At 44.5% G+C, this 144,179-nt stretch overlaps 1 protein-coding gene across 4 annotated transcripts; it reads left to right on the top strand.

Moving 5' to 3' along the window:
- Positions 1 to 33,842: 33,842 nt before the first annotated feature.
- TNC (tenascin C) lies at positions 33,843 to 127,795 on the top strand. 4 transcript variants are annotated; one of them, XM_029202828.1, is made up of 28 exons: positions 33,843 to 34,025; positions 60,593 to 61,186; positions 63,752 to 65,161; positions 66,509 to 66,772; positions 67,866 to 67,981; positions 68,737 to 68,893; positions 73,297 to 73,566; positions 74,320 to 74,505; positions 74,735 to 74,824; positions 76,315 to 76,578; positions 84,303 to 84,575; positions 85,628 to 85,900; positions 86,507 to 86,779; positions 89,498 to 89,770; positions 92,076 to 92,348; positions 100,541 to 100,813; positions 102,366 to 102,638; positions 108,303 to 108,425; positions 109,564 to 109,707; positions 111,515 to 111,634; positions 113,452 to 113,595; positions 114,360 to 114,490; positions 117,785 to 117,917; positions 119,499 to 119,650; positions 120,422 to 120,518; positions 121,394 to 121,555; positions 124,343 to 124,506; positions 127,078 to 127,795. In XM_029202828.1, the coding sequence occupies exons 2-28, from the start codon at positions 60,730 to 60,732 to the stop codon at positions 127,186 to 127,188; spliced, it is 6,606 nt and encodes a 2,201-aa protein (XP_029058661.1). In that variant the 5' UTR covers positions 33,843 to 34,025; positions 60,593 to 60,729; the 3' UTR covers positions 127,189 to 127,795. The 4 variants fall into 4 exon arrangements, with proteins under 4 accessions (XP_029058661.1, XP_029058657.1, XP_029058659.1 ...); XM_029202824.1 differs by lacking the exons at positions 86,507 to 86,779; positions 100,541 to 100,813; XM_029202826.1 differs by lacking the exons at positions 84,303 to 84,575; positions 85,628 to 85,900; positions 86,507 to 86,779; ... (1 more) ...; positions 92,076 to 92,348; positions 100,541 to 100,813.
- The last annotated feature ends 16,384 nt before the right edge of the window (positions 127,796 to 144,179 follow it).

Raw genomic sequence — 144,179 nt, 5'->3', positions numbered from 1 at the left:
TCCAAGTTGATACAAAAGGTAAGCCTTAATCACCTTCTCCAGACTACGTGATCTCTGAAGTTTATTCCAGATTTGACATTCCGTTTCCATAATTCAAGGATTCATTTGAATCCTAGCTCATTCATGAAGTCAAGCTAGATTGCTAAAACACAAGTCAGTTTTTCCCACTTCTGAGTTATAGAATCTGGTTCATATAATTCAATATGGACTTGACTTCTGGCTGCTCTGCATTCCTGTCTTATTGTTGATACCTGTACAACTATGCTGCCTCTCTGGGGAGACCGAATATAATTATTATAATTAGAGAAAAGATACCTCATATAGCAATTTTCAAACTGCTATGCACTGTACAGCCAGAGGTACCCAAGGATTTTCCCAGGGCTCCAGCTGGCAGATAGCTTTAGGGAAATTTTCAGATTCTCAGCTTCCATTTTCACTATTTCTCAAGAATCTGAGGATAAAGAGGCTCCTTTTATAAATGCCTTTCTCCCACTTTACAAAAGGAAGCCAGGAGTCTCACTCATCCTGAGCTGCCTTAGGGTATAAAAATCTCCAGGGCACCAAATAAAGGCACAATTCACAATTCTGTTTTAACTGTTGAGAAAGTGAGTGACTAATGATCCAGTAATAAATCATTTTGCAAATCAGATGACTTCCAGTGTTTTGGTTACAACAAAACTGGAGGGGAATCTAATTAAAGCATCAGTTGAGAAATCCTTTAAAAATGCTTTTTTGATGATTATCCCTAGGTAATTTTGGCATACAACCTGGTAGGTGGTCATAACCCTGCTCTAACAAAAATCCTCCTTTCTCATTTATTTCTTTCTGTGAATAGGTTTCTCAGTGACTACAACCAAACAATGAAAACAAGGAGTAGAATTTATATAATACCATCTCATGTTAGCAATAATAGATATTTCTTAACAGATATATGATCTAATTGAAACAAATTCATCTCATTCAGAGAAACATTTCCAGGAAAGCTTTGTGTTTCATGTCATAAATATTTATCAAAATTTCAAAAAATATATAGCGAATTGATCAGTTGAGTACTTCTAACAATTGCTATGACAATTCGATCCAGAGGAAATCATTTTGTGCTAGAACCTTATACTTACAGAACATTAAAGAAATTTTAATATTCATTTATATACATGTTTTGTTTCAGAGGAATATAGTAACATGATCACTGAAAGACTTTCAAGTACAAAACACATACTAGATTAGGATAAACTTCTGTGGAGGAAATGTAACGGAAATACACATTTAAGGAGAAAAAGGAACTACATAAATTTTCAATTGTTAGGGAAGATCTTATTCATATATTTTTAATGGGTAGGTGATAGTATCAAATCACCATGCACTGTAGATTTCATTAAACCTATTTAAAACTGTGATATTACAGTTCTATTTTTAAATGACTATATTTTTAATATACTTGAAGTTATATTGTTTGCAGCTATTTAAATGTACAATAAAAATATCGGTCGACTTTAAAAGGTACATAGTTTTCCAAGATTATTTTAGAGGGTACAAAAGCAAACTCTTAAAGACTACTGTATTTTACCACAGTGAATTCTCTTCAATAATTACAGTAGGGCAAGTCAAATCATCAAAATGATTTGCTAATGAACTAGTCTGTGGTCTGTGTAAAGAAGGTGAGGATGACACATTTTCTAAGTATAAATGTTACCTGTCAAGCTGGGCTGAGATTGGACTAGATCTGAGCCTATTTTTCCATCCCAGTCCACTGTTTCCACCCATGGACCCATGCTACCCTTTGTAACTGGGTGCCCTAGCTTGCATTAGGAAAACGAAAGATTTTTAAGTCCTGGGTCTTTGTTGAGAGGTTAAAAAAAATCTATTTAGTTACAGTAAATAATGTTGGTATCTCGGAATCAACACCTTATCTGGGGAACACAGGTAAAGCAGTAAATATTTGTATCATATCTTAGGATGTCCTTTCCTTCTGAGGTCAATTTCAGATGCTCTTCTTTCTGGGCAGATTGCTGAGTTGGGGTAAAGGCAAGGTAAGATAGTGGGAGGAGGGGAAAAAAGCATCCTGTCTACCTATCGTTGCTTCCATTTTTAAGTGGGGTTTATTTATCCATTGACTCATGTTCTGTAAGCCTAACCCCGACACCCACTCTGTACCAAGTTCTAGGTTAGGATCTGGGGCTTCAAGGCCAAGAAGACATAGGTTCTTCCCTTGAAGACTTTACAGTTTACTAAGGGGAAGACAAACTCATGAACAAATTATTAAGAAACTCTGTAGTAAGCATTGTATTGGAAGAACTGTCAAAATGCTAGGGATCAGAGAAGATGGGGTGATCAATTCAACAAGAGGAGGTGATATCTGAGCAGGGTCTTAATTAAAAAGTAAGAAGTAAGGGTAGTCCCAGCAGAAGGCACAGCACACACTTTGACATGGAAGCATAGATGGTCATGTCATTTGAAGAGTGGAAAGTACATCGTGGCTAAAGTAGAGGGTAGAATCAGCACGCAGGGGGCAGGAGAAGGAGATGAAGCACAAGAAACCAGCTGAGGATAGGTCACGGCGGGTGTTGAAAGCCCTGCTGAGGCATTTGGAGTTTGAACTTGAACTTTTGAACAAGGGGAAGGAGCACGACTAGCTCAGAATTTGTGGGTGATAGATAATTCTGGGTGGCCCTGGGTTAGAACATGTGAAAAACGCCTAGCCCAGCACTGTGTACAGATTCTCCAAAAAAACCCTTAGTAGTTGATCCCTCAACTCCTTTTCCTTTCTCAAAGAAAGCAGAGCTCTGAATCCATGAAATACGGTGCATCCCATATAAAATAAAATAAAAATCTATGTTTTATACTGAGAAGAAGCAGAAATGAGCCAAGAATAAGGTCAGAACGATTCCTTTGTTTTATCGATATTTATCAGGTACCTACTCCCTTACGTGTGGTTCTACACATTTTTTTCTCTACTACAAATCTGCCAAGTAGGAACTATGATCCCCACATTGCAAATGTGGACACTGGGTTACAGATGCGTTAAGTAACTTGCCCGACGTCACATAGCTATTCACAAGCCCAAGTAATCGGGCTTACATGCACTTAACCGCTGTACCGTCTCTCTGTGATTATGAGGATGACTGTTACGCACTGTGGGAAGGAAAACATAGCAAACCAGTGGGGAGAGTGGGTGCCTCTAGGGATACGTTTGGCCCATCCTTGGCTCCACGTCAAGTGAAGGGGTCCTACGTACATGTGCACACAGGCCTTGTCTGGAGAGGAATGGAGTGTGGGCACTGTGTCCTGCTGAGGCCAAGCTCACCAAGAAGCCCTTTTGCCACCCATTGCCTCTATTCCTGATCTGCAACTACCAGGTCCACCCAGAGGTCATCCTCGCTCTTCCTCTGATCCCATTTCAGTGAATGGCATCACCACCCACGGGGCCCCCAATCCAGGACGCTGCTTCTCTCTACTTCATTCTCCACATCTGCTCAATCACCAAGCCCTGGCAAGCTTGTCTTTAACATCAATAAAATCTTCCCAGCTCCTTCCATCCCCACAGCTCCCACCCTGGTCCACACAACCATCACTTCTTGCTTACATGATTGCGACGGCACTTCACTGGTCTCCCTGACTCTGACTTGCCTGCTTCACACTGCAGCCAGGACGATATCTGTAAAGCCTGACTCTACCCTTGTCCCTGTCTTGTGGACACTCTGAAATGGTCTCTCATCATCCACCTAGAGGAGAAGAGTTCAAAACCCTTCACATGGCTCTCAAGGGCCCTGCATGAGAACCTGCCAACTAGCCTCCCTCCCCAGCCCTCCCCCCAGCACTCCCTCTCTCCCCCACCTTCACTCCTCAAAGACTCCTAGAACGTGTATGCTGTTTCTCAGCTCCACACCTGGTAGGGCAGATCCCTCTGCCTCTCTCCGCCTCCCTCTCTTCTTCCCCTCTCCTCCATAACTCTAAATCGTATTCAAGATTCCGTTCAGGTGTAACTCTCTCTAGCAAGGTTTCCCCGGCTTGCATCTGGATCCTCTACTTGTTCTCTCATGGTCCCTGTCACACTGGATTCCAATTGTTACTTATTTATCTCCTCTTCTGGGGTCTATGCCTCTTAAGGCCAAGCCCCCCCATTCATCTGAATTCTTCCCTGCCTAGAACAATGCTAAACACACAGCAAGTGATCAGCAAATATGTATTAAACAAATGGATAAATATCTTCATTGTCAAGTTCACCTCATGATGGATGCTATGTGTTCTCACAATAGATGCTGTATGTTTGCACTGTTAAACATTTATTAACTCATTAGGGGCCCTCCAGCTTCCCTCTCGCAGGGATGGTAAAGATGGCTTCATCACCTCTATGGGACCACGTTCCCTTCACAGGGGAACCCCTCATCCAGCTAATTGAAAACGGGGGCTGAAAAACACTCCCTCTGCACTTTTAAAGGTCTGAACAGGCCTTCTGACCATGGATGAGAACATGATGGATTTTTCACACCCACTTTTCCAAAAACAGAAAGGAATCTACTCCAAGCTCTGGAAAAGAAGAGCTCTTATAACATTTCTTTTTTGGGGGGAAGTTTTCACATGAAGTGGACCCCAGATTACTGAGTGGAAATCACGTCCTCACTCTTCCCTCCTTTTCCTGAACACACACACACACACACACACACACACACACACACTTAGAAGCAGATGTTTGAGGATTTTCCAAATTCAGGGACGGGTTTTGTTTCATGAGCTGTTTCATCAAGGGAAAGACACATTGAGCCTGCTAAAGGTCAAGAAAGAAGACGATCAGGGGCAGAACGTAAGAGAGTCCAGATGCCCAAGCCCTACCCGCGTTTTGACACGGAGCTGTTGGGAGAAGTCTTGCAAATCTGACTCTACAATCTATCATGATGTCACTGAACATTCCTTCTATCATGATGAGACACAGAACAACACCTGTCCTACGGGAAATGCCCTGGCAGAAGCCCAAGCTATTGAATGCTCCGGCTCCTTGGTTACACCACTGCTGAGCTTTCCGAGTACCTTTTTCTAAATATAAAATGAGCCCGGATGGACCTTGTAATGCTTGGGTAGGAAAAAGAATTCCTAGGGTTTCAGTAAAACGTATTTTGTTCCCACCATTTCGAGGACCTGTTATGCCCAGGCTGGTGCAGCATGCAGGGCTAGACGAAGACACGTTTTTAAGCCTTTGAGGAGCTTAACATCTAGGAACTTCCATTTACTTATTTTTAATATGGATCTGGTAACATCTACCCACAGTCAATTTGAGACGATTCCATCAAACAGCGTGTGTAAAACAATTATCCCAGTGCCTGACACATGTGGGCTCGTAATGAATGTTACCTTATTTTGTCATCTCATGAGAGAGACACATCTGGAAGCAATTACTTAAGATCCAGGCAAAGTGGGTAATCAAGGAATAGAGATACAAGTAAAACAGAGATATTCTGAGCCAAATGTTGAGGCATAATTTACAGAGCAGGTGGCATTCGGCTTGAGCATTAGAAGATGAAATGACATTTTAGATGAGAAGGCTGTTTTCCCGGAAGGCTGTGTAACTGAAGCCATCACTTGAGCGTGGAAAGAAACACTTCCTGGCTCAGCTAGCTACTATTGTGTCATTTATTAACATTATCAAATTTTTTCCATGTGGCTCTGCTTCCCATCCAAAAATAGATTACAAATGAGAAACTGAGATTCTAGTTCCCAGAGCATCGTCATAATCTGTCTCTTCTGTGAGTGCTGATGGCTAGACGGTGTTAAGTCTCTGTATGGGGAGGTACTCTACAGTGATTCAATCTCCTTCTCTGAAAAGTGGGAACAGCCATCAGTTCTCCGGGGATGGAGGGAGGAAGGACATCATTTATCGGAGAGCCCGTGGGAAAACAGAGAGTACACCACACGTGGGTAGAGATCAGCGCTCTCTCTGGCTCACATCATCGCCGTGGGGGACTAGAATGGGTAGCAGAGGTTGTATGTGGACCTCAGCCAGGAGGGCACATGATTAGGGGGTCCCTAGCCTAGCGACACACGCACGGGGGTGTTGGCTGGTGCTTTTAAACCACTGTGGACAAGCTGCATGTTCTCATCCAGGCCAGGCACGGGCAGTTCCGTGATGTGCTATGAAACTCCCTATTCCCAAGTGGACACTGTCGTTTTTGGAAGGTCAGAAAATCGGAATAAATGTACACTCCATAGGTGAGCACACAGTACTCGTTGTGATCTGGTCGGCCCCATCTCTCCCTCGTAGATCCTGTGCCCATCCCTCCTGAACTACTCGCTGTTCCTAATGCTCTTCCATGCCTCCTGGCCTTTGCACACGCTGTGTCTTCTACCAGAACATTCTTCCCCAGCTGCTTTGCACTGAGGACGTTTCAAAATTCAGTGTAGAGATAAATCAGCTAATCCTCCCTCCAGCCTAGGTGAGATGACCCTCATCCTGCATGTACCTACCTCAGTCATAGGATTCATGTCACTGGATTGTAACGGTCCTGTTTCCCCTCTTCTTTTTTCACACTTGCCTGTAGGCTCCTCAAGAGGAGAGACTGGAAGTTTGGGTCCCAGCTCCACACATTGTACCTCGTACACTCAAATGGATGTCTGTGGAATAAACAAATCAACGAAGCAATTATAATATGGGCAGATTCACATGGAACAGAGGTAAAAGGGCCCCATGGATCCTTCTTCCCAAAGAGTTTTATTTTCACCCAAATTCGATGACCTAGTCCAGTGTCGGGGAGGAAGAAATTTCCTCTCCCCTTCTAGGTTTTTCTGGCTGGTCTAAGAATTAAATTGACATAAGACAGATGAACAGGAGAAAAACAAACAAAAGTTTAACATGTATACAAGGGAGAGACCCAAGAAAACTGAGCAACTCGCCAGAATGGCTGACACCCTCACCTTAAATACCATCTTCAGCTAAATACAAAAGATGACGTTGGGGGTAGTGGTTTGGGACAGCAAAGGGGAGGAAGGTAGTTCACAGAGATGGAAAAACAAATGCCTGGTAAATGAATGTTTGCTGAGCCATGCAGAGACAATGGGACACGGAGTGGACTCTGATTTCTAGGCCTCCACCACAGTTAGCCTGGGTTCTTCGCAGATATCTCTGGTGATAGCCCTATTCTGGGAACAGGCCTTCTATGTAAATTCTTTTAGGCAGTTAGGGGGAGGGTCAAAGTTTCCCCCTGAGTCCTTTGGGCCTTAATTTTTTTCAGCTCGAAATAATCCACATGTCAAAGAGACATTTCGGAATGGCATGTTTTGCTCCTTTACACCAGCCCCCAGGGGAGTTTTGCTCACCACCTTTTGTCCCTAGCCCATCACTGTCACCAGGACGGAAGATTATATGTAAAAAGAATTAGTCATCCATTGAAAAGTGAGATCTGAGGTGCACAGCCAAATCTGTTACCTAAATTTGGGATTACCCCAAATCCCTATCTCTTCCAAATTCAAGAGAAGCTCTTCATGAAACTCATTTCTTCACTTCTCTAAGACAACTACCCTGTCAGTCCAGTGGTCAGGGCTCTGCACTTCCACTGCAGGGGGCATGGGTTCGATCCCTGGTCAGGGAACTAAAATCCTGCATGCCACGTAGCACGGCCAAAAAAACCCCAGAAAAACCAAAAAACCAAAAAAACATGAAAACCTAAGATAACTAGATAAACTATATTTCCCAGCTTTCTTTGTGGTTAAATTTGGCCGTGTGATTGGATTCTAACCAACGGAATGTCACTACTGTGTCTGGTCCATAATCCCACCTGTGAAATCTCCTTGCTCTTTCTGCTTCTGCGGGCTTACTGCAGGAAAGGACAGCCTCTGTGGAAGCCAAGCAGGTAGACCCATAAGACAGGAAGGTTCTGGTAATGTTGCTTCAAAGAAAGCCAAGCCCCTGTAGGGCTTTATATGAGCAAGATATAAGCTTCCATCTTGTTAAGCCACTGAAAACACTTCTTCTGTGACAGCAAGTGTTCTTACCCCAATAAATATACTCTCTATCTATACACGTGTCACCCTTCAGCACACGACACTATGAATCAGAGAGCCACAAAAGCAAGGATTCTGAGAGGATGGGCCCCAATTATGGCAGGTAACATCCAGAGCTTGAGACAGCCTGGTGAGAGCAACACAGCCTGGTGACAAGTGCAGGCCCAGGTGAGAGATGGGAGGCACTAGGAACTAACTTTGCCTGTTTGCTAAACAGCAATGCCAAGAGGGGTCCTAGATCCTTCCACCACTCCACCGTGGCAGAGAGGTCTTGGATTAGCCGTGCTCTCTGCCGAAGATTAGCTCTCTTCTCACTAGTGAGAGGCATCCAGCTAAGTGGTTAAGACCCACGTCTCGAAGGAAGTGAGGTTGGAATCTGGGCTTTGCCCCTTAGTAGCTCTTGCCCTTTGGGTGAACCAGCTTTGCTCACCCTCTATTATATCAGCTCTCAAGTGGAGATGCAAATCCACACACACATCACTGTCTTAGAATTACAGGAGATGATACTTTTTAAATACATAACACAATTTTTGTGGAATTTTGTGGAATATTGTGGAATATTTTAAATGCTCAATTTTTAGTACCCATTCTTACTCTTTCATATGAAATACAAAACCTTCAAGATTTCCATCATTTATATATTTCTTTTAAAAAAGTTACTGAGTACTTACCACCTGTCATGACAAACACAAGAAAATACACAGACAGAAATATCCAGTCCCTCAAAAGAGGATCCCGATACCTTTTGGCTTTTTTTTTTCTATTGCTCAGCTTTCTTCCTTTTAACAGACAGAATTGCAAATGAATTCCTCTCTCCTCGCCTGTCTTGCAATAAGTTTGGGTCTTGGAAGGTGAAAGGCCAGCCCACAGAGCACCAGGCAACTGTGGGTCTCCGAGCCAGAGCTGCTGTTGATGTAATCGGATCTAGCCACAGAGACTGTGACTAAGTGAAACCCCATCTGCTGTGAGGTTTCCCTCTGGTCCCAGGAGGGACCAGAGCAGGATATGAGGCGGCAGCGGCAGCGAGGTGCGTGGTCTGCGCGGAAATGGTGAGATTCCCCCACGTGTACTGTGTCTCACCACAGGCCCGTGTGGGTCTCCCCAGGATGACATCATCCTGGAGCTCCCAAACAGGAGATGTGGGTGTGTGTGTGAGCGTTCACATGGTGGGGGGTGGGGGATGGGGGAGGGGCGGGGCATGGAGGGCATAAACCAGGGTTTCTCAGTCTCACCACTGTTGACATATTTGTGTGGGATAATTCTTTGCTATGGGGGAGGCAGGGCTGTCTGTACATTGTAAGATATTCAACAGCATCCTTGGCCTCTACCCACTAATTTCCAGTAGCACTTCTCCCCAAGCTGTGGTAGCCAAAATGTCTCCAGTCATTTCCAAATGCACCATGGGGGGCTAAATCACCCTCTGTTGAAAAACCACTGGCACAGACCAAAGAATGAAACAAATCAGGCCTCTTCTCATTAAAGGCAGGGGTAAGAATTCAAGGGAAAAATAAAATACAGTAACTCTCCAACTCCTTATCTAGCTTTAGAAGTGAAGTAAAAAGCTGGGCGTTAGCTTTGTTTGATCATTCAGAGGATATTTGTTCAATAAAGAGGCAAATGTATTGATACAAGTAATAATAATTACCAACTATTTAGCAGTTCTATAAGCTTAGTTCTACTAAGCACTGTATCTCACTGACTCCGAATGACAGACCTGAGTGTAGGTGTTCTTATCTCCATTTCACAAATGAAAACATTGAGGCCCTGGGAGGTGAACAGTCTTGCCCAGGAGCATACAGCTCATGAGTAACTGAGCAACTGAGCAGGGATTTGAACTCAGGTCTGCGTGATTTAAGGTCCAAACTCAGAGCCATTACATTATCTTAGCCCATTATTGTGGAGTCTGTATGCAACGTTATAAAAATTCCAAAGCCTGTGATTTAAACCAATGAGTATTTAATGAGACCGTCTACCTTCAACATCAGTCTAGACAAAAGGTGGGTGGATTTGAGTGAAAGAATCAGACCTCCAGGCTCTTACTTAAACAAGACTGACTAACCCACATTTATAAATCAACATGAGATAGTACATAATTAACCCTTTAACTGGTGGCACATATTAAAGGTGTATAACCAGAATGCTAAAGAGAAAGAGTATGGTTTAATGCCTGTGTCCCTGAATGGGGTGTGGCCCATATACCGTGCAGCTCCTCAGTGAGGATTTGGAGCTGAAAGCATGTATTTGGCATTGGACGGTCCTGGGTTCTAACCCCCACTCTGACACCAGCTATGTGACTTTGGGCAGAGCACTTTACAACTCTGAGCCTAGCTAACTCCTCAGTAGGATGGAGATTAAAATACTGACCTCTCAGAACTGAACTGAGACCAGGTAGTGGGAACCAACATACAGTGTCCTGGGTTTCCCTGGTGGCACAGTGGTTAAGAATCCACCTGCCAAGGCAGGGGACACGTGTTCGAGCCCTGGTCCGGGAAGATCCCACATGCCGCGGAGCAACTAAGCCCGTGAGCCACAACTACTGAGCCCGCACACCTAGAACCTGAGCTCCGTAACAACCGCAACAAAGAGTAACTCCCGCTCGCCGCAACTAGAGAGAGCCCACGCGCAGCAATGAAGACCCAACGCAGCCAAAAATAATAAATACATAAATTTATTTAAAAAAACAAACAAACATGCAGTGTCCTACACCCACGTGGCTTTTCTTTCATCACACCCATCACTTTTGTAATTATATGCTTATTTGTATATTTACACGTTTAATGGATCCCTCACCCAGGATTTTGAAAGTTCTATAAGAGCGGGGACTGTATCTCTTTTATTCATTACCTCTCCAGTACCTGACATAGTACTTGGTACACAGTAGATACTCATTTTAAAAATGTTGAGTTGGGGCTTCCCTAGTGGCGCAGTGGTTGAGAGTCCGCCTGCCGATGCAGGGGACACGGGTTTGTGCCCTGGTCCGGGAGGATCCCACATGCCGCGGAGCGGCTGGGCCCATGAGCCATGGCCGCTGAGCCTGGGCGTCCGGAGCCTGTGCTCCACAACGGGAGAGGCCACAACAGTGAGAGGCCCGCGTACCGCAAAAAGAAAAAAAAAAAAAAAAAATGTTGAGTTAATAGTAAATGTTAATGCATTCTTTCTCCCTGAATTTTCTTCTAAGATAATGAGTTTCCTGACACTGGAAGTATTCAAGCAATGGAACAATTAGATTCTCTATTCCTCTGTGTCCCTATCATCGTCTCTTATGGTGCCTTTCACCACAGCACACATCATACTCTTTTGCAATTACCCGTTTCTGTGCCTGTCTTCCCCATGAGTCTATAAACTCCTTCAGAGCTGAATGGATCACCTCTTAATCCCTGTGCCATGGTTCCAAGTCTAATAAATAAAATTTGCAAAGCAAAAACATTGATACCTTAGAGGGCATCCATCGACCAAATGAGAACTCAGCCAAAGTTACCGCTCTGTTTTCTTCCAAGTCACCAATTTTAAGCCTCAGCAGCTCTATAACTGCCGCCAGCTCTGCTCACACAGCATCCAACAATCAGGAACAAAAGATTGGGGGGTTACTGCTATTGTTTCAGACAAGCATCGACAATCAATGACTCTGTATTAAATTAAATTGGCCTCTTTTACAAAGAAAAATTGTGAGCCAGATTTTCCATATCTAACTCTGCACTTCAAAGATGATTAAATTCAAGCATTCATAAAACAAGTATCTATAGAGTGCCAGCCACTGTTCAAGGCTCTAGTTAAATCCTGTTGAGTCATTCAAGATGGAGAGAATGATTTTGACATTGGGCATTCTTCTCATTTCTCCAAAGGAAACCAGATGTTCCTATTGGATTGTTTGGGTTAGACAGCAAAAAAGGAGATCAGAAATCTTGGAGATAAACTCTTCATCCTCCAGTCTCAGCATCTTTGGAGAAGGCAACATCTGATGCTCAAAGGAAATAGTTAATTAAGCCACAAATACTTCCTAGCCAAAGGGAAGGATCCTCCAAAGCAGAATGCTTAGGCATTGGAAAGGCTGGCATACCTGTAGATCTCATCTCTCTAATCACCATGCAACTTCCCTGAAAACAGGAATAGCTATTACTTCATCTGTGATTGTTCTCCAGGAGAAGAAAGAAGAAAATCGCATGTTTTGTGTCTGGGGACATAAGCTGATAGCTTTATGTATATAACGCAGTAGCAGGTACAATACTCTACAATACTGGAGGATAAGAAACATTTCATTTCTTTCTCTTCATTTCTCTCAACCGTGCCATTCTGTGCTAAGTCCCCACCCAAGTAACTGGTAAAGTAAAATAAAATAAACACCAAATAACTGGTAAAATTTAATCTCAGCTGTGTTGGAAATTGTTTCTCTTACAAACTGGCTTATTCAAGAGTCCAAGGGTCTTACGTGGCCCAGAACATCTGGGAACCAGTTACATGCCTCGTTCCTCTCTGGCCACGGCAGGTATCCTCATTGTGCAAGCCTGCACCCCTAGAAGAGGGTGGCTCTGCTCTTTCCATACCCCACCATGGTGCTGGGATCTTAGTAAGGCCTAAGCTCATTAGTTGAACTAATATGTAAGTGCCATTTTTGTAGATCAAATGTAGTCGAATACCAGCAATTTTATATAAATCACCTATTGACTAAGTGTGCAAACAAGACTGCAACTTACTAAAGAGCCAGAGCACTTCTACTTCTTCGGAAAACAACCATGTACTACTAATTTCTGCTCATTAAACAGAAATTTAATCTTCTGGGATCTTCTCCCAGAAGATCCCACGTTGGCAATACTATACTAGCTTAGAAGAACTACTGGCAGAATATACTTCAAAGTTAGCACCCCTCAGCTGGTCTCCTACAGTGCAGCTGTCTCACTGATTCATCCTGGCCCCCCACCCCCTCCTGTCTATGGGGATTATCAAGTCTTCACTGTAATTTCCTTAGAAAGTATTTCCATGGAGGAAATCGTCTATCATCTGCCTTAAGGAATGAGTCATGTATCTATACTCTCAGAAGAGCACTCTCCCCATATCCCATTCCTCTGCAAGCCGAATCCAATCCTGGCCTGGGCAGGTGTTCCAAAGCATTTAGAAAGCCTTTGAACTTCCCCTACAGAGGCCGCTGTCTGAGACAATGTCTGAAAGACTTGCTTGACATATCACTAAGGGGATCTTTTGGTCCCCACACACCACAACACCCTCAGATGAGATCACTAAGCCAAATGGAAACCAGAGGGAAGCAGAAGAGAGAGACAGGGTTTGTAGATCGTGCACCGAAGCACAGACGGAGTGGGGAGCCTGGCATGTGTCGGCTTGCCCCTCTCAGTCACCTTTTTTGTCTTTTCTAAGTAGAAAAAGCTCGATCTATGTGAAGGATTTTTTTAACCTAGAAACTCCTCTGGTGTTTGTGGGTCTTACAGAAATCTCGACAAGTTGCTTCCTCCATGTGAAACATTACAGAATGAGAAGATCTGGATTTTAGCCTCAGCAAACTATGATTCATAGTGTGTGGGCAAAGCAGGCCATGCTCCGGGCCTCCTTTTCTTATCTCACATTTGAGCACGATGATCTCTTAGCTCTTCTCAACTTGACAAAGTGTGCTGCGGATGAATCCTCAGAGTTATAGATGAGCAGCTACTCAGATAAGCTTGACAGTTATTAGGGTCAGGCTGACTCTGGAATGATCGGGATGCAGTGTTTTAAGTCCAGTTTCACTCCTCTCCCTGGGTTAAATCACTCAACACTACAGAGCTCCCACATCAAGAGGCCACTTCGAAACTGTCAGGCTAATGGTGGAGGTTGCAGCTCCCTCTGACTTCCCTTTCCCTGCCTGTCTTCCAGCCAACACCTAAAATGTCATATTAAAGGAGATGGAACAAGAAGGTATTTGAGGTATCTTTGTCTGGTTTAGGTATCAGAGTGACGGTGGCCTCAGAGAATGAGTCTGGGGATGTTCCTTCCTCTGCAATTTTTTGCAACAGTTTGAGAAGGATAGGTATTACCTCCTCTCTAAATGTTTGATAGAATTCGCCTGTGAAGCCATCTGTTCCAGGACTTTTGTTTGTTGAAAGTTTTTAAATCAATTTCATTACTTGTGATTGGTCTGTTCATATTTTCTATTTCTTCCTGGTTCAGACTTGGAAGATTGTACCTTTCTAAGAATTTGTCCATTTCTTCTAGGTTGTCCATTTTATTGGCATATAGTTGCTTGTAATAGTCTCTTATGATCTTTTGTATTTCTGTGATGTCAGCTATAACTTCTTTTTCATTTCTCATTTTATTGATTTGAGCCTGCTCCCTTTTTTTCTTGGTGAGTCTGGCTAAAGGTTCATCAATTTTGCTTATCATTTAGAAGAACCAGATTTTAGTTTCATTGATCTTTTCAATTTTCTTTGTGTCTATTTCATTTATTTCTGCTCTGATCTTTATGAATTCTTTCCTTCTACTAGATTTGCATTTTGTTTGTCCTTCTTTCTCTAGTTGCTTTAGGTGTAAGGTTAGGTTATTTATTTGAGATTTTTCTTGTTTCCTGAGGTAAGATCATATTGCTATAAAACTTAAAACTGCTTTTGCTGTGTCCCATAGGTTTTGGATAATTGTGTTTTCATTTTTCTCTAGGTACTTTGTTTTATTTCCTCTTTGATTTTCTCAGTGATCTATTGGTGGTTTAGTAACATATTGTTTAGCCTCCACGTGTTTGTGTTTTTTCACAGTATTTTCTCTTGTACTAACAAGAAATTACAGGCCAATAACACTGATGAACATGGATGCAAAATCCTCAACAAAATATTAGCAAACTGAATCCAACAATACGTTAAAGGATCATACACCATGATCAAGTGGGATTTATCCCAGGGCTGCAAGGATTTTTCAATATCCACAAATCAGTCAGTATGATACACCACATCAACAAATTGAACAATAAAAACCATATGATCATCTCAATAGATGCAGAAAAAGTTTTTGACAAAATTCAACACTCACTTATGGTAAAAACTCTCCAGAAAGTGGGCATAGAGGGAAACTACCTCAACATAATAAAGGCCATAAAAGACAAACACACAGCAAACATCATTCTCAATGGTGAAAAACTGAAAGCATTTCCTCTTAGATCAGGAACAAGACAAGGATGTTCACTCTTGCCACTTTTATTCACAGTTTTGGAAGTCCTAGCTATGACAATCAGAGAAGAAAAAGAAATAAAAGGAATCCAAATTGGAAAAGAAGTTAAACTATCACTGTTAAGCTGTTTGTAGATGACATGATACTATACATAGAAAATCCAAAAGACGCTACCAGAAAACTTCTAGAGGTCATCAGTGAATCTGGTAAAGTTGCAGGTTACAAAATTAATACACAGAAATCTGTTGCATTTCCATACAGTAACAACGAAACATCAGAAAGAGAAATTCAAGAAACAACTCCATTTACCATCACATCAAAAAGAATAAAATACCTAGGAGTAAACCTACCTAAGGAGACAAAAGACCTGTACTCCAAAAAATATAAGATGCTGATGAAAGAAATCAAAGATGACATAAACAGATGGAAAGATATACCATGTTCTTGGATTGGAAGAATCAATATTGTCAAAATGACTATATTACCCAAGGCAATCTACAGATTCAATGCAATCCCTATCAAATTACCAATGGCACTTTTCACAGAACTACAACAAAAAACCTTAAAATTTGTATGGAGACACAAAAGACCCCGAATAGCCAAAACAATCTTGGGAAAGAAAAACGGAGCTGGAGGAATCAAGCTCCTTGACTTCAGACTATACAAAGCTACAGTAATCAAAACAGTATGGAACTGGCACAAAAACAGACATATAGATCAATGGAACAGGAGAGAAAGCCTAGAAATAAACCCACGCACCTATGGTCAATTAATCTACAACAAAGGAGGCCAGACTACACAATGGTGGAAAGACAGTCTCTTCAACAAATGGTGCCGGGAAAACTGGACAGCTACATGTAAAAAAATGAAATTAGAACACTCTTTAACACCATACACAAAAATAAGCTCAAAATGGATTAAAGACTTAAATGTGAGACCGGACACTAGAAAACTCTTAGAGGAAAACATAGGCAGAAAACTCTCTGACATAAATCACAGCAATATTTTTTTCAATCCATCTCCCAGAGTAATGGAAAAAAAAAAAACACTAATGGGACCTAATTAAACTCAAAAACTTTTGCACAGCAAAGGAAACCATAAACAAAATAAAAAGACAACCCACAGATTGGGAGAAAATATTTACAAATGATGTGACCGACAAGGGATTAGTCTCCAAAATTTACAAATGGCTCATGCAGCTTAATACCATTAAAACAAACAACCCAATCAAAAAATGGGGAGATACAACATCATTAATCATTAGAGAAATGCAAATCAAAACTACAATGAGATATCATCTCACACCAGTCAGAATGGCCATCATCAAAAAAATCTAGAAACAATAAATGCTGGAGAGGGTGTGGAGAAAAGGGAACACTCTTGCACTGCTGGTGGGAATGTGAATTGGTTCAGCCACTATGGAGAACAGTATGGAGGTTCCTTAAAAAACTACAAATAGAATTACCATATGACCCAGCAATCCCACTACTGGGCATATACCCTGAGAAAACCAAAATTCAAAAAGAGTCATGTACCAAAATGTTCATTGCAGCTCTATTTACAATAGCCCGGAGATGGAAACAACCTAAGCGCCCATCATCGGATGAATGGATAAAGAAGATGTGGCACATATATACAATGGAATATTACTCAGCCTTAAAAAGAAATGAAACTGAGCTATTTGTAATGAGATGGATAGACCTAGAGTCTGTCATACAGAGTGAAGTAAGTCAGAAAGAAAAAGACAAATACCGTATGCTAACACATATATATGGAATTTAAGGGGAAAAAAAATGTCATGAAGAACCTAGGGGTAAGACAGGAATAAAGACGCAGACCTACTGGAGAACGGACTTGAGGATATGGGGAGGGGGAAGGGTGAGCTTTGACAGGGCGAGAGAGAGTCATGGACATATACACACTAACAAACGTGGTAAGGTAGATAGCTAGGGGGAAGCAGCCGCAAGGCACAGGGATATTACCTCGGTGCTTTGTGACAGCCTGGAGGGGTGGGACAGGGAGAGTGGGAGGGAGGGAGACGCAAGAGGGAAGACATATGGGAACATATGTATATGTATAACTGATTCACTTTGTTATAAAGCAGAAACTAACACACCATTGTAAAGCAATTATACCCCAATAAAGATGTTTAAAAAAAAAAAAAAAATGGGGAGATAACCTAAATAGGCATTCCACCAAAGAAGACATACAGATGGCCAAGAGGCACAGGAAAAAATGTTCAACACTGCTAATTATTAGAGAAATGCAAATCAAAACTACAATGAGATATCACCTCACACCAGTCAAAATGGCCATCATCAAAAAATCCACAAACAATAAATGCTGCAGAGGGTGTGGAGAGAAGGGAACCCTCCCACACTATTTGTGGGAATGTAAATTGGTACAGCCCCTATGGAGAACAGTATGAAGGTTCCTTAAAAAACTAAAAATAGAGCTACCATATGATCCTGCAATCCCACTCCTGGGCATATATCCACAGAAAAACATGGTCTCAAAGGACACATGCACCCCAACGTTCATTGCAGCACTGTTTACAATAGCCAAGACATGGAAGCAACCTAAATGTCCTTTGACAGAGGAATGGATAAAGAAGATGTGGCACATATATACAATGGAATATTAGCCATTAAAAAGAATGAAATAATGCCATTTGCAGCAACATGGATGAACCTAGAGATTGTCATACTGAGTGAAGTCAGTCAAACAGAGAAAGAGAAATATTATATAATATGGCTTATAAGCAGAATCTAAAAAGAAATGATACAGCCTTCCGGGAAGATGGCGGAAGTGTAAGACGCGGAGATCACCTTCCTCCCCACAGATACACCAGAAATACATCTACACGTGGAACAACTCCTACAGAACACCCACTGAACGCTGGCAGAAGACCTCAGACCTCCCAAAAGGCAAGAAACCCCCCACGTACCAGGGTAGGGCAAAAGAAAAAACAGAGACAAAAGAATAGGGACGGGACCCGCACCAGTGGGAGGGAGCTGTGAAGGAGGAAAGGTTTACACACACTAGGAAGCCCCTTCGCGGGCGGAGACTGCGGGTGGCAGAGGGGGAAAGCTTCGGAGCCACGGAGGAGAGCACAGCAACAGGGGTGCGGAGAGCAAAGCGGACAGATTCCTGCACAGACGATCAGGGCCGACGGGCACTCACCAGTCCGAGAGGCTTCTCTGCTCACCCGCCGGGGCGGGCGAGGCCTGGAGTTGAGGCTCGGGCTTCAGTCGGAGCGCCGGGAGAGGACTGGGGTTGGCGGCGTGAACACAGCCTTCAGGAAATTAGTGCACCACGGCTAGCCGGGAGGGAGTCCAGGGAAAAGTCTGGACCTGCCGAAGAGGCAAGAGACTTTTTCTTCCCTCTTTGTTTCCAGGTGCGCGAGGAGAGGGGATTAAGAGCGCTGCTTAAAGGAGCTCCAGAGACGGGCATGAGACGCTAAGGCTGCTGCTGCCGCAACCAGGAAGCCTGTGTGCGAGCACAGGTCACTATCCACATCCCCCTCGCGGGGACCCTGTGCAGCCCGCCACTGCCAGGGCCCCGTGATCCACGGACAACTTGCCCGGGAGAACGCAGGCGCGCCGCAGGCTCGTGCAACGTCACGCCGCCTCGGACGCCGCAGGCTCGCCCCGCCCTCCGTGCCCCTCCCTCCCCCACGGCCTGAGTGAGCCACAGCCCCCGAATCAGCGGCTCCTTTAACCCTGTCCTGTCTGAGCGAAGAACAGACGCCCTCCGGCGACCTACACGCAGAGGCGGGGCCAAATCCAAAGCTGAGCCCCTGGGAGCTGTGAGAAAAAAGAAGAGAAAGGGAAATCTCTCCCAGCAGCCTCAGAAGCAGCGGATTAAAGCTCCACAATCAACTTGATGTACCCTGCATCTGTGGAATACCTGAAGACACAACGAATCATCCCGAATTAAGGAGATGGACACTGAGAGCAAGATTTATGATTTTTTCCCCTTTTCCTCTTTTTGGGAGTGTGTATGTGTATGCTTCTGTGTGAGATTTTGTCTGCATAGCTTTGCTTCCACCGTTTCTCCTAGGGTTCTATCCGTCCGTTTTTTTTTGTTTGTTTGTTTTAAATTTTTCTTTCTTTTTTTTCTCTTAATAATTACTTTTTTATTTTAATAACTTTATTATATTTTATTTTATTTTACTTTATCTTCTTTCTTTTTTTCCTTCCTTCCTTCCTTCCTCCCTCCCTCCCTCCTTTATTCCTTTCTTTCTACTTCTACTAATTCTTTCTTTCTACTTTTTCTCCCTTTTATTCTGAGCCGTGTGGATGAAAGGATCTTGGTGCTACAGCCAGGAGTCAGTGCTGTGCCTCTGAGGTGGGAGAGCCAACTTCAGGGCACTGGTCCACAAGAGACCTCCCAGCTCCACATAATATCAAACGGTGAAAATCTCCCAGAGATCTCCATCTTAACACCAGCACCCAGCTTCACTCAACGACCAGCAAGCTACAGTGCTGGACATCCTATGCCAAACAACTAGCAAGACAGGAACACAACCCCACCCATTAGCAGAGAGGCTGCCTAAAATCATAAGTCCACAGACACCACAAGACACACCACCAGACGTGGACCTGCCCACCAGAAACACAAGATCCAGCCTCATCCACCAGAACACAGGCACTAGTCCCCTCCACCAGGAAGCCTACACAACGCACTGAACCAACCTTAGCCACTGGGAACAGACACCAAAAACAACGGGAACTATAAACCTGCAGCCTGCAAAAAGGAGACCCCAAACACAGTAAGATAAGCAAAATGAGAAGACAGAAAAACACACAGCAGATGAAGGAGCAAGATAAAAACCCACCAGACCTAAGAAATGAAGAGGAAATAGGCAGTCTACCTGAAAAAGAATTCAGAATAATGATAGTAAAGATGATCCAAAATCTTGGAAATAGAACAGACAAAATGCAAGAAACGTTTAACAAGGACCTAGAAGAACTAAAGATGAAACAAACAACGATGAACAACACAATAACTGAAATTAAAAATACTCTAGATGGGATCACTAGCAGAATAACTGAGGCAGAAGAACGGATAAGTGACCTGGAAGATAAAATAGTGGAAATAACTGCTGCAGAGCAGAATAAAGAAAAAAGAATGAAAAGAACTGAGGACAGTCTCAGAGACCTCTGGGACAACATTAAACACACCAACATTCGAATTATAGGGGTTCCAGAAGAAGAAGAGAAAAAGAAAGGGACTGAGAAAATATTTGAAGAGATTATAGTTGAAAACTTGCCTATTATGGGCAAGGAAATAGTTAATCAAGTCCAGGAAGCAGAGAGTCCCATACAGGATAAATCCAAGGAGAAACATGCCAAGACACATATTAATCAAACTGTCAAAAATTAAATACAAACAAAACATATTAAAGGCAGCAAGGGAAAAACAACAAATATCACACAAGGGAATCCCCATAAGGTTAACAGCTGATCTTTCAGCAGAAACTCTGCAAGCCAGAAGGGATTGGCAGGACATATTTAAAGTGATGAAGGAGAAAAACCTGCAACCAAGATTACTCTACCCAGCAAGGATCTCATTCAGATTTGATGGAGAAATTAAAACCTTTACAGACAAGCAAAAGCTGAGAGAGTTCAGCACCACCAAACCAGCTTTACAACAGCTGCTAAAGGAACTTCTCTAGGCAAGAAACACAAGAGAAGGAAAAGACCTACAATAACAAACCCAAAACAATTTAGAAAATGGGAATAGGAACATACATATCGATAATTACCTTAAATGTAAATGGATTAATGCTTCCACCAAAAGACACAGATTGGCTGAATAGATACAAAAACAAGACCCATATATTTGCTGTCTACAAGAGACCCACTTCAGACCTAGAGACACATACAGACTGAAAGTAAGGGGATGAAAAAAGATATTTCATGCAAATGGAAACCAAAAGACAGCTGGAGTAGCAATTCTCATATCAGACAAAATAGACTTTAAAATAAACACTATTAGAAGAGACAAAGAAGGACACTACATAATGATCAAGGGATCGATCCAAGAAGAAGATATAACAATTGTAAATATTTATGCACCCAACATAGGAGCACCTCAATACATAAGGCAAATACTAACAGCCATAAAAGGGGAAATCGACAGTAACACATTCATACTACGGAACTGTAACACCCCACTTTCACCAATGGACAGAACATCCAAAATGAAAATAAGTAAGGAAACACAAGCTTTAAATGATACATTAAACAAGATGGACTCAATTGATATTTATAGGACATTCCATCCAAAAACAACAGAATACACATTTTTCTCTAGTGCTCATGGAACATTCTCCAGGATAAATCATATTTTGGGTCACAAATCAAGCCTTGGTAAAGTTAAGAAAATTGAAATTGTATCAAGTATCTTTTCCGACCACAACGCTATGAGACTAGATATCAATTACAGGAAAAGATCTGTAAAAAATACAAACACATGGAGGGTAAACAATACACTACTTAATAACAAAGTGATCACTGAAGAAATCAAAGAGGAAATTAAAAAATACCTAGAAACAAATGACAATGGAGACACGACAACCCAAAACCTATGGGATACAGCAAAAGCAGTTCTAAGAGGGAAGTTTATAGCAATACAATCCTACCTTAAGAAACAGGAAACATCTCGAATAAACAATCTAACCTTGCACCTAAAGCAATTAGAGAAAGAAGAACAGAAAAAACCCCAAAGTTAGCAGAAGGAAAGAAATCATAAAAATCAGATCAGAAATAAATGAAAAAGAAATGAAGGAAACGATAGCAAAGATCAATAAAACTAAAAGCTGGTTCTTTGAGAAGATAAACAAAATTGATAAACCATTAGCCAGACTCATCAAGAAAAAAAGGGAGAAGACTCAAATCAATAGAATTAGAAATGAAAACGGAGAAGTAACAACTGACACTGCAGAAATACAAAAGATCATGAGAGATTACTACAAGCGACTCTATGCCAATAAAATGGACAACCTGGAAGAAACGGACAAATTCTTAGAAATGCACAACCTGCCAAGACTGAATCAGGAAGAAATAGAAAATATGAAAAGACCAATCACAAGCACTGAAATTGAGACTGTGATTAAAAATCTTCCAACAAACAAAAGCCCAGGAACAGATGGCTTCACAGGCAAATTCTATCAAATATTTAGAGAAGAGCTAACACCTATCCTTCTCAAACTCTTCCAAAATATAGCAGAGGGAGGAACACTCCCAAACTCATTCTACGAGGCCACCGTCACCCTGATACCAAAACCAGACAAGGATGTCACAAAGAAAGAAAACTACAGGCCAATATCACTGATGAACATAGATGCAAAAATCCTCAACAATATATTAGCAAACAGAATCTAACAGCACATTAAACAGATCATACACCATGATCAAGTGGGGTTTATTCCAGGAATGTAAGGATTCTTTAGTATATGCAAATCAATCAATGTGATACACCATATTAACAAATTGAAGGAGAAAAACCATATGATCATCTCAATAGATGCAGAGAAAGCTTTCAACAAAATTCGACACCCATTTATGATAAGAACCCTGCAGAAAGTAGGCATAGAGGGAACTTTCCTCAACATAATAAAGGCCATATATGACAAACCCACAGCCAACATCGTCCTCAATGGTGAAAAACTGAAAGCATTTCCACTAAGATCAGGAAGAAGACAAGGTTGCCACTCTCACCACTCTTATTCAACATAGTTTTGGAAGTTTTAGCCACAGCAATCAGAGAAGAAAAGGAAATAAAAGGAATCCAAATCAGAAAAGAAGAAGTAAAGCTGTCACTGTTTGCAGATGACATGATACTATACATAGAGAATCCTAAAGATGCTACCAGAAAACTACTAGAGCTAATCAATGAATTTGGTAAAGTAGCAGGATACAAAATTAATGCACAGAAATCTCTGGCATTGCTATACACTAATGATGAAAAATCTGAAAGTGAAATCAAGAAAACACTCCCATTTACCACTGCAACAAAAAGAATAAAATATCTAGGAATAAATCTACCTAAGGAGACAAAAGACCTTTATGCAGAAAATTATAAGATACTGATGAAAGAAATTAAAGATGATACAAATAGATGGAGTGATATACCATGTTATTGGATTGGAAGAAACAACATTGTGAAAATGACTGTACTACCCAAAGCAATCTACAGATTCAATGCAATCCCTATCAAACTACCACTGGCATTTTTCACAGAACTAGAACAAAAAAATTTCACAATTTGTATGGAAACACAAAAGACCCCGAATAGCCAAAGCAATCTTGAGAACAAAAAACGGATCTGGAGGAATGAGGCTCCCTGACTTCAGACTATACTACAAAGCTACAGTAATCAAGACAGTATGGTACTGGCACAAAAACAGAAATATAGATCAATGGAAGAGGATAGAAAGCCCAGAGATAAATCCATGCACATATGGTCACCTCATCTTTCATAAAGGAGGCAGGAATGTACAGTGTAAAAAGGACAGCCTCTTCAATAAGTGGTGCTGGGAAAACTGGACAGCTACATGTAAAAGTATGAGATTAGATCACTTCCTAACACCATACACAAAAATAAGCTCAAAATGGATTAAAGACCTAAATGTAAGGCCAGAAACTATCAAACTCTTAGAGGAAAACATAGGCAGAACACTCTATGACATAAATCACAGCAGGATTCTTTTTGACCCACCTCCTAGAGGAATGGAAATAAAAACAAAAATAAACAAATGGAACCTAATGAAACTTCAAAACTTTTGCACAGGAAAGGAAACCATAAACAAGACCAAAAGACAACCCTCAGAATGGGAGAAAATATTTGCAAATGAAGCAACTGACAAAGGATTAATCTCCAAAATTTACAAGCAGCTCATGCAGCTCAATAACAAAAAAACAAACAACCGAATCCAAAAATGGGCAGAAGACCTAAATAGACATTTCTCCAAAGAAGATATACAGACTGCCAACAAACACATGAAAGAATGCTCAACATCATTAATCATTAGAGAAATGCAAATCAAAACTACAATGAGATATCATCTCACACCAGTCAGAATGGCCATCATCAAAAAATCTAGAAACAAAAAATGCTGGAGAGGGTGTGGAGAAAAGGGAACCCTCTTGCACTGTTGGTGGGAATGTAAACTGATACAGCCACTGTGGAGAACAGTATGGAGGTTCCTTAAAAAACTACAAATAGAACTACCATATGACCCAGCAATCCCACTACTGGGCATATACCCTGAGAAAACCATAATTCAAAAAGAGTCATGTACCAAAATATTCATTGCAGCTCTATTTACAATAGCCCGGAGATGGAAACAACCTAAGTGTCCATCATCGGATGAATGGATAAAGAAGATGTGGCACATATATAAAATGGAATATTACTCAGCCATAAAAAGAAACTAAATTGAGCTATTTGTAATGAGGTAGATACACCTAGAGTCTGTCATACAGAGTGAAGTAAGTCAGAAAGAGAAAGACAAATACCGTATGCTAACACATATATATCGAATTTAAGAAAAAAAAATGTCATGAAGAACCTAGGGGTAAGACAGGAATAAGGACACAGACCTACTAGAGAATGGACTTGAGGATATGGGGAGGGGGAAGGGTAAGCTGTGACAGAGCGAGAGAAAGGCGTGGACATTTATACACTACCAAACGTAAGGTAGATAGCTAGTGGGAAGCAGCCGCATAGCACAGGGAGATTAGCTTGGTGCTTTGTGACTGCCTGGAGGGCTGGGATAGGGAGGGTGGGAGGGAGGGAGATGCAAGAGGGAAGAGATATGGGAACATATGTATATGTATAACTGATTCACTTTGTTATAAAGCAGAAACTAACAAACCATTGTATAGCAATTATACTCCAATAAAGATGTAAAGAAAAGAAATGATACAAAAATGAATTTACTTACAAAACAGAAACAGACTCACAGACTTAGAGCACAAACTTATGATTACAGGGGGTGGGGGAAGGGTGGGAGGAAGGGATGGTTAGGGAGTTTGGGATTGACATGTACACACTGCTATATTTGTAATGGATAACCAACAAGGACCTACTGTATAGTACAGGGAACTCTGCTCAATATTATGTAACAACCTAAATGGGAAAAGAGTTTGAAAAAGAAATGTATATGTATGAATGAATCACTTTGCTGTAGACCTGAAACTATCACAACATTTTTAATCAACTATATGCCAATATAAAAGAAAAATTAAATTAGAAAAAAAGAAAGTATTCTAGAATCTAGTGAGATAGAGTTACCATTTTTAAGCCCCTGTTATGCACAAGGCAGGCCCATTTAGCCCTTGTTATCAGTTTCCTACGGCTGCTTTAACAAATCACCACAAAATTAGTGGCTTAAAACAACAGAAGTTTTTTCTCTTACAGTTCTGGAGGGAAGAGTCTGAAATGAGTTTTACTCAGTTAAAGTCAACTTGTCCACAGGGCTGGGTCCTTCTGGAGGCTCCAGGGAAGAATCTGTTCCTTGCCTCTTTTAAAGTCTGGTAATGGCCAGCATTCCTTGGCTTGTGGCCACATCACTTCAATTTCTGTTCCCTGGTCACATTGCCTTTTCCTCTCCTGTAAGCAAATCTCCCTCTGCCTACTCTTATAAGGTCGCTTGTGATTGCATCCAGGATAATCTCCTCGTGTCATAATCCTTAAATTACATCTGAAAAGTCCCTTTTGCCGTATAAGGTAACATTCACTGGACCTGGGAAATTAGGGTATGGCTATCTCGGGGGAGCCATTATTCAACCTACTACAGTCCTGTCGGCTCTATGAAGGGAGTACCCTCACTCTCATTTTACAGTCAAAGACACAGATGGGGCTCATAGGAGTGAAGGAATTTGAAACATTTCACACACTAGTGAATGGCAGAGCGGGGATTAAACCTAAGTCTGTCTATTTTCCAGTCACAGGCTTCTTATTTTATACCACTGTACCCAAAATACAGTCAGGGAGGAAGAATTTTTCTCTCCCCTTCCAGGTCCTTCTGGCTGCTCTAAGAATTAAATTGACATGAGGCAGATTAACAAGAGAAAATCAAACAAATTTTAATAACATGTATACATGGCAGAGACCCAGAGAAACCGAGTAACTCTCCAAATGGCTGACACCCTCACCTTAAATACCATCTTCCTCTAAAGACAAAAGAGCATGTTGGAGTAGCTGGGACTTGAAAGGGGAAAAAGGAAATTCATATGGAAATGGAAAAGCAAATGTTTGGTAAACAAATGTTTGCTGGGCCTCAGCAGAGACAATGGGACAGAAAGTAGACTGATCTCTAGGCCCTGCTCAAGTTTCCTTCACCACCATGCCTAACCTGTATTCTTTGCAGATACCTCTCCTGATAGCTCTCTTCTAGGACAGGCCTTTTACCTAAATTCTTTAGGCAGCTAAGGCATAGGTAAAAATGAAAGAATTCTTGAGTCTTTTGGGCCTTGATTGTTTTCAGCTCAAAATAATCTCTATGACAAAGTTTGGGGATGGCAAACTTTGCTCCCCTACAAGACTAATAACACAAGACTATAAATGGTTTCCGTGGTGGAAACCAAAGAGCCCAGTATTTTGCACATGGAGACTTCTGCCAAACCATGCCTTGGCTCTGTGACTTTAAGCAAGTCCCTTGATCTCTTCTCACCTGTATATGGGGGAAGCTTAGGTATGAGGACTGAAATAATGGCACTGCTTTGTAACTGTTACTAGAAATATAAGTGAGTATATTTGCCATCAGTCCTGCCATTGGAAGGCTGTGGGGTAGGGAAGGAGTACAGGTGAGACTGCTCCGTCAGGACCAAGACCAGCCCAGGGGAACTCCCCAGGGAGGAAAGTGATTCCCATACCTCTGTGATAGCTGTACATCAACCTCTAGGCCCTGCTGGGGGAGCTTCTAGCTCTGAGGCAAGCAATACCATCCCCCCGACTCTGACTAGGGGAGAATTTTCAAGCACCACCTGAAGACACAGAATGTGTAAAGACTTGGAAACGATGGGAGAACAGGACCCTTAAAGCCAGCTGTTGATTGCATGTGCACAGCAGGATGGAGGGGGATCCATGAAGGATGTTTAAGTAAACAGAGTAACCAGTACACTCAGTTTGGTCAACCTGGGAATCCCAAGGCCTGTAACAAAAGGTGCTATGTATTTTTTTACATGCTTACACATTTTTTTTTTCCTTTAACCCTTTTTATTTTAGTGAGCTCATTTTTGGAACATAGCTTGAGGTTATCTTTTCCATCATTTAAAAATGAGAAAATAAAGGCCCAGAATAGAAAAGCGACTTACCTAGAATAGCCAATAGGCATCATTTTGAGATTATTTTAGAGTGTAGCAAGCATAAACATTTGATTAAGTGTATTTCCTTTAATCCTGAGAATAACTCTAAGAAGTACCAGTTATTAATGTACCCATTTTACAAATGAGGGACTGATAACAAAGGAGTAAAATAATTTGTCCAAGGTTCCACTTCTTTTCCTAACTAGTTAGTGGTTGAATTAGGATGGGAACAAAATTCACGCCAGTACTTTCACAACTCCAGCATTAGTACTGACAGACATGGACTTCTCATGGCCTCTTGCTGCCACAGTACCTGAAGAAACACAAGCAAAGCCCCTCTTGCTTCATTAGACTGTTACGCACAAACTCCATAATCCCTCAGGGTGGTCCATCCAAGTCCAAGAATGTCATTTTTGCCTTTGGGTACCTGTTAAATTAAGTACATGAGGAAGCACCCCCAGTCACAGGAGGTTGGGGATAGAGCCCACAGCCTGGGTTTGGATCTTCTTGCTGTCATTTATTACTCACGTGACTCGGACAATTTACTTAAGCTCTCTGTTCCTCACCGCTCCCATCTGCAAAATGGGAATAATGATAGTATCAACCCAATGGGCTCACTGTACAGATGGCTGAACTCATATATGCAAACTACTTAAAAAGTGCCTAACAGGAACAACTCAGTCAATGTGAGCCACTCGAATCCATCTTTGTCCACAAAAGAAATCTAAGAAAAACCGAGAAGAGAAACAAAGAAAAGGGACAAATTAAACATCCTCACAAGTATCTAACTCAGTTGTGACAAATCAGTCAAAAAAATTCAATCTGCCTTGGCTTCAAAGCTGTGTATTCCCTCCTACAACTCTAGACCTTCCAACTCAGCACTGGTCAATGCTCATCGTTTGAATCCTTCCCTCTTCCCCTTTGGCTCCAGCTAAGAGGTCATCCTTAGAAAGTATTAGCAAACAAGACAGCACCTGGTGGTTTCAACTCCCTTCTCTTCCCTGCTAACCCCTGCAGAGCCCAGAAATACTTTAGATGGAAGCTGGGATTCATGCACAACACAGCCGTGCCAAGTGTGAGCTTTCGACTGCCATTTGGGGCGGGGGGGGGGGGGGGGGGCGGGGGATCATTCATCATCAAAAAAATCTGCATAAGGCATCACAGTTTACTGAGCACTTTCTCTTCCACTCTCCTACTTGGTCTTCACACCAACTCTGGGAGGGACTCGAGGTGGGGATTTCTTATCTGTCTCACTAATGAGGAATCTGAGTTTCAGAGAAGCGATATGATTTTCTCAAGATAATTCACCTTGTAAATGGTCAAGATGATTGGAACCCAAAACTGCTTGTGCCAATCTAATGCCTTTTCCATCTTCCCCATCATTCGGCCAATGAGTCACTCATTTCATGGGAACATTAATTGACTTCCCGGTGCTTTGAGAAGGAAGGCACAGTTCTTGGCCCCAGGGAACTCTCACAGTCCCTTTGGGGAATTGGGTGAGTAAATCAGTGATAACAATAAACACTCTAATCATCTAATAAATCATTTCAAGGAAGTTTTATGGTTTACCTAAATTCTGCCACAGATCACATGCCATTCTAAAAATCATGATATGCAGGAACGATATTAAAAACAATTAACTAGTGGCATGGCATAGGCGCCAACAATAAACGGACACTGGCTCTAAACAGATCTGTTAGTAAGCACTTGAAAAGTGACAGTGCCTACCGTCAAAGCGTTCATGGCCTAATGAGCTAAAAAGACAATTATACAGTATGCTAAAAATAAAAAAAGGAAGTCTGGATGAGCATGGATGAGGTGCCCTTCTCTCTGAATGTAAGGTTATGGAAACTGTCTTAGAAGTAAATCTTGAACAATAATACAGGAACTTGCCATGAGGATAAAGTCCAGGGAGGGTTATTCTAGGGACTGGGAATGTACAAAGGCTTAGAGGCCTCTAAATTATTCTTTTTTTTACTTAGCACTTTTAAGTTGCTAAGATCCTTAGGAATCGCTCATTTTGTAACCAGTACACCAAGAGCCAGAGAAGAGAAGAGATTTGCCCAAAGTCACACGGTAAGTTACGCATCCTCAGGACTCGAACCTACTGTAAACCAAAGTTCTTTCCACTTTTCCACATTGACCAGAGAGCCTACTTATTGGTTGATTCACCCTATTCCAGCTGGCAGGGAAGCTCTCCTCTATCTTGCCACTCATTCAATGACCAATGATGTCTTTGAGCTTTTTTGTCCTTTGCTGTCTAAGGAGAAGTGAGAAGAGATGGAGAAGAAGAGTACTGAACAAAGCCTTGCAGACAGCAAGTCGGGGAAACTTGACCCTAAACAAATCCATCTAATTGAATGACTAGCCCACTGTGTTGGACCCGAGCTCCTTCATTGCTTTGGGAGAGATTTCTGGCAAATACGGAGTCACATGGGACTTTTGGATGGGAGTTAGCACACTAGATGAATCCCAAGAAGAGGAGGAAGAGGTTGGGAGCAGTGGGTAAGCAAGGGGGGTGGGGTGGAAATCAAGGGGTCCCGTGGGAAGTAAATGCTAGACTTCTCAAAGACATGGGCGCTCAGCTTCCTCCGATAGTGCCAGTCCTGGCCGATATTCTACTCCCTGGCTGATCTATCTCGGGAAAGAAAAAAAAGCGTTGCATCTAACAGACCTTCAAGGTAATGAGAATGATCTCACCTGAGGTGAGCCTCCACACTCCCTCGGGCCTCCAAACCATGCCCTCCACTGGCAACCTGTGAATGAGGATAGCAAACGAACAACAACAAAATCGGGCTTTGGCCGAGAAATCCGTGCAGAGGTGGAGTTTGCAAGCGTTCACTCTGCCCTCTCACCTTCCTGCTGAGTTGGAAGGTCTGGAGTTGTGGAAGGGCTGAGGGGCTGGTTTTGGTCATGTTTACTGGTGTGCGCGCAGGCTGCTGTGATGAATGCAAGTGAGTCAGAGGATCTCAGGACTTAACGCAGGTTACAGAGGGAATACACAGCTTCGGGAAAAAGTGTTTACCGTACTGAGCAGAGGGCCACCATAAGACACCTGATGCCGAGAGGTGCAGCCTCTGCCAGACAGGAGGATGAATGGGTATTGATTCCATAAGCGTCCTCCGCTGTAATGTCTAATGTGGTTTGGTTGCTCAGTTCTGACCTTGATGACCATCTTCATGGAAAGCAGCCGAGGTGGCCTTGGGTAAGTCATTTCTCTTCCCTGGGCCCCCTCTCCTCACCTGTGAAATGGATGTGTTGGGGAATCTAGTTTCCGTCTTACGTTCTAAGGGTGAAAAAAGAAGAGTTTAATTATAAAGCACAGCATGTCAAATGTTCACTTGTTCCTTCATTACTTCTTTCATTCAATAAACATTTACTGAGCTCCTACAATACCCAAGGCTCTGTGCTAGGCAAGGAAAAGCAGGTGTGATCACTGCCCTCTGGAGGCCTAGCATGTAGGAAGAAAAACGAGACATACGTATAATTATACCATGTAGAGGCAATGAATGTCCTAACAGAGTTACAACATGCATGGAAGCATTTCTTGCGGAAGACATCTAGGAAGCAACATGGTGAAGTTAGATCAGAATTGGATGCCAAGTGGACGTGAGAAGGTGGAGGTGAGGATTCCAGGTAGAGTACGGCGTTAGCAAAGCTTCAGGTATTGGAGAGCACAAGGTGTATGCAGACCCATTTGCCTGGAAGGGAGGCTGAAAAAAGTCCAGAGGTAGATGGAAACAAGTGCCTTATCTGGGCCCCTCTTACTTAAAAGCCAAGGTATGGCTTAAGATGCCACATAGGTTTTGGAGAAAACTCCTTTTACAAGTAGCCTCTGCTAAAAATACACAAATAAAGCTAACCATCTCTGGAATATACTTCTTTTTTTTCTTTTTTTCAAGAATGGTAACATTTTAATTAATTTATTTATTTTTATATTTATTTTTGGCTGTGTTGGGTCTTCGTTTCTGTGCGAGGGCTTTCTCTTGTTGTGGCGAGCGGGGGCCACTCTTCATCGCGGTGCGCGGGCCTCTCACTATCGCAGCCTCTTTTGTTGCGGAGCACAGGCTCCAGACGCGCAGGCTCAGTAGTTGTGGCTCACGGGTCCAGTTGCTCCGCGGCATGTGGGATCCTCCCGGACCGGGGTTCGAACCCGTGTCCCCCGCATTGGCAGGCGGATTCTCAACCACTGCGCCACCGGGGAAGCCTGGAATATACTTCTATGATAGTTAACTTAATGCTTAATAATATTCTTGTTTGTTTGCTCCACTGGCCTGTTTCCTGCCTTGAGGGCCAGCCTGGTCATATTTGGCTTTGTTTTCCCTGTGATTGGCTAAGCCACTTGTAGTAGGAATACTACAAGGATGGGGGGCTGGGTTTGGGAGGTTCCCAGAAGAAGCCGTATGTTATCACCCAGCTTTCTAGCACGTGCTCTTATTCCATTTAAATATACATACGACTGCAAATATGTATTGATTATGCATTATATGTAAATGTAGTCTATATGTCATATATAATATACTATTCTAATATTTCTATTCCCTAACCCAGGAGATAAACTCAGTAGACTCTGAGAAGCCAAGAGACATGGAAGCACTCACTACTGGTAAAAAGACACGGCCTCATGCTACTACAATATGCGTTAGCTAAAACACAGAGTTAAAAACTTCCAAAACAACCAACATTTGAATCAGCCAAAATCGTTGAAAAGTTCAAATGAACTGTCTTATGACATGACTATCTATGGGCTTTCTTGTTGTCTGGGATGGTCACTTAAGCAGAGAATCCTAGGATACTGGGGCCAGAGAGACCATAGGGATGACCTAATCTTGTCCCCCTTTTTTCAGATTGGGGAACTGAGGCCCACAGCAATAATAATAAGTATGGGGGTGATATCATTCAGTACTGAAAATAGGCAGATAATTGAAACCTCTGTTATTCATACCTGATTTTTTTAAAAATCAAGGATCTCTGAATTAGCTCTGTGAAACAAGGAAACATATCTTCCATATACAAATATGGCAGTGATTTTTATACAAGCAGTGTTACAATCCAACAGGGCATAAAACATTGTTTAAATATCATCTTACAATGTTCCTGGGCAGTAATATGTAATAGAAAGAACTGTGAAGCCCAGTGTTGTCATTTAAATGCTCCCCAGGTGTATTCCCTCAGTGAGGTTCCATTACTTCTCTGAATTTCAGTTTCTTCGTCTGTAAAAAGGGGACAGCACATGTGCCTATCACACTTTCTGGTTGTGAGGATGTAATGAAATAACGTCTATAAAGTACCTTGGGTGGCATCTAATATAGACTTAATAAAGGAGGGTCCAGCGGTAGCTACAGGTTACATGATGCCTCATTTCCCTCCAGGATCCCAAAAAGTACTAAGTGCTGTGACAAGCTCAAGCGTGGGTGCCCTGGCCTGGCCTCTTCCCCCACTCCCTCCCATGCCTGTGTGTGCCCTGAGGATACCCAATGCATGCTAACCACCAAACTCACCGATGACTCAGAGCTTGGAAAGAAGCCACAGCAGGCTGGAGAGCAAAGGCGCAGCTTATGTTTCAAAGATTAACTTGTTACTTTTTTTTCTTATGGTGGGCACCTTTCAGCATTGAGAAGAAACCTTGGAGACCTTTCTTTAGGAGACGCAGCTTAGAAGACAGGACCAGGCACAGGGCATGTTCAGTGTCAAAAAGCTGCTCCCCTGTAGTGCACCGGGGCTGGGACAATACCGCCTCCAGGCAGCTGGACAGGACCGTGGCTGTCTCCCCAAAAGAGACTCCGGACTGATCTGTGTTCCCAGTGCTCTTCCCACCTGCTGAGAACTAATCCCTTATCTCTCTGCTGGCCCTGAGGAACCCCAAACACCCCAGGCTTCCGAAAGGCTTTATCTCCTCTTTCCAGGAATTCGGCTCAGCCCCTCTGCTCTCTCCGAGGTGCCACTGGGCAGCTGCTACCCAGCGCCCAGGCAGGCTAGCCCCCGGTCTCGTTTCCATGTTTCCAGCCTGCCTGGTGAGAGAGCCAGAGCTGCTGATTCTTCTCCCTCTCGCTCCCTGGGCTTCTGTCTCACAATTAGAAAAACCAAACCGTTTGCGTTTGCGGAGCAAAGCAAAAATCCCACTTTACTAACAGCTGCTCCCAGCCCGGGGCAGGAGGCGAGGGGAGAGGGAATTCCTACTTTTGCAGTAAATTGTATGCAAATAAGTTCTTTTCCTGGCAGAGAGCAGGGAGTGAGTGCGTCTTTCATGAGCTAGCCCTGTTCCGCTGGGAGGGCTGTTCCTTTAATTCACCAACTGAAAAAGTGGGAAAGGATGTCTGGAGGCGAGGCGTCCCATTACAGAGGAAGGAGCTGGCTATATAAGCCAGCCAAAGCTGGCCGCACTGGCCACAGCCTGCCTACTGTCACAAGCTCTCCCGCGCGCGCAGACACACACACCCCCGCCTGTCCACACAAAGACAGCAGGCTCGGGGTGACACTGGGGCAGCGCACCGGGAGCCCCGCTGCTCACATCCAGGTACTTATTCCATGCAGCTGGTTCACTCAAGGATCTAGGTCTTTCCTAACTCCAAAAAGGTAAGTCTGTTTCATCCCATTTCCAAAGATGTGATACACTGTTTGCATTTCCGGGACCAAATAGGTTGTGGTGTCCTAATTCTGAAACTTTTGCTTTATCTTGGCTGCTGGCAAAATGGGGTATTTGCTGTGATCGGATGCACCTTGACTTGTTTTCTACTTGCCCCCTTCCAGTCTTGTAGATTTCTGTCTGCTTGTTTTAGTTCTATGAATAGTTCCACGTGCAAGGAACTTTTTAGGAAGTTTTTATCTCTGTCCTTCTTCTGAGGGAAAGTAAGAATTTACTCTTAACTCCCTACCTGGCTGATTCACCTGTGAATATTTTTGTTTGAGGGTTAAGGAAGTAGAGTTTGAAAGTGGAGTTTGCTCATGGCCTTACTTTGGGGTGGGTTGGGGGAGACTGATAGACGATGGTAGAAGAACAATAAAATTTTACATCTCAACAGCCTTTACCTTACAGTTTACAAAAGGTTGTGTATCCATCCTTGTGTTCCCCAATATCCACCTTGTAGTCAGACATGGAAAGGGATGAGGGCTGGGGGACAGAACAGAGAAGGTAACTCCTAGGGCCAGGTGGAAAAGTGCAGACTAGGAGACGGGAGTGGTGGACACTGGCTTCTGGTCTGAAGGGCCGGGGGACTCCCCATGGATGCCTCCTGATTCATTGATCCCTGGGCTGGGTACCTGGGCATGTTTGGGGTGCTAGAGCCAGCAGTACCCCGTATTTTTCTAGAATCACCTCTCCTTCCTCATCTCTCATCGCAGAAAGCCCTGAGAAACAATTGCCTCTAGGGATGGGAAGCACACCTCCCCTGGCCGACAGTGGAAGGAACGCAGGGGTTTCTTGTTCCCAGCCGTGCTGTAAGGGGATTAGGAACTTGGGTTTTGAGGCCAGGGATCCTTTTAGTGTCCCCACCACCACCACACATGTGACCCTGATGAAAATATGTGACCTCTTCGAGCCTCAGTTTTCACTTCTCTAAAATGGGGACAATAACTTCTGTTGTCATTATGAGAACACGAAATATAAAGAGATTGGAAGAGCGAGGGCTCAAGAACTGGCAGTCTGGGTAGTCGCTGTCATTGCCCCAAACTGCTACCACTTTGGAAGTTAAAAGAGGCACTTAGCCAATCTTGGATTGTTTCTTCTGTGTTCCTCAGCCCCCATACCCCCGCTCCCTGTCTTTTTATCTCACCAGGTCTGAGGGCATCTCACTATCTGGCAGGTCAGATTCTTGGCTGTATTTTACAAGCTGGAGGTTATGTCAGCACAGGTTGCGAGAAAAGGGAGAAGCCTGGGTTGGATGTACATGTTTGAGTTTGGGCATTTGCAGATTCTGAAGCTGTCGGCTATAAAGTGCCATGCTGCCGGGGGACTCTGTGGAAATGCGTTCCGTCCAGAGGGAGAGCTGGACAGGGAGCCCCATTTGAAGAATGAATGCCTCTTTTTCATGTTTTTGTGGACCCTTTCCCCCTTTTTTATGGAGTTTTCCCATATATGCTTTAGAAATAAAACCTGCTGCCCACCCCAGCCAGCTTCCTGCTTCGTCCTGCAGTGTGGCAAGGCCAACTCAGGAGTGGGGAGAGCTTTGTTCGGGGCTATTGAAAGCTGTGAAATGTTCGCTAGCCTTGTGTGCATCCAGCCCTTGGAAGGAGATGGAAGTGAGTGTGCTCTGAACCTGTGCATTGCAGGGAGGTGATGGCATTTGGGGAAAGAAAGTGAATATGAATATTCTCTGATTTGCTCAAACCATGTGAATTGGAAAAGGATTGAGAGGGGGGTTGCCAAACTCTACAGTTGTTAAAGATTATTTTTTTCTATGCTTTGCAAAACCCAGCTTCCTTATCTCGTCTCCCAGTAACTGCCTCCCCCGCCCGAAGTGACCAACTTTCCAGCCGGCAGCTTTGTCACCCATATAAAGAGGACGACCATCTATAGCTCATAGGGTGCTTGTGACCCTCAAGTGAGATAATATGTATATCAAACTTCGCACAGAACCTGGCACGTAGTAGGAGCTCAGTAAATGGAGATTTTCCTTGGTTTTCCTGCTTATCCATTTACTAGGACTTATCCAAGATTAATGTTCTAAGACAGTGGTTTTCAAAGTTACTTTTAGCAGTGGAAATATTCATTAAATGAAATGGAAATGAATTGGCAAGACCCTAATATATGGCAGGTAAATGTGGGCCCGATTTGATTGAAGCAGGGGCTGGAGGGTTCTAAAACTCACCCCACAGCTCTCAGCCTCTGGGACATTTCCCCAGAATCCTGAACACACAAAACACAGTTAAAAATCATGAAGCCAGGTGGTGTGCGTTCAGGCTGCAATTCTGCACTTTGACAAGGATTTGTGCCCCCTCCATGTCCAGTGGAAGTCCGAGCAATTTCCCAAGTAGTACGGTAGACAGACATATACGTGGGGAGTTTAAAATGCTTAGCAAAGAATGATTCTTTTAATCAATTGTAATGATAGCAATAGACAAATCATATGGAGAACCCACGCTCTAAATCTCTGTATACCTCATCTTACTAAATAGCCACAGGTCTCTGAGAAAGGGACCGTACCTATCTGACAAAGGCTGAAGAGCAGAGAGAATGAGTAACAGAACTCAGAGGGATGGAGCCGGTTTTCAGACCCAGGTCCCCGTGACCCCCAAATCAGGGCCCATTCCGCCACGCTCCTTCTGAATGCTGCCGCTTCTTGAACTGCCTTTGGAAGGGAAGAAAACGTTCTTTCTGACTAAATCCGCCCCTCCAGCCAGACTGTGGCCACCCATAAATGCAGCGGTAGCCTGATCATATAACCAGAATGGAATTTGGAAAGGGAATTCAAGCTGTCGGAATGAAAAACATATCCCCCTTAATCTTACCCTTTCTAATGCTCACAATGGTCTATGAACACCTATTCTCTCCTTCCCCCCTGGATTTCTACAAATAGCCATGTTTTCTTATAGGAAAAAATATCCAGCTGGCTTAATACATAAGTCATGCTGTAGTCACGGCAGTTTGAAATGCAGGGAGTAGGGAACAAACGTTTAGCTGATTCAATACACGACCCCTCTGTGATGATAATACACACACACACACACACACACACACACACACACACTCAAAATAGTTAATGTGGAAGGTTAACTACATATCACATATGTGATAGGATGGCTTGCCTATGGTTTCTCATCAAATTCTCACTCTCACACTGCAAGTTATAAATTACTAGCCCCATTTTATGGCCAGAGAAATCAAGGCCCAAGGAGGTGAAATGATGCGTCTGAGGATTTCCATAAGAGGGAAGCAGAGTTGGCTTTGAACACAAACTTGTGGACCAAAACCCTACTCTTCTTTCCCTTATGCTGCACCGTCTCCTGATGTCAAGCTGGGCGGACCTCTGTGGGACCTTGAACGATGTCTTTCGGTGGCTGGCCGAGATGGCAGAGAAGCCCTCAGCAGGCATCGGTGTCTACTGATTTTGCAGAATAGCCCTGCGTGTATCACTTTTCATGGTGCTCAGAAAAGGTCAGCTCATGGTGGCAAAATTCTCTGCCTGGAAACAGAAACGTTCAAATTTCAAGCCCCGAGAGAGAGAAGAATGACACTAGAGGCAACAGTCAGGTCATTACTGCTGAGTTTCATGCCACCCTTGGCCGAGCTTGACAGGTGGGAGCTCTGACTGGGAAAGCAGGGCTGTACCTGTGCCTGCACCCTCTCTGAGAGCCAGGTGAACGGAGCATCTGGTTTTAAAAGAGCTGATTGGGAGATAAATTGAAATCAGTGTGCCCAGCCTCGGGGCAGTGAATCCCAGGATGGCCAGGAAATGGTTGTAAGCTCTGAGCCACAAGTCCCCCTGGGCTATGGTTCAATCACTTCTCACTTTAACATCACAGGGAATCCCCTTGAATTTAATCCCAGGCTAGTACGAACACCTTCAACATGTGGGAAACATTAGATGAAGGCTCCTTTCCAAGAAGGAAACCCCTCCAAACTCCTGCAAACTATAGGCAATAATTCCATCCGAGACAAAGAGCGGTGGCCTTACCTACCATAAGGGGTTCTACACACCCTATGACCTTCTCAGCAGAGGAGAAAAGCCTATGCGCCTACCTGATTCTAACCCTGGTGACCAGACTATTTTTTTCAGTTATGCCCTGAAGCCTTGTTCTGTTTCCTCCTCTGTTGTCTCATTTTTCCTGCCTCTCCTTAACTTTAGCAACAACCTAAGTTCAATACTTCATCACTCCCTTTGACCCTCCATCACGGAAAAAAATTCAAATGCCCACATTGAAAGCAGATTGTGAATGGAAAATCCCTTCCATGTGTATTTTTAGTCTATTTGTGAGTGAAAATGAAAAAAAATCATTTCATGCCAAGTTGTCTCAGATTTTTTTTTGAAATATCCTGAAATTCACAGGCCCTTAATTATGCAGCCATGGTAACTCAAATAGCTTTGGTTGGTCCTTGAACTTCCCCTATGTCAACAGCCAGAGATATTTCATAAACTCTGAAAGTAGACAGCTTGTTTCAGAATTAACCACTGACCAACTCTTACCCTGGAGGAGGTGAGTTGGCTGCTACCGAATTCTACGTGAACGTGTCTAAAACGTTTTTCAGGGAGGGGCTGATGGCAATAACTAATATTTACTGAGTACTCTACAGGCATTATGCCATTTAATCAGCAACAATTGCTTCTAGCAAGTGTAACTGCCCCCCGAATTCAAACCTAGGGAACCTAGGGCTGGAAAAGTTTAAGTAGCTTCCCCAAGGCCGCTCAGAGGGTGATTGCCGGAGCCAGAACTCAAACTCACTTCCAAGTCCTGAGCAAGTGGTTATAACCGTCACACTCCACACTGAAATTCTGTTCATCTCTGACAACAGACGGGGCTGGACAGAGCAGAGCCCAGAAAGAGTCAGAGGCGTGTCTTTCAGACCTTAGTGTTATCTCCAGCAGGTGGCCACTGCAGCTCTCTCCAACTTGCTCCTTCAGGGCCCACTTCCTGCAGAAACGGTAATTAAATAAGTAGTGTATGATTTCAAGTGAACTATGTTTCCCCTACTGGGCTGGAAGCCGCAGGAGGGTGAAGCCCTCCTGCCAGCCTGAGACGTGAAGCATACGCACACATAAGCAAGTGCTTGCCCTGCAGATGGGCATACACACCCCTCTGACAGTTCCTGCAGAGGCTCTGTGCTTCCCCCCACTGACCTCGGCACATCATAACTGCGCTGACGATGTTCTCCCCTGCCCCACCTGACTGTACGCCATTGAGGCCAAGATCATCAGTGAGGCAGGAGCCCTGTGTGCTGGAGCTCATTCTCCCCAGAGGTTAGCTACCTGCTGGCAGGTATCAGGTCCTCAGAAAGGTATTGTTGAAGAAACTCTGCTGTCCTAATGGAAATGAACAATAGCGCAACACCGCTTGGCTTCTGAACTGTGTCCTATGGTGAATGAAGCATTTTCACGTGCCAGATTTTTTTTTTTTTTTTTTTTTTTTGCGGTACGCAGGCCTCTCACTGTTGTGGCCTCTCCCGTCGCGGAGCACAGGCTCCGGACACACAGGCTCAGCGGCCATGGCTCACGGGCCCAGCCGCTCCGCTGCATGTGGGATCTTCCCGGACCGGGGCACGAACCCGTGTCCCCTGCATCGGCAGGCGGACTCTCAACCACTGCGCCACCAGGGAAGCCCCCCAGATAGTTTTATAAAGCAGGATTCTAATGAATTTATAAATGTATAAAATAACTTTTCTGTGCATCACTCTCAGATTTTCCCAGCAACCAAATATTATTTCACAGTTAAGTAAACTGAGGCCACAAAAGGTTGTCACTTGCACAAAGCAGAAAGTGGTGGTATTGGGATTCCTCTCCAGGCACTCCCAAAACTGCCTAACTCCCAGAACTGTACTTCTTCCGCTGTGTCATTGGGTATTCAGGTATTATTCCCATTTTCCAGATGAGAATAGAGGTAGCAGGCTACTTGCTAGAGGAAGAGTCACATTTTTAAAGGGTGGTTCAGTAGAGAGGGTGATGCTTAATACAAATACGAGAATTGCCAGTGATAGACATTAGGCAAGGGGATACTTTGGAGAGGTTAAATTTAACCACCCAGGGATGTGTTCCGGGTAAAATATTTGGTAGGTAGAAAAAAAGATGGCAGACTGAATATTGAGTGCAAGTCAGTATATTTTGGTTGAAAGCTCTGTGCCTACGGATGCCACCCAGGGAAAGCCTGGCTAATAGCAGTGCCCTTGGGAACTCTGCTAGGCACTTCATGCAATATGCACACGCGTAACCTCACTGCAGGAGCGACACACCACAGCCAGCGCAACAGAACCTAGAGCAGCACTGAACTCCCTGTCAGCCAGAGACCCTCAGGAACACTGCGCCCAGGGTAGGCACCCAGATACAAAACAACAATAACAATAATAAAGCCCATGAGTACAACCAGACGAGGAAGCCATGACTTTCCACCTAGGGAACAGACAGTCCAGTAGAGGCAAATACCTAAGCAGCTCCCCCTGCTGGGGAGGTGGCTCATGGTGGGCAGAGACACCTTTAGTGCTGCCCCCAAGCAAGGGGCCTGCTCTCCGAGGAACTTAGGCCCTGGGTCCTGGGATGGTCACACAGAGGTAGCTCTATGCGGAGATGTCACAGAAGAATGCTCCAATTTATAGGTAGGGTGTTTAAAAAAAATTCCCTTCAACCCATAGAATGTTGAAACTGAAAGGGCTCATTGGTAACCTCCAAGCCCGGGGCTTGGAGACTAGACTTAAAAGGCTCTTCCGAGATATTAGGGGGCTGCCGTGGAGAGATGGGGAGGCCAAGCACTCAACCTCATTTCAACTAAAGCCCCTCCTCTTTTATCTGTTTTATGCACTGAGCCTCCTCGTGAAATATCATTTGATGAAAGAGTTCTGCGGCCAAAAAAAAAAGTTTTGGAAACCACTGGCCTAGTTTATCTTCCCTCATTTTAAAGATGGTGAAACGGAGACACAGAGAAGGGAAAAAAAAAGTCCTTCTAAGATCTCATGCCATTTGGCAACAGGGTCAGCACTGAGTCCTAGGTCTTCTCTTGTGCTCTTAGAAGATGGGGGCAGTGTAAAAAATATCAGAGTTAATACATTCTTTAGAAAGGAAAAATTAGCAGATTTTTATTCTCTGAACAGCTTTAGCACACATAAACTGAGCCAAGGAGTCCTCTGTATTAGCGATCTATCGTTGCACAACAAATTCCCACAAAACTTGGATCATTTAGAACAACACACATTAATTACCCTACAGTTTCTGTAGGTCAGGATTCCAAGCACAGCTTAGATGGATGTCCTGCTTCATGTTCTCTCATGAGGCTACAGTCACAGAGTTGGCCAGGACTGGGGTCTCATCTGAAGGCTCAACAGGGGAATGATTAGCTTCCAAGCTCACTTGTGTGGTTGTTGGCTGGATTCAATTCCTTGCTGGCTGTTGGCCTGAGGCCACCCTCAGTTTATTGCCACATGGGCCTCTCCAACATAGCCATTTGCTTCATCAAAGCCAGAGAGAGAGAGAGAGAGAGAGAGAGAGAGAGAGAGAGAGAGAGAGAGCTTGCAAACAAGACAGATATCACAATCTTGAGTAGCCTGATGGTGGACGTGACATCCCATTACCTTAGCCATATTCTATTGGGAAGAAGCAAGCCTCTGAGCCATCCCACACTCAAGGAGAAGGAATTACACAAAGATGTGACCATCAGGAGGTAGGGTCGGTGGCACCAATCTTAGAATTTGCCTGCTATTGCCTCCAGCACTCCACTGTCACGGATTCTGACAACTTCTTATCAATCAGTTCATCCAACCCAACTGCACTCGTATTGATTAGCAGTTGGTACTTATGGCAACCACTAGGGTGGACTGTGTCTTATTTAAGCTTCCTATCCATTTATGAGGTGGATCCAGGTATCTTGCATTAGATGTCATAGTTTACTGGGGAGCCATGATTCCTCTTGAATATAACCCCAGAGTAGGATCTTCCAAGGCAATGACTTCAAATGTATTTTATTCAAGGACAAGACAATTCAAAGGGGCCAAAACTGAAACTCACCCATTGTTCCCCCCTCCACAACTTATTCCTCTCTTAGCAGATATTATAATGAATACGATGCTCTAGGATTAATTCCCTCTCCTTTTCCAACTTTTGGTTACTACCTCATCATACACCAAACCTGCTGACTCTACTGCCTTGACAAGTAAAACAGTTCACTGCCTCTGACCCTCCCTATCATCAGGCTAGTTCAGGCTGCAGCATCTCACAGATGGACCACTGCAACAGTTTCCCCACTACTCCCCATCCACCAGCCTTCCCTTCCAATCTGTCCCTCAATGTTGGGTTGTAGAAATCAACATTCCTAGGCATAAAGTTTTCCAAATGGTTCTCTTTTGGCCATAGGAAGAATTCAAATCCCCAGCCTGGCACTCAGTTTTCTCCATGATCTGGCCCTGGTCTCCAGACAGACCTTGTAACTTCAGCTCTCATTCATGCTTTCCACACCAACCATTTCATGCTTTTTATGCCCTTCCAAATGCCATTCCTTCCTTCCTAGAATGTCTTTCCCTGTGGTTTCACCTACTCATATCCCTCTTCAGTTCAGGATCTACCTCCTGCAGCAGAGTAGATGGCCCTTCATGTCACCCCTTCCCACCCCGTGTGTCTCTCTCTCATCACTTCATCATTCTAGAATTGCCTGTCTGCTCACAGGTCAACTCCTCCTGCCAATAAAGTTTTAAAAAGGAGAATTTGTATCTAGTTTACCTAAAATCAAGTACAACTGGAATAAAACCCATTGTCTTCAACCACGGGCAGGAGTCCTTGCTGTGTCCCAGATTTGGACTTACCCTTCCTCATCAGAGTTTGTTCAGAAAGCCCGGAACTTGACATTGTTTTCATGCTTAGCCCTCTAGGCTCTCAGCTGTGCAGAGTGCTGTCATAACGCGTGACTGGGAAAGGCAGCCCAGCCCTGAGACAGGAAACCATCTCAGGATGCAGACTTCAAGGAATGCCCTTACTTTCAGAGGTGGCCCCTAGGATCAAAGTTTGAACTGCCTGGAATTTTGAAAAACCAGTACCAAGGACAGAGGAGGCCCATCTGGGGAATTTGAGGCTGAATCACATGAGACAGCAGAAAATCTGGCAGTTATAACACAGATCTGTCTACAACTAGTGGGAGGAAGGAGAGGGTAAAGGAGGGATGAAGATAAGGGGTTCTCTACCTTGGGGCATGGAGAAATTCACAGCCCAGGAAAAGGATTGCGTAATGGTTAAGAGTATGGCTCTGCCATCAGAAAGCTCTGGGTTTGAGAGCTTGCTATTTGCTCTAAGCCTCATTTTCTTCATCTGTATTAAAGGCAAAATAGTAACACCTACTCCATAAGGCTGTCGGGGTGATTAAATAACATAGTGCGAGTGCATTGCTTCGCACAGAAATGCACTCCATATCAGTATTCTACTGTTATTGCTGCTGTTATCTGTTGTTGAAGTAGTTCTTGGCAATAAGACTCCACTAGAGAAGCAGTTCCCAAAAGTGTGTCCTGTGGAACAGCCTTCCCATGAGATGCACCTAAAAAAGTGTTCGGTGGCTAAAAGAGTGGAGAACACTTGATACTGTCCTGTTCTTGGAGATTCATAGCTCATATGTTCGCTCAATATGTAATTCTAAGGGCTAGAGATACAATGGAAAACAAGGCATGCAAGGCTCTTTTATTCATGGAGCTTAACGGTGAAAGAGGTAGACAACAAAAAAGGAATCAAACTTAGAATACAATCTCCGGTAGATGCTTGCTAAGAAGAAATCTAAAACGAGGTAAGGGATTGGTCAATGGCTGGTGGTGAGGCAGGTGCTCTTTTAATTAGGATGAGACATGGAGATGACCTTTGAGCAGAGATTTGAATGAAATGAGGAAATGAGCTCGGTAGAGAGTGGTGGGGAGTTAGGATTTTACTCAGAGTGTGATTAGAAGCCAATGGGAGATTTGAGGTAGAAGAGTGCATGATCTGAGAAATCCTACAGCAGTTAGTGTTCAGCTTTGTTTAATCCAGTACCCTCAAACTTATTTGAACACAAACACCCTTGTCCACAGAACATCTACCCAAGAACGTCTTGGAACATAGTCTGGTAAATTCTGCACTGGAGCACAAGGCTTCATAGATTTTAAAAGGACTGTAAATTTGCTCTCTAGATCTACGGTAAAAAGCCAAGCAAACCATTTGAGCTGAAACGGGCATGCCCAGAGTGGGAAAACCTAGCTCCAGAGGTAGAGACAAGGAGAGCGTCACCCTAATTAGCAGCTCTTTTTGGCTAAGATGATCAGTGAGCACAGCCAGTCTTCAGCAGACTCTGGAACTCCATCTCGGGCCAAATAAAACTTGCCAACATCTGCCTAGAATCTAATAAGCATTTGAAAACAATACACCTTGGCTTAAGCATGCTCCACGGGGGGAGTGTATGAAACTTGAGGTCCAGCCAGAGGCTCTGGGAGAAAGACAGAGGTCAAATATTTCTGCGCTTACACATGGACAGCCACCAGATTGCTGCTGAAGCTCTGGGAAATGGAAGCTGAAGGAGTCTGCTCTCCTTATCAAGAAGTGCTCATTTTAGTTTTCACCTTATATGAACTGCGGGAAGTTGCTTGATGAGTCACCCCAGTGTAGTAGTTTAGAGCACACATTTTAGAGTCACAAATCAGGGTCCAAAAGCTGCCTTTGCCTCTTATGTCAGTCGCAGAACCTCCCTGAGTCTAGATTTAACTTCCAGATAGGCATAATGATACCTGTTGTCATGACAAATGACAAGATAAATGAAAACATGTATAAAAAAGCATCTGGCATAAGGCTTGGCACTAAATAGGTATGCAGTAGGCTTTCAGCAAAATGTTAGTTTCCTTCCTGTCCATTTCAATCTGTATTTGCTTTTATAATAAGGTCATCATTTCTTAACTAACTGCTATATTCCAGCAAGTGTCAGCAAACCATGGGGTGGCAGCCTATTTTTGTAAATAAAGTTTTATTGGAACACATCCATGCTCATTCATTTATGTCATGTTTAGGGCTACTTTATCTACTATTGTAGAATTGAATGGTTGTGACAGACCATCTGGCTGCAAAGCCAAACGTATTTACCGTCTGGTCACTTAAGAAAAAGTTTACTGACTCCCACAAGTCAGTGTGTTAAATTTATGTATGTAATTTCCAATCATCACAACCTAGCAAGTTGTATATTATTATACTTATATGTATGAAGAGATTAAAGCAGAAATAAAGGTTCATCTAGTAAGTCTTCCTCCAAAAACATGAAGCCAAACTCTATACCTAAAAGAAGCTTAGAAAAATGATAGAAAAGTTATTCATTTGTATGATTCAGCCTCGATTTGCTCCTGACTACCTCTGACTTTTATCACTCTTGGGCTAAATTTCTTGACTTTCCTGTCATATGCTGAACTATATGATCCTGTCTAGAAGGGATTCCCTCCCCCACCCCTGCTTCCTTATTTATTTGTTTGCTCATGTAAGTCCATTCTTTCAAAAATGAAAGTTGTAATTTCTAGACCCTCTAAAATGCTCTCATGTCTTAACTCATTTCTTGGAAGCCATACATTTATATTTAGCATGAGGCCCAATTTTCCATAAAGGAGAGATTTTTAAGCTCCTCTGTCTGCTACTTCTCACTTTATCTCCCTCTCACTTACTCACTTTCTTTCTCTCCAGGCCAGACTCACGGAGAATAGGCTGTTTCCAGGGGCTTATAGATTTGCCTGACACATAGATATTGTAGCGCATGTGGCTCCGTGCCTCCCCTTCAAGTTCAAAACTGTAACTAAAATGGTTACGTGCACCCCAACGTCACCTTCCCCAGCGGTCCCATTTTAGGAATCCAATAACTCTCTTGATGTCAGTGATGGTGGATGTCCTGCTGATGTTTATTGCATAAATATTAATTTTTTAAACTGAACAATGAATCTTGTTTCAAAAGATAACTTGGTATAGCAGGAAAAGCATAGGGTTTGGAATTAGACTCGGTTCTTAATTCTGAGTCAAATGATCACTGACTAGGCAACTAATTTAACCTTCCCAAGCCGTCAGTTCTCTTAACAGTAAAATAAAAAGAGTGCTTCCTAACCCATAAGGTTGGTGTCAGAGTTAAATGGCATCCCTCAAGTTCCAGGCACAGGGTACATGTTCAACCATTTGCCTCACTCTTACTTTAAATTGCTAGAGAGGCTCCATCCTGGAGGTTCACACTTATCACAGACCAGTCATAGCTGGGTATACCATTACTCTCATCTAACATATAAGGAAATGAAAGAGGAAAGGGTCTAGGATTTCTTCCAAATCTGTACTTTCCCCATTGTGTGCCATCAAACCTAATCTTGTGACATACTTCAAACACAGAATAATCAAGTAAGTTTGGGAAACACTATAAACGCTCCCTTTCTTGGAGATTTCGGATAAACACAAACATATTAAAGACCCTAGAAAATCCTGAAGTAACGAAAGCTGGGTAACTTGTTTGGTAAAAATAACAGTTGGTTCAAAATATCATTTTCCAAATATGTTGAATTAGTAATCTCTTCCCCTTGCCTTAATACAACATGTTGTAACTTACACCCTAGGAAAGGCTGCTTAAAGTTACCCAGCTAGGGCTTCCCTGGTGGTGCAGTGGTTGAGAGACCGCCTGCCAATGCAGGGGACGCGGGTTCGTGCCCCGGTCCGGGAAGATCCCACATGCCGCAGAGCGGCTGGGCCCGTGAGCCATGGCCGCTGAGCCTGCGCATCCGGAGCCTGTGCTCTGCAACGGGAGAGGCCCGCGTACTGCAAAAAAAAAAAAAAAAAAAGTTACCCAGCTAAATGAAGCCCAAGGCAAGGGTTGAAAATAATCTCTAGTTTTCAGGTTCATGCGCAGCTTCTCCTGTTCTCTCTGTAAGTCATAAAGGTCTTTCATTGCTGATAGTCATCCCGGACCCTGATCACTGAGTCCTTCTGAAATTCGGCCTTTTAACTCAGTCATGCAAACGGCTCCTTGACATCATTAAAGGATGGCAGCTAAGCCGATGGTTAGGCATGGGGCGTCCGATTCCCGAGTCAGTCCACCCGAATTAAATTCCTGCTCCTCCTTTTCAGCTCTGTAACCTTGAGCTGTGCGAGCCTCCGTTTTCTCATTCGTAAACTGAGGGAAAAAAGGTAGTTACCTCAGAGGTCTTGAAGAAGATTCAATAAGATAATCCACGTAAGATCCGTAAAGCAGTTCCTGGCGCAGATGGGTTCAATCAATGTTAGTTATTATTGTAGCATTTAAATCGCCCCTTTTTGAGAAAGAAAAAGTAGACATTGAAAGTATGTTTGCCTTGCCTGGGGTCACACACATTAATTACTGGAGTAGTCTTAGCTTTCCCTGAGAGTCTAGTTTCCTGCTTCCAGTCTTAGAGGCATATTTTCATTTCAGGAGTCACCTTTCATCAAAATGTGTCAAACTTTATTGAAGTTGATTCATACAGGCTTTTATAACCGACAGTGACTCCATCTGGCTCCCCCGGACCCAGGCATCAGTCAAGCCGCATTCCATCCATTTAAATATCAGCACACTGGGTTGGAAAAGATTGCCAAAGCTATCTAGTCTTGCTGTACCAAACATCTGGCACACATACCAACACTTCTGTACCCACAGCAGACATTGCTAATCCATCACAACACCTTTTGCCTTGAGTCCAAACATGGCCACAGAATCTTTCTCAAAGCAGCTCCAGGGCTTCCCTGGTGGCGCAGTGGCTGAGAGTCCGCCTGCCGATGCAGGGAACGCGGGTTCGTGCCCCGGTCCGGGAGGATCCCACATGCCGCGGAGCGGCTGGGCCCGTGAGTCATGGCCGCTGAGCCTGCGCGTCCGGAGCCTGTGCTCCGCAACGGAAAAGGCCACAACAGTGAGAGGCTCGCGTACCGCAAAAAAAAAAAAAAAAAAAAAAAAAAGCAGCTCCAGGCAGCCATTAGCAGGTAATTGAAGTTGACACATAAACTGAAACTTGTCATCCCAAACCAATCCAATCTCTTAACCAATACTTGAGTGACCTCTACAATATTATTGTCTATTTTAAAAAAATATGTTCAATGTTGTAGAGCTTCCTGATAGGGGAGAGGAGGAGAAGGAAAAGGAGAGAGGAGGAGAATATATACTAACATCTGGGTAGCACTTATTATTAATATGCCAGGCATTGATAACTCCTTATCACATTCACCGTCTCCAACAAATCTGGAAGGATCTCTATTTTACAGTTTAAAGAAGCCATAGTTCAGAAAAGTTGCAAGACTTTGTCCAAGGCTCCCAGCAGGTAAACAGGATTCGATTTCAGGTCTTCCTGACTCTAAGGACTATTTCTTCTCTCTCCCATCACAGTGCCCCTTCTCTGGTCTTGGGTGGCTGATAACAGCTTCACACAGGCCACCATGTCATACTGCCTTTTTCAGAAAATCTCTTTTTTTAGGGTTATGAGTCCATCTATAACCTGTCCTTCTTAGATAAATCTCTTTAATTTTTTAATATTGGTTCAAAAGTTCAAGAATCCATGTTCCAATACTTGTGAAAGAGTCAACTAGATTTCTTAAAATTCTGGATGAAGGCCGAAACAGAGGAGGTCATTGTTTCACTGGGAAATGAATTCAAATCTATTTTTGAAACAATTTTCCAGAATTTTACAGGAACCTATATTGTTGCCACTTGGTCAGGCCCACTTTTTTATTTTCTTTTCTGTCTAGGCAAAGAAATAGAAGAGAGAAAGCAAGTGCTCTGCAGAATTTTTATTTCAAAAATTGAAACCAGACCACACCAGGGCAGTTTGTGGTCTGAATGTATCAGTGGATCTAGTCATGTTTCATCTGAGCTTTTCTTAGGTATACCAAACCACAAATATGAACCTCATTATTGTGTCTGGGTGGAAATATTTTATAGATTAAGATTTGTGGGCTTAATTTGGTTGGTAATGAAACGTATGTTTGAGGGATGGGAGGGAGGAAACCATGAAGCACCACCGATGCTTAAGCCAAACACTAAAGAAAGAAACACTCGGTACTGCGCGGGGAGCGGGGGTGTTCTTAATATCAGCCACGTGACCTGGGTCTAAAACGAAATCCAAAATTAAGTTCAGCAGAAATAGTGCTGAATCAGCAATGGACCGCATGTCACTAGAACAAAAGGGACTCTAGAATTGAAGCCATAAACAGCTGCTTATGTTACAGGAGAATCTGAGGCCCCAAGAGTGGATGTGACTTGCCACAGTGGTTGGCAGAACTGTGGCTCATGACTCATCTTATAGCTCTTCAATCTATGGCATGTTCTACTACATGGCCCCACGAGAGGCCCAAATCTCCAGGAGCTTAAAAATAAGTAATGAACATTCAGGATACAAAAGGAGAAAGAGAGTGACCTAAATTTAACAAACAAAAAACACTACAGTGAAATTGGAAGGATTCCTGACTAACAACCCAGGATGCTTCCCTTGCACTGAAACCAGAGTTTTACACTGACTAACTCACAGGCCTGGTGAAGTCCACCTCCTGCCAAAGGTCCAGCTGAGTATACTTCAGTCAGACACAAAGCTTGTCTCAAAGCAGACAGTACTGGGCTCTCAAGAACTCTTGGGGTGTTGACTAGAATCTCTTAGGAAGGAGTAAGTTCTGTCTTGGCCATTTTTGTAACCCCTGTGCTTATGGCGTCTGGGACATAGTACAAACTCACTGAAGAGTTGAATGAGCAAAAATGAACTCATTCCAGGAGTGCGGCAATGATGAATTCCTTGATACATCTTGCCTTAGAAGAGCTCACAGGAGAGCTAATTACATTAAGGCCATCATGAAAATAAGAGTATTTGTTCATTCATTAATTCCATGAATAATGAGCACCAGCTATATGTAAATTCAAATCAAAAAATATATTTAGCTTTATTTTATTCAAATATAAATATATTGTGCACTTACTATGATCAGGTTAGTGTGCTTGCTGTTGGGTATTAGGAGATGAATGACTCAGATATGGTTCCTGCCCTCGTGGAGCTTACAGTCTACATACAGTCTAACTATGTGAAGATGAACTGCTTACACTTTAACGTAAATACAAGATAGAATTTGCTTATTGCTCTAAAAGAGGAAAATATACATACAGGATAAAACCGCCTCAAATCATTTTTAGAATGACATGTGATGAAAATAATGTTAGATCAATACTCAGAGAATTCAGAAGAGGGACAAAGTTACCCGAGAAAACTTCCAATATATTATTTTTTTTTAACTGTATGTTGAAGAACAGAGAGATTTGCCTGCTCAGATGGCAAAGGGGCTTTCTGAGGAGACTTCAAGGCATCTGGAACCCTTCCTCAATGATAACTGAGCTTTGACAGCTTCTCCAAGGTGTCTATCAGCATGCTTCATCTCTAGAGCACTCACAGGATATCTGGCTTCTTAAGGTCCTAATTCCGGGGTACTGACAGTATTCCCTCTTGAGCCAAGTGTTTGGAAGTTATATAGACAGAGCTTGGGTCTGGTCTTGAATCATAACTCCTTTCCTTGTCCCTCCAGCACAAAAGGCTTTATAAGGTGGTGGCTCAGAACACTTACTTTGGACTCTGATAGATCTGCGTTCAAATCCTAACTCCACTACTTAATGGATATCTGAACTTGCACAAGCCACTTAATTATCCCATGCCTCGGTTTCCTCATCTTCAAAATAAGAATAAAGATACCATCTCATATCACTTTGTAAGAATTTAAAATTGAAGATTTAAAATGCTTAGCACAAGCTCTGACAATTAAGCACTGAATGAATGATAGGTAATGATGTCTTCATTACTTTTATTATCCTTGTTATTATTTCAATCTTTTCCTGATCTTCCAAGGCCTCTTCAATCAACATTTGGGGATCCTAAGCACTTCCTCCTCCAGGAAGCCCTCTGTGAACTTCCAAGCTCAGAGTGACACTTCTCTCAGTTCCTTCATTCAGACTAGCACTGCGACTGAACCTTGCTTGTGTATGTTCTAGTTTCTGAGATTTCTGGAAACAGAGAATAGGTCCTTACTCTGCCTAGTTTTCCCAACACGCAGTACATAGTAAGTAAACAGCAGGTAGCTCTTGAAAGAACCTTAACATTTGTATGCCTGCTGTTGGCTTACAGTGTGCAGGGACACTTAAGTATACCACAAATATTCAATCCACAATACATGGATTTAAAGTCAATTCTATTTTGTGACATTTCCGGGGGAAACTGTAAGCTTTTTGATAATAGAGAACATACTTATCCCCTTCATTTTTGTATCCCTTATGCTTAACTCAGGGCTTGGCATATGGTAGGTATTTAATAAATACGTACTGAAAAGATGCATAGTCGATGATGGATGGATGGATGGATGGATGGTGGCAACTGAAGAAACCCTATAGCACAAAGAAATCTGGACATCTCTTAACACAGATGCTCTCCAAGATCCCATTGCTGATATTTCTTTCTAGGGACCATTGCAATGACCACAGACTAAGAATTACTAGAAACCTTTCATATGCACTTATTGTTGAAGGCCTCGCAGTGGTTTCAGGGAAGAGATAAACCTTAATCAAATTCACTGACAAAAAAGGTAGGATATCTGGGTTTTAATATTTGCTTTACCACTAATTAGCCGGTGACCCTCTCTGGGTGTTTCAGTTCAGATATTCTCTTTCGTGTCATGTACTACTTTTACTCAATTCAATGTGGCTGCCTGAAGCGATATATTCGTAATAACTCTCAGGTTGGGGACATGGAAGCATGTAGGCGTCAATTAGTAATGTCTGCCATGTACACTGGAAGGATGAGTGTGGGTGCCACAGGCTTGCCACCCCTGGACTCGATCTTCTACAGTTGATTCTAAGCCTGCTCAAGTCTGATGTTGATTCTATAATCCGATGTCTGTCTGTGTCTATCGAAAGTACTGAAAAACTGAGCCAAACATTTCCCGTCAGAAGCAATGTCTTGAAAAACTAAACCACAGGCAGCCTGTTCTGGAGAAAGACCTGGCTGAGCAGCATGGACAACCATCCAGTAGCAGCACTGCCTCTTAGCCAGGGGACTGACCTGCCAGAAAAGAGCTCCACCCTGGGCTCACAGGCTTGCTTTTCTTGCTACTGAATGAGAATATGTAGGCTAGGAGGAAAACCAGGACTATAGACACAGTCTCCTCTTCTCCTAAGGATTTCAGAGTGTCTCTGTCACTTGACAAACTGAAAACACTAAGAATTTTACACTTCTATGGAAAAAGCAACAGTGGGCAGAAGGGGGCTCCCCAAAATTCTCTTAGGAATCCCTCATCCTTCAGAGACTAGCCTTCCATGAACTGCCTTCTTCAAACAAAAGACACAAATCATCACACAATAACAATAAACCAGTTACTAAGACCTCCCTCCTGTTAGGCACTGCCCTGAATATTTCCATGTGTTATCTCTCTTGATCTCATTTTTTTCTCACTTACAGTTGAAAGAACTTTATTGTGGGGTTTTTATGAGTGTTGCCATTTTACAGACAAGAAAGCTGAGGCTCAGAGAGGCAATGTTACACATCTAAGGTCAAAGCTTCTAGATGGAGCTCTATGAAGTTGCCCCTAACCAACCATATTTGACCTACGAAAATGGCAATTCCATAGGATTCAAACTAATAGCAAGTGGCAGGACCAGAATCCATAGTATTTGGCTGATTCTAGAGCAGATATTCATAAACATTGCACAGACTCTCCTTGGAGATTTGTCAGTTTTAGCGTCTATCATTCTTCCCTATAAGTATTTGTTTACCTGTCTGTTTCCTTTACTGGACTATGAACTGATTGAGAACAGGAACTACCCATCATTGGTCTCTGAAACACCTCACTACCCCTTGATCTATCCCATAGCCTGGTCTTTTTATATATATATATAAATTTATTTATTTTATTTGCTTTTGGCTGCGTTGGGTCTTCGTTGCTGCGCGCAGCCTTTCTCTAGTTGCGGTGAGCGGGGGCTACTCTTCGTTGCGGTGCACGGGCTTCTCATTGCAGTGGCTTCTCCTGTTGCGGAGCACGGGCTCTAGGTGTGCGGGCTTCAGTAGCTGCAGCACACGGCTCAGTAGTTGTGGCTCACGGGCTCTAGAGCACACGCTCAGTAGTTGTGGTGCACAGGCTTAGTTGCTCCGCGGCATGTGGGATCTTCCCGGCCCAGGGCTCGAACCCATGTCCCCTGCATTGGCAGGCGGATTCTCAACCACTGCACCACCAGGGAAGCCCCCATAGCCTGGTCTTAACACTCATTCAACTCATCTGTTGAATGCAAGAATGAATGATTTTAAAAATGACTTAATTCCCAGGACTCTGAAATGACTGCTGGCTCTACAAGCATCTGAACTGGGTGCCAGCTACGCCACCCTACTACCTAAATGGAAAAGTGCTTCTCAGTGCTGGAATTCCAACACCCAACACTCCAACACCCAGGGCTCGGAGGGGCTTTGCTTGGGCAGGCAATGTTTGCTCAATTCTTTTAAGACACAGGTGGTGCTGGACTCAATCAAGTGTAAGGCTCAGATATCCTCGGAAAAAATCCACACTTCAGGCTGTTTCTTAGCTTCTCTCTCTTCCTGACACATTCCAACAAGGAATTTATGGATGTTGGGAAGGACAAGGGGTGAGGAATTCTACAACCTTTAAGAACGCCCATGTAAGTAACTCCATGCTTAACTGACTGTGCACAATAAAATTCTCTTGCTTGCAGGAAGAAAAATTTAATGTGATCTGTCTCAGGTGTTGCCAAAATGATGTGGAAAGAAATTCATCTGCATTTCTAAACAGTAGGAATCTTCCTTGGCCCCCCAGCCAAGGCTGTTTGACGTAAATGCCTAAGTCAACAAGATAAATATATTCCCTGAGTTACTAAAAGTGAAGTCATAAGTATTCTGAAATATGATTCTAGCCAGTTGGAAATTTTATCTTAATCTAAAAATGAAACTTTATTCTCCAGCTGTGAACCGGGAAACATTCAAAGATTGTTGATTCCTTCATCTAACCAACGGTCTTTGTCCTGTGGTGAAGTGCCTAAAAATAACCCTGAGTTTGTTTATTCCATGCTGCTTCCAAAAGGTTAGCTATCAAACAGCTCTGCTGGAAGAAAAAAAAAAAAAAAAAAAGGAAGATTTGATAACAAGCCAAGAGGCACCTCAGAGTATACAACTGTAAACCAAAAAGCTCTTGGGACATGGCTGCCATGACACTGACCTGACCGAGGTTTCCCCATTAAATATTAAATGAATGTTACTTCACAGTAATGTACTGAATAAAAATCTATAATGCCCAAATCTGGAGATATCACCCTACACTGGCCACAGCTAATATCAAAGGAACTGAAACAAGAACTAATTTTTATCTTTCATCAGTGATGAAGGCCAAACATTTTTAAAATTTTTCTTTCATATTGGAGTATAGTTGGTTAACAATGTTGTGTTAATTTCAGGTGTACAGCAAAGTGAGTTAAACATATACATGTATCTGTTCTTTTTCAAATTCTTTTCCTGTTTAGGTTGTTACATAATATTGAGCAGAGTTCCCTGTGCTGTACGGTAGGTCCTTGTTGGAAGTCCTAACATTTTAACACCTCCCTCCATCAAAAAAAAAAAAAAAAAAAAGGCTTCAAGACCATTGTTTTATCTTTTCTTTTCTTCCTTTTTTTTATAAAGGGGAGGCAACATAAGTTTGCCAGGTATTTGCAGACCAAAGGACTAAATACAGAAGCCTATGTTTTCCCTAATCTTCTCCACAGATGACACTGAGCAATTAGGCACCTAGCCTTAGAAAGACACAGCAATGCTTCCTGGGCTCAGTACCAGCCCTTCACATTGACCATTCATGCTCTCCTCACTGGCTGTACCAGCTCCACGTGCTCTCTCCTTTCCACTCCCCTACACATCTTATACACCCCAGTAGAACCAGGACGTCAGTATTCCGTACGTGTTACCCCACTTTTGCCTACATCAGGCAGCTGCAGAGGGAAGCTGCTGTTATTACTGTCTCCTTCCTCATTCCCCTCCTCACCCACGCATTCCTTGCCTTTTCTCACACTATTGCCTCTTTCTAGACGCCTAATCTAGAAGGGTAGGTGGGTAAGGTGCAAATTCAATCCACCTACTCTGTTGTAACCAACCACTTTTTAGAATCCCACTCATCCTTCAGGCTCATCTCAGGTGCCATCTCTTTTGAGGTGTCTTTCTTCAGCCCCTCAAAAGAATGTAGCCACCCTCCACTTTGAACCTTAAAAGACCCAGGTTAGCCAATCTCTTTTGTTACCTATTACATCATTGTCATAGCCATGACGTAATTCCCTAATTCTCCCATGCCTTCTGGATGCAAACTTTCCTTTCTAATCTACTCTCTATTTGACCAGTGTCGTCATTATTGTTTCTATTATCATTAGCTACCATGTTAAGTACCTACTATGTGCCAGGCACTGTGCTAGTAGCTTAAGATACATCTCATTTTATCCCATCTTCTCATAACTTTATAAAATAAGCATATATATATAGCCATGCAGGAGATGAAGCAAGTGATACTCAGAGGGGGAAGTGAATGGCCACAGGTAGCAGCTACCAAGTGGAAGAGCTGGATTCTAACACAGGTCTATTTCTCTGCAAAGACCAGGCTCTTTCTCCCATACCTAGCCACTTCATCAGACTACCGAAGAAAATGGACTGAGTCCCCTCAAAAAGTCTGCAGCAAAGTAGTACAGAGTCAACAGAAGCAGCAGAGCCATGAGTTAATTTCGACAAACCTACCAGCTCCCAAGAGAAAGGTGAGGCAGGGCAGAACAAGATGTTAGGTATAGCCAGAGTGGCTCCTGGGCAACCTATCTTCGGTTTTATTTGAGAAGAATCTCATGGAGAACTTGGGGTTCTAAGGTATGCAGAGAGAAAAAGAAAAAAGATTTCATATCCCAAGTGTAGGATGGGGGAAAGGAGGATGACCTGGGGCAAGCTCCATATCCCTTCATATCTGAGGAGGACAACAGCCATAAAGACCACTCCTCACTTGTACCTGGATATGTTTGAACATGTAAGGTATGGAAGTTACAGTGCACATAAATATTTGCTTATGTTAACTAAAAAGATGTCATCTTCTCTAGTCTCCTGGCATCTGCAGGTGAGGTACTCACCAATTTTAATTAGATAGGAGACTTAGCAATATCCTACCTTTCTTTTTTAGACTCCCTTTAACCTCTCAGAGCCTCAGTTTCCTCATTTGTACCACGGGCTTAACATAACCAAGCAGACTTCCAAACTTGCACTGCTAAACAGAATTTCCTGCAATGATGGAAATGTTATTTATCCACACTGTCTGAATTATAGCCACTAGCCAAATTGCTATTAAGCATTTGAATTGTGAACAGTACAATTGAGGATGGAATTTTTAATTGTATTTAATTTTAATAACCACTTGTAGCTAGTGGCTACCGTACTGAATTTGAATAATGCAGCTCTGGACCAAAGAATTCAAAGTCTTCTTCCTCTTCTTAAACCTTCTCTCTCATGAAGAAATCTTTAAGGTAGTTTTTTTTTTTCTCCTCCAGATTAATTATGCTTGAAAAGGTAACAGGAATGAAGGCACCTAAAGAGTCACGAACACAATCACAGAGTTAATTTGGCTCCAAAAATTTCTTTTGATAAAAATAGAAAGTAGAGTCTGAGCCACACGTGTATTTTTCTGCACTTAGCATATATGCCAAGGCAGGTTACAGAGCAAGGCAACATGCATGGCCTGGATATAGCCACTTTGTTCTGGATGTGTGACCCCAACAATCTATGTATTGAGCCAATACAAAGGCTGTGTCTCTTCCTGCTGCCCTCCTTTCACCTTTGCAAACATTGACAAACAGATCCTTTAATCTCTCCATAAAAGATAGAAGATAGATAACTAGGTAGATAGAGTGTAGACAGACAGATAGATAGATAGATACAGGTATAGACGTAGACAGGGATATGGACATAGGTATAGGTAGAGATGTAGATAAAGATCAAGATGTAGATACAGATGTAGATGTAGAGATAGGGAAAGAGATAAATATAGAGATATCTCCCAGGACATATTTGCCTGGGGGCTCTGAGACAGAGATTCCTTCACTTCACTGCAGAACTCACCCTTGCTTAGAAAAACAGAACTGCATATGCCAAGGTAGGAGTTTCAAGAGTTGGGGGGAAGAAAATCCTGGAAAAAATACTAATTGAAGTCCATATTTTTACAACAAAAGCTCCCCTTTATTGAGCTCTTGCTGCTGCCAAAGACTGTACCATTCCCACCACACACATTATCTCACGCACTTTCCAAAGTAGTCCTACGAGGACACTCGTAGCATGTTTTATTGATGAAATGACTCTGGCCTGTGGTATAGATAGTTTGCCCAAGGGAGAGGAAGTGGTTGAACAATGACTCAAGACAGTTTGTCCACAAACCTGTGCTCTTCAGCACTCTTCTATTTACAATCCAGCGCCTTGGAGCTTGCCATATTCTCAAAGAAGCCCTTTCTATTGGATAATTCCAATTAGAAACATATTTCTTCTGTTGTGCTGAAATTTGCCTTCTTGTAGCCAACCCTCCTCTCCACCGCTAACATACACACATATTGGTGCTTGTTTTGTCCTTTGAGGCCACAAGGGACAAGCCAGCTCCTGCTTCCCCAGGATTTATAGGAATCATAGGAATCCTGTTCCTCTCAATCCTGGCTTTCTCAGCTACAGAATAAACATGTACAGGTCCACACTCCTTCCCCCTACAAGATATTTTCCAGACCTTCCATTAACTGGTCACTTCCTATAAAGATAAGAATCTGCTTGTGCTTTCTAAAGAATCTCTACAGAATAAGTTGCTCATTCTCCGATTTTAAAAGCCCTACTGTCCGAACATGATCCTTCATGTCTAACCTAAATATCACAAACTGTAATCTAAAGTAATTTTCCCTAGGTCTATCCTCAGAGGAGACATTAACCAGCCAGTTGTCTGCATAAGAATATTTTACATTCTTTTTTTTTTTTTAATTTTACATTCTTAAAGATTACTATTTGCTTTGTATGTTTGCTTCTCTGGTGTAAATATTTCCAGTTCTAGTAAATTTATCTTCACAAGGTTTACCCCCTCACCCATCAGTGATTCTGCAGCTCCTCTTTGATCTAGATCCAAGTTGCTGTTGGGTTTAGTACTGGCTTCAACGAAGAGGTCAAGCTTAAGCAAAAGGAGGCTATCGGCCTGGACTCATGCTAGGTTTTGTTCTTCAGAGCATAACGAAATAGCAGCTACTTTTTAATATGTGCCTGTTATGGGCTTGACACTATGTTGGGTGTTTTCTGTGCAGATCTTTAATTCATAATTCCCTCTGGAAGGATTCTGACCCCATTGTGAAAGTGAGGTCATGGTTTAGAGAAGATAAATATCAATAGCTTGCCCAAGTCACAGAGTTAGTGCGTGGCATTTGTACTCAGGTGTGTCTAATTCCAAAGTCTAGACATTTTCCACCACTCTGAAGGTATAATGGGTCTTTCCCAAAGCGAAAAAACATCCACCTGCCCTCAGACCACCATGAGCCAATATGGAAAATCCACAGCCCTCAAGAATCACATTTCTTTCCTCCAAACAACGCAGCATTTGGCTGTGCCAGTGCACATACAGAGTGACAAATCCTCACTCAACCCATACTCTGGTCATTATTTCCCTAGATTTGTTGCATTAAAGTCTCAACCAACAATTCTAACAGCCTTTTAGATGGAAATTTAAGTCATTTAACAACACACACAAAAGTGTTGGGTAAAAGTCCAAAAGCATTGCAAACTTGGCCCATGGCCCTTTCTCATAAAAAAAAAAAAAAAGAGCTAAGAATTGATGAGAAGAGGGTGAGAAAGAAGGACTTTGTGGAAGGCAAAGAGAGTTAAAACAATTGCAGTAGAATACGCAATCAATAAATATTTGTCTGGTAAACAACTAAGATAGGCTATGGTAGTTTGAAAGAAGAGAACTTGCCAAGTTCTCCTCTTCATAATAATTTTCATTCAGTGGGCTTGCCTACATCACAGATCCACAAACTCTTATTAGGAAACTAATTTGAATGATAAAGCATACAGATGGCCACCTTCTCACTGTGTCCTCATACGGCCTTTCTGCTGTGCACAAACAGACACAGAGTCAGAGATAGATCTGAGGTCTCTTCCTCTTCTTATAAGGACACCAACACTATCATCATTAGGGCCCCACCCTCATGACCTTCATTTAACCTTGATTACCTCCCTAAGAGTCCTATCTCCAAATATAGTCACACTGAGGGTTAGGACTTCAAGTATGAATTTGGGGGGGAGGGGAAGATATGATTCAGTGTATGACACTCAGTAAGAATAGAATAAGTACTTGTTGGGACTTCCCTGGTGGCGCAGTGGTTAAGAATCCTCCTGCCAATGCAGGGGACATGGGTTCGAGCCCTGGTCCGGGAAGATGCCACATGCTGCAGAGCAACTAAGCCCGAGTGCCACAACTACTGAGCCTGTGCTCTAGAGCCTGCAAGCCACAACTACTGAGCCTGCGTGCCTAGAGCCCATGCTCTGCAACAGGAGAAGCCACTGCAGTGAGAAGCCCGTGCACCACAAGGAAGAATAGCCCCTGCTCGCCACAACTAGAGAAAAGCCTGCGCGCAGCAACGAAGACCCAACGCAGCCAAAAATAAGTAATTAATTAAAAAAAAAAAAGAATAAGTACTTGTTGATTGCAGAAGACATCGAGGGCTCATGGACATCTTTCTGAGTCATCCCTTGCCCTGGGTCATAGTTTAGATAACTGGTTCAGGAACATTCTGGCAGGCTCTTCTAAAAACTTGACCTTTTAAGGTTTTAGAAATAAATCGAAAAGAAGAGGAATTGAGGTTCAAAGAGGTAGAATACTATTCCAACAGCCACATAACTAGTTAGATGTTCAGTTACAGTAAAAACTCAGTTTGCTTTCTAAAGTCTTTCATTTTCACCTCTGCCTCTCACAGCAGAGGAAAACCAGCAGATGGAGTTAATCTTAGATTGGAGGGTCAGTAATAAGAGGGAGGAGTTACTGGACATCTATGGGACTACGGCCTTCATATCACTCAGCGTGCTCATCCAGTAAATAGCGAAGGGCTTCACGACTATATGAATGATTTCTACTTATTGTTTTCACTTCCATCATTACTTTAACCTTGACATTACGATCCTCACTGTACAGAAGTGAAATAAGACAAATAAAAGTTATATAACTTACCCAAAGGCCCAGAACTAGAGCTGAGATCCAAACCCGCATCTGATCTGTCTTGTCCTTTCTGCTGTCTCCCTATATTTCCAAATACTGAATAGTGAGTGAAGTCATTCCTTCAAGATTGCAAAATTCTTTTAGAGACCATTTTATATCCACACTGCAGTGCACACTGCAGGAATAAAAGGAGACCTTCAAACACAGGAAATAAAAATGCACTTGGAATTGCAGGTATTCAATGATCAGTAGATACTAACGAGCTTATTGTTTTCCTTTGTTTACTTGTAGAAGAGAATTCCTTCAAGAAGATCAGGAACAACTGATTTGGATTCTACTCTCAGCTTCCAAATCCCCAATTTTGCCTAAGAGTGAGATACCCTAGGACCGTAGAACCTCGGGAACCTTCAGCCAAACCCACCTCCACCATGGGGGTCGTGACTCAGCTGTTGGCAGGCATCTTCCTAGCTCTGCTTGCCCTTCCTGCCGAAGGTGGCGTCCTCAAGAAAGTCATCCGGCACAAGCGACAGAGTGGGGTGAATGTCACCTTGCCAGAGGAGAACCAGCCGGTGGTATTTAATCACGTCTACAACATCAAGCTGCCTGTGGGGTCCCAGTGCTCGGTGGATCTGGAATCAGCCAGTGGGGAGAAAGACTTGGTCCCACTGTCAGAGCCCAAGGAGAGCTTCCAGGAGCACAAGGTAGATGGGGAAAACCAGATCGTCTTCACACACCGCATCAACATCCCCCGCCGGGCCTGTGGTTGTGCCGCTGCTCCTGACATCAAGGAGCTTCTGAGCAGACTGGAGGAGCTGGAGAACCTGGTGTCTTCCCTGCGGGAGCAGTGCACCTTGGGAGCAGGCTGCTGCTTCCAGCCTGCCGAAGGTAGGAGCTGGTGACCAGCCCAGCCCCTCACTGTACACGTGAGCAGGCCAGGATCCATCAGTTGTTTTCCAGAGTGGGCTCCCTGGGGAACTAGGCTCACAAGGTGTTCATTCAAAAGAGATTTTATGGACAAATGATTGTGCAGAACTTAATCATCTCCATTCTGCTCTTGGAGAGTCTTGGTGACAAATATTTCTCAGAGGAATTTTCAGGCCTCTGAGAATTCCTGCTTTGAAAAACCCTATTTTAGTTTAAGTACGAGTTTCTAAAACTTACTTGACAATGAAATCTACTCATTCTCTACCCTTAAAACCTATGAATTTATTTTGAAATCCCTAACCCAAAGATCATTCTCTGAAAAGTGGTGATGTAGCCCCATCACTTCGTTGTACAAATAGGGAAACTAAGGCCTAGAAGGAAGTTGGGATTCCTCAAGGTCCTGCCATAAGTGGCCAAGTTAGGACTTAAACTACAGTATTCCACACCCCAGTGTTCTTGCAAAGTTACAATGCTGCCTACGGTGATGCAAAATCTGTGGGAAATAGAAAAAATGTTCCAGTTTAACGGCAGCAACGATGATGATCGCCATATGAATTGAGCCCTTTTATGTACCAGGAATTGTAATTCACCATCTCATTTAATCCTTCCAACAACCCTTTGAGATAAGGTTTAATACCCCCTCTCTACAGATCTAAGAAATGAGACTCAAAAAAGTTAAACAGCTGGCGCAAGATGACTCAAAGAGTGATAAGAGATAGGAGCTTTGAAGGTGCCTGTGTGTCTCCACAGCTCATCCTATCCCAGTGATACCCTGTCTCCAGGTGCATCTTTTTTTAAGGAATTGTGTCGCTTTGGAATTTTGTCTTCATCTTCATCCCCTAAAGTTGATAGAGCTACAGGGGCTTCAACAGCTTCAAATCAGAGATGAAAATCTCTATTTCTGCTGCTCATAAAAAATACTAGAAAGTATCTTGGCAGATTATTTCAAGAGTAGCCCTAATTGTTGTAAGTGGAGAGTACTATAGGACATCCTTTAGGTTTCCAAGGCAAAAGCAACAACAACAAAAAAGTTTTCTTTATGCACAAATTACTTTATCTTCCACTTCTGTCAACTCCCTGGCAAAACGCAGGGGGGACTTACACAATAGGACTAATGCTAAAGAATGGGTTAAAAAAAAAAATGGTTAATGCAGTGCTGTCCATTAGAACTGTAATCTGAGCCATGTATGTAATTAACTTTTCCAATAGTCACATTAAGGAAAGAAAAAAGGAACAGGTAAAAATGATTTTAATCATCTATCCAATATAAGTAACTAATATTTCAGCTTGGAATCAATACAAAAATTGTTAATGGACATTTTACATTCTTTTCTTTTATGCTAAGTCTTTGAAATCCAGTGTGTATGTAGTTTCCATTTAGAGCACACTAGCCACAATTCAGTTGTTTAGAAGCCACGCGTGTCTGGTGGCTACCATACTAGACAACATAGGTTTAGATTCTCACTCTCCAAGCCAACTTTTTTCTTAAAATTGACTTCCCTCCTGTTGTCAGGAAGGAGATAAAGTGTATTAATTCAACTGTATTTAGATGCAGAGAAAATGGAGTGAGTTTTGTTTGTTTCTTCTCCTTGGCTCCATGGAGACCACACCAGCCACTGCTGCAAGTTAAGCCAAGACATTACAGAGACTTCAAACAGCCAGAGTCACAGCAGCCCTGACCACATTCCTCGTATTCACCCACCACCGCAGCTTTCAGGATAGAGAGGAAAAAAGATGGAGGCACATGAGCTTTGTGAGGGCTGAGCCCAATGCAAAGCTGTCCTAACAGAATTAGAAAGCCACTCCTTAGCTGCCTCATTTCAGTTACAAAAAAGTTAGAAGGTTTTGGTCACATAAACACATAACAACTTGAGTCGACCCAAAGCACTCTGCAAAAGGAAATCACAGTAAGCACAACAGCAGGTCCTTAATGTCCTCGTTTAACCTGATTTACCCAGGGAAGTGGGCCATTGGTCCCACCTGACCGACGAAGAAACAGCTCCAGAGCGTCTAAAATTTTTTGCAAATGCATCACAGCTATTGAGTGGAGGCATCAGAACTGAGTTCAGTTCAACAGTTATTTCTTGGTGAAACACTTATTCTCCTGTATGTCTGACCTTGGCTAGGTACGGAAAAAGTAACAACACAGGCCAGCACAATGCATTGCACAGGCAGTGATTCGTAACCTTTGGGTCACAGGAATACTTGAAAATTTGATGAAAACTATGGGAGTTCTCCCCAGGGATGGAAATACACACACACACACACACACACACACACACACACACACAGAATCTACCTATGAACCTACAATTTCAGATAGTGCAGGTTAAGAATTCCCACCTAGTACCATTAGATGAGGCCCCAACTGATTTCACACAATAAGCAAGTGGTTTTCAAGCCAGATGGGGCCTGAGGGTGCAACCCTGCTCTGGCTGAATTTGAATTTGGGTTTTGTGGCTACAAACCAAGAAACTGGGCTGCTGGTGCTCAGTGGAGAGCCTCTGTTCTCTTCCCTCCCTGCAGGCCACCTGGACACCAAACCCTTCTGCAGCGGCCGGGGCAACTTCAGCACTGAAGGCTGTGGCTGTATGTGTGAGCCGGGCTGGAAAGGCCCCAACTGCTCTGAGCCTGAATGTCCAGGCAACTGTCACCTGCGAGGCCAGTGCCTGGACGGGCAGTGCGTGTGTGACAAGGGCTTCACGGGGGAGGACTGCGGCCAGCTGGCCTGTCCCAGCGACTGCAATGACCAGGGCAAGTGCATGAACGGGACCTGCGTCTGCTTCGAAGGCTATTCGGGGGTGGACTGCAGCCAGGAGCCCTGCCCGGTGCCCTGTAGCGAGGAGCACGGCCGCTGCGTGGACGGCCGCTGTGTGTGCCAGGACGGCTTCGCCGGCGAGGACTGCAACGAGCCCCTGTGTCTGCACAACTGCCACGGCCGCGGGAGCTGCGTGGAGAACGAGTGCGTGTGCGATGAGGGCTTCACGGGCGACGACTGCGGCGAGCTCGTCTGCCCCAACGACTGCTTCGACCGCGGCCGCTGCGTCAACGGCACCTGCTACTGCGACGAGGGCTTCACGGGTGAGGACTGCGGCCAGCTCGCCTGCCCCCACGCCTGCCACGGCCGCGGCCGCTGCGACGAGGGCCAGTGCGTGTGCGACGAGGGCTTCGCGGGTGCGGACTGCAGCGAGAAGCGCTGTCCCTCTGACTGCCACGACCGCGGCCGCTGCCTGGATGGGCACTGCGAGTGCGACGACGGCTTCACGGGCGCGGACTGCGGCGAGCTCCGGTGTCCCCGCGACTGCAGCGGCCACGGCCGCTGCGTCAACGGGCAGTGCGTGTGCGACGAGGGTCACACTGGGGAGGACTGCGGGCAGCTGCGGTGCCCCAACGACTGTCACGGCCGCGGGCGCTGCGTGCAGGGGCGGTGCGAGTGCGAACTCGGCTTCCAGGGCTATGACTGTGGCGAGATGAGCTGCCCCCATGACTGTCACCAGCACGGCCGCTGCCTGAATGGCATGTGTATCTGTGACGATGCCTACATGGGTGAGGACTGCCGGGAGCTGCGCTGCCCTCGGGACTGCAGCCAGCGGGGCCGCTGCGTGGACGGGCGGTGTGTGTGCGAGGACGGCTTCGCTGGCCCCGACTGCGCAGACCTCTCCTGTCCTGGCGACTGCCACGGCCGGGGCCGCTGCGTGGACGGCCAGTGCGTGTGCCACGAGGGCTTCACGGGCAAGGACTGTGGGCAGCGCAGGTGTCCCGACGACTGCCACGGCCGGGGCCGCTGCGTGGACGGCCAGTGCGTGTGCCACGAGGGCTTCACTGGGTTGGACTGCGGGCAGCGCTCCTGCCCCAACGACTGCAACAACTGGGGGCAGTGCGTCTCCGGCCGCTGCATCTGCAATGAGGGCTACACCGGAGAAGACTGCTCCCAAGGTGAGTACCAGTGCTCCAGCGAACTAGCGTGATGACAGCCACCATCAAGTTGGCGTGTGCTGGAGAACTCCGTGTTATACCAAACACACACACACACACACACACACACACACACACACACACACACACTGACTCTTTGACTTACCTGTTACAGAGCTACCTATTTGAGGGCTCAGAGGCTCAGACAGGTTATGGAATTGTCCCAAGGACACACAGCTTATATATCACAGAGCTGGTACCTGAATCTGGGTAACTCATCCACACTGAGAGCTGGTACCTGAATCTGGGTAACTCATCCACGCTGAGTTTAACACCCAGTGCCCACGAAGAGGGCAGATGAAACGCTCACCTCCCTTTTGCTAAACATCAACCTTCTTTCCTACTCTGTATTGACATGGAACCAATAATGAACTAAATCCCTCATTTGGATGGAAGTAAAAACTCGGCTAAATTGAATGGACAGTGAGATTACATAAAACAAACAGTTTTAAATGCACATTCAGCTAAAGATGAAGTGCTGATCACCTATGAAGCAGGCCTGTCTCTTAAATCACCTTTTTGTTGCTGTCTTTTATCCCAAGGACTGTGAGTGCCTTAAAGGAGCATTATCCCAGCAGTTAGCACAGGGCATATATTCAGTAAGCAAACACTGGTTGAGTGAAAACACAGCAAAGACCGATAATGCTCATGTTTAATGAGGGTCTTCTTTGTACTTCCCTCATCCACCCTTATATACCTGTCGTAATGGAGACTTTCTGCCTTGATTAAAGCCACTGGCACATAAAAACAAACACACGGCTCTGTGTTTGACATGGCAAAGCCAGGGAAGCCTGGTTGGAAGGAAGACCAGGCTGGCCGGGAGGAGAGGTACGTTCCAAATTTGATGAGTAAGCAAAGTTGAGCAAGTCCCTCTGCCTCACTCACTTCTCAGAAAAGGAAAGAGTTGGACCAGATGAGCCTAAAATACCCTTCCAGTGCTAAGAATGTATGCCGTGAAGTTCAGAGCAGAAAGCCAAGCCCAGGCTGTACTTTCCCATGCAGATGGCCTGAATGTGAACTAAGGTCCAGGGAGTGGAGAAGTCGGAGGGGCCAGTTCACAAAGAGCCCTGAAGGCCACGCTGCAGACCTGGAACTTTAGCCTGAAGGCAAGGGATGGCCACCAAAGGTTTTGAAGATGGGTCACAGCAGGAGGGTTCTTGATGAGTCTGCATTTTAGAAAGTGGAAGCTGGATTTCAGGGCTCCGTGACTGGGGGAAGAGACAGGTCCAGGGAAACAAACCAAGAGGGAATTCACTGAGTGCGTTGTGACACCATCTGACCCAAACTGTCCTTCCTTATTCTTGCCAGTGTCCCCTCCCAAAGACCTCATCGTGACAGAAGTGACAGAAGAGACCATAAACCTGGCCTGGGAAAATGAGATGCGGGTCACAGAGTACCTCATCGTGTACACGCCCACCCACGAAGACGGCCTAGAAATGCAGTTCCGCGTCCCTGGAAACCAGACGTCCACCACCATCCAGGAGTTGGAGCCTGGCGTGGAGTACCTTATCCGCGTGTTTGCCGTCCTGGAGAACAAGAAGAGCATTCCTGTCAGCGCCAGGGTGGCCACTTGTGAGTGAGCAGAACACCTCTCGGCAGCCTCAACGGCCCTCCTCCTGTCCAGTACAGAGCCCCCCCATAAGTTACTGCCTCACCTTTGCCCCTGTAGCTCTATGGCTGTCTTTATGCGGTTACACTAGTTAAAACTCTGGAATCCAGTTAAGCCCAATGAATTTTTAAAAAATTTTATTGACGTATAGTTGATTTATAATGTTGTGTTAATTTCTGCTGTACAGCAAAGTGATTCAGTTATACATATATATGTATTCTTTTTCCTATAACCCATTGATTATTTGTTAAAGAAAGTCCTCACATACTAACTCATTTAACTCACAATAACCCTATGAGACAGGAGCTACTGTTAACCCATTTTACAGATGAGGAAACTGAGACTCTGAATGGTTAAGCATCTCATCCCATATCACACAGTTAATAAGTGGTAGAGATAGGATTTGAACCCTCACAGTCTTAAGTACTCTATTCTACTACTACCTTTCTATGGAGCTCACTGTCTATATATTTAAAAAATACAAAAGTGGAAACATCAAGGTTCAAGTTATTCTTCCTTTAAGAGTCCAACATCAGAATAATTACCTCCACTCCTAAAAAGCAAGCTGTGGCTAGAAATTGGTTCTTTTTTGCTTAGTAATAGTAACATTGGCTGCTTTTATTAAACTTGTACTTCAGGCCAGGGACCATGGCCAGCAGTCACTGTGGGACTCAGCAGTCTCAAAACATTCCCAAGGGGTAGGCATACTTAGCTCCTTCTCTTGGATGAAGAAACTGAGGTTCAGGGCATTTTGTTAACTCAACCAAGCACACAAAAGTCGTGATGATGAAGCTGAGATTCTAGCCCATCTGTATGATTTCAAAGTCTATTGTCATATTAGGTTTAAGCATACGAAATTGCCAGTATTCAATCATATGGTTGGTCCTTATATTGACATTAATTTCCATGATGCCTCATAGTAGACGGCATCCCAGGAGAACCCTTAAATAGACTCCAGCTCTGACAGACAGCCCTGTGGGGTTTAGCGGAATCATGTCTGTCCGCTCCATCACACATGTAGTCATCTCTACCTCCTCTCTGTGCTCTTCCTGACAGACCTGCCTACACCTGAAGGTCTAAAATTCAAGTCCATCAAGGAGACATCTGTGGAAGTGGAGTGGGATCCTGTGGACATCCCTTTTGAAACGTGGGAGGTCATCTTCCGGAATATGGTAAGGAGCACAGAGGAGTGGGCGCCTTCGACCACGAGAATCTGAAAGAGGCTCACAGGGCTCTGTAGACTTTTCTATCAACTCACTTCCTTGGCTTTTGGTGGCGGACAAGGCTCTAAGTAGCCCCTGTGCATCTGCATCTATTTTTAAGTGACTTAAGAAGTCAATAAGCACAGCACTTAGGGCTGAGAGCCTAAGTAAGTAGATGGCAAGTCATCTCTATGTTCCGAGTACCCATTACAGTCTTACAAATCTCCACTCAGAGGCAAAGAAGTTAAGAAATGGTCTCTGTCTCAGAATGCGTCCAGGCATATCTGAGATTGAGTATCCTTTCTCTCTGTGCCTAAAAGCACATGTGAGGCAGGAAAGTGGTCCCTGAGTTCAAAGTCAGGCTCTGCCTCTTACTAGCTATGTGGAAGATGGGGCAATGACCTGACTTCTGGGATGCTGGCTTCCTCGTCTATGAAAAGAAGGATTGATTTGGTGGCTCCAGAGTTCCTTTGGTTCTCATGCCTGTCATTTGACTTGAGTGTCAAAGTGGTGAGTAGAGAGGTCTGTGAGAGGGAGAAACCAACTTGAGAGATGTATTCATGTCTCTATAGCCTCAGCACTTGCCATGCTGATCAGATGCTTAGTAAGTGCCTGGTGACAGATGAAAGAATGAAAGAGGAAGGCATGAACACAAAATGAATGAATCACATAAATGAAGGAGCTGGTACCTCCTTAGGTCTTACAAAGGTGCCTCTATATTTCAGAATAAAGAAGATGAGGAAGAGATCACCAAAAGCCTGCGGAGGCCGGAGACCACGTACCGGCAAACTGGCCTGGCTCCCGGGCAAGAGTATGAGATATCTCTGCACATCGTGAAAAACAATACCCGGGGCCCAAGCCTGAAGAGGGTGACAACAACCCGTGAGTATCACCTTTAATACCACTGACACAAGGATAAAGCTGATTGTACTGCAAAGCATCTCTGGTTGATAATGTGCCCTCTTACAGAGCATCTGTATCAATTAGCTTTTTTTTTTTTTACAAATTTATTTATTTTATTTATATTTATTTTTGGCCGCGTTGGGTCTTTGCTGCTGAGTGCGGGCTTTCTGAAGTTGTGGCGAGCGGGGGCCACTCCTCGTTGTGGCACGGGGGCCCCTCATCGCGGTGGCCTCTCTTGTTGAGGAGCACGGGCTCTAGGCATGCAGGCTTCAGTAGTTGTGGCTCACGGGCTTGATAGTTGTGGCTCACGGGCCCTAGAGCATAGGCTCAGTAGTTGTGGCGCATGGGCTTAGTTGCTCCGCGGCATGCGGGATCCTTCTGGACCAGGGCTCGAACTCGCGTCCCCTGCATTGACAGGCAGATTCCCAACCACTGTGCCACCAGGGAAGCCCTCAATTAGCTTTTGCTACATAAAAAACAAGCTCCAAACTTTGTGGCTTGAAATGATACTTTTGCACATTGGTGATTTGGGGTTGGACAGTTTTTCTGTTCTTGACTGGACTCACTTATGCATCTGTATGGGCTGGGGGCTGGTTGGCCCAGGATGGCCTCAGCCAGGACGGTGCCCTTCTGCCTCACATGGTCCCTCAGCCTCCGGTGGGCTAGCCTGGGCCTGATCTCACGGCGGCTGAGCAGGCTCACAAAAGACACTGGGTCACTTCCATCAAAGCAAATCTCAAGGCCAGTCCAGATTGAAGGGGTGGGGGAAAAGATCCATCTCTTTATGTGAGAAGCTTCAAAGTGACACTGCAAAGGGGCACTGATACAGGAAAACAAATAAGTGAGACTCTAGCAAATAATCTACCATACTATCTGATTTACTATTAGTACCCAGTCCTATGGAAAAGGTAGGGACGATATTAATGCTATTATTTTTCAAGAGTCAAAACTGAGGCTTAAAGAAGCTGAATCAGTTTAACTAACACCACATGGTTAATACTATCAGGGCCAGAATTTTAAGCCTGGGTTTACTTTTATGACTTTAACCCCATTACCCGTAACGTTGACTAGGCTCTGGGTTATGTAGAGTGTTGATTCCATATCTTCAACAGGAACTTAAATAAAATGTGACTCAGTGCTAAAGAGATCAGAACTTCTTGGGTGTAGAGTAAGATTTGGCACTGCTAGATCATTTGGTGGGGGGAATAAAAATCCTGAATTTGGAGTTGTTCTATCAAGAAGCAAATTTTTATAAATAAATAAGCAAATAAAATTGTTTTGCACTGACATTTGGGAAAATCTCTTTATCTTCTTCAAGATAGCATACGTGCCAACTATTTAAGGTACTGACTCTTCTTGGCAGGGGGTGATTGGAAAATTTAAATCTGTTTACTAATGACAAGAAAGAACATCTTGCATTTAAATATTTGCACATTTTGTTTAACTCAGATCCAATTCATAAGATTGTCTTTTTTATAAGCAAGTGTTTTCCATCATCCTGACAACATCGCACTGTGGTAGGTAGAAGGCGGGTACCAACAAGAAAAAGTCATTAGATCACCAGAAAGCCATAGAAAAGATTAAGCAAATGTTTATTTGCTATAGAGACGGCCCATTGAAAATACAAAAGACATTTCTTTCATCTGCCCTTTTCTTTTTAATCTAAATTTAGCGATTGGCTGCTTTATTTTCTTCTTCTTGAAGGACAAACATCCCAACATTTGAAGTTTCATAATCACATAAATAAAAACACTGAGAGGCAGATACTTACCTGTTTATTTTGCTGATACCTGATCTTTTTCCAGATTTAAAGGATCTTAAAAATTTCATATTTAGCTCCTTCCCTCTCAGCTCTATATAGAGATTGTATGACAACCATTTCTGATATGTAAATATTTTTGAGAGCCATCATTTAAAGGAGAAAGAGCCTGGGCTTTGGATCCAAACAGTCCTGAGCTTGAATTTCAGCTTCACCAATAACCATCACCTTGGGTAGATCCACTTCTTTAAGCCTTAGACCCACCATCTGGAAACCGGGTTCATATATCTTCCTACGGCATAGTCATGAGAGTTAAGGCTTAAACGACAAAGCACTGTGCTTGGCACATAGTGAGCACAAGACAATGTTAATCTCCTGTGTTGAAGGGTTCTGAACCTAGGGCGAGATCGGTGTCCTTGACTGTATCTCAACTTCTTTAATAAAAGGGCTGTTAAGAAAGGTAGTAGGTATGGTTCAGGTGTTTCCTAGCACCTTGAAGATCATAGGATGGGAGGCTTCACTGCTGAATTGCAGTATTATTTTCATTGTGGATTTCACGGCTTCAACCTCTGTGAGCTGAGACTAATGTATCAACTCACAGAGTTCAAAAACTAGACTCTGCAGGTTTCTCACAATCAGCTGTGAATTATTCCTCCTCCTCATTCCCTTTATAAAACCAAGTTCCTTACATTTGATATTGTTTCCTCAACCAGTGCTGAAATCACAACTTAACTATTTAAAAAAAAGAAGAAACATTGACTGAATGCTTTAATATCTTAATTTTCAGCCTGGTATGTTTTACTATATAATGTTTTAATGCATTAAAATTATCTAATTAGAAAAAAAAGAGTAAAGATAAATGGCAAAGCCTGATGCTATACTCGGGATTCAAAAAGGTCAAAGACCGGGGCTTCCCTGGTGGCGCAGTGGTTGAGAATCTGCCTGCAATGCAGGGGACATGGGTTCAAGCCCCGGTCTGGGAAGATCCCACATGCCGCGGAGCAACTAGGCCCGTGAGCCACAACTACTGAGCCTGCGCGACTGGAGCCTGTGCTCCGCAACAAGAGAGGCCGCGACAGTGAGAGGCCCGTGCACCGCGATTAAGAGTGGCCCCCGCTTGCCACAACTAGAGAAAGCCCTCGCACAGAAACGAAGACCCAACACAGCCAAAAATAAATAAATAAATATTAAAGGCAAAGAAGAAAGGGGAAATTGTAGATAGAGTAAGGATCTAGTTTAAAAAAAAAAAAAAGGTCGAAGACCGACTCTCTGAATGACCCTATCTAGATTGTATAATACGGTTTGAATAAACTGTGAGAAATTTGTTACAGAATAGTGAGAAAAGCACAATACTAGTAAGCTCTTATTTTTGATTGTGGTAAGAACACTTAACCGGAGATCTACCCTCTTAACATGTTTTTGATTGTGGTAAGAACTCTTAACCGGAGATCTACCCTCTTAACATGTTTTTGATTGTGGTAAGAACTCTTAACCGAAGACCTACCCTCTTAACATGTTTTTGATTGTGGTAAGAACACTTAACCGGAGATCTACCCTCTTAACATGTTTTTGATTGTGGTAAGAACACTTAACCGGAGATCTACCCTCTTAACATGTTTTTGATTGTGGTAAGAACTCTTAACCGGAGACCTACCCTCTTAACATGTTTTTGATTGTGGTAAGAACCCTTAACCGGAGATCTACCCTCTTAACATGTTTTCACGTGCACAATAGAGTAATGTCAACCAGAGGCATAATGCTGCACAGCAGACCTCTAGAACTTAATCATCTTGCAAACTGAAACTTTATACCCCTAGGGGAAGAAGTATGTGTTTATCTGTTTGCAACAGGGTCAGACAATGGTTCTTGTTAGAAAGGGACATATGAGTGGGATTTTGAAGGATGAATAGGAGATTTTTAGAGGGAGAGGAGCAATCTCAGGAAGAAGAAACAGAGGAACAGCAAGTGTAGAGGCCGGGGGTGAGAAACAACACGGGGTGCTCTCGGAGGAGAAGTATGCTGTCAGAGCAGGAAGCCCAGAGTGGGTGGGGCAGGAGGTGCACAGCAGGGCAGGAGGAAGGGCCAAGATGCGGCCTCAGAGACACGCAAGGCTTGAGATAGCTGTGACTTTCTTGCTTGAATTATTTTCATCAAAACTAACTTTCCATGCATTGTCAAGACAGTCATTGCCTCACTTTTCTGTTTCATTATTTGGATAGAGAAGTTACCAATTGCCTAATTAAAAAACCATAGAGGCTAAGTCAGTGTTTTTCAAGTGAAGCAAGCGTGTTTCTCCAACCCATGATGATGATGATGGTAATAATACTATAGTCACAACCATTTATCATATAACCACTACATTGCAGGCTATGTGCTAGATGCTCCACATGCATTATTTCCTTTAATGTTTGAAAAAACAGAAACCCTACAAGATAATTGTCATCATCCCTACTTACAGCATAGCAAACAGGAAATTGAGGTTCCGAAAGACAAAATAAGGTCAGTTGGCCAGTATGCACCTGAACGTACGCTCACGGATCTGGAAGGCTACAAGCCCTCTTTCTGCTCAGCCCTTGGCACTGGCCCTGACCTCTGAAACCCCTCTGTCCTCTGCCTATCACAGGCTTGGACGCCCCCAGCCAGATCGAAGTGAAAGACGTTACGGACACCACTGCTCTGATCACCTGGTCCAAGCCCCTGGCCGAGATCGACAGCATTGAGCTCACATACGGGATCAAAGATGTGCCAGGCGACCGAACCAGCATCGACCTCACACACGAGGAGAACCAGTACTCCATTGGGAACCTGAAGCCAGACACTGAGTACGAGGTTTCCCTCATCTCCCACAGGGCCGACATGTCTAGCAGCCCCGCGAGAGAGACCTTCACAACAGGTAACGGGCCTCCCCCTGCTAACAGCCCCAGGAGAGGAAAGATTGCCAGACTCCCATCCCCACTGCATGTCGGGGTGTCTTCCAGGCTCCTTTTACAGTGGAAACAATGGAAAGGGGATTTTCATTCCTTTAAGTTTTATTTTAAAATACTGTAGCAATTGATTGATTAATATTACCCCAAATAACCTTCTAAGGCAAAAGAAAATTTTTGCCTACATAGAAGATTCTGGTCTGAGATTCTCAGACATTTTGGTTAAAACAAAATTTAAATAAATATTTTAATAATAAAATGCAGTATATGGAAAACATAAATGACAAAGATGCCTTCTAACCTCTTAGCCTACAGCACTATCTTAAAAGTACCAAAGTGTCAATCATTCATTCACTAAATAGTTCTTCAGAGCTCGGTAAGCTCCGTATGAGTTATTAAAAATCCAGTGATGAATACAACAAACCTATTCTTACAGTCACAGAGCTTATTTGCAAGTTTCTGTACAGTTTTTATTAAGCACGAAATCGGTGGAAAACGTGAATAATTGAGGTAACATGTGCTTTAATAATGAGGAAAGTGTCAAGTATGTAGTATTTGTTTAGATGTGTGCATTAGCTATTGAACCAGAGAAGTGTGTGGGCAATTCTGTCATTTCTCTCCAATGGCAGGCACCTTTCATGTCTCACCTTGAACTGTCAAGGACTCCCTCTCTCCTGGTGCCTGGTGTTCTCGATACCAATGCCCCTTCCTCTCCCAAACAGGCCTGGATGCGCCCAGAAATCTCCGCCGCATCTCCCAGACAGACAACAGCATCACCCTGGAGTGGAGGAACGTCAAGGCGGCCACCGACAGTTACAGAATTAAGTACGCACCCATCTCCGGAGGTGACCATGCCGAGGTAGAAGTCCCCAGGAGGCAACAAACCACAACCAAAACTACACTCACAGGTGAGGTCCGCATCCCTGACCCAACTGGCCCTGGGTTGCAACCCTCCAGAGAGTGAATAAAAACAGCTCCCAGCTACCCATCCCACTTGGGCATCAGTGAGTCAGGCTGTGAAACAGTCCAGACATTGAGACATCGTAGCCTTCAGGGACTAGTTCAGGGCCATTTTTATGGCCTTCTGAAAGTCTGTCCAGTTTTGGGCTGAATCTCAACCTGCATGTTCTCTCTTAGGTCTGAGGCCAGGAACCGAATATGGTATTGGAGTGTCTGCCGTGAAGGGGGACAAGGAGAGTGACCCAGCCACCATCAATGCGGCCACAGGTGAGGTCCGCCTGGATTCCCACCTCCACGGGACTACCATCAGCAGACACAACAGGGCCCAGGAGGCAGGAAACCTACTTAAAAAGAAACAGTAGATGCCCAGAGGGAGGTGGGGCTTCTAGGATCATGCAGCCCAGATGTCCACATTCCAAAGTAGCATAAGCACTCCCCACGTGAATGATCCTAACGCTACTCTCTACGCAGGAAGGGGGACGGGATATTTTCCAAAAAATTGGAACCAGACTTTATAAGAGATCTACAAACTTTTGAAAGTTGGCAACTGATTCAATTTTTTATAAACCACTGACTAATCAAAACACATCTGGGGGCTTTTCTCTTAGCAAACACTTAACTTGTATTGCATACCCTCATCACATAAATTATAAGTGGCAGGAGCGTAGTTTAAGGCAATCTTTGCTCTTACGTATTGCATCCTGCAGCTCCAGCCTCTGAGGGAGGATGCTGAGGGGCTACATGATTTGAGGCCACTGATTCTTTCTGCAAGTTTGTTTTTTCTGGAAAATTTGTAAAGAAAGAAAACTCTTCCCTTTACCTCTCCACCAGCCTCCTGCTTATCTCCCCCACCTCCGGACTGTGATGATAAGGGTGGCTGGTGTGGGGAGATCATTATGTAGGATCCAATGTTGAGCACTTATACATATTCTTTTTTATCTTTCATTTGGAGGTAAGTGTAGATTCACATGCAGTGTAAGAAAGAATACAGAGAGATCTGTACCCTTTGTCTAGTTCCCCCCATTGGTAAAATTTGTGTAACTGCAGAACACTATCACAACCAGGAAACTGACATTGATACAGTCTATCAACTTTATTCAGATTTCACTCAGCTGTGTGTGTGTGTATGTGTGTGTGTGTGTGTGTGTGTGTGTGTGTATTTAGTTCTATGTTATCACTTGTAGATTTTGGAAGCTACCACTTGTTATCACTTGTAGATTTTGGAATCTACCACTACAGTCAGACACCAAATAGTTCCAATCCCAAGGATCGCTCTTGCTACACTTTTCTATAGCCAAGGCAACTCCCACCCTCCCCTTCACCTTAATCCTTGGCAATCACTGATCTAGGCTTCATCCAATTTTGTTATTTCAAGAATGCTACGTAAAAGGACTCATACAATATGCAACCTTTAGAGATTGGCTTTTTCGCTAAGAATAATTCTCTTGAGATCCATCCAAATTGTGTCTTGTGTCAGAAAGTCTAAATAATCAGTTCCTTTTAAAGGCATTTAATTGAGTATCACTTCATGGTATGGATATATCACTATATTATTTTTAATCTTTCAAAAACTCAGTGAGGTACCGTACAATAACAGCATCTCACAAAGGTGAAAACTGAGACTCAGACAGCTGAGTCACCTGAAGCCACACAGCGCTACGGCAGACCTAGGACTGTAGCCCACAACCAGCTTTCAGCCCCAGAAGCAGTCCTGCCCTGAAGCCTGAAGGGTGTTCAACTCTCTGTTTTCCTCCCAGACCTGGACGCGCCCAGGGACCTTCGGGTTTCTGAACCTACGGAGACCAGCTTGACCCTGCTCTGGCAGACGCCGCTGGCCAAGTGTGACCGTTACCGCCTAAACTACAGTCTTCCCTCGGGCCAGCCAGTGGAGGTGCAGCTCCCCAGAGGCACCACCTCCTATGTCCTGAAAGGCCTGGAACCTGGGCAGGAATACACCATCCTCCTCACAGCAGAGAAGGGCAGGCACAAGAGCAAGCCTGCACGGGTACAGGCATCCACAGGTGAGGTCAGCCTCTGAGCTCTCGCCGCACCCTCTGTTGATTCTGAGGTTGCAGACCCATCAGCCAGATTGTCTTCAAATGAGAAGACCAGATGGGAAGGCGTGGGGATGTCTCTACTCATGACTGCTCTAAATCCCATTTGCAAGAGTTACTTACCTATCTTTTCCTCTTGTCAACTCATCAACAGCAAAGTTCCCCAGCTGGGCAAGCAAAGTGGTTTTTAAATATTTCCTCCTAGGAGAACTTAAAGCACCAAAGTTTGTGTTTGTCTTTGGTTCTTTTCTTTTTTTTAATTTTGTGCATTTCACAGAATCTTTTAAATTTTTCTCACTTTCCTCCCTCTTTAGCACAATTAATTAACTTTTCATTTTATTTCTTTTCAAGATGACCAAGATGTTGGGAATAATTCCTTGTTTTTTCCCCATTAATTGTTTTTATTCCAGGTCTTTTGCTTTCCTCTCAGGTTACCTGAAACATTGCACACGGTCCTTTGAGCCTTCCACGGTGGACTTCTCATTTTCTCTTGGTCATTAAGAGGTGAACTTTGTTTTTCCATGACAGCTTAATCCTGACCTCCAGTATCCCTTCTAGCCCAAGTATCCTGTTCTTTGTACCTGCTTCCATATTTTCTCAATGGCTGAATTGAGAAAAAAAATCAGTTCTTCCTATATGAAAATATACACATTTAACTTTGGCCCCCAAATATTCAAGAGTTTCAGGGGAAAATTGTTAATTCTTCAGGGTCTGACGAGTAATAGTCTTTAGTTTCAATTCAATAAGTAAGTACGTACTGAGAACCCACTGAATATATAGTATGCTGATATTTGAGGGAAAAATGGTTTATGTACTTAGCACTGCTATTCTGACTCATGTGCACTTACAGTCCCTGGGGGAAGACCAGATGGATGTTAGACAGCACTCAAGCAAGGAAAGGGAGTGACTGGGCAGCACTCAAGCAAGGAAAGGGAGTGACTGGGCAGCACTCAGCCAAGGAAAGGGAGTGACTGGGCAGCACTCAGCCAAGGAAAGGGAGTGACTGGGCAGCACTCAGCCAAGGAAAGGGAGTGAATGGGGAGTCAGGAGTAGCCAGGGACGGTGTCTTGGCAGAGATGCTATTCCAGCTGAGTCTCCATAAGCAGAAAATGTGTTGCACTGACGGGCATATTTGGAAATGCCTTGAAGCGTCTTTGTCATTTATGGATACTTTCACATGCGTATAACTGAAATCTCAAATAACAGTCACTTAAGCAAGATACAAGTTGGTTTCCTCTCTCATAAAGTAAGTCTGCGGTTAGGTGGTTCAGGGATGGCACAGCAGTTCCAAATTATCAGGGATCTGGGCTCCTTCTAGCTTCTGTTTCACTAGTCTTAGTTCTTGGCTTCCATTCTCAAAGTCACCTCCATGTCACAATACGGCTACTTCAGTACAGCCTTCACATTTGTGTTCTAGGCAGCACGAAGAAGGAAGAGCCAAAACCAAAAAAAAAAAAAGTACCTTCTAGATGAGAGTCTTTCTGGAAACCTCACCAATGACTTCTACTTGATTTCACTGGCCGCTTCTAGCTATAAGTAAGTCTAGGAAAGGTAGTCTGCTGGTGGAGCATGTTGCTGCCCACATAAAATTGTGGTAGTTTGTAAGGAAGAGAGAGAGAAGGGGTATTTAGTAGACAAAGAGCAGCCTCTTCAGAAAGTCTAAAGTGAGCTCAGGTGCTCAATTCTGTTGACTCTGTGCATGGACTGCTTCCCACGCAGCTATGAGATGACCATCAAGGATGCGTGGCGGTGGGGGGTGGTAGCTTGATCATAGATGAGGGGGGAGGGGAGAATAAATTGGGAAGAAATAAATCTACGGTAGAGATTTCAATGGTTCAGCCTTATAAACATGAGTTTGTTATAAGATGCGAAGGGACCACAAATGAATCAGAGAAACAAGAGAGGGAATTTCTTCTTCTCTTCCCTCCTCCTCTCCCTCCCTCCCTCTCTCTCTCTCCCTCTCTCTTCACTTTTCCCTGAGTGTTACAAATGCTAGATTAAAGAGAGTTTCCTATCTCCACTCAATCATCTTACCCTCTGGCTATAGCCACTTTATCCCCTATCTCCAGCAGGGAATCCCCAGGCTTTAGCCGCTCAGGGAGATGAAAGCTTTGAAGTGAATCACAGGCTGGAATTACTTTGTCTCTAACTAAGAGCCCAGTTTTGGCATCCCAAGGGCTCAGTGGTTTCTTTTCCCCAGCCGTGCCTCCTTAACACTGTTTCAAAGAAATCACGTTGCATATTTAAAGACATTCTTCATTACAGGAAAAATGTGCAAAGTCCCTTTTATGGGCTCTTCCCCCATTGTCTCTAGAATATTTCTCTCTATGGCTTTCTCCATAGAACGATTTTATTTTATTAAAAGTGAGGTGGACATTTCTCTCTATCTCCTGAAGTCTATCTTCCCAATAAATATCTCCTACAATATCCTCCCAGTAAATATCTCCTTCATCTACTCAGTCAGTAATGCACTACAACCATGCTCCGTGCTAGGTCCCGGGGATACTACAGCCATGAAGACAAGTCTGTGCTTCCAAGGAGGTAACTATCTAGTAAACAGACACCTTCACTTGCTGTAACTAGGCAAGCAGGACTATGCTGTGGAAGGCGTAAAGAAGCAGAAGTCCAGGCACCCGGCCTTGGTAAACACATGGGGAGAAAAAAGAAACAGGAAAAGTGGGAGCGCTTAGAGGAAGGTACCATGTGGTTATGAGTCCTGAAATGTCAAAGGGTTGTAGGTTCAAAGGTCAGAAGAAAGGGATTCCCAGCTCTGCATTACTCGATTCTGAACAGCGGAAGTCTGCAAAGTGTCGCTCATTGTCTGTGGGTTTTACAGAGAAGATGTGAAATTGGCTGCCCCAAAGCATTCTTCCCAGAGAATTCCAGGGCTCTAGTCGTGGCATTGAGCCAAAACGCAAGCCTTTTCCTTGATGCAGCACCAAGTTAAGTTAAAAGTATGCCTTACCTAGATGCCCATCACACCCGAAATACAATGCAAAGACCCTATCACAGGCTACACAGCCCTACGGAGTCTGGTCCTTCCCATCTCTCTGACCTCACTCCCACTACTTGTCCCCTTGCTCATTTCACTGTGGTCACCCTGGCCTTCTCGCTGTTCCTTAAGCATGCCAAGCCTGCTCCTACCTTAGGGCCTTTGCACATGCTACTCCTGCTGCCTTGATACCACTCTTCTCCCAGTTCTACACCCAGCACCTCCCTCATTTCATTCAGCTCAAGTCTCATCTCAACAGACCTCTCTGTCAACCAGTCTAAAACGGTGCCCTATCCTGATTTACCCCTTCATGCTGCTCCAGAGTTCCTCATGACACTTGCCTGACGTCACTCACTCGTTGGTTTACTTACCTATGGCCTGCCTCCTACTTCTAGCCAGAAAGGACTCTGTCTCCTTCGTCCAGCGCTGCAGCCCCAGTACCTTGAACACAGCCAAACACGTGGCAGATGCCTCATGAGCATCTGGGGACTCCAGCTCCTCCAGAGGCAGTATTTCCACTGAATCTTCTGGTCTTTTTCTTTCACCTCTGTATCAAAGGCCCAAATTCTCTCTCTTAAGGATTAAGGGAAGGGAAGTCATTCTCCTGGAGTCTTTAATTAAGCTTACTCTGGATAAAAATGGAAGGAAAGAAAGAAGGAAGGATGGGGGGAAGGAGAAAGGGACGGAGGGGGGAGAAAGGAAGGAAAGAAAGAAAAAAGGTACTATCCCTGTTAGCATTGAACAAAATGAGTCTGTGCCAGGCATCTCCCCCTCTGGCCCCATATTTGTATTCTAATAAACTCAACAACACCCTGCTTGAAGTGGAGGCCATGATTTTCTTTGAGCAGTAAGGGCCATAAAGCAGGGAGGATATGCAGAAACCCAAGGCCAATAAAGCATCCTCCCACACCGCGTAAGACTTGACAGTGATACCCCAGTAATTCTCAAGGGTTTGGGAAGCAGAGAGGTGGAATTTTGTTTTTAGCCACAGCTGCAAGTAATAGAAAACATTCTGCTCTAATTTTCCATTTTGATTCTCTCATGGAGCAAACTGAAATTCAGTCAAATATCTATCCATCCAACAAGTATTTATTTCTTACCTGCCATGGGTCAGGCAGCGCTGGTATAGAGAACAGAAAGACACAACCCCTCCACTCAGGAAATGATACACATTGCAGTGAGAATGAGAGAACCAAAACCAAAATTATAGGAACGTAACTAGTCTGCTTAGAGGAAGGTGTGGGAAGCTACAGGAGCACAGAGGCAGATACCCATCCCAGACCTGAGCAAAGTGAAGGCAGCATATCAGAGAAGGCTTTTTGGAAGAGGTGATACTTGGCTGAATCCTAAAAAAGGAAAATGAGTTGGGCAAGCAGAGAAGGGAGTCACGACATTTCCAGCTGGAGGAACGGTATGTGAGAAGCTCAAAGGCATGAGAAACTTCATGTTAGTGAAACACCAGCCATACAGTCCTGCTGTATGATGGAGCTGGGGATAATAGGGTACAAGGTTACAGACATTATCAGTACCATCTACAAAGGGCAGTGAATATCATGCCGAGGGGCTTGGGTTTCATTCTTGACAGTGTGAAGAGTCACCAGAAAGTTTTAAGGCAGGCAAGGCTTTTAATTTCAATTAACTTTACAAGATGAGATCCAAGCAATTTAATCTACCCTTAGGGGTCCTGAGGCTTGAATTTGGCCATCCCGCTGCTGTTGGAGAATCACTCCCTCTCCCATCGGTGAGCACTAGAAGTGCATTCCTCAGTCAGCGCTTGGTAATTACCATCTACAAGATGGTGGAAATCTAAAGATTTAAAGTTGGCACAGCCAGAAATTCCCCCAGGCCAGCTGGTCAACTCACCATGAGCACAGAAATGGGATTTTGAAATTCTGATTTCCCAGGCCCACTGACATTGTTCAGAGGGTAGATGCCAGTGCACAGCTGGAAGAAAAAGACAACAGCCTTTTCATAAAGAAAGGCCAAGAAATTCACTATGGAACTATACAACGGAAACACTGGGCTTCTGGGGCAGTGAGCCCACAAGTGTGTCATTTGCTGTTGAAATGCAGAGTCCGCATTGATGAGAAGCCTCTGGTCTCGACCTCGACTGTTGTCTGTTGTATTTTTATTCACGTTTTTCCCTCTCTTTTCATAATTCTTACCTGCCTCCTTTTAATTTATCTACCGATTTTATTAATTGAAGTTACACCTTTTACTTATCTGTCTAGCATTTGTTTAGTGAAGGGTTTTGGGTCGGGCACGAAAAGCACCCACCCAGCAGTGGTCATGGTCACAGCACTAAATATAACTGATTTTTTTTTCTTGATCTGCCTAGCCCCCTCCCCCCCAACACACACACAAAAAGTGGAAGAATAGCCAAAAATTTTGGTGGGAGTATCATCACCATGACTATTACCATTTACTGAGCAACATGACATTTTATGAAAATTAGTCTATCCACTGTAAGAAGAGATGAAGCAGGATGTGAAGGACATTGTATAAAGTATCCGTGGCATATAAAAAAGCTGATTTAAAGAAAACAGTGGTTCTCATGAGGAAGAGACATTTTCTAAGTGGATCTCCTCCTCTCTCCAACCATCTTTACTACAACAGCTTAATAGACAATCTGTAACCCCTCCATAACCCCTCCCTCCCCCAGTTAGGTAATTCTCCCCACATCTCTTGCAACCTGGTACCTGAAATCTCTTTCATGGAAAAAAATATGCTTTATGTCATAAGTAGAGAAAGAACTTAAAAGGCGAGGAAACACTGACTTAATTCACACAAGGGGGGGGTCAACTATCAATGTCAGCTAGGTTCTTGACAAGAAGTTTTGACAGCAGCAGGAGAAAAAAAATAAGAAAGTGGGATAAAAAGGAGAGTTTATGGGCCACAGAGTTCATTTCCTTAACTTTACAGTTTGGCTTAGATTGGTTTTTGTCTGATGTCTCTTCATGCATGAGGGCTCTTGGAATATTTGAAAAGGACACACTCCTGAGTTTAGTTGTGCTAAAATCCCAAGGTCAAGGAGATAATTGCTACAACTGGGGCACTGCTCCTGGCCTCACAAGGGCCACTGGGTTAAAAGATAGCTGATCTTTTCCCCTTTCTTTCCCCACAAGTAGATACATCACTTGGAGCTTGGGGTCCTCTTTTTCTCACCTAGACCATGTTTGTGTGGTTAAGAACTGCTATGGGGTCTTGGATAAGGGCTCCAGGACACAGATTTGGGTTGAATGAGGAATCTGTAGAATGAAGGTCAAGGTCAGGTATGGCAAACATTTTCTGAAAGGGCCAGACAGTATTTTAGACTTTTCAGGCCATATGGTCTCGGTCTCAACTCCCCTACTGCGCCACTGCAGCACATAAGCAGCCATCAGCAATGTGTAATTGTGCAGGCACGGCTGAGCTCCAATGAGATTTTACTTATGACATCAAAATTTGAATTTCATATACTTTCATCTGTCATGAAGTATTCTTCTTTGGATTTTTCCAACCATTTAAAAACTGTTGTCAGCTCACTTATTACCAAGAGAGGCAGCAGGCTGGATTTGACCCTCAGATCATAGTTGGCAGACCGCTGTTCTAGATCCAGCAAGATTTGAAGGAGTGTCAGCTTTGCCAAAATGGAACAATTAGGAAGAACCTTCCCCAGAACGTAGAAAAGTCTGAATCAAACAGATTCTTGAAAAGAAACATTTTCCCCTCTGAAAGGATATCTTCTATCCAACTGCAAGCTAAGGTTTTCAAGTGAGACGTCTGCTTTAATGGACAGATAGGACTGATTTGGAATGAGCAGCCAATGTGAGGCATACAGAGAGAAACAATTTGTTCACCTATATGAGCTCAAGGCCGTTCTTACTCTGTTGTTTAGAGGATCTGTTTCCAGAGAAAATCCTTTCTTCCTAGGTGATGCAAAGTCCATTTAGGCTCAGCCTGGGCAAATTATCACCTTGAAGGCATATGCATTCAGACAAGTGAATGTTCTGTGTTTGCTCATTCTAGAGATGAATAAAGACAGCAAGTTTTAACTGAGCTTAATAAGCTGTTTCCCAGGGCCTCAGTCTTTCTTTCTATCCAATGAGGGACAGCTCTGCAAAGACTCAGTGACTTCCTCTGGACAGTCTTACTTGTACTGTGTTAATTTATCTCTGATCTTTCTGAAGTGGTTTACGTAAACTGATTTGAGCCCCAGAAACTGACAAAAATCCCAACATAAAGAGACTAAAACATGCCTTCCAGGAGAGACTGAGGAAGCACGGAAAGGAAGAGAATCTAAGAGGAGGCAATTTCCTCAAAACACAGAAGGCTGGACGGCTCAGGCCAAGGATCCCAAGCGTAGCCGAAGGCTGTTCCTATGATCTCACCTTTAAGATGAGAGCCGCTTTCCAAAGTGGAAACTGCAGCCCAGAGCAGTACTAACACAGACGTGTAGCATTTTCCAAATCCACAGGACACTGCTCAGTAGAAAAACACCGTATTCAAAAGTCAAACCCAAACACACAACAAGGCAAAATAAGTATTCTATTGATTTATCTGTTGGTGTTTTGATGGCGACAGCATGGCTCAGGGATGCAGGTGGCCCTTGGGGCCCCCATGGTCTCGCAGCATTGGCAGCGGGTTTGCCATTTCTGAGTTCCCAGATGGAAAGCATTTCAGGAATGATTTAACTGACCCCGTCTCTGTCATTATTCAGACCACGCCCCTGAAATGGAAAACCTCACCGTGACCGAGGCTGGCTGGGACGGCCTCAAACTCAACTGGACCACAGCTGACCAGGCCTATGAGCATTTTGTCATTCAGGTGCAGGAGGCCAACAGGGTGGAGGCAGCTCAGAACCTCACGGTGCCCGGCAGCCTGCGGGCTGTGGACATCCAGGGCCTCAAGGCCGCCACCCCTTACAGAGTCACCATCTACGGGGTGATCCGGGGCTACAGAACACCAATGCTCTCTGCTGAGGCCTCCACAGGTACCTCTTACCTTTCTGTCTATAGCTTCTGTTTTTCCCAACAGGAACCTGCCCAAGGATAATCAGAGGCAACTCGTTTTTGTTTTTGTTTTGTTTTGTTTTGTTTTGTTTGCGGTACGCGGGCCTCTCTCACTGTTGTGGCCTCTCCCGTTGCGGAGCACAGGCTCTGGACGCGCAGGCTCAGCGGCCATGGCTCACGGGCCCAGCCGCTCCGCGGCACGTGGGATCTTCCCGGACCGGGGCACGAACCCGTGTCCCCTGCATCGGCAGGCGGACTCTCAACCACTTCCCACCAGGGAAGCCCCGCAACTCGTTTCTGAATAGACTTGAGTACCTTAAGTAATAGCACTATGGTGCCTAATGATGGGAAGATATCAAGCCGCACAACTCCTGGGGTAGCTTTCTCACTGCACCCCATGTGAACCACAGCCTCTGGGGCTGTGCATAGCCCAGCCTGGGGACTATACACACAGCCCCAATGGCAGGGACCTTTGGCTTCACAAACAGGGCTCCCTCCTGGTGAGGGATGTTAAGGCATTATATTTAGAAGGAAAAAATAATAATAATCTCTTTGTCTGCCGGAGGCTAGGGCAATTCCTTAATGAAATAAGATCACAAATGTTTTCCTACGCCTCACCCCCTTGGCTCTATTTCTCAAATTTAGGAAGCTGCATGGTTATCTAAAGAAAGTCACATTTAAAAAAAAAAAAAAGTAATATAAAGTCTATTCTTTTGTTAAGGAGTCCCTGGATCTTGGTGTGTGATTGATCGTTAAACTAGTTCTTTTTAAAAATATTTTATCTTTTTTATTTGCATTTGCTATCTCAACATTTGCCCATTCGTTTTTTTTTTTTTAATCTTTATTGGAGTATAATTGCTTTACTATGGTGTGTTAGTTTCTGCTTTATAACAAAGTGAATCAGTTATACATATACATATGTTCCCATATCTCCTCCCTCTTGCATCTCCCTCCCTCCCACCCTCCCTATCCCACCCCTCCAGGCGGTCTCAAAGCACCGAGCTGATCTCCCTGGTTTTTTGTCCTTCTCCAGGAGAAGCTCCCCATTTGGGAGAGGTCACGGTGTCCGAGGTGGGCTGGGATGCCCTAAAACTCCACTGGACAGCTCCGGAAGGAGCCTACGAGCAGTTTCTCATTCAGGTGCAGGAAACTGACACAGAGGAGGCAGCCCAAAACCTCACTGTCCCGGGAGGACTGAGGTCCGTGGACCTGCCTGGGCTCAAGGCAGACACTCACTATAGCGTCACCATCCGCGGGGTGACTCGGGACTTCAGCACAACCCCTCTCTCTGTTGAAGTCTTGACAGGTATTCTAGGCTACTTCATTAATTTGTTTCCTCCCACTGTCTCTGCTCAGCAGGCATCAACACTCTTCCCTCCTCTAAACTGGGTTCAGCCCCTACCCCAGTGGGAAATACCGGTGAATCATCCCTGCTTCCATACAAAGGTCCTGTCCCTTATTTGGCCGAGTCCTAGTCCTAGCATGGCAGCCAATTCCAGGGAAAGTTCCACCTACTCTTCTTTTATATAAGTTGAGGTGACTTTTCTTTTAAAGCAAGTTTCAGTCGTAATAGCTAAGAAGTTGGAAAGCACACTCTGCGAGTGGGGAAAAAATAAACGTTGATCTGAACTCATTTTAAGAACGCATCAGAGGACTCCCCAAAGCACCATTTGTATGTCAAGAATGGAAGTTGTGAAGAATTCTGAGAACTATGTTTCATTTCCAAAGGCTGACTAGAAAAGCCCTGGCTTTAGTGCCAACAGAGTGTCCTCAACACCGGCTGTAAATCACGCATCTGCGATCAACACTCACCAAACAACTCACCCCAACCTCAGCCAAAATGCCATCTTGCCTGAATCCCAGCATGCAACTGCCTTTTTTAGTAACTCAGCAACTCTGTCTTCTTATGCAGAGGAGGTTCCAGATCTGGGGAACCTCACCGTGACTGAGGTTAGCTGGGATGCCCTCAGACTGGACTGGACCAGCCTAGATGGGATCTATGAGCAGTTTGTCATTGAGATCCAGGAGGCTGACCAGACCCAAGAAGCTCACAGTCTCACGGTTCCTGGCAGCCTGTGCTCTGTGGAAATCCCAGGCCTCAGGGCTGGTACCCCTTATACAATTACCCTGCGCGGCGAGGTCAGGGGCCGCAGCACTCAGCCCCTTGCTGTGGAGGTCATCACAGGTATACGACCCTCCTCCCAGACCAGGGACCTGATTGTGTCAGCCAATTCATTGGAATAGAGAAAATTCCCCATGTATCAGGGCCCTCTCTCAAAGCTGTTGGCAGGCAGCGTGAAAACAAGCTCTAACTCCGGAGGGTGCGGGTTGGAATTCCACCTTTCTGGCCAAATATTCTTGGGTATCTCATTGTACACCTCTGAGCCTTCATTTCTCACCTTCAAATCAGAGATAATACTCCTACCTCAGAACACTGTCTTGAGCAGTAAATGAGATAATGAACAAAAGTACATAGCAAAGCACCCCTCCTGTAGTAAATTTTGAATGCCAAATAGCTAAATTTATCAGATAGCAACATATCATAATATAAATAGCATAAACAGTAGGGCTGTGACACAAGAATAAGGTCAGAACTTTCTAGAGAAATCTTATCATAAGTGGCCTCAGAGTCACTTACTGCCATCCATCTGGTAGTCAGACCTCCACAGAATAACCTTTGAAATGATCTACCATCTTGATCTGCCAAGTCTCTCTCTCCTTAACAGACCCTCAAGGCAGGGCTATTTCTAAGAAAGGACAGTCACGTTTGACTTCAAAGTTTTTGATTCAGTTTGGAGAGGAAAAACAATTCATCTCAGTTTGTCCCCTGAAGATGTGCAACTCCATCTGTTATAGAAAACTCTGTGCTGGTCATGCGGTTTCTAGAAACAACTTTTAAAAAAGTCATGGGAAAATGAGCCTGATTTGGGGGAACAGGGTTTTTATGCTGGGCCCTAAGCCCATGCCCTTCTCTACACATACTGTGTTTTGAAAATGCCGCCCAAATAACCTAATCAAATGAATTGTTTTCCTTGCTCATACATACCAAATAAACCTGGCCCTTGCTAGAAACTACACACAGTTCCCCAAATAAGAGAAGTAATGTTGCAATACACCTAAACTGGCCAGATTATCCATGGCCTGTGTTTCCCAGAATATTGTCAAACCAAACGAGCAAAAGGGGCCTTTGAGACACGCGGGATCTGGGAGCAGGGTGCTAATGATCCACATCTGTAGTTCGTAAACGTTTTGTAAACGTTTTGTTTTTAGCAGCAAATTCCTTTTGCACGTGAAATCTTACAAGGAGCCCCACTATATGACAGATAAATGAACAGCTATTCTTGGTGAGCTGGGAAGGAGGAGAGGGCTGCCCACACTCGCCTCGTGCACTGAATCCTGGAATATCTCATACTCTTTCTGGGGGAAATCTTCCAGATATTTTCTTTTCTGACTTCAAATCCATGGCCACTTCAGCCTTAAAAAGAGAGGCTGGGAGATTGCACTTAACCCTGAGCAGCATTCCACTAAGTAGTGAGTGTTTCCATATCCGGAACCCAAACTTTCTAAATCAGCAATGACTACATTAAATTTCCTTCCTACCTTGTAGAAAAATGAATACTGGGCCCTGCTCTGCACCATTTGCTGAGCAAAACATAATCACTTTTAATGAAGAGTAGGCACAAACGGCCTTGTTTGTGATGCAGACATTCTTCAATCAGACACAAAGTGCTATCAGGAGAAGCGGGGAGGGAAAATGCAAAGCCAAGAATCCAGTACAGTACGGAAACTTTGACCTCTGAAGGATTAGAAAAGTCCAAAGATAAAACATCGGACTTGTCCAAACCTGATTCAGCACATGCTTTATACACCCCGTCAGACAGCCTGTGGCCAACAATGAGATGATCTCTCCAAAGTCCAGTAATGAGACGAAGCAGGTAATTCTCTCCCACGTGACCAAGAAGTTCCAAGGAGAAACATCGAAACAGTGATACACAGCTCTGCATTCTCGGAGCCAACCGAGGATAGAAAATACTAGGGAAAAAAATTCCAGGAAGCTCCAAAAGGCAAAACTTGAATTTGCCATGTGCTGGTAACTACACACATAGCATTTACATTGCATTAGGTATTGTAAGTAATCTAGAGATGATTTTTTAAAGCATACAGGAGGATGTGCTTAGGTGATATGCAAATACTACACCATTTTATATGCGTCCTCAGCCTGTTATCTATGGGGGTCCTGGAACCCATCCCCCAAGGGTGCCAAGGAACAGCTGTGTGTCTGTTAGGCTGCCACTTTCCAGGTCCTCACCATGCATCAGGTGTGACGTCAGGTATGTGTCAGGTATAAACTCAGAGGTTTATAAATATTATCATCCAATCATCACACATGCCAATGAAATGGTACTGTCAGCTCCAATTGAAGATGAGGGGCACAAGGCTCAGAGATGACCCGGGTGACATGCCCAAGATTACGCAGCTAGCAAACATCGGTGCTGGAGTTCTAACCAAGGCCCATCTGCCTCCAGAGCCTGTACTTTTAACCAACTCCTACTTCTCTTACCCTGACCCACAATCCCATTTTCATGGGCCCTTAGGGTGCTAGTCACGCATGATCCTCAGAGACCTCCCAGCAGTGGGTTGTCAGCGGTCGTGACGGCATTGCCATCTCAAGGAAGAACAGTGTAGATGTTCCCCTTTCTGACCATCTTCAACTCCTGAAGAAAGCTGTGGCCAGATTACTGCAGTTCAAACAGGAAACTCCCCGAGACCAAGAATGACCACACACACAAACACAAGAAAATCTCTTGCCCCTTTCTTTCTTCCCTAGAGCTGGGCTGTGGGACGTTTGGTTTCTTCGCTTTCTGTTTGCAGCACTGACAAATTCCTCTCTGTCCTCCTTCAGCGGAGCTCCCCCAGCTGGGACACTTAGCCGTGACCGAGGCTGGCTGGGACGGCCTCAAACTCAACTGGACCACAGCTGACCAGGCCTATGAGCATTTTGTCATTCAGGTGCAGGAGGCCAACAGGGTGGAGGCAGCTCAGAACCTCACGGTGCCCGGCAGCCTGCGGGCTGTGGACATCCAGGGCCTCAAGGCCGCCACCCCTTACAGAGTCACCATCTACGGGGTGATCCGGGGCTATAGAACACCAATGCTCTCTGCTGAGGCCTCCACAGGTACCTTCCTCTCCCTGTCCATGATGCTTTCTCTCCAAGAGGCGTGTGGGGAGCCAGCTTCTGTCCATATCTAAATCCTTCCCACGTGCCCATCGGCTACTGAACTTGCATGCTCACACACCTCCCTATGGGCTGCGCCTTGTTCCAGATGCTCTGACCTCTCACGAATGAACGCGCAGATGCTACCTTTTCTGACCTCTAGCCTCTCCCAGACCTTACCTATCCAATCCTGTAACTACATCTCTTCTAAAGGATGGCTTTCCATTTCACGAGACAGCCCGATGGTCTTAACTCTTTTCTCCGGTGCTTGGCTGTAACTAAAAGCCGACCCTTCCGATGTGTGAGTTCTGGTGGAGCACAGATTATTTACCTTAGAGAGTCTTTTTGCTAGTTGCAAATTGGTGCTTTACTATCCCAGATCCCTCAAGGGTATGGGCATGTGGTTCTTGCATTTAAAAGAAATGTTTTAATTTAAATGTTTCTTTAAAATGCACTGAGTATAATACCGAGAACTGAATTACCCTCCTCCTCCGGGCAATTCTCTCAGATACTCAAGTCACTGTTAGAACATCAAATTAGCAAATAGCTAGACCAAAAAAGAAAGAAAACAAAAAAATCACACAATTATGACTGGAGACAGTACCAAAGAACAAGCCATTCATTAGCAGAAGTACACACAGCAGCATTTGAAACAAAGAATGTCCCGGGCTATGAATGTCAAAGATCTGATGCCCTTTTTGTTCTTTTAATCGAGAGTTGCTCCCTGGACTGTTGGCCTTTGCATGGCACACTCCCAGCCCGGACCCAGGAGGGTGCATTATAGTTTACTCATCACTCTGCTCCAGTGACAGGGCATTCAGTGTTTCCCTGCAGCCTGCTCAAGAGCCCAGCCCTCCCCAGCACTGGTTTCCATGTTTCATCTTCCCATGTGCCTCCATTGGTGTGAAACTGAACAGACGCTGTCAGGTCTGGTTTTGCATATGCCTGCCCCATTTTCCTATAATTATTGCAACTAAACTTTTCTGCAAACCTGTGTGTCCTAGTGGATTCTAGCAAAAGCTCTGCATTTTAGCCTCAATCATTTCAGTAACTCTCGCTGAGATAAACACACAGCACAGACAACTGCTGCATGAATGGTGACCCTGAAATGCCTAAAAATTGCAGCTGAGGCTGCCCTGGATGGACTCAGGGCTCTTTTATCTAACATCCATAAACAATCCCTTCTCAGAAGGCAAAGAAATCACCCGCCACTTTTGATCTTTCCTGAAGATCTTGCGGTTTGGGTGTTCTTAGTATTTTTATATGTTTTTTTTTTTTTCTTTATAATGATAGCAACATTCTTGCTCCTGACAAGTTGGTCTGTGGGGAAGAAGGGCCATAATTCCATCTGACCTGTGTTTCACCAGATCTCTTGGGACGGGAAGTCTTTCTCCTGCCTTGCTAGAGAGACAATACTAGCTTTTCAAATCTTGCTTCTGCCTGCCTTCTGCACATTTTATTCCTGTTGCTTGGAAAACCACTGGTAGGATCATCTCTGAGACAAAATGTTACTTCTTGGCCAAACAGGGTTGCCTGATGGCCTTGTCCTGGCTCAGCTCTCTTGGTTGGCAATGCAATACTAGCTTTCTTGGCCCATGTAGAAGCAGTTAAGAAAAGACAAGCTATTTTCACAGAATATGAGAACAGCTGGCCCTTGTCAGAAGTAAGATGAAAATACCAAGATTTACATTGACAAATTGCCAATTCCCTTTAAGTCACAAAATCAGAAGCCTCAAGGTACCACCTTGGGAGGGTAATGGCGTCAGAATTATTTAGTCGTCATCTGAACAGATGGGAGCTCCCTCAAAGCAAAGGATGTCTGCTGGCTGCAGCCAAGTACTTGTGGTCTCCTGAGTGCAATTTAAGCTAGAAGCCGCCAGCGCTCGTATCTTTTGACCGATGGCCAGCATCCCTGAGGTGTGGCTCCCAGAAGCATCTGGGCTTCGACAGAACAGGTCCTGCTGCCGTCACTGGGCATGTCTCCTCATACACGCCAGATCTCGGCCAGGCCCTGATCTCGTGTGGCAGCTCCAGAGCGGGGAAATCTAATTGCCATACCTTCCTTTTTGTATTTTTCTTTTAATAAATCCCCTTTTTCTCTCCCATTGGCACTGATTGGTAACATCTCTTCATGTCACCCTAAGCCTGTGAACTATCGGATCTTTCTAGCTGGCTATGGTTCTGTTAACAACTGCAGTCTTAAAACCCAAACGCAATGATTAACTCAGATTTATTTGTTTCTTCTCTCCTACCCCTCCTTTTTCAGCCGGAGAACCTGAAATCGGAAACTTAAATGTTTCCGACATCACTCCTGAGAGCTTCAATCTCTCCTGGACGGCTACCGATGGGGCCTTCAAGACCTTTACCATTGAAATTATTGATTCCAATAGGTTCCTGGAAACGATGGAATATAACATCTCTGGTGCTGAACGAACTGCTCACATCTCAGGGCTCCGCCCTAATAATGAGTTTATTGTCTACCTCTCCGGACTCGCTCCCAGCATCCGGACCAAAACCGCCAGTGCCACGGCCACCACAGGTACATGCTCGTTCGCCCGCTCCCAACACCCTCTCTCCAGAGTCTTTTTTGCAGGGCAAAGCCACTCCTTCCTGCCCACTGGAGCACAGGCCACAGGGCACTAACTGTTCCGTGACACTAGGCTGGAGCTATTTAACATAACTCTCTTCCAGCAGCAGCCCAAATGGTGACTTTCCTACTTTGTCCCTGACCAGGACATTTGCAGCAGAAAATGTAGTTTGGTCCAGGCTGCCAAGTTGAATCTGGAGAAAAGAATTCTCCTCATCAGTAGCCAAAAAGCCATGATGAGAGCCGTCCTTGACTTGGAAAGACGTCTATATTGGTCAGAGAGGTCTTAAAACTTATATTGTGTGTTATCCAACTGTCTTTGTCTTCCTAGTGCCTTTGACTTCCTAATACCCAAATATTCCAACGATTTAATGAAACTGAATTGGGCAAGTGATGAGAAAGAGCAAAGATTATTCACCACATGAGTTCACGAGGAAATCATGCCATTCAGACCACTCCAATTCCAATGCCACCTCTAGGAGAAAAGACCAGAACATGCTGGCTTGCTTCCAGAACAGTGAATGGCAGATGGCAAAAATAAAAGTAGAGTAGAGTTTAAATAAGGAATTTGGTCAACAAAAGAGTGAACCGCTTTCACTAAATCCGCGGTATCTGTGACATACACACTACGGGAAATGCTCTCTGGAATGCAGCAAAAGACAATTCTATGTGAATTCAGAAAGGAGAGCCTTGTCCATTCAAAATAGCATTCTTAGCACATTTTGGACAATGCCTTCTCTTGAGAGATAAAGTTAGACATCACAAACTGAAATTTAAAGTTACTTGTGGAGTAAGCACAGGGGAGTCTTTTCTTCTTGATCGCAAAAAGGGGTCCCATATTCTAGGGCAATTTAAGAAAAGGGTTAACATTGTAGTATCAAAAGCATCTATCATTTAAGTCACTCACAGCTGAGGGAGAGTCTGTCCTCATCCCACATGAGTCCACAAAGTGTTATCAGCATGGACCACAGGAAAGGCAGTGAGCCAGCAATATCTAGTTCTCAGCCCAGCCAGATGAAAGTATACCAAAACCTAGGGAAATTAGTCAAACACATATATTTCTTCCTCATGGCTCAAGTTGGTTTTCAAAAAAAGGCAAGTGTCTTTACCAGAGGGTTAAGGCTAAAACTTTATGGATTTAGTCTTACATGTTTTGATTTTGACCCTCTAATAGTGTTTTGTTTTTTTGTTTTTTGTTTTTGTTTTTGGCTGTGTTGGGTCTTCATTGCTGCGCGTGGGCTTTCTCTACTTGCGGCGAGCAGGGGCTACTCTTCGATGCAGCCCTCGGGCTTCTCATTGCGGTGGCCTCTCTTGTTGAGGAGCACGGGCTCTAGGCACGCAGGCTTCAGTAGTTGTGGCTCATGGGCCCTAGAGCATAGGATCAGTAGTTGTGGCGCACGGGCTTAGTTGCTCCGTGGCATGTGGGATCTTCCCGGACCACAGCTCGAACCCTTGTCCCCTGCATTGGCAGGTGGATTCTTAATCACTGCGCCACCAGGGAAGTCCTTCTAATAGTGTTTTGAATTGACACACTTTCGTATTTTTTTCTTCTTGCTTTAGTAGCTGAACCTCTCCTTAGCTGCCTCACTCTCAAATGTGACCTCGGGCAGTGTGTCCATCTCATGGGTAGCTCAGGAGTCTGCCTTTGGTAGCTTTCTTATAGAAGTTAGGAATCTGACCACCTCCAGGAAATGGTGGTACGTTCTGTGCCTGTGGCGTCTCGCAGCTTTGTCATCACCAGCCTCAAAGCTTCTTCTGACTGCACTGTCCACCTTCACGGGCTGATTGGCAGGCAGTGTGCTCAGACCCTGATGGTCCACGCAACCACAGGTATTTCCCACGATGGGTTCTTCACTCTCCCTTGAACTTCCCCTGAGGAGCGTTCCAAAAAAATCAACCTCTACCCATTTTTCACCCTCCTGGTCCCTCCAGATCCTTCTCAAATTTGAGAGAGACATCCAAATCAGAGCTTGAAAACTTTAAAAAGAAAAATTCTCACCCCAAATTAAGGAACTTCTGTGTCAACCTCTTTTTTCTAAATACCCACTCACATCTGGAGTTGCTCTGTTTGTTTGTATAGAGTTAACCTGATGTGCTTTGCTTGAATTTCCAAACCATCCTTTCATCTGATCTTGAATAATCTTTTCCAGTTCCCATTATTGTCTGCCTGTGGTCTTTCTAATCAAAGTTTGCCCATGTCTTATTCAAAGGGGTGTGTGCATGCCATTGTTGTTTTCCTCGGTCAGAACGATCTACATTCTCTTTCTCTCCACCAAGATTTTAAAAGTAGTGTCACTAGCATGCAGAGAAAAACACCCCAAAGCACACCCCAAGTCCCACACGAGAGGACCCAGTGGCCTCATCTTGTTCTTGAGGCTTTTGTCTGCATTCCCTACAGACTGCTCTTTTTTTGACATTTACCCTATCAAGCATGTTTTGTCATCCACTGACATCTGTCACAAAGTGTCAGAGTCTTCCTTTCATCTATCATCTTGTTCAAATCTTGGTGCATGTGGTGAGCATTCAGAGTATTGTTTTTGAAAATGTCTGTCTTTCCTGGAAGCAGACAACATGTCAAGAAACTGTTTCAAAGAGTTAGAAGTGGTAAAAGAAAAACACCCCTAGCTTGCATGCAACACTGACCAGACCCTAACTACCGTTCTCTGAGTTCTCTTCTTGCATCTCGCTTTTCAGCTTGGTTGCATTCTTTGGGAGACAGCTAGAGGTTAAGCTAACCTTGCAAACCCAGGTCTTATTGGGTTTTGGCACTGCCAGTCTCTGTCTGGTAGCATGAAAAGAGTCCTAACGTGCGTCATTAATTTGGGAGATTCCTTCCACAGCAAAACATAAGGAAAAAGCAGACAGAGTCCCATTTGAAGGATTTCACTTTTTCTGTGGTTGAGGTAATTTGCCAATGCTGTACCTGAAAATTATAGCATCATTAGCTTCTCTAACTAATTGCTAAGGAGGAAATCCCATGCCATTACTTACGGCTATCCTCTGCTTCTGAGCCAGATTCATTTGTCCTTAGAGACTTTATGGCATTCAGTTATGCTGTGCAGTTAAAGTTTATCCAGATGAGCTCCTTCTTTCCTCCAAATACTGGAGCTGCAGCAAAACAACACCCGAGTCCTTGGAAGAAAGAGTCTGCTTCTTCCCAACCCTAAATCCTGATCCTAGTATCTCAATCCTCCAGGACTGTTGCCTCTCTCTAAAATACAGTCTGGGTTGAACTTATTTTAATGTTAGTATTATTTGATAAATGTGCATTTAGGTGGTCAGACCATATACATCCCAGTTGAAACTAGCAGTATAGGCCCCCTACATTAAAAATGAATTGTTCTCATCACTGATTATCTAGATTTTAAGGGACAAGAGAAACTTAACCTCAGGGGAACCATCCATCTTTCCAAATTATCCAATAAGTGAATTTCATAATCAGAAAATGCAAAGTCTAACTTCAAGTTTTCCTTTAACTTTTACATATACCAGGAATTTTTAAATAGAGGACATTTTCACCTTTATAGTGTTTAGAGTGAGATGTAGATTTTCCTATGGTGCATACATTTGGGTTTTTGACTACTACAAAGAATTTCTCTTCGGTGGATATTAACCTTTAATTTCTACAATCCAAATAGATCACAGAAGATTAAATCGGGAAACTCCAAAGTAGCATTTTCTAAGGCACGTTCAGTGGCACACCAGCAACTTGAGATGTTCAGAGAATATTCCTCAGGAAAGGTATCCATTGATAAGCTTATGAAGTGCTGGGCTGAACAAAATTAAGTAGGCTTCTTTACAGAACCAGCACTCTGAGGCCTTTAAAATGCTAGTGTGCTTCGTGAATCTCTAGGGTGAGATATAATATTCAATATAATGTGAAGCTACCTTTTCTTGGAACATCTTACAGAGCTAGCGTCCCATCACAAACCTTAGAAAATGTACTCTTAATACACCTTTACAATAATTCATCTACAGCTATAATGGCTTCTTCACTTGTCTTCATACATGACCAGAAAGTGGTCCCGTCTCTACTTAAAAAAAAAAAATGCAAGTCCACACCTGCAGAGAAAGCAATGTATTTTCTAACATTATAACCAACGCAGGTGTGGACACAACCTAATACACTACCTTTCTGCAAATATTTGGAGGGACTGATACTTTCATATTCTATGGCTACGTTCTGTAGAAATCCTCTGCTTCCTCTCATAATGTGTCTCTCTTTCTCTCTGCCCATGTTCCTTTCCCTCAGAGCCAGAGCCACTGCTGGGCATATGCTAATCCTTAGCACTATTACCCCTGACAGCTTCAACGTGCCATGGACCACTCAAGCAGGGCCTTTTGCAAAGATTGTTATCAGTGTTAGGATTTCTCCCTCGCTGCAGGAGCCCCAGCAGTTCACAGTCTCAGGAGACGCACAGCACGCTCACATCACAGGCTTGGTGGAGAACACTGGCTGTGACGTTAGTGTGGCAGGGACCACCTGGGCTGGGGACCCCACCAGACCCCTCACTGCCTTTGTCGTGACAGGTGCTCATTCAGAGGTTCTCGCTTGTCTGTTCAGAATTCTTAAATGGGGAAAAGAAAGAGGATAGGCATTCTAAAGGGAAATTCAACCCCAAATATAGCCTTCATTCCATATGTAAACTTCTACGTGAAAAGAAAGCAAATACTCTTGCAAAGAGAGACCTTTCACAGCCACTCTTAGGAAACGGAGCCAGTAGACTCAACAGTTGTATGTATAAAACTGCCAGGGAATCCTGTGCCCAGTTTTATAGGTTTTCTGATTCACGGTTTGGAGATCCTGGCTGAAGAGTGAGTTCTAAGTTAGAAATGGCCCAAGGCAGGATTCTGTCCGTAAGTCATGCTAGGTAAAGCAGCCCATGAACTACCTGCCCCAGAAATAAAATAATTTGTCTTTTTCTTCTAAAAAAGTTACTTCTTAAGATTGACATCTACAACAGATTAAGGAAGGTTCAATCTAAGATAGCAAATAAATCTCAATTTTAATTAAACCTTAACCATTCATTAAACTCGACTTCTTACTTCTCTTTGAATTACAAAAACAAATGGTTTTCTATTTCCTTTCCTGAAATCATCCTAAATCCATGGCAAAGGATGCAAATGGTGTCAATTTACCAAGTCTCTAGCCTGAAAAGCCTCAGAAAATATTTAGAAGTCTCTTGCCTTCCACTAATGATAATTTTTTAGGAGACCAACTTTGCTGGCTGATTTTCACTTTAAACCAGGCCTCTCTTGAGGTCTGAATTGCTATAAATTGCTATTTAGCTACATAAGTAAAATACATTAACAAGTTCAATTACATATTTAACTAGAGGCAGCACGGTTTCCTAGAAGAGTGGGGATCTTGAGATCAGGCTATGTGGTTCCTAATCCTCTCCCACATCTGTTTAGCGACATAACCTTGACCAGTTCTTAACTTCTCTGAAGCCCGCTCCTTTATGTACGAAGAGAAGATATTCAATTCGCAGGCACCTCCGGCAGCCTCTTCTCAGGTATTAAATGGATGTGGTGCAATTTAACTGCCTGGCATCCCGGAGGCATTTTACAGTTGCTGGGTCCTTTCCTCTATCTCCCAACAATACGAGGAAAGTAGTGTTCTTCAAAATAAGCAATAAGAAAAAAGAAAAAAAAAAAAAGGAAAAGAAAAGAAAGGAAAAAAAAAACGCAACAGCCTAGATAGAAACAATAGACCTCTGCAATCATGACTTTCCTATTATTATTATTTTTAGATGTTGGGGGAAGGAGCGTATTAATTAATTTATTTACTTTTGCTGTGTTGGGTCTTCGTTTCTGTGCAAGGGCTTTCTCTACTTGTGGCGAGCGGGGGCCCCTCTTCATCATGGCGCGCGGGCCTCTCACTATCGCGGCCTCTCTTGTTGCAGAGCACAGGCTCCAGACGCGCAGGCTCAGTAGTTGTGGCTCACGGGCCCAGTTGCTCCGCGGCATGTGGGATCCTCCCAGACCAGGGCTCGAGCCCGTGTCCCCTGCATTGGCAGGCAGATTCTCAACTACTGCGCCACCAGGGAAGCCCTTTCCTATTATTTTTAAGAGAACACTACACGTTTTCATGTAAGATCAGAGAGTAGTTATGCTTTCTGTCCAGTTAGCTAATGTGAATTCAATTGTTCAGTCTTCAGATGCAGAACAAGTAATTCCTTAGTGGGGTGAGGCGAGGAGTAGCCATGACTAAGAACCTCACTGCCCAGGAGGGGAAGCATGGCCGGCCACGGATCCCATCAGGCCCTTATTTGTAGCCTCTTGCAGGACCTCCCACAGAACAGAGAGAAGAAAGGGAGGCTGGTCTTGGGAATCCTAGATCCAGTTACAGCATTGTCTCAGCTAATCCTTGATGTGAAAAGACTCTGCATTTTAAAAGAAGCATATTTTAAAAAGAGAAAAGAAAAAAAAAAAAACCTGAACATAAGGGACTATAAATAACAAGCCCTTGATGGACTAATTAGCCTGAACGCCCCCCTTTTCATCAGAATTCTCTGCTTTGATGGCATGGAAGTGCAAGGAGGCCAGTTATCAGAGAAAGGCGCCACTTATCTAAACAAAGCTCTGCAACAGAATTTGAAACCCTTGCCTTGCAGACAAAGAGGCCTGTTTGCACAGTATATGTGATTTCATCTTTGTCTTTGATAGAGTTATGATTTGGGGGAAGATCCTTATTTGCTTTAAAAAAAAAAAAAGCTTCAAGACAAACACCAAGTGGTTCAAAATAAGTACAGGAAATCCAAGCCACAGCAAAATTTAAATCTCTGCTTAGGGGGTTAGGGCATTCATTCACTCGTTCTTTCAGTCACCAGACATCTCTTTTTAAACATTTTTCTTTACATTCCATGGATTAGACTCTGGGCATTAGTGTAAGGTCGTTTATCTCTTTGAATGCTTCCATTTAGCTTCAGTAAAAAAGCAGGCTCTAACCTAGATGTGGCTAAAGCAGCCTTGGCCATGGAATTCCCATCCCCATGCCCACTTTGATGAAAAACAAACACATTCACCATGACTGTGTTTTGTTTTATTAGAGGGGAGCCACTGGACCTTCTCCACTAACCCTGCTTATGCCTCAGGTCTTGCCAGCACCCATGGGGTTGACGAATTATTAGACTTTGGCTTAGGGTGTGGAAAGAACATTGAACCCGGAGTCAGATGATGTGGGTTGGATCCCAGCTCAGTCGCCTAGTGGATATGTGACCTTGGATAAATCACTGACCTCTCTACTTCCTTTGCTGCCATGGGGGAGAAGAGGGGGTAGTAATATCTACTTACAGTGTCATTGTGAGGACTCAATACGATGATGGATGTGAAGCCTTGTCAACTGGGAAGTACTGACAGAAACCAAGCTGATGTAAGGTCATTCCTTTGGGGAATCCCTTGGCACCTATGAAATAAGAGTGCCTGAGACACAGATGTCTGGTGAACGAATGAACAAATAGTGACAGAACTTACTGAAGAGCCTAACTTTATCCAGGAAAATAAACAGCAAGAGAATTAGCAAATCTTAGTATTCCTTACTGGGCCATAATCGTAAGTGGTTATATTCGGACGCATGAAAAATCTTACCTCATCCCTTTATCTCAGCTGGTGAGGATGTATGTCACTAACTGGCCTATTCAACTTAATTCAAAATAGGAACTAGAAGTGGAATAGAAACATACAAAGTATACCAAAAAGGAAGTATACTTTAAAAAATAAAATAAAAAAGCTGATTCCCTTCAAGACTACAAGTTAGTGGGAAATAGACAAAGGAATCCAAACCCAACACAAGATATTTGATTTTATCAGGAAAAATTCATGGTCTTTGGAGACAGACCAAGCTAAAATCTTGCTCTCTCACATACTAGGCTCTGTGACTTTGGCCAAGTCAATCAACTTCTTTGAAGCTCAGTTTTCTTGCCTGTATAATGGGAATAACATCTATCTCATAGGCTGGTTGAGAGATTTACACAAGACAACATCATCTGGCACCCAATAAGCTCTTATGAAATATGCACTTTCTGGGTATATAACATGTTTAATGATTGATTGGGTATCTACCAGTGTTCGTGGAGACTTGTGCTTTCCCAGCAGAGTCAGTGCTGCTAACCTGAGTTATTTTCACCCCTCCCTTCTTTCAGAGGCCCTGCCCCTTCTGGAAAACCTAACCATTTCCGACATTAATCCCTACGGGTTCACAGTTTCCTGGATGGCATTGGAGAATGCCTTTGACAGATTCCTAGTAACGGTGGTGGATTCTGGGAAGCTGCTGGACCCCCAGGAATTCACACTTTCAGGAACCCAGAGGAAGCTGGAGCTTAGAGGCCTCATAACCGGCATTGGCTATGAGGTCATGGTCTCTGGCTTCACCCAAGGGCACCAAACCAAGCCCTTGAGGGCTGAGATTGTTACAGGTATTTTGGCTCAAGTGAGCCATTTTCTCCTCTTCCTGGTTCCCTTCCATGTAATCCATCTACGAGATCACCACGGTTTTAACACCCCTGTCCATGTTCCCTACTTAATCCATAGATGTGGCCTGTTCCTATGTCACCCCCACCCCCAACACTTTCTCTTGTCTTATGTCTCTAACAAGCACTCCCCTTCTCCCACTCCAGATACGAGAAGGTCGAAATGTTTCCACTAGGCATCCCAAACCCTTTAGGCCATGTCTTGTCTGTAGCTCTTGCGTGCTTACTCCACGTCACCCTCCTCTGTGTTCATCATGGCTGGTCCCCAGCTACATTTCAGCCTTCTCAAAAGAAATATACCAATGAGTATATTTCAAAAACTTATTTACTACGTTTGTCACCTCAAAGCCTCAACTGTGGTCTTGACAAACTTCCCAGGTGGGCTTTTCATTGGAAAACCAACTGTGAACTTATACTGGTTAACACTAATATCATCGAGATTCTTCAGCACAGACTAAATGCATAATTTTCTCAACGCTAATAATTCCTAGAGAAATATAGCATGAACAACTTTAACAGTCCACAATCTGTATTTCCCAAAGTCTTTCTAGAGATTACTAACTCCATATTCAAAGGTACTACTTAGTGAAGAAGTTCCATGTTCAAATAAGTTTTGGAAACATGGAGTTAAACATAGTTTAACAGGATCCCTGACCACAAGGCTTTAGAGAACATTCTAATGTGCATGCTTCTCTCCAAGAGGGACTTACCCTGGCAATGTTTCCCAAACTTATTTTACAATGGATTATGATCAAACAGGAATAGTTTGCTCTAAGTGCACTTTGGGAAACTCAGCTCTAAATTTACCTTGACATTGAGTTTTGTCTAGTTAAGGCAATCCAAGATAATACCTTGGGTCTGAAGTACGTAGCACAAGAGGTTCCAAGTCTTAGTTCTACCATCTGAACACTTACTGAATGGTTAACACAAAGCAGGCCAGTCAAGAGTAGGAGCCTTCTTTAGTAAAGCAGCTCCAAGAAAAAGACCAAAAAGAACATAACACTTATAACATTTTAAAAGCCATTTTCCTCAGGATCAAGGGAAATATAATCAGTAGTATCATCACGGGCAGCTCTACAGATCATTAATGCTGGTTTATGTGTCTTTTCAAAAAGAAAAGAAGGTCTCACAGAGCATGGGCACTCAGCCACTGGCGGACAGAGAGCAAATGTAAACAAATTACTGACTTTGAACTTGTTTAATAATGCATGGGAGGGGCCCCTGCTGAGTCCAGGTGTGGATTTACAGGATTGCTTTTAGACAAAACTCACACATGCAAGCACCCACTTGGCTTGTATTGAATGTGTCAACTCCATCCTTTCCCTCTCCTAGATCATGTTCGTGTTTGATAATTTTATTTTCGGTATCTCAGGACACTTCTACCTCTGAGAGCTGGGGCATCACTCCATATTGATACCCCCACTGGAGAGAAGATTGCACGGGCTGGGCTGCTGAATGATATTCTCTCTCCTCCTTCCACCATTTTCTCCCCCTCTAGAAGCCGAGCCAGAAGTTGACAACCTTCTGGTTTCAGATGCCACCCCAGACGGTTTCCGTCTGTCCTGGACAGCTGATGAAGGGGTCTTCGACAGCTTTGTTCTCAAAATCAGAGACACCAAAAAGCAGTCTGAACCACTGGAAATAACCCTACTTGCCCCCGAACGTACCAGGGACATAACAGGTCTCAGAGAGGCCACTGAATACGAAATTGAACTCTATGGAATAAGCAGTGGAAGGCGATCCCAGCCAGTCAGTGCTATAGCAACAACAGGTACCGTATATAAATGGGAGAGAATAGAGAAAAGTTCTCTGTTCCTCTTCTCATGGGGCTGGGAAATTACAAGAGCTTCGGATGCAGACAAGCTTGTGTTTGAATCCTGACTCCTGAGTATAGACTAGGTGACCATGGCTAAGTCTTTACGCAGAAAGTATGATGCCACTTACCTAATAGTGTTGTGAGGATTAAATGAGATAATTCATGGAAAGCCCATACAGAGGCCCTGGCACACAGCAAGGGCTGAGCAAATGAGAGCTATTAACATTTTTATTATTGTCATTAAGATAGTCATTACAATCGTTGCTTTTTTCTTTTTTTTAATTCCAAAGGCCCTTCCTTCTACGTATTATCATGTTTTATCCAGAGGTATACTTCCTTGTTCTTTGGTCAAATGTTCAAACTATGCAGGGAATAATGAAGAAGTGGTACCTCCACCTATAAAGATTAATACTTATAAAATGCTATGTGTGAAATGGTCAGTACCCTGATCAAAAAGGAAAAAAGAGGAGGCTGGCACGGTTGGCAGGCTGCTCTTCACGAGGCTCAGTCATTTTACCTGATACTCATAGCAACTCTAAATGGCACTGGAGGGAGAAATGAAAATCCTTTTCAATATGAGTTGTTTCAAGGAGAACGAAGAAAGATGGTTATAACATGACTGTTTATAATGATAATACTAAGACTAATATGACTCTTTAAAGAGAAAAGGAATGACCTTCAACAGGTAGGGTGAATTCCTTCAGGAAACTGAGGCAGGTACAGAAACGGAGCATTTGCTAGAGACCGCTGTTTCAGAGGAACCAGGGGAAAGAATCACAGAACCACAGGCAGAGGTAGAAGGGACCTGAGAAATGATGTAGCCCAGACTCTTCTGTTTGTGCATGAAGAATCTGTGGCCCAAAAAGGTGAAGTGATTTGCCTAAGGTCACACAGCCAGATGTGGGGTAGAACCTAAATGCCAAGTTATTTTAATATTATTAAATATAAGTGAGCTAGGTGACAGATAACCAACGAATAGACACACTTGCCATCTCTGACAGGCAAAGAGCATAACACTAGCCAAAACCTTCCCTTTGTCCAGAGATGAGTATTTTTTGATGCCAAATTTCAGGACCTAATGAGCTCCGAGAAGCCACCTGTAGAAATCATACTCAGTATTTGTAGACATGCAGCAATTCAGCCAGAAGAAATACCCTGTTTCTTATTAACACAGACCCTATCCCAGGGACATGGGTCCTTGTCTCCTCTTCCCTGTGGCTTCCCGTAAAACAACTTCAGATCAGAGGCAGAGGCTGATTCTGCCCTTGGTTTATAAACACTGCTTTTCAAAGTTTACTTCTGATCACTGGTTTTGTTTTGCTGATCTTTTTTTTCTAGAGGCTCCACAGTTCTAAAGCAAAAATGAAAACGAATAATCATGAGGTTTTTTTTTTTTTTTTTTTTTCTAAGAACAAGAGAAAAGAAAAGGCCCTCTAGGATTGCCCTTTCTTTGATTTTTTTTCTCTGGGGCCTTGTGTCTCACAGCCGAAGAGAAGTGTGTGCGTTGGTGTATGCGTGTACACACGTGTGCTCCGGTACCTGGCAAGGACGGGAGAGATGACTCTTGATCACAGCAGACGTGCAATTTACCTCATCAGCTTCGTAAAGTTTCCCTTTTGTGTTTTCATTCTTTCTCCTTGTAAACCCTTCTCTCTGTTCCTCTTTTCCCCTGTAAAAGCTGCCGCAGGTTCTCCTCTCACTCCCTGAACATAAGCTGGCAGCCCTGAGTGCCCCAGCGCCAGGGAGTGTGGGTAGAAGCAGTGTAGCTGAAAGGTTAAGCCCGCAGCCTCTGGGCAGATCCCCTGGAGTCGGATCCCTGCTCTACCTCTTCCCACAGCTATGTGAGCGTGAGCAAGTCTCCTTCCCCTCCCAGCCTCAGTCCCCTCATCTGGCCAATAGAATTTAACTCCAAGGTCAGCCATGAGGTTCATGTCACATCATAAATGTCAAGTATTTAGTTTCCTTGTCCACTGTAACAATATTAGCTAATATTATGTTTGGGTGATTTAACATACATTTTATTTTATTTTTTTATTTTTTATTTTTATTTTTTTGCTGTATGCGGGCCTCTCACTGCTGTGGCCTCTCCCGTTGTGGAGCACAGGCTCCGGACGCGCAGGCTCAGCGGCCATGGCCCACGTGCCCAGCTGCTCCGCGGCATGTGGGATCTTCCCGGACCGGGGCATGAACCCATGTCCCCTGCATCGGCAGGTGGATTCTCAACCACTGCGCCACCAGGGAAGCCCATACATTTTATTTGCTAATGGCCCAGTTGGTTCAAAATTCAAAAGTTAAAAAAAAGGATATATAGTGAGGTCTCTATTCTACTGTGTCCCTGACACCAGTTGTTCTATCTAGAAGCAGTTGTTCTATCTAGAAGCAGTCAGTATTACCACTTCCTTCTGAATCACTGCAGAAATATGCTATACAAACAGATAAGATTAGACATAAGTCTACGTTCCCTTTTTTTTTCACCTTTTTCTTTTGGTGTGGCGGTTAACATACCCACTCTTCCACACATTGGGTGTGTGTGTGTGTGTGTGAGTGTGTGTGTGGGTGTGTGTTCCTTGCTTATTAATAGATCTCAGAGATAATCCCATATGCCTTATTTATTTAACCATCTCCCTACTGACAGACCCTTAGATTATGGGTTGTTTCTTTCCTCTGTCAATCTCTGCATTTGCAGTGGCTCCTCTTCCCCTCCGTGGTTTGAGCCACTTCTTCACAGTAGCCTGGGCTCCGCTTTGGGAAGCCCAGAGTTGCCAGGAGCTTCTTTTGCCTCTGGGGAGTTAAATGCCAACATGCCTCTGTATAGCATCGGGACGGTCCCCAGAATAGACAGAAAGTGGTTCAAAATCCAAAACCAGAGTAAGATGGCTCACCTCGGGGGTAGTGAGGACCCTGAAACGCTTCTTTAACCTGCACCATCACCACCCCCAAACACCCCCAAAGCCAAGGGGGCAGCCCCTCTCCCAACTCCCAGAATGTGCCCCCTCCCACTCTACCTCACTTCTCCCAGCCAGGCAGCCTCCCAGCTCCCCCGCTCAGTTGCAGTTCAGATGGACTTAAAACCACACACCACACAGCTGCAATGGCATCGTGTCTGGGGACCTGGGTCAGCGGGTGTGCAGAGACACGTGCTCAGAAATCCTCCCTTCTAAGTGAAACAGGCTCCTTATGCCTAGTGCCTTTGCCTCTGACTCTCATAAAGTGTAAACTATCGATTACAGAGCATGCACTTCATGCCACACACAGCAGGGCAACTGACACACTTTACCTCGCTGACTCACGTGACACAGACAGTCTAAGCGTCACATTCAGCCCCATTTCACAGAGGCCTAAGGGGCTAAGGTGTTTTTAGCTAGGAAAGCCAGAATGGAATTCAAACCCAGGTCAGTGTAACTCCAAAATCCTTGCTCTTAAATCACACTGGCTACAATAATCAACCCCTGAGCTTATCACGATTCACATATTAAGTATTGGATAAAAATATGTTGAAGGGAGAATTTTTTAAATGATTATTAATGGTCACATTATTAAAGACATTTGCTCCAGATTTGGGGAGGCAACATTTTATGCAGAGAACAGACAGAAGTACTCTTCATCCTCCTTGAGAATTTCTAGCAATTCCAAATGTTTTCCTAATGGAATTTTTATTGAAAACCAAGAGTCTTCTTGGAAAGAGAGACAGAGGCATTGCCTTTCCTGGGTCTCCCTAACTTTTCAATAGATATGATTTAGTTGTTCCCTGAGGCTCAGCCTTCAGGTTCCTATTGACCATCTCTTCCGCTGTGGTGCTGGAGACCTGCAGGCCCTATTTATGGCAGAAGGACACACGCTAAAATAACAAATTGTCTTCCACACCTAGGAAGGTCTGTTGCCTAAAAATGCCATTGACCCTGGAATTCTACAACTACTGTGCCATTCTTCAGATGACACATGGCTACCTATCTTCCTACTGCCGCTTTCATCAAGCACATCCCTCAGGAGTGCATGACAGATGAGGTTACTAATTCTTATGGTTTTTCAGCCAGGGCAGATAATATTGCCATTTTGCACATGAGAAAATTGGCATCGAGAGAGGAAAGCTGTGGCCACAAGATACATTTTCTAAAATGTGCCAGGACCTGCCCCAGTGAGGTTCACAGTCGGACTGAAGGTCAGAGTGGACTAGCCTGGCAGAAGGAAAGCCCCAGTGCCTGAGTTTACACACCCCACGGGTTTTTTTTTTCTCATTCTGCCTCATCTAGATCTTTCCTGGGGGCTACCGCAAAACTCAGGTGGCCCATGGAAAAAAGAATCGCGTGGGAAAGAAAGAAAAAAGAGAGGGCCAGCATGTTTACTGAACTCTTACCGCGTGCCAGATTCTGTGCTAGGGTTTTACATCCATTATCTCTGCTAGGTCCTCAAAACATTCCTGAAGGTGGGCACCACTTTTCCCACTGGAAAGATGGAGACGGAGCAACTGAGGCTCTCGGAAGTGAAGGGGACTGCCCCAGGTTGCCCAGCCTCTCCGTGGTATTTGGACAATCAAGATCTTCCAGGCTCCAGAGCCCCTGTGGCTTCCAAAGCTTTCTAAGGAGAGGGCAAAACCCCAGGCAGCCACAGAATCTGAGGGTGGCTAGCAGGTCACAGGAGAACGCCGTAGGAGGAGAGAAAAAGACAGAAATAGAGAGAAAAAAAAGCTCCCCAAAGTGGGCTGTGGGTTTCAGAACTTAAAGATCAATGTGGGATGCAGAGGGGAAAAGATGAGGAAATGAGTTCCCTGGAGACCTGAAAATTGTTTCCTGAATTCTATGGTTAAGCGTGGTCAGCTGAAGAGGGCAAAAAGCTAAGCCAAAAAATACACAGGGAAAAACCAAAGGAACCTGGGTTTGTGGGGGGAGGCATTTACGTAGCAGGAACTGTCCCTCAGGCATGGCTTTCCCCCAGGTAGACCCAATATCCAAGGTGTGTTTGCTTTGGTGAAAGGTCTGAGGTTGCTCCTCTGGCTCTGGACCTCCATCCAGTTCTGGGAATGGGTTTGTCGAGGTCAGTTTCCATGTGAACATTATTTCCAAGATCCCAGGGCTGTGCTCAGCTCTGCTCCTGGGACTTAGAAAGGTCATATCACAAGAATGTTCATTGGAGAACTTGGCCTCAGTTTAGTCCTCTGTAAAATGGCTACAACCACACCTCAGTGGTTTCTAAATGAGGGTTAATCCTTAAAAATTGCAAAGAACTGTACAATTGTCAAGTCTTGGTATCATTTAATAAAAGGAACTACAAAGCAAAGATATGAAAAATTGCTAAACATCAAAACTTAAAGGAGAGTGTATTCCAAGCTGTGAAACCACCCATTCACCCTCACTTCCTTAGACATCAGCTATGGTGCTAACTAACGTTCTTGAATGAAACCAAATGGCAGCTCTACAGCTCTGGGCCCTGTACCTGAATGAAAGAACAATTGTTTCCATCAAGTCGTAACCTAATCACAGATCACCACATTCTCCATCCTAAAGGCTTGGCTGGGACATAAACTAGGGACTGAGTTTTCATGGATGAGGAATTCGGGAAGGATTGCTGATGAGCAAGATACTTAACCGTTTCTGGGTTTCTCCTGTGCTCTTTCCTCAACAGCCATGGGCTCCCCGAAGGAAATCGTTTTCTCAGACATCACTGAAAACTCAGCCACTGTCAGCTGGAAGGCACCCACCACCCAGGTGGAGAGCTTCCGGGTTACCTCTGTACCCACTGCAGGAGGTAGGGCACTTGGGGAGGGGAGAGGGAGGACGATCTGGAGGGTTTGGGTGGAACAGTGAAGAGACCCTGATAATCCCATCCTCCCAAACATCATGGCCAAAGAAAACTGCTTCTTTATAGTTGAGACCATCTGGATAGACTTCATTTGTAGAGTGCTATGAGACCCTTGGAAGAAACTATTTTGTGAAGGGTCATGTTATGAAGATCGTTGCCAGGCTCATAGCCTTAAAGTTCTATGAGCTGTAGATCCCCAATAATGTTTTCACACAATGACAGAAGACTCTAAATCCATTGGCCTTTTTCTCTTTGAACGCACTTATCTGCAAAGCTGGTCTTAACCTGGATATAGGTGAGGTGTTACCTCTTGGTCCCAAAATCTGTCTGTCTCAGCGTAGGATGGGAAGCTGTGACTTAGCAGAGTTGGGAGTTCTAGTTCAGAGCACACCGGCTATAAAAGAGACCAAGGGGGTGGGGGGAGCATAGTCAAATATGTCTAAAGACATTCTGGGAGGTAGTGCGCTCCCTGTTAGTGGAAGTGTATACAAAGATGATAGTTGATAACCTCTTCAGAGAAATGCACTAGCATCTCTGTGGGGAGTTTGGCCAGCTGATATACAAGCTCCTCACCAGCCCCCAAGTTCTAAGAAATATAAACTTTGGACTTTTTCATAAATGTAAGAGTACAAGCTTGACCATGACCATTTTCTTCAATAATAGAATCTCTGCTAGTAAGGGATGAGTCTATATATTCTTTAGCTAATACAATGGATTAAATATATCAGATATACATTGCATAGCAAGCTTCCCATATTCTTTGTGGGAAAAATAGGTAAATAAAATTTGTGCAACATGGCCAGCTCTCTACTGAATGAAAACTTGCCATTTTTAGCACATTGTGACCTCACGGTTTTTCCTCCCCGGCTCAGTTTTTGGCATCTTCATGGATGGAAAAAACATTATACAAAAAGTAAAACCTCTTCTCTTATGCCAGAGGGTAGGAGCAACTGAGAAGTCAAGAAAATGGTGTTGGATAAAGATATAGTTTCACTGCCAAATTGGATACACCCATTCTTGAGACAACCGTGAATAAATTTCAGTGAGGTTCACCTTTCCCCACCTTGCTTTTACTGTGTTCTAGGTACACCCTCAGTGGTAACTGTGGATGGGACCAAGACTCAGACCAGGCTGCTGAGACTCTTACCTGGAGTGGAGTACCTCGTCAGCGTCATCGCCCTGAAGGGCTTTGAAGAAAGCACGCCTGTCTCGGGGATGCTCACCACAGGTATTTTTCTCACCTTCAGCATTATTTCTCATGATTCAGAAGCTAGAAAAAAAGGGTTTTTTAAGGAAATTCTCAGGGAAAGTGGGCTGGATTTGGCGCACCAGCGGTCTCATTTCTGGTCCATCTGCAGCCTCTTCTGAGCTGCAGCCTCAACCTCCCTGGGCCACCGTTTCCCAGGGTACTGTGAGGAAAAAGAGCACAAGCTGGGGAGTCATGCTGACCTGGTGGAAATCCCACGTCCTGCCGCTTCTAGGTACATGAGCTGTCAGTTAATTTCTCGAGGGTCTAGTTCCCTACTCTGTAAAATGGGTGCAGTTCTGCTTCCTTTGCAGGAAGCTGTAAGAATCACGTGGAACTGTATATGTAAAGCGTCTGCAAATATAAAACATGACTGTCCACATTAATCCACTTCCTTCCCTTCCCCGATAGTGCCAGGACCAGTGTGAGGATCCCTCCAAGCAGGTGCTTCACGCAGACACTCTAAAGTCACTACTCTGGATCCGGCAGCTACTGCATTTCAGGCCCTGTTACGTGCCAACCCCATAGCTGTTATCCTTCCCATTTTACAGACGAAACAAGTGAGACCTGGGGAAATTAAATGCCTTGGGCAAGTCCATATAACTAGTAAATGCTGAAAGCAAATTTGAACTTAGGTCAGTCTGACTACAAACTCTGTATTCTTCTAAAATAAAGGATGATTTTCCCGTTATAACCTGATTTGTACAACACACTGTAAGGAGGGAAAAATAATGAACTGCATTGAAGGAGAATGAAGTGGAAAATTTCTCTTCAGGCAGCCATGTTCCTAAACAATTTATCCTTTGATATATGAGCAATTATCCAGCCTAATCCGTTAAGGGATCTAAAGAATGGGCCTCACAGGAAAGTTTAAAAATATCCTAATAGTCTTAAAAGGGTTGCTAACATGCAATTAAAGCCTCCTGTCTGAACCCAGAGTTCTGCACACTCTGCCACACAGACCCTCGTTTCCCCCCGGAAATCTTTCATTCACGGGTTCTCCATGGCAGCTGGTTGCAAAGTCTGGATCTGTTTCCTCCGGAGGCCCCGTCGTCCTCATCCGTTAAAGGAGATTCTGTATGTGAAAGATGAGACAGGAAGGACCTCAGAGTGGACGGGGTGGGCCCCAAATCACTCTACCACCTCCTGACTCTCAGGCCAGTCACTTCATCTCTTGGGGCCCAGACACCTCATCTGTAAAATGAGCTGATGATGGCCGCCGCACCCCCCATCCTCCCAGGGCTGTCGTCCTGGAGAATTGAGTCATAAATGTGAACAAAAGCAGGAACTAGTCATATTTAGGTTGGTTTCTGAGAAAGGGATGTTGGGTTGTAGCAGTGGTGAGTTAAAAGGGCCAAGGCTCTAGGACTATCCATCTTTCCTCAGCACAAGTCATTTGGAGATCATACTGAAAACTCCAAATAGCTTTAATAGTCATGTTAATAACAACTGCAATTATTGAGTGCTGCCCCTAACACAGTTCACACACATCCTCTAGTTCAGCGGTCCCCAACCTTTTTGGCACCAGGGACGGGTTTCGTGGAAGACAGTTTTTCCATGGATGGCGGTGGGGATGGTTCAGGCGGTGATGCGAGCGATGGGGAGCGATGGGCAGCGGCAGACGAAGCTTCGCTCGCTCGCCCACCACTCGTCTCCTGCTGGGCAGCTCGGTTCCTAACAGGCCGCGGACCCGTACTGGAGTCCAGGGGCAGTGTAGACAGCAGAGCAGCTGTGGTCTGATGTCCTACCCCAGGACTGCCCATCCCTCCAACACCATCTTTCCTTGCAGCTCTGGATGGCCCATCTGGCCTGGTGACAGCCAACATCACTGACTCAGAAGCCTTGGCCATGTGGCAGCCGGCCATCGCCCCTGTGGACAATTATGTCATCTCCTACACAGGGGAGAGAGGTAAGGTCGTGTCCAAGACCCTCCCCACCCTGAGGAGTGTCTGTCCTGCTGTAAACTCTTCCCGTTCTCCCTTCTTTGTGCCACACTTGGTGCGTGGTAGCAAAAATGCATGGGTAGACTGGAGAGTCCAGCAATGTCCCTGTGGCTCTTGACTTGCCCCCTCAGAACAGACTCATGGGCTGGGACTGGGGCTGGGTGGGTGGGTGTGGAGGCACCAGTTCAGGCGGTGGCAAGAGAGGTCCTACCCATATCCCCTGCTTGTTGTCAAGTGAACGAGCATCAGAACCATGGTTGTATCACGGGAGGCCAGCAGGCCATTTAAGGAAAAGCAGAGGGTGCGTCTCCAGCCTCTTCCTCCTCTCCTGCTAGTTTCTCTGCCGTCAGAGTGAGTCACCCTCTCCAGGCAGCAGCTCTCACCTCTTACAAAGAAGGAGTCCAGAATCTGAAATCTTAAACAGACTATTTCAGGTAGCTCTGGGGAGCCCAGGCTTCTTGGATGCCACAGACAAGGCCCATTAGAGCAGACCTGATTGAGAAATCAGAAATTATTTTTCCTTGTCTTTGCAACCATCTGTGCTAATTTACTCAGTTGGAGATTAAACACTTGTTTGGGGCACCAGCAAACCAAGGCTACCAGAAGGTAAAATTAAATACAAATAAGAGAGAAGAGAAGGAAAGATTCCTTTTCAATGAACAAATCCATACTTTTGTCATGAGCTAGACTAGAAAAAATATGTTGTTATTTTAATCTCAAAGTATATGTGAGTTTCATATTTTATGGTTCAGTATTGTTCTACTTTCAGTAACAATATGAGAGGGCACCATAAGCTGTGCTGGGGCCTCTGAAAATCTTAATTCAGCCCGGGCAACCAGTTACGAGAGCTCCTTGCAAGGACAGAGCAAAGATGGGGTGGGGCTAGAGGGATGCTTGGGTTTATTCTTTCTACTTTTCTATTTTTAAATATTCCCTGTGAGCAAACTCTTCCAAGTCAGGGGAGATGATGCTGTCTCACCTAAAATAAATCAGAGTATATAGTTCGTGGGAATCATGGAAATTGTGGATGCAAGTGTAGAAATTTCTTAGAGTCCAGAAGTGTGTGTGAGGCTGGGGGTGTGGGCTCATGACTGATGACCAGAGTGACCAGCTCATTCCACTCTGCCCTGGACCTTCCCAGTTTTAGCCTTAAAAGTCCCATGCCCTGGGAAACTTCTTAGTCCTTGGCAAGTCAGGATAGCTGGTCACCTGTGATTAAGAAGTAAGCACATATACCCTGGGCACCATGGTTTGGGGTCCACTGTTGGTCCTCACCCAGTGGGACTGAGAGCCAGTAATCAGGCTCTGGTGTGTCTACGCCACCTGATTTTTGTGATCCTCCAGCCTAATGATTTGACATTTGGCAAATAAAAGGACATGAGAGTAAGTGAAAAAAAAGGGGAGGGCAGGCAATGGGACAAATTAAATTTGAGTAGCCCAAGTCTTAGAGATGTCACCTGCAGCTCTCCTGTAACTGGGTCCTGTGCCTCCGCTGCAACGCTGTCCCAGTGGCACCATGTGCAAAAGTCTCCTGACCCCCAGGGCCCCTTCCTTCTGACTTGGTGCCTGGAAAACTCCAGTACCATACGATAAATCCTTTGTATATGAAGTGGTTGCTCAAGAGAGAGAGACAGGAGTGTGAGCCATCTCAGAAATCAAACCTGCTTTTCTGTAGGGTCACTGAAAGTTTCTATGTTAGAAGGTGTGTGTGCTCTTGGCCAAGTCCGCTGATGGCCCAGACAGCGGACTGGTAACTGCCACGGTGTGTATATTTCCTGTTTAGAGCCAGAAATTACCCGCAAGGTGTCCGGGAACACGGTGGAGTATGCACTGACCAACCTCGAGCCTGCCACGGAATACACGCTGAGGATCTTTGCAGAGAAAGGGCCCCAGAAGAGCTCAACTATCACCACCAAGTTCATGACAGGTACAAAGACATCGAGATCTGGACGATGCCCACCCACAGCCTCTATCTTTAACAGCATCCCTCTCCAACTCTTATTTCCCCAGTCAGTTCCCTGCAATGTGATGACATCAGCATCGGCTAAAGTCACCGGTGCCACTCAGTCAAGACCTTAAGAAACACACCATTTCCTTTTGCACTGAAATGACCTTGCTCTCCCCATGGACTAGGAAATGATTGTCAGAGGAGGGCTTTATAAGTGGAAAACCAGTCCCCGCTGACCCTAAACCCCGTATTTAATGATCCATGGTCTAGGCAGGGAAATATTTTGAAGAGAAATATTTTAAAGGCAAGTTTTCCTAGATGTCCACTGGGGTTTTACACACTGAGATCTTTTTACAAACTGCAGCAAGCAGAGAAACAGAGGCCATGTCCTCTGAGTAGGGGCAAGCACCGATACCAGCATTCATCTGTCCTCTTCTTCAGAAACAAGGGGGCTTCTGATTACGTTCATGGCTGTGTCTTTCTTCCCAAATCCAACTAAAGCCAGTCAATATCCCGTTGGGCTCAGGAAAACGTGGCCCTTGGGATGAGATGAACCACAGAGAATGGACGCCTTTGGAGGTCACCTGGCTCAACCTCTTCATTTACAGATGGGGAAGGTTTTGCCCAAGGTCATATAAGTCAATGGTAGGGAAAGGACTTGAACCCAGGCCTCCTGATACCCAGCTGGGGACTTTGTCCTACACCTGCTGACTTATCTGATCTTAAATTCTTATCTTCTCCAGACCTCGATTCTCCAAGAGACTTCACTGCTACTGAGGTTCAGTCGGAAACTGCCATTCTCACCTGGAGACCTCCCCGGGCATCTGTCACTGGTTACCTGTTGGTGTATGAATCTGTGGACGGTACAACCAAGGTATCTGGAAGCATATAAAAAACTCCCCACTGCTGGTCGAAACATTTACGGGATCCTCAAAGGAGGGAGGAATTATCTGCATGCTGTTTCTCCTCTCCCAGTGCAACCGGGGAGCTGGAAAAAAATTAGTAGGAACTGGACACCACGCCAGACCTTCTGAATCGTAAGCTCCAGCCTCCCTGTGTCTCATTTTAACCAGGCTTCAGTTTTGACAGCCAGCCAGGGTCAAGAACCACTGCTCACAAGACTTGAGGACGTTTTAGGAGCTGGACTCTTTGTCCTTAAATGTTTTATTGAGCAAAGGCCAAAAGCTTCTTCTGCATCTTTGCCATGTATCTCACAGATGGCATCATTCCATTATATAAGGAAATATATGTCACCATGTTCTTAGGACATCAACTGTTTACAGCAATTTTTATTTATATTCCCTACCCATGATTTTTTTTCTTCTACTTTTTAATTTGAAATAACTTTAGACCATCACACAAGCAAAAGAAATTTTCTAACCTTTACCTTCTAAAGTTGTTTTTGACTTTTTAATTTTGGTCACCATCCTGTACGCTTCCAAGATCTTTTACTTCTTTTCTGCACATTGATCTTTTGCTAGCATATCGTTTGCATTTCCTGTTATCTTCTTCTCTTTATCTCTAAGAATATATGTTCTTGGCATTTTCTTCCACAGCCCACATAGTGTTTCCTCCAAGGTCTCTTTTCTGGTTTGCTGCCGTTTGGTTTGGTTTGGTTTGGTTTGGTTTGGTTTGGGTCTCCATCTTTCATGTTGGAGACTTCCACCTAATGCCTGTTGGTCTTTTTGTACTGGAGCCAAGAATGAAATAGCCAATTGGGAGGTCTAATTGCACAGACAGGTCTTGCCAACTATGGGGCTCGCTGTAGAGTGATTGGGCAAATACCCAGCAGTTTTCTTGGGGGACTCCCAAGCATCAGGACTGTAAACTATTTCTCTCGAGCTCATCAGTCTCCTTGGAGGATCCTCTACCTCCTTCGAAGCAGGCTGCCAGGAGCCTTGCTGGAGAAGGAGCCTGGGCTCCCACTGTGTACACACCTTCACTTCTCCTGTTTCCAGCGCAGCACCCGAGCCTCCCTTGCAGTTGGGCCTGATGGATTTGAATCCAGAGTCTCCCCTCTGGCTCAGCCTCTCCAGGGAGGAAACCTCAGCCTTTCATCTGGGCTGGGAAGGACAGTCACCCAGACTGTTGGGGGATGGAGAGAGCTGGGGATCTGTTGATTATACAAAGTTTTAAACAAACCTTTGTTCAGCCATGCCCCACACTGGCCTTCAAAGCATCTCTGCTTTCGCATACATTTCATTCCTGAACTTGCCGGGCTCTGCAGCATTGTGGCTGCACCCACTAGTTAGTTAGCTCCTGGCTTTCTCCATTCTGTCACTTCAGCTGTCACTCCACCACTCCACACTTTCCACTGATCAAGATTCTGGTGACATCAAGTACCTGTCTCCTCTGCCATTTCCCTCATCCTTGTGAATTTATACTTTATATCTCCTTTACTTTCATTTTAGTGGGTATCAGAAGCAAGTAGAGATAAACTGTCTTGTTCAATATGCCACGTTTAACCAGGAGTGGACACACATCTCTAGTTACCATTACGGTCCTTCTTGGAGTCGCTGTAACAGTGAACTAACTCACCGGGTGAACAGAGGCAAGTCCCTCGCCTTCTCTGGGTGTCAGTGCTCACATCTGTAAAATGAGTGCACTGAGCTCCCCAGTCTCTAAGGGCCCTTCCTGGTTAGGCATCCTAGGATTCACTGTTTACCTGAAGTCATGAGTCTCATTTCGATCTACCCTGATTGCCTAGAAAATAACTTTGAACAGCAGCTTAGAAAGCTGATAGGTAATTTTATCCCCAAGTAATTCAAGGAACCCAGCTTTGTACCTGATTCTTCCCCAAGGACTAGACCTGGGGGCCACACAAAGGTCACTGGGTCACTGGTATCAAATAGGCACTCACCCGGGTTTACTTCCCTGCATGACCAGTCCCCAGCTTAATCTGTTTCGCTCAAGAAAGTCAACCTGGTAGAGGAGGAAAGAGTCCTGGACAGCATGTTAGGAGACAGGATGCAAGACCACCCTCTGCCACCAACAAATTATGGAGTGAGTGCAAGTCTTTTAGCTTCTTTGAAACTACTCACACCTCCAACACCCACCCCCTCAAACCCTGCCGCACTGGAAAAATCAGGATAACTTCACCTTCCCAGTTGTGAGGATGCCAAACAACCTTCCAGGGGCCTCCACACTGGCTCATTACTGCCTAAAGCCCGTGGGCTGTGCTTGAAGGTGGTACAAAGCACTGTTGTGTTTGGTTTACTAGGACTGCAGGTTGAATTCCAATCCCTGACACCAAGGTCATCTGCTAAAAAGGTGATTTTACAGGCACTGGAAGGTAAAAAGAGGATTTGAAAAGAAAGAGGACCTCCTGCAGAACTGAAACCGAACCCCCTCGTCTGGACAGCAGCACAGTGACCAGTCACAAACAGCAGGTGTAGTTAGCATAGGTCTACAGCAGCTGTACACATCTGCCTCTCCTGGACATCTCTGTTCTAGAAAAGAGACATGCTGGGTCAGCTTGCGCTGTCATCATGCCGCGCCTCCTGAGCAGTCGTAATCATCTCCTGACTCAAGAGATCCCCTGAGTGACTATGCATCAGAATCATCCAGGGAGCTTCTTAGATATAGACCAGGTCAGGCTCCACTGCTGGCTCTTATGATCCAGTCATTCTAGGATGAAGCCCAGGCATTGTTTTATTTTAAAGCTTCCCAGAGATCTATGAAAAAGGGCCATATTAGGGACCACTGACTTAACTGGTCTCAAAGTCTAAACCTTCGCCCTTTGTGTGATTCATCTTCCTACCGGATTAAGCTGAGATCATGGCATTCCCTTTTTCAAAAAACTTTCAGGAACCTCCATTCCTTATCATGATAAACTTCAAATTCCATAGCTTGGCACGTAAGGCCCTTTGTAATCTGGTCTTTGCCCACCTCCTCCACGGCTTCCCTAACTGAAGTGTGGCTGAGGTAGGTCGCTGCCTCCTCATATTACTTGAATTTGCTCTGCCCCTTCTGGCCCCAGGAGCTTCACTCATGCTGCACTCTCCCCACGTCTGAAGCCCTGAAGTGAGCATGGAGGCTGGCACAGAGTGGGACTCAGTGGATTCTTGTTGAATGAAGAAATTAATGGATGGGTGAATAAATGAGTGCATCATCTGTACTCTGAGGATTTATGTGGCCAAAAGCTATTATATTTTTCTTCTGCCCTTAGGAGGTTGTTGTGGATCCAGACACCACCTCTTATAGCCTGGCAGAGCTGAGCCCATCCACCCACTACATGGCCAAGATCCAGGCACTCAATGGGCCCCTGAGAAGCAAGATCATCAGGACCACCTTCACCACAAGTAAGGGGCTCCGGAGGAGACTGAACCAACCCTCCACTTCTCCTCTAACTGCTACTTTAAATGTTTCCATCAAATTTCTGAAAAGAATCCATTCCCCGCTATTACCGGAGAGGCTAGAGCAATGTGGATGCAGGAGGTTACAGGCCTCGTGGTGAAAGGGAAGGGGGGCCAGCAGTGAGAACAGCTGGATTCGTTCCCCATCTCCACCACTTGCTCTGCGTGACTGAGGAAAGTTACTGCCATTCTAGGAGCCTCAGTTTCTTCATCTGTATAATGGGGTTAATAACTATCCCTTCTTCATAAGGACCTTGTGAGAACCTTTGTATTGTATTTGAACTCCCAGCCCAGTGGGTAGCCATTGTCAAGGCTCATTATAAGCTCAATGTTCTCCGTCAGGCATTTACAAAGCCTGTTCATATTCAAAATCACCAACAGTCCTCCCACGAAGCTGGTACGTTGGGCCAGGGTAATCATGCCCAGTTTTCTGGTGGGAAAACAGAGGCTCCCAGAGACTAAATGACCTGCTCAGGGTTACACCATGAGTTGGAGTCAGATCTGGGTTCAGGTGTCCCAGGACCAGGGAACCACCTCCACACCTGGCCACTAGGTCTCCTCTGCAGGTGGCAAAAGGGCAAGCTGCTCCATTGGTGAAGAGGAAGCATGCTTCTCTGAGGAAGGGAGGAGGGGGTCTTTGCAGAGCCCTGAACCTGGGTAAATGGAGTGTATCCCCGCGCTGTCTCCCGCCCTTCGCACTTCACTCTAGTCACTCTACACACACCTGCTGAGGGAGGGGAAGGGGCAAAAGCACCTCTTTGCCAGATCTCATGGCACGTGTTAGGAGCACAAAAAATACGAGTGTGCCCTAAAGATGCTCCCAGACTAGGGCTGTGAAACAGACAAGAAAACAGCTAATGATACAACCTCAGGTGAAGGTAAAGTACAGCGAGGAGGTCGGATCAGAACAAAGAGCTGCTACTACCGTCAGTTCTCAAGCCCACCTGCTAAGCATAGCCCCAAGATCATTCATTGCTATCGAGTTTTTAATTTTTGCACCACATTATTACACGGGGAAGTTCCCCAGGCATGCTTGTGTTAGCCCTCTAAGGTCCCCAGGCTCAGAAGGCAAGGCAGTGGCAAGTTCAGGGCTTAGAACCCTTGTCTTTGGCTTCAGGATCCTCTGAAGAGCCTGAGATGCATCCAGCCTGGCAGAGTGTCCTCACCCACAGTGAGCCACCTGCCGGGTGCTAGAGACCCAGCCATCCTGGCCAGCACCTGGGTGTTCATTGGGTGCTACCTGACACATGGCCCTCACAGCGGTTCAGCTCTCCTCCCACTGATATCACTGGTGGCTTCCATCAGTATAAGAGACTGAACTGGGTCCCTTTTGTCCGTAACCTCTAAGCCTCACCGCACCCCCTGCAAAATAGCTTTAATCCCCATCTTGCGCGTGAGAGAACAGAGCCTCAGAGAGGTGGAGTTGCTTGCCCAGAGGCGTCTAGTCAGTAAGCACTCGAGCTGCGACCTGAAAGCCCCTGCCCCAGTCCTGCTCTGAGAGAGCCACCCTTTCTTCTCATCCCGCAGCTGGAGTCCTGTACCCATTCCCCAGGGACTGCTCCCAAGCCATGCTGAATGGAGACACGACCTCTGGCGTCTACACCGTTTATCTGAACAACGACAAGACCCAAAAGCAGGAAGTCTTCTGTGACATGACCTCTGATGGGGGTGGATGGATCGTGAGTATCATGGAGACAGACTCCAGAGCTCTCCGGCAGGGGGATGGGGGCAGAGGAGAGGCCGAGGTCCTCCCCGTGCCCTCCGAAGCTAATGTGCATGAGGCTCTCCAAGACAGTGCCTGTCACATGGAGACACTCAGGAATTCTCTCTTAAAGTAATGGGAAAGCAGCTGAGCCTAAAAACCAGTTCCCCTGTTTCCCCGTAATTTATCTCATTTGATCCTCAAAAAACTCTGTGATCTATAAATGACAGTGGTCATCGAGCCCCTTACGTTTATTACTTAACATCGGCCATCTACCAGGCACTGTGTGAAGAGTTTTACATGAATTATTTCCATCCCGTTACCATATGAGCTGGGTAGTATTCTTTTTAATTATTAAACTTTCTTTCTTAGAGCAGTTTTAGATGGGCAGCAAAGTGGAGCAGAAGGTTCGCTGACGTCCCGTGTACCTCCTGCCCCCAGAGGCACGGCCTCCTCCACTGTCAGCACCCCACACCAGAGGGGCTCGTGTGTTACACGTGACGAACCTACACTGGCACCTCACAGTCACCCAAAGCTGGGTGGTAGTCTTACTAATCTGTATTCTTCGGGTGAGGACACTGAGACTCTGTGAGGGGAGGCGACGTGCCCTGAGCCACATGGCAAATTAGTGAGGACAGAGGTGGGGACGGGTGCTTTTCCTACAGTGGACGTTTCTTCCTCTCAGAAAGAGGTCTTCTCTTTCCTTCAATAGCTTAAGCGCACCCAGATTCATTGGTTATGTTTATAGGTGTTCCTGAGACGCAAAAATGGACGTGAGGATTTCTATCGAAACTGGAAGGCCTACACTGCTGGATTTGGGGACCTAAAAGAAGAATTCTGGCTTGGTAATACAGCCTGCGTGTTTGTGTCCCAAATGCCCATTTCTGTCCTCCTTGTCATCTGTCCTAACCCACAGCGAACTGTGGGAGAGGAAATGGGTTAGGAGGAAACAATAGCTCTGGTGGGCGACACAGGGTGTCAAATTCTCTATGGAAAGACTTTAAATTCTCTGGGTCATTAAAAATAAAAATCCAGTCAAAGGAGAGCCACCAGCCAGGCCTAGCCTAGCCTCAAGTCAATCACTGGGCCATTTAGAGAATTATCCTCACTGATGTCCTTCACTGCTTCCATCCTATGCTAAGTCCCTCAGGGCCACAACCTCTAAGTCTCATAGCACCCCACAAGGTACAAAATTCCTATCTTGCATGCCCCTGGGAAAACAGAGCCTCAGAGAGGTTACGCTGCTGGCCATAGGAATCTAGCCAATAAAGAGCTGAGCTGCAATGTGAACTCTCCCAAGCCAACACGACAATGCCATCATCCATCCATCCATGCAGCCCACACTGCAACAAGCGACCGGCACAGGGCACTGTCCTACGTTCCAGCACCCAGGCCGGGGAATGTCCGTCCCTGTCATCCATCGCCTTTCACTTGTAAGGAGCTTTAGAGTTTAAAAGGTGCGCGCTCCACCTTATCTCCTTTATCTTCATAATACATCAGGAGGTTGGCAGGGCAAAGATGTCAACACAATTTTAGCTGAGGCCCAGAAACCGTATATATCTCACCTGGTGTTGCAGCAGCAAAGAGCAAACCAAGCTGCAAGCCCAGGCGCGACGCAAACCTCTTCCGAGCACACACGGCCACTGCTCTTACGGGGTGCATAGGAATGAGGGCCTCGGTCACTGCGCTTCTTAGGCAACCCCTTGCCTGTCGTCCACAGGGCTGGACACCCTGAACAAAATCACAGCCCAAGGGCAGTACGAGCTCCGGGTGGACCTGCGGGACCACGGGCAGTCAGCCTATGCTGTCTACGACAAGTTCAGCGTGGGAGACGCCCGGACTCGCTACCGGCTGAAGGTGGAGGGGTACAGCGGGACAGCAGGTATGGACAGACATCCTCAGAGCCCAGGGAACTGCAAAAGCTTCTCGGGTTTTCAGCCAGTTCCTCCACTCCTCATTCCTTCCTTCATGGGTCCATCCGTTTATCGACAAATTTTTGAATCCCTACTAGGTGCCAACCAGCAGAACTACAGTTGAACAAGGTTGGGTAGATATTTTGGTCGCCAAAACATAGAGTAGGTTGGGAATTAGGACAATCAGGATGGACTTGTAGCTACCGTCACTCAAAATATGTCTTTTTCTTATCCATGTTTAGATATCCGTTTTAGACTGAGAAAAAAGCAGTCTCTTGGGAGCCTTAATACCCAACTACTGCTGTGCTTCTCAATTTATTACACACACATGACCCACTGGGGGAGCCTGTTAGTGGGCTGACACAGTATGTCCGGGGTGAAATCAAGATGCTGCATTTCTGCTAAGTTCCCACATGATGCCACTGTTGGTGGCTTTGCTGGTCTGTGGCCTGTACTTTGAGTAGCAGACAGTCCACTCCATCACCCAGCTGGATGAATCTCTTCTAAGACATTCCTGCCACGTGGCCATCCAGCCTCGGCCTGCACACCCCCATGACCAGGAGCTCACCACCTCTCCAGCAGTCCTTCACTCCTTGACTGGTACATAACCTAGTTTGGGTTTTGAAGGTTTCTTTGACTTGAAATGGCCTTTGTGTGGTGTTCTGGCACCACATTATAGGAGAAACAAATAAGGAAACGATATGCATCCAGGCCCACCGGGTAGCAGCTTTTGCAGATACTTCATATACATTACCCTCTTTTAGTTCTCAAAAAAAAAAAAAATTTATATATATATATCTCCAGGTGATATTGCTATTATACAGATGAGGAAACTGAGGCTCAGAGAACAGCTGTAACAGCCTGTGGACGGTGGGCCCACGGTACAAGTGGGCTGCTGACGAGTGTTCTTGGTAACAAGGGGGATCAGGTGTAAGACCGTGACCACGCCATGTCACCCCTTGCCCACTTTGGGGTGGTTTTCAGTTACGTTTATTGAAACAGAAGAGACAGATGCTATAGCACATTCCCAACCTCTCAGCCCTGAAAGAATGCATCCATAATGGGAAAAGCCTCCACACAAGATTTGCCAAAAGCCAGGCTCAACCTAATGAAAGACTGAGCTCTTTAGAGATCAGTCTGGTGGAAATGAAGAGAGAGACCCAGGGGTGAAAACTGTTTTCATTCTTGCATCCCTCAAAGAATTCTGACATTTTATTACCTGGCAATAAATACCTCTTTTGTTGAGATGGCTTCAGGCAAGGAGGATATTGTTACAGGGCAAGCACAGGCACCGAGGGGTGGGAAGGTGGCCTCCACCCATCTCTTTCTGTATTTCCAACAGAAAATGAGCCACGTTATGCCCCTTCACTGAGCTAACCCTTGGAGCTACATCCTCCTGTGCGTATTGATGGCAAGCAGCCCCTCCACAGGAAAGCATCTTATTTCATCAATATCTAGCTGCCATCCTCATGCTCTTGATAGCTTCATCAGTTACCAAGGCACCCGAGTCCCTCTGACAACTTGCTCCAAAGTATCAGGATAGAATGCCTTGATGTCTTGAAATCTTTCTGCACTGCATTGACCAGGGCTGGGAGTGAGGGGACACAGAAAGAAATGGCACTTAAATGCTCCTAAAATTCAATATATTCAATTACAAACTAGATTCCCATATAGCACTATATATACATGGACTTTTTGTCTAAGAATCAGGGAAAACTGGTCCCATAAACACTTTGAAAAATAACTGTACGATATACAAGCTCTTCGGTGACATCTAAAACCCGAAAGGTTTGATTATAAGTATGGCTCTGTAGGCTGAGACTCAAGATAGACTGTCTCAGGATAGCTCTGGAAAACCAGCATGGCAGAGTGGAAAACTAAACTCATACTAGAGCTTGATAAATATTAGATGGGTGAGTGAATAAGTGAGTGAATGTGAGTTAATGAATAAATAGACAAATAAATAAATGCATGAAAAGAATTGTTTTAAAGTATGGCTGTGAATACTTGCGTTTGAGGGGAAAGCACACCATTACTGAATACAAATTTCCCACCTTACTCTCTGAGTTCCTTTACGTACAGTGAATGCAAACACAATCATAAAAATAGCAACAATCGGGCTTCCCTGGTGGCGCAGCGGTTGAGAGTCCGCCTGCCGATGCAGGGGACACGTGTTCGTGCCCCGGTCCAGGAGGATCCCACATGCCGCGGAGCGGCTGGGCCCGTGAGCCATGGCCGCTGAGCCTGCGCGTCCAGAGGCTGTGCTCCGCAACGGGAGAGGCCACAACAGTGAGAGGCCCGCGTACCGCAAAAAAAAAAAAAAAATAGCAACAATCATGACCGTTTGCACACCATACTACCTGTTTAGTGTACACCTTCGTATCCATTGCTCCAACAGCCCTCTGAGGTGGATCAAATCATTGTGCTAGTTCCATTCTACAGATAGGAAAACTGAGGTTCAGCAAGAGGCTTGACCTGTGCAGGGTCACAGCTAAGAGTGAAAGAGATGGGATTGGAGCTAGATCCTCCAAAGCCACCTGTACCTTCTACCTTCTACCACTTTATGCTGCTTCTATCAGAAACGAGGCTCGGGGATGACACTCATGTCCTATCCAGGCCCACGCTGGATCCTAATTCGGGGTCCAGTGTTTGAGGCCGGCCCACCCCAGGGCCCTTCAGTTGTCACCCTGGCGCTGCCCTTCACAGCCCACAGGGAGCTCCAGCTGGGCTCTCAGTCTGTGCTTTCTCTCTCCCAGGTGACTCCATGGCCTACCACAACGGCAGATCCTTCTCCACCTTTGACAAGGACACAGACTCGGCCATCACCAACTGTGCCCTGTCCTACAAGGGGGCTTTCTGGTACAAGAACTGCCACCGCGTCAACCTGATGGGGAGATACGGGGACAATAACCACAGTCAGGTGAGCAGACAGCGAGGCCCCGGGCAGGGCTGAGGCCAGCAGGCCAGGAGGGAGAAATCCCCATGAGACCGCAGGCCAGGAGAGATCACAGAGATAGCATGTCTTAACCCACGAAGATCCCAAGGAGAACCACTGGTCAGGGAGACACCAAGCGTAGCCAGCTTTCCTCAAATTAAGTCTTTGTCTGAACCCCAGAAGGAAACAGATGAAAGTAGAGGCCGTCTAGGTGAACCAGGGGTGATGCAGGCCCAGGGTGCTACTTCCCCACCCTGGTGTAGAGGCACCTCCAGCACCCCAAGAACATCTCAGAGCAAAGACCACAGATTTTAAGTCACTTCCTTTTCTGATTCCTAAGATCGAGTTCCAGAAAAAGGTGACTTCCCTGAGGTCACAGAGCAAAGCTGGAGGCAGAGTCAAACCTTCCAGCTCTCCAAATTTCCCTGCACCACACAGGATGCTGTGACACAATTTCTGCAATCATAGAAACGGATTTTTTAGATTCCCTGTGGAGATAAGTGAGCAAAACCAAATTCAACCACTGTCTCACACTGAGTCCTGCCTGCACGAGCAGGTGCCTGAAAAGTGGGCAGAGTCTAGTGGGCCCAGCTACTTAACCACGATGGTCCTTCTCAGCGGCCATCCCTGCTCCAGGGAGGAAGGACGGGTATTCACCCAGACTGATCACCCTGGGCTGGGCCTCAGCAACTCCTACCCAGTCTGCAACCTGGGATCCCTTTGTAGAAAGGCAAAGGTACAAATCACACCAAACAGCCCCAGGAATTCTGATGGGTGGTCCGGGGCGGGATGAAGCATCTCGTCATCTTGCTTATTTACGCTTTTGTTGTTGGTTTTTTTTTTGTTTTTTTGTTTTTACCTGCTGCTCTCTGCTATTAATGATTTTGATACATGTGTTTATGTTGATTTGACTACCAGCAAATGATTGTCGTGACCTTAAGTGCAGACCTTACCTTGACATAATTTCTGACACTTTTCAAAGCATTCTCGCCTTGTCTCCCATGTGCATCACTTTTACTCTGTAAGGGGACCAGGACATGGCTTTTCATGCCTATTTTACAGAGGAGGAAAGACTTGAAGGACACCTCTGGACACCAGTCCTGTGTTTTCTCCATCTTATCACGTGGCCTCAATAACACATCCACTCTGAGAGCTACTGTATTGCCTTTATCTCCTTGTCCCCTAACACCAGTGTAACACAAAGTCCTTTGGGAGGGGGAGAAAAAGCTACGTGGCTAAAGGAAACTTCTTTTTCCATCCAATTTTGGAAGAAGGAGATGACGTTAAAGACCACAGAACAATTATGGGAGTTCATCAGTCCCAGCTCTGGCTCTGTGTGGCCTCTGTGAAGTCACTTTCCCCCTCTGCCTTCAGTCTCCACCATAGTACGAGGAGGGCTTGCTTCCAGCTCTGAACCTCTATCAGAGGGGAGAACGAGGGCAGAGGAAGGCAGCACAAGGACCAAGCTGAGTAATTACAAACACATTTGCCCATAAAATGAGTCAGCTCTTCTCAAATCCCATCCCCCTGTCAGATATAGAGACTGTCCAATACCAGTCAACGTCAAAAAATTACAATCAAACAAAACATCGATATTTTCCCTCATTTCACCAGCCATTATGTCCTCTGTGGACATGTTCCCTCCCAGCCCTATGAAGCTTAAAGAGAAGAGGTGTCAGTGCACAGGGTGGAGGCCTTATAGGAGGACTCTCTGAAGCTGACCCCCACGCCCAGTAGGACAAGGGGTCTGTGGGATTCCATGGGCAGAGTCTACCATCTGTAGACTTTGCTAAAGAGTCAGACCTGGAACTAGGAGGCCCGGAAGCAAATATAGTCTTTCCTTGAGGAAAATCTTTGGCCAAAATTCCGAGAATATCTCTCCCTTCTTGAGATTGGGGAAGAATATTTACGGAGCACCGTGTGTATGATGTTTCCAGCACTGTGGCATCTCCTTTCCTGACCCATTTAATCTTCACAGCATCCTTCCAAGGTTAGCATTATTGGGCCTTAAGAAAAAAATAATGAAACTGAGGCCCAGAATGTTTTGATAACTTGTTCATTTATATCTCTCAAGTAAGAGCACGAAGATTTAACCTTATATGTCAGGTTGCAAAACTTGTGTCCACGTATATGCTCTTTGTGCCGTTCCATAGGAACCCCTATTAAAACACTCCACAGGAATCCTGTGAAGTATAGACACCCCTGCACATAGCTACTCGATTCTGTAAGCTCCAATCACGACCCGAATTCCTGCAGCACCCAATCCTAATGACGGTAAGTTTCATCAGCCACCACTTTATTTCCAGAGGGCAGGTCAAAGCTCAATGCAAACTCAGGTGACTTCTGCCTAAAGTAAAAAAACTGAGCCTGAGCCAGCCGGCCCCTCGGAAAGTTTTCACTACCCAGATCAACAAACAGATCGGCAAGAGACAGCTGAGAACTACCAAACGGTCTAGTTGAAACGGAACTCGTCTTGTTCCGTCAACGAGACAGCGATGGTCGGTGAACACCTTGCCTGATGGAAAAACCAATCTGAAGGTCTTCTCTTTTTCACAGGGTGTTAACTGGTTCCACTGGAAGGGCCACGAGTATTCAATCCAGTTTGCTGAGATGAAGCTGAGACCCAGCAACTTCCGAAACCTCGAAGGCAGGCGCAAACGGGCATAAATTCTGGGGACAACTTGGGGAGAGAAGAGTAGGGCCCAGAGAACGAAAATAATGTTACCAAAGCATCGATGTGAGCAGTCTGACCATTAAGCCACACCTGGGCATCTGGCAGGAGCTAAAGTTGACCATGGATCACCCAGGCCGGCAGCGGCAGCGCTGGCCTCACCCACTCTGCTATGACTTCCCTTCACACCAAAGACCACAGTGTCCAACAGGTTTCCATTTTGTTGTTCGATTCAGCAAAAGTCTTCCAGTGACAGCATCACAATGATTTTCCTTCTCTCGGGTGGCTCCGGGAATGAGAGCGGGGTAGGCTGTACAGTCGTAGTTTATTTTAGAACCAGCTATATTTTACACAAAGCTGTATAATTAATTATCATTATTTTTGTTAGCAGTGATTCAATGTGTGTCTTGAAGCCGTCCCTTTTTTTACATTTCAGAAAAGCAACACTGTTTCCATTTTAAGGATATGATTAATGTTATTAATATAATAATGATGATGATGTAAACTAAGGATTTTTAAACAGATCTTCCTTTCCAAAACACATCTGGACAGTACCTGATTGTATTATTTTTTTTGTTTAATAAAAGCACAAGTACTTTTAAATTTGGCCATTGGTTTTCCTTTCATTGTTGAGCCTGGATTCCACCAAAGCCACCAAATTCCACCAATATATTTGAGCAAAGGAGGGATGTTGGAAGGAAGAGGAAAGGAGGGATGATGGCCAAGCAGGAGGGGAAGAAGGAAAGGGAGACTACAGGCTGGGAGAGAGGAAAACAGTTTTGAACAAAGCTGAATAAGTTTGGGAAAAGTTTATAACTTAAGATACAGCTTCCTGCTCAACGCTTCCAAGACTAACAGTTTATCGTTTTAAAAGGCACTTTTAGGGCTTCCCTGGTGGCGCAGTGGTTGAGAGTCTGCCTGCCGATGCAGGGGACACGGGTTCGTGCCCCAGTCCGGGAGGATCCCACATGCCGCGGAGCAGCTGGGCCCGTGAGCCATGGCCGCTGAGCCTGCGCGTCCGGAGGCTGTGCTCCGTAACGGGAGAGGCCACAACAGTGGGAGGCCCGCGTAGCGCAAAAAAAACAAAACAAAACCAAAAAGGCACTTTTATACCCATTTTCTAATGCAGTCTCCTAAAAGTTCTATGACATAGATGAGGTGACAATTGTTATCGGCAAGGGTTAAGGTCCCCAGAGGCAGACTGCCTGTGTTCAAACCTCGGCTCCACCATTCCTTAGCTCCCTAACCTTTCTGTGCCTCAGTTTTCCTGTCAGAAAAATGGGGATACACGGAATTTTTAATTTCAGAGCATTTCTGTGGAAAATAAATGATATCATCCCCATGAGGCCCTTCGCATGGTGCCTGGCAGATATCAAGTGCCCATCAGCATGGGCTGTCGCTACTACCACTTGATATATGGTGGACTGGGGGGCGTCATAGGATGGAATGACTTGCCCGTGGCTATTTCCCCAGTTATAACAGAACTAGGATTTAAACTCAGGCCTTCCAGCCCCAGTGTTCTTTTTCTCCCCCAAGCCTCTGGTGAAAATCTCTCCTTCCCTGAGCGTACGTGTGCCGCGGTGCAGAATGAGGGGTGTGGGAAGCCACCTGACTCCTTCATCAGGCTCCCACAACCCCGAAATCTTAGAGAGAAAGTCTGTTAGGAATGTCTCCTTGTCCCCTGCTCAGCGTCTCCCCAAAGGAAGAGAGCCTGTGTCGCCCAGTCTGGTCCGACTACATCTAGTGATGGAGGGAACTCACTGCCTGGAAAAGCAGACCTGTTTGTGCTCAGAGAATGTGAGTCAGGACCGTACATCATACATTTGTCTTTTAAAACAAGGATGGTGGTGGGCGTTGCAATCCTCGGTTCATTCTCTTGGGGATTTTCAACAAATCGACTTATTTAATGAAAATGTTTGGGCTGATAGACCTCACTCAAATGGAATGTGATGGCTCCGAAACAAGGATCAGGGGAATTTGTGGCTCCAGCCAGATCCTCTGCTGCCGAGTTCATCTTGCTTTAATAAATGCAGACATGTTATATACACAATCTACTGCTCCAGGTCATAAGACTTGTTGCCTACAATCCAGCCATAGCAACACTGGCCTTGCTGTGTAAACTCAAACAAACTGGCTCCCTAAAACAACCAGGCCTTAAGTGAGGGGCTTAACCCCCTACTGGCTGCTGACTTGGGAGCGCCCGAGCCCCAATTTAACCCCTCCCAAGAGAGATAGATGTAACTAAGCGGGTAAGGTATTCCCCGGAAGCCACACAAGAATCGAAGTCTCTTGGTGAAGACGCCACATCAAACAACAGTCCTTAATCGTGGCCTTCAGGAGATCGCAGACGCCTCCACATGGAGACTGGGTAGGCAGAAGGCCCGAGGCCATGGCATTCAAAACCACCACAGTGGGTTTCAGACTGTCTACACTCCACAAGTTCTGGTCAGAAGTGTGGGCTCGGTATTCCTCAAACACATCTTTCAGTGGCTGGCTCTGTGGCTTTGTTCAAGCACCCTCCTCCATCTTGAAAGGTCTCGTGAAATTCTACTCCACCCTCAAGGTCCAAGCCCACTCCCACCTTCATGATGCACTCTGTAGCTCTCCACTGAAAGTGCGTTTCCGGGGTGTTTGGTCCCCCCTTTGCCCCTCCCCTATCTGCTCTGCTCCCCTCTCCATGCTCTGTATCCTTAAGACCACCCTTTATGAATTAGACCAATGGACTCCCATGCCCCAGGCTTCCAGCAGGCAGCACAGGGACATGGAAGGGAAGAGGCTGATGGAGATGGGGCGGGGGGTGAGTCGGGGAACTGCTTTTCCAGCTCCATCTCTACAGCATCATGGCGGGCAGGCCATCATGGTGGGAGAGTTTCCCTCAGAGGAGTTACAGTGCCTGTCAACTGACTGTCCCCACACAACTGCTCCCCCGCACCTGCCCCTTCAGGCCAGGCATGGTCTCTGCACACCAGCTGCTCCTACACCTGGGGAACCGCGCTGGCCTCTGTGGTTCTCCTCCAGCCTGCCCACCCCTTTGGAAATAGGTCCTCTAGTTAAACTTTTCTCAGGGACCCTGACGGGCGTGCCCATTCTCGGGGATACCCAGGCACTAGGCACCACTGTTACAGTTGCCTGCTGGCCTTATCCCATCATTTCTGCTCACGCCTTTCTCCCTGTACTACACGTTGTTCATTTATTGGCTTCCCTGCATCCCAACTCCTTTCTGGTTTTGGAGAATTTCCCATTGGGTGAGGGCCCTTCCTCCCACGATGGAAGCCACAAGGGAAAATACTCTTTCCTCTTCCCCATGGTAGCCGGGCTTGGGCACACAACTTGAGCTTGGTCCGCTGGATACCTGCGGAGGGACTTCTAAACTTCGGCAAGGAATGCAGACCAAAGAGCCTCTGAGGCTGCTTCCGCACGCCCACCATCACAGCATCTACCCACATAGCCCCGTCCTTTGCGACTACAATCCATCCCACCTGCTCCCTTTCTCGGCCTGCCCCTCCCAAGCCTTTCTCCTTCCCACCGCACCTCGCCAACTCCGGAGTATCCAGGGGGCTCCCTGTGGGCTGTGCTGAGCGCCTCTCTTCTCCCAATATTCTCATTTCCCTTTGCATTTGAAAGTCAGTAACCCCCATGTGCCCAGCACTAAATGAACAAGCCTGCCCTCATGCAGCCTCCACACCGGGGAGAGGATGGCAATGTGAGTTATACCTTCACAGCAGACAAGCGGATGTATAACTGCAGACTGAAGGCATGCTCTGGAAGCGAATACGAGATGCTAGGAGAACATCTAATGAGGACCTGACCAGGATAGCTTCCCTGAGGAAGAGCACATGAATTGGGAGTCTAAGTGGTAAATAGGAGTTCACCAGTGATCGAGGCAGGGGAGGCAGAGGGCAGAACATTTTTAGAGGCCCCGAGGCTGCTAGCCTGCTCAGAAAGAAAGTCAGAGGCTCAGGAGAAAGAGAGGCTGCAGCGGCAACAGGAACCCTGTTCTTCAGGTTCTTCTGGTCCAGAATGAGGATTTTAATCTTTTTTCTAAATGCAATGGGAAGCAACTAAGAAATTTTGAGCAGAGAAGTATTATGCTCATGTCTGGTTTTTTTTTTCAATCTTTTTGAGAATGAAATAATGCCATTTGCAGCAACATGGATGGACCTAGAGGTTATCATACTAAGTGAAGTAAACCAGATGGAGAAAGACAAATACCATATGATATCGCTTACATGTGGAATCTAAAGTAAATAAATAAAGATACAAATGAACTTATTTTCAAAACAGAAAGAGACTCACAGACATAGAAAACAAACTGATGGTTACAAAAGGGGAAACGGGGGTGGAGGGAGGGATAAATTAGGAGGTTGGGATTATCATATACATTCTACTATATATGAAATAGACAACCAACAAGGACCTACTGTATAGCACAGGGAACTCTGCTCAATATTTTGGAATAACCTATAAGGTAAAAGAAACTGAAAAAGAATATATATGTAAATGAATGAATACAGGAATGAATCGCTGTGCTGTACACCTGAAACTAACACAATATCGTAACTCAACTATACTTCAATTAAAAAAGAAAAGCACCTTTTTGTTGCAATTTGTCTTTGGGCCGGGAGGTACAGATGGGAAAGAGCCGTAAGGAGGTCACTGCAGGAGTCCCGTTGAAAGGTGACTAGTTTACATCTGTGGTCCTGGAGATGGAGCACATAGCTCTGAGAGACGTTTAGAAGGTAGAACCCATAGAGCTTGAGGTCTCAGAGAGCTTCTCCATGTCTACACCCCATTTTTGAGCTGCTCTCAATTCCTATGGGAGATTTTCCCTGTCGTCTCAATTAAGCCAGACTAATGAGGGATGTGGGGAGCTGAAGTCAAGGCTCCATTAGCTTCCGGAACAGGGGGGCTACAGGGTGCCGAGGAGCGCTAGGCTCTTCAGAATTTGGGTAGGGTGAGCAGGAGAATCGGGGAGGCCCTGGAGGTTTCTGTGGCGATGCCAGGGGAAGCTGTGGCTGGACACCAAGGGTGACCGTGGTGCAGGGCCTGGCCTTGAAGGCTTTGCATCCTCTGAGCGCAGCTGAGAGCTGGAGATATTTAGGCCAGGAGACACCAGCGTTGCCCTTTAGAAAGCTCACTCCTGCACTAGAGAGGCATCTGCCTGTCCACCTGTGTCCTCTGGCCCGTGGGGTGCTGCACTCCTCACACATGTGTCTTGCCAGGATTTGGACTGGTGTGGTGTATTAGTGGCCAGCACAGGGCTCACTCCCTCATCCTCCTCCCTCCCCAGAGAGTCCTGCAAAAGAATTTAGAGCTTGGAAGGGAAGCAGGGAAAAGCTGTCCTCTTTAGAATTGCTCCAACCCCACCAAGACTGGAAAATACGTTTCAAGATGCTTCAGAAAGAAAACACACACACACACACACACAGGCAAAATAAGTAGCTCCCACGTTAGCCCAGTACATTTGCAGTTACAGGCAAAGAAGGTGTGTATCAGAGCAATGAGATGACTTCCCCAAGTTCACCGGCCCTGAAGTGCCAGAGCTGGGACTAAAACCTAGGTCGGCTGACCCCCCCGGGCTGCAGCGCCTTGAGGATCACCCATCCATCCGCAGATCTATTCCTGTACCCACTTTTCTGTTCAGCACACACGGAACACCTGCCATTTGCTGGTTCCCTCACAACACTCACAGTCTGCAAAGCTGATGTGATCATACCAACTTCTTTAAGTAATTGTGTTTGTAGTCAGAGCCAAGCTCGAATTCCAAGTTTTCCAATTACTGAATGATCTGGGTCTAGTCACTTAATTTTTCTGAGCATCCCTAAAAATGAGAATGAAGAGGACCTATGCTGATGAGAATCTGTGATGATTTAAAAGAGAATATGAGCAGCGCCTGGCCTTGAGAAAATGCTAGCGCAGATCTGTCTTTGACGTTGAAAGACCTTTGTCCAAAGCCGAGCGTCCGGGTGAAATGCTGAAGTCAACCAGCAGGTGGCAGCCTACCCCGGCTTTAGGAGAGCACATCCTTGCGGATGTGTTGACGGAACGAGGGGCTCCCAGGCTCACAGACACTTTCAGGAAAACACCTTCTCTACTGTCACTCTAATCCCTCTTTCGAGGAGGGGCTGACACCCAGCCCAGGGCAGCAGGGCATGGCAAGCACCTCTTCTGCTCTTTCCTCCCCCTCTGCTACACAAAGCCTCCTGTCAACAACCACAAACCCTCTTGCTTATCACCTCTTACAAATGTACGCTGTGTGGGGAGGGGAGGGGAGGACAGAGTGGGGACAGGGAAGCAGGGTTTCTGGCCCACGTATCCAGTCCCCACTCAGATTCTGCAAGGACCCCTGGCGAGGACCCCCCTTGCTCCACTGTATTGATGTCCCATCACCAATTCACTTTTGCCTGCTAACCCTGATTGCTGCTTGTGAAGGTCAAGCTCACACATTTTCTCCTGATCTATGTCTGCTCCTTTGTCTTGTCCCTGGCCCCGCAGCAACAAGACCTCTGTCCTCCTTCCCAATCGCTTCTCTCTGCAGACAGAGTGAGGCACGTCTAGAATTGGGGGTTAGTTCCTACTGCCATTGGTCGCTGTTGTTTTCCTTTCCCTTCACCTCTAGAGCCTGGTTTAGATTCCGATCCCTCCAGATTATCCTGAGCAGCTTGAACAGCATTGAAAATGAAGCCAAGGACCCTCTGTCCCCCCAGAGCCATCCTCCTGAAATGCTGAGTTGTGCCATCTCATTCCACTGCTTTAAAGGCCTCCGAAGCTCACCTTCCGGCTTAGAGCAAAGCCAAGGTGTCACAGTGGCCTTTGAAGCCCCGAGTGATCTGTACCCTGCTGCTTCCCTGACCTCAACCCCTCTCTCATGATGCGCTAACACACTGGCCTCCTGCCGTTCTTCAAACCCAGCAAGCACTCTCCCACTGCAGACCCTCGGCCTGTAGCACTCCGCCACGCCAACCTCCCCCCCCATGCATGGCTCACTTGTTCACGTTCTTCAGGTGTCCTCCCAATGTCACCTTCTCAATGAGCCTTTCCCTCACCTCCTACGTAAACACACACTTGCATACTCACATGTGCAAAAACACATGCACACATGCCTTCCCATCCCCAGTACTCTTCTTTATTTTTCTCCATAGCACATAATTTCACCGGACAGACATACTACCGGTTTACTTAATTGCGTGTATGTTTTCCAGAAATCAAGCTCCGTGACAACAGGGACTTTAAATGCGTTTCCCCTCTGCTGTATCCCCAGCACCTAGAATGGAGCCTGTCCTGTTTTTCTCAGTCACTACATGTTTACGGAATACATGATCAGACCTGAGAGGAGAGGTCTATTAGCCTCACCTTATTTTTCTATTCAATTCACTGAGTATTGACTTTGTCCCCAGATCATCATTGTAAATGGAAACAAACAAACTCAGAAAAGAAGTAACTTCTCCAAAGTGGCCATGCAGTCAATTTGGATTTACACTCAGTTCCCGTTCACCCACCTCACTGCCTTAACAGGTCAGAAGCTAATGGTGGGATTTAAAGAAACAGGAAAGGAATTGCTCTATCAAGAGCCCCAGACAGCAGCCTCTCCTAGGGAGGGACAGGCTATGGGTGGAGATTGTCTCACAGCCAAGGAGGGAGAAATCCAATAGGACATTTAGAGGAAAAAAACACCATAAGTATCAGTCATTTCAAAGACAGGGGATAATACGTGTCCAGTGAAAATTACTTCTGCAGGGACTCTCCACACATGTGGTCTCTTGGAGAGCATCCTCCAGTTTTGGACAGAGGTCCTACCACTCCACCACACAGAGAACCGTCATTTCTCAAGGACTGATGGGAAGTGAGCATCAAGGAGCAGCTGACCGCTCAAGCCTTTTATTTGCAGGCGTTAACTTTGAAAGGTTACTAAAATAACAGAGAAAAAGAAAGAGAGAAAGGGAATTTTCCAGGTATGGTAGGAACATCACTAAACTGGATTCACCTAGCTGTGGGTTCAAAAGCTTCTCCAAAAAGTGCCTCTGTTTTCCAGTGCAAAATGAGGCCTGGATTATCCCCAGAGGTATTTAGCTTTTCCGTGTATATATTTCTCCACAATCAAGGTCTTCTAAGCAATTAGCATTAGAGAGAGTAGACCAGGCCCCAGGTGTGCAAATGAAATCTGGGAGAGAGGGACATAGCAGACCCAGCTCAGCAGAGGCAGAAGACCACACTCCACCTGGGCACCTTTCAGGTGAGCATCAGAGTCAGGTATGAAAAGGCATCTATCTCCACCCAAAAGCCCAGTTCAGGGTAGCAAAGAGCTTCCAACTCAGGGCAACACAGGGTTAGCTCCAGAGTGGGCTACAAATTCCATGAGGGCATGGACTGCTCTGCTGTGTTCACATCCACAGGACATGGAGCTTGAACCCAGTAGCTGCACAATTAATGTTTATTTATTAAGAAGTCAATTTATAATAGCTGCCTGGACGTTACTGGGAAGGACAGTGAGGTCACAACCAGGCCCATTCGAAAAGAAGGGTGCGCTCAATTAATAGACGTTTCATTAATATATTTGTCATTCTTTGAACAGTGCATATTAGACAATCAGGATAGTGGGAAGACGACAATCCCCAGCTCTTTAGAGAGAGAAAAATGGAATAGTAAGCAGGTACGTAACCTCTGTCTCAAAATCTCTGAAGGTCTGTCATGGAAAGGAAAGGGCAGACATTCTGTTAGGTGACAGAGGGAAGAACGAGGGTCCAATGGTTAAATCTACACGGCGACAAATGGCACTCAGATAAGAAAAGAAATTGCAGTGAGCAAAGCCATCCAGAGAACAGGCAGTCGTAGAAGCAGCGAGCCCCTGATACTGGAGGGATCCCAGGTCTTGGTAGTGGTTAGACATTAAACAGAGTGGTATAAGGTCCCTTCCAGCCTCAAAACAGACTTACTCTGTACCTCTGGTTCAGTCAGTTGTTTCATACAAGGCGTCCAGAATGTAGTTCTACTCCAGGCTTTCAGGCTCCATCCTGAGTCTCTAATACAACACGAGGAAGGGCTGTCAAGAAAGAGGTAAGACAGTGAAGTCAGTCAGAAAGAGAAAAACAAATATCGTATACTAACGCATATGTGTGGAATCTAGAACAATGGTACAGATGAACTGGTTTGCAAGGCAGAAATAGAGACACAGATGTAGAGAACAAACAAATGGACGCCAAGGGGGGAAAAGCAGCGGGGCGGGGGGATGAATTGGGAGAGTGGGATTGACATATATACACTAATACATATAAAATAGATTACTAATAAGAACCTGCTGTATAAAAACTAAATAAAATTTTAAAAAAGAAAGAAAGAGTTAAGACACTACAAAACCCAGATATTGTTCTTAAGAAGAAAGTGGCCGTCTGGGAAGACAGGAGGGGTGAAGAAAAACCAGAGAGCTGCCTGTCTCTCTGCTCAGACAGAGCCCTTCCTCCGGGGAACACCCTGGGGAGGAGCCATATTTGCAACCTGGCAACACCATGAACTCCTAAGATTTCTGGGTTTAATTAGTTTCTCCGAAGCAAGCTCCTTACAGAAAAAGAAATATGCAGCCTCAACCATGACTCATTGCCAGAGAATCTTACTGCCTTGCCCCCCTGGGCCAGGATTTGCTACAAGAGACTGCTCAAGGCCAAATTGCACTTTCTAAACTTCTCTTAGGAAATTATAGGAGGTTTGCTCAAAGACACAGTCTCCATAAAGGAGATCTTAAGTGTAAAACATATAGAATATTACCATTCAGCTCCTTATCTCAGTCACCACTTCATCCTTTCTTCCCCACTTAAGCTAAATACCACAAGCATTCAAATGGAATTTAAATGGCTTCGTGTACAGCATATAATACACGTTTTTAATACTAAGTCTTGAGATCAATCATAAAAAGACCACTGGGCAAGGAGCTAGAAGAGTGCCTCTCCAACCAGACTGCAGGTGTGGAGAGGGCAGGAATCATTCCTTGGCAAACTCTGGCAAGGAAGATAGAGATATGCTCAACCAATGAATGATGGCTTCAAGCTCTGGCTCTGCTGCAGAACTAGCCGTGTGACCTTGGTTAAGTTACATAACTTCTCTGAGCCACAAATGCTTTCATCTATAAATAAGAAATAATAATACCTACCTCGAAGGATTACAACAAATGCAACGATGTGTTTGCAATAATGTGTATGCAACAGCAGAAGCAAGAAGAGCTACAGTCCTGCAGCCTGTGGAACAAAAACCACATCCACAGACAGACAGACAAGACGAAAAGGCAGAGGGCTATGTACCAGATGAAGGAACAAAAAGAACCCCCAGTAAAACAACTAAATGAAGTGGAGATAGGCAACCTCCCAGAAAAAGAATTCAGAATAATAATAGTGAAGATGATCCAGGACCTCGGAAAAAGAATGGAGGCAAAGATCGAGAAGATGCAAGAAATGTTTAACAAAGACCTAGAAGAATTAAAGAACAAACAAACAGAGATGAACAACACAATAACTGAAATGAAAACTAACACCAGAAGGAATCAACAGCAGAATAACTGAGGCAGAAGAACGGATAAGTGACCTGGAAGACAGAATGGTGGAATTCACTGCTGCAGAACAGAATAAAGAAAAAAGAATGAAAGGAAATGAAGACAGCCTAAGAGACCTCTGGGACAACATTAAACGCAACAACATTCGCATTATAGGGGTCCCAGAAGGAGAAGAGAGAGAAAAAGGACCCAAGAAAATATCTGAAGAGATTATAGTCGAAAACTTCCCTAACATGGGAAAGGAAATAGCCACCCAAGTCCAGGAAATGCAGCGAGTCCCATACAGGATAAACCCAAGGAGAAACACGCTGAGACACACAGTAATCAAATGGGCAAAAATTAAAGACAAAGAAAAATTATTGAAAGCAGCAAGGGAAAAACGACAACATACAAGGGAACTCCCATAAGGTTAACAGCTGATTTCTCAGCAGAAACTCTACAAGCCATAAGGGAGTGGCATGATATACTGAAAGTGATGAAAGGGAAGAACCTACAACCAAGATTACTCTACCCGGCAAGGATTTCATTCAGATTCGATGGAGAAATCAAAAGCTTTACAGACAAGCAAAAGCTAAGAGAATTCAGCACCACTAAACCAGCTCTACAACAAATGCTAAAGGAACTTCTCTAAGTGGGAAACACAAGAGAAGAAAAGTAACTACAAAAACAAACCCAAAACAATTAAGAAGATGGTCATAGGAACATACATATTGATAATTACCTTAAACATGAATGGATTAAATGCTCCAACCAAAAGACACAGGCTTGCTGAATGGATACAAAAATAAGACCCATATATATGCTGTCTACAAGAGACCCACTTCAGACCTAGGGACACATACAGACTGAAAGTGAGGAGATGGAAAAAGATATTCCATGCAAATGGAAATCAAAAGAAAGCTGGAGTAGCAATACTCACATCAGATAAAATAGACTTTAAAATGAAGAATGTTACAAGAGACAAGGAAGAACACTACATAATGATCACGGGATCAATCCAAGAAGAAGATATAACAATTATAAATATATATGCACCCAACATAGGAGCACTTCAATACATAAGGCAACTGCTAACAGCTCTAAAAGAGGAAATTGACAGTAACACAATAATAGTGGGGGACTTTAACACCTCACTTACACCAATGGACAGATCATCCAAACAGAACATTAATAAGGAAACAGAAGCTTTAAATGACACAATAGACCAGATAGATTTAATTGATATTTATAGGACATTCCATCCAAAACCAGCAGATTACACATTCTTCTCAAGTGCTCATGGAACATTCTCCAGGATAGACCATATCTTGGGTCACAAATCAAGGCTTGGTAAATTTAAGAAAATTAAAATTGTATCAAGTATCTTTTCTGACCACAACACTATGGGACTAGATATCAATTACAGGAAAAAAGTTTGTAAAAAATACAAACACATGGAGGTTAAACAATAAACTACTAAATAACCAAGAGATCACTGATGAAATCAAAGAGGAAGTCAAAAAATACCTAGAAACAAATGACAGTGAATACACGACGACCCAAAACCTACTGGATGCAGCAAAAGCAGTTCTAAGACGGAAGATTATAGCAATACAAGCCTATCTCAAGAAACAAGAAAAATCTCTAGTAAACAATCTAACATTACACCTAAAGCAACTAGAGAAAGAAGAACAAACAAAACCCAAAGTTAGCAGAAGGAAAGAAATCATAAAGATCAGAACAGAAATAAATGAAATAGAAACAAAGAAAACAATAGCAAAGATCAATAAAACTAAAAGCTGGTTCTTCGAGAAGATAAACAAAATTGATAAACCATTAGCCAGACTCATCAAGAAAAAGAGGGAGAGGACTCAAATCAATAAAATTAGAAATGAAAAAGGAGAAGTTACAACAGACACCACAGAAATACAAAGCATCCTAAGAGACTACTACAAGCCACTCTATGCCAGTAAAATGGACAACCTGGAAGAAATGGACAAATTCTTAGAAAGGTATAACCTTCCAAGACTGAACCAGGAAGAAAGAGAAAATATGAACAGACCAATCACAAGTAATGAAATTGAAACTGTGATTAAAAATCTTCCAAGAGGGCTTCCCTGGTGGCGCAGTGGTTGAGAGTTCACCTGCCGATGCAGGGGACACGGGTTCGTGCCCTGGTCCAGGAAGATGCCACATGCCGTGGAGCGGCTGGGCCCGTGAGCCATGGCCGCTGAGCCTGCGCGTCCGGAGCCTGTGCTCCACAACGGGAGAAGCCACAACAGTAAGAGGCCCGCGTACCACAAAAAAAGAAAAAAATCTCCCAAGAAACAAAAGTCCAGGACCAGATGGCTTCACAGGTGAATTCTATCAAACATTTAGAGAAGAGCTAACACCCATCCTTCTCAAACTCTTCCAAAAAATTGCAGAGGAAGGAACACTCCCAAACTCATTCTATGAGGCCACCATCGCCCTGATACCAAAACCAGACAAAGATGCTACAAAAAAAGAAAATTACAGACCAATATCACTGATGAATATAGATGCAAAAATCCTCAACAAAATACTAGCAAAAAGAATCCAACAACACATTAAAAGGATCATACACCATGATCAAGTGGGACTTATACCAGGGATGCAAGGATTCTTCAATATATGCAAATCAATCCATGTGATACACCATATTAACAAACTGAAGAATAAAAACCATATGATCATCTCAATAATTGACAAATTGAAGAATAAAAGCCATATGATCATCTCAATAGATGCAGAAAAAGATTTTGACAAAATTGAACACCAATTTATGATAAAAACTCTCCAGAAAGTGGGCATAGAGGGAACCTACCTCAACATAATAAAGGCCATATATGACAAACCCACAGCAAACATCAGTCTCAATGGTGAAAAACTGAAAGCATTCCTCTAAGATCAGGAACAAGACAAGGATGTCCACTCTCACCACTATTATCCAACACAGTTTTGGAAGTCATAGCCACAGCAATCAGAGAAGAAATAGAAATAAATGGAATACAAATTGGAAAAGAAGAAGTAAAACTGTCACTGTTTGCAGACGACATGACACTATACATAGAGAATCCTAAAAATGCCACCAGAAAACTACTAGAGCTAATCAATGAATTTGGCAAAGTTGCAGGATACAAAATTAATGCACAGAAATCTCTTGCATTCCTACACACTAATGATGAAAAATCTGAAAGAGAAATTACGGAAACACTCCCATTTACCGTTGCAACAAAAAGAATACAATACCTAGGAATAAACCTACCTAGGGAAACAAAAGACCCATATGCAGAAAACTATAAGACACTGATGAAAGAAATTAAAGATGATACCAACAGATGGAGAGATATACCATGTTCTTGGATTGGAAGAATCAATATTGTGAAAATGACTATACCACCCAAAGCAATCTACAGATTCAATGCAATCCCTATCAAATTACCAATGGCATTTTTTATGGAACTAGAACAAATCATCTTAAAATTTGTATGGAGACACAAAAGACCCCGAATAGCCAAAGCAATCTTGAGGGGAAAAAATGGAGCTGGAGGAATCAGACTCCCTGACTTCAGACTATACTACAAAGCTATAGTAATCAAGGCAATATGGTACTGCCACAAAACAGAAACATAGATCAATGGAACAAGATAGAAAGCCCAGAGATAAACCCACGCACCTATGGTCAACTAATCTATGACAAATGAGGCAAAGATATACAATGGAGAAAAGACAGTCTCTTCAGTAAGTGGTGCTGGGAAAACTGGACAGCTACATGTAAAAGAATGAAATTAGAACACTCCCTAACACCATACACAAAATTAAACTCAAAATGGATTCGAGACCTAAATGTAAGACCAGACACTGCAAAACTCTTAGAGGAAAACATAGGAAGAACACTCTTTGACATAAATCACAGCAAGATCTTTTTTGACCACCTCCTAGAGTAATGGAAATAAAAACAAAAATAAACAAATGGGACCTAATGAAACTTCAAAGCTTTTGCACAGCAAAGTAAACCATAAACAAGACGAAAAGACAACCCTCAGAATGGGAGAAAATATTTGCAAACGAATCAGCGGACAAAGGATTAATCTCCAAAATATACAAACAGTTCATGCAGCTCAATATTAAAGAAACAAACAACCCAATCCAAAAATGGGCAGAAGACCTAAATAGACATTTCTCCGAAGAAGACATACAGATGGCCAAGAAGCACATGAAGAGCTGCTCAACATCACTAATTATTAGAGAAATACAAATCAAAACTACAATGAGGTATCACCTCACACCAGTTAGAATGGGCATCATCAGAAAATCTACAAACAACAAATGCTGGAGAGGGTGCGGAGAAAAGGGAACCCTCTTGCACTGTTGGTGGGAATGTAAATTGATACAGCCACTATGGAGAACAGTATGGAGGTTCCTTAGAAAAGTAAAAATAGATTTACCGTATGATCCAGCATTCCCACTACTGGGCATATACCCAGAGAAAACCATAATTCAAAAAGACACATGCACCCCAATGTTCATTGCAGCACTATTTACAATAGCCAGGTCATGGAAGCAACCTAAATGCCCATCGACAGACAAATGGATAAAGAAGTTGTGGTACATATATACAATGGAATATTACTCAGCCATAAAAAGGAATGAAATTGAGTCATTTGTTGAGACGTGGATGGATCTAGAGACTGTCATACAGAGTGAAGTAAGTCAAAAAGAGAAAAACAAATATCGTATATTAACGCATGTATGTGGAACCTAGAAAAATGGTACAGCTGAGCTGGTTTGCAGGGTAGAAGTTGAGACACAGATGTAGAGAACAGACATATGGACACCAAGGGGGGAAAACTGCGGTGCGGTGGGGATGGTATTTTGCTGAGTTGGGCGATTGGGATTGACATGTATACACTGATGTGTGTAAAATTGATGACTATTAAGAACTTGCAGTATAAACAAACAAACAAAAAAAACAACTAATACTAAACTTTCATTAGGTTATTTGTATGGAAATATTTTATATAAATGTTTCAGACATTACATGAAATTTCTAAAAATCTTCTATGTTCTTGTATAATAAGTCATAATTCTCGTTAGTACTTTAAAATGTATATCTCAGAAATAACTAAATTTCCTTGTCAATTGCATTGTTATGAACTTTCATCAAATCTTTAACCGTGGTCATTTTTAAGTCTTCTGTCTTTTACAGACAGTTCTGGGTGTACTCTGATGTTTTTGCAAAAATGTTCCTATAAGAGGGTTTCATCTCCAAGGAATTCATGGAAAAGACTGACAAGTACAGGTCTCTGGTAACTGACCCTACTGCTGAACTGAATGAGTCAGCATTTTCAGAGCTCTAATGGAAAACTGATGAAATCATAACAGTGCTCACAAAAGAGCAAGATGAAAAAAAATAATTACATGGGACGGAGTGAACTGATGAGGATGTTTATAATTTTTGTGACTTTCTGTTTGAATAAAAAAAAACATCCCACGAGGACTCAGAGGCAAATAATAATAATAATGTGTATGCCATAAAGTGTCCCAGAAAGTGTCTCGCACAGACTTAGGGCTCAGCAAATGGTATCCTCTCCCTACTCCCTAGATCCACACTGCACACACTGACTGACGGAGCTGATGTGAATGCTTGCAGTTAATTTAGGAAGAGCAGACAGGTGAGTTCATGTGCCTTGGGTTCAGGTAGCTGCTCCATGGAAGAGTCTGGGACAGAGGGAGAGAAGGAAATCTAAAATTTAAGTATACCTCTGCTAACTGTGAGAGGCAGCTAACACTCATAATGTGTTTTTCGTCCACACTATGATTTTTAATTTAGTGTTTCAGCTCCAAAAAGCAAAGTCCCTGGATCTGCCAGAGGATTCACGTAAGATTCACACATCTGACAGCTTTTCATTAGTAAAACTGGGTACACAGCCACAGGAAATTCCACTCAGAGTCACTTATACTTAAAGGAACCACATAATAAATTCCTATTGTGTCTGGTCCGCCCTCCCTGCCCCCGCTGAGTTTATTTCTGCAAATGAATGTGTATCTGATGCCGTTATGAGGAGGAGAAACATATGTCATCCAGCTCGTCCCCTCACCGCCTTAACTGCAAGGAAATTAAGGGCCAATTCATTGGCCACTATTCCAGTCATCACAGCTCAGGTCTGGGGCATAAACTATTCCTTCTAGATCCTTCTAAGGGTCTCTGTTCTCTTTTTCATCCCAGTGATTTGATTTTGCTTCTGTTTAATCCATAAACCATCGCAAATCTTTCTGCAAAAAGGTAAGATAGATCTTTAAAATAAGAAAGTGCACACAGGTTCCTAGTGTGGGTTCCCCTAGTTTGAAAACAATATCTGATTTCTCTCCCTCCGAGTCACCATTTTTAAATGAGTGATGATACTAAAAAACAACAACTTCAAACACTTAAAACAGCTCCAGATATAT

This window comes from Monodon monoceros, unplaced genomic scaffold (assembly GCF_005190385.1).
Source record: "Monodon monoceros isolate NGI ecotype Baffin Bay Population unplaced genomic scaffold, NGI_Narwhal_1 Super_Scaffold_5, whole genome shotgun sequence".
Taxonomy (NCBI): domain Eukaryota; kingdom Metazoa; phylum Chordata; class Mammalia; order Artiodactyla; family Monodontidae; genus Monodon; species Monodon monoceros.
Note: the sequence above shows the minus strand (reverse complement) of the source record. Positions and strands in the feature narration are given on the sequence as shown.

Coding starts and splice junctions, on each gene's coding strand:
- TNC (XM_029202828.1), top strand. CDS start 60,730: ATGGGGGTCGTGACTCAGCTGTTGGCAGGCATCTTCCTAGCTCTGCTT. Junction 74,825..76,314: donor CACCATCAATGCGGCCACAG/GTGAGGTCCGCC, acceptor TTTTCCTCCCAG/ACCTGGACGCGCCCAGGGAC. Junction 114,491..117,784: donor CTGTGGACGGTACAACCAAG/GTATCTGGAAGC, acceptor TTCTGCCCTTAG/GAGGTTGTTGTGGATCCAGA.